Source organism: Heterocephalus glaber, unplaced genomic scaffold (genome assembly GCF_053883595.1).
Source record: "Heterocephalus glaber isolate CG9 unplaced genomic scaffold, H.glaber_assembly_v1.0 deba00001561, whole genome shotgun sequence".
Lineage (NCBI taxonomy): Eukaryota > Metazoa > Chordata > Mammalia > Rodentia > Bathyergidae > Heterocephalus > Heterocephalus glaber.
This window is the reverse complement of record NW_028258349.1, coordinates 12,245,186-12,381,468: the sequence shown is the minus strand read 5'-3', so window position 1 is coordinate 12,381,468 and position 136,283 is coordinate 12,245,186. Positions and strand designations below refer to the sequence as shown.

Below are 136,283 nucleotides of genomic sequence, written 5' to 3'. Positions count from 1 at the left end.
CCCGGTACTTGGTTCTGAGCTGACAGAAGTTGTCTCCAGTACAGAAGAATTTATGTCCCACTTAAGGCAGAAAGATGAAGAGGACAGAAAGTCCCTCTGCATTCTAACCTTCTTCAGCTCAGCAGTCCTCAGTATTTAAGGGAGAAATATTACAGTTTCATTTGAGCCAAATGGGAGCCAGTGAAGCAATCGGAAATGAGTAGTAGCAGGAAGTTGCTGCCACTGCAGGCTGGAGGAACAAAGAGGGGAGGTGGTGTCACCAGGGACCAGAGAGGAAGTCACCTCGTAGAAGCTGGAAACACAAGGGGATTGTCTGGCTGGGAGGCCCAGGAGCTAGGAGGAGGCACAACCGCAGGAGAAGGGCTAAATTACCCCAGCCCCTTGCCCCTGCGCTCTCCTCCTTGCTTCGTTTCCCACTGGCCTAAGACCAGATGAATCCAGATGCGGGGAAGACCAGAAACCAGCTGTGGTGCTGGCAGAGAGGGGAGCTCGAACAGATCTGGGAGTGAATACAGCCCAGAGCAGTGCTCCTGGCTCCTCACCTCACTTGTTCTCCAACACCAGTCCCTATTCTCTGATTTTCATCCTGCATCTGACCTCTTTTGGGTTATGATTGAGTTTGCAGCCCCAGTGTTTTGTTGTCTGTCATAGCAAATTATCCCCAGATGAGGCCGCTTAAAATAACCGTTTTATTTTTCCTCCAATTTTGTGGGTCAGGAGTTCAGGAAGGAACAGCAGGCTGTTCTCGCTTTGGTGTCTTTCTTATGGGTGAAGTCAGATGCTGGCTGAGGCTGTAGTCATTTGAAATCTCAGCTGGGCAGATCTCCAAGGCAGCTCTTTCACACAGCTAGCGCTGTTGCTGGCTGTCAGTTGAGAGCTCAGCTGGGCTGTTGACCAGAGCAATCACACATGGCCACTCCAGCATTGAGATCTTACACGGCAGCCGGCTTCTCCTAGGGTAAATGTCCCTAAAGATCCAGGCAGACACCGTATGACCTTTTCTGACATGGCCTCAGAAGTCACACAGCCTTACTTCTGCTTTTCTCTGTTGCAACAGTCACAAGCTCAGCCAAAAACCTCCACAAATGCCACCTCTCTATGCGAGCAATTGGGAGCCACATCTTGATACAAAAACTATTCGTTGAGATGTTGGAATGAGTCCTTTTCTCTGCTGATTCTAAACATTCCCTTTAGATAACCTTCATTCTTGTGGCTTTGGCAACCATCTGCATGCCTGTATGTCCCAGCCTATACCTTTCTAATGTATAGAATGATTACCAACTAAACATTCCCCATACTCCCAGATGTTGCTTAGATATCTCAAAATCAGAATATTCATACCTGGATTTGGGCCTGAATAATTTTTCTTTTTATGATACAGGGTCTTGCTAGGTATGTACTCACTATGTAGCCCAAACTGGCCTTGAACTTGAGATGATCCTCCTGACTCAGCCTCCAGAGTGCTGGGATTATAAGGCATGTACTACTATGCCTGGCTGGACTTGAGTAATTCTGTTACCCAACTGGTGGCTGGAAATTGCCATTCTCCCAAAACAAAAGCCAGATTTCTTTAAGTGGCACTCAGAGCCTTCATCATTCCTCATTATGTGGACCTTGCTTTGACTCCAGCCTCATCTTTGTGACTTGAACTTTAGTGGCTCAGTAAGACTGAATCTCTAAGTGGTTTCACCCTGATGTATTTTTTCACATGATCTTTCATTTGAATGACCATGTTCCACTCATTTTAAGAACCTAGGTGCTATGATTTGAATATGATTCATTACTTCTAAAATTCATGTTGAAATTTGATTACCATTGGGAGATTGGTTTTAACAGGTGATAGATAAACTGAGTGTGGTGGTGCACACCTATATCCCAGCACAGAGAGGTAGCTGAGGCAGGAGGATCAAAAGTTTGAGCCCAGCCTGGGGAACTTAGTGAGACTCTGTCTCAAAAAAACAAAATTTAAAAAGAACTGGAGATATAGTTCAGTGGTACAGTTCCCCTAGGTTCATTAAGATGGTTAATGCCTTTCTCTGAAATGGCTTAGCTTGATGTTATAAAGTAAGGGTCCCTTGTGTTTTACCTCTTCCACCCATGCCTGTGGTGCCATCTGACTTTTCTGCCATGAGGTGAAGCAGCTGAAGCCCTCATCGGATGGACTTTCCAGCCTCCAGAACCATGAAACAAAATAACTTCTTTCCTTTACAAGTTACTCAGTTTCTAGTATCCTTTTAGAGCAACAGAATACAGAGTGACACCAGGGGTAGGGTTACCACCTCTGTGGAAGCCTTTCTGAGCACTCCCTCTCCCAGATTAGGGGTGGCATTGGCCTCAGGACCCCAGAATATCCTGGGCCCCTAGGCTCACTGCATTTAGAAGACTGTCTCTATGTGGCCTACTGTTGCATTCAGCCTTTGCGAATGAGCAATAATGAGCTAGGCAATGGATTGGGGAAGGTGGTTATTCTGTGGCTCCCAAAGAGTTATGCCTCTCTGTTCCCACTCTTCTATAATCCTCCCTCGCTCTGTCTCTCTGCCTGGGTTATTTGACTTGTTTTAACCAATATACTGTGACAGAGTCACCCTCAGCCAGTTCTGCCCAGAGCCTTTTGCCTGGCAGCTTTGCCTTTGTGCACTCAAGACCCCTGAACTCCCTGTTGAGGAGATCACATGGAAAGGCCTCCTGAAGGGTTCCAGGGAGAGATGGTATGGGAATGCTATGCAGGGAGAACTGAGGAAGCCAGATAAGAGCAGGAGCTCCTAACATCTGACCCCAGTTCCGCAGTTATAGCTCACCCCAGCCATTTAAGGTGCTTGAAATAATGCAGACTTGGAAGTGAAGAAGCCATCTTGGCACTGCTGCAGTCTCAGCCAGTATCATGGGAGCAGGGACAAGTCCCCTCTTCAGCATTCTGTCAAACTCTTGAAACACAGGACAATGAGCAGAAAACAACACAGTTGCTATTTTAAGCCACTGGTATTTGGATATTTTGTTGTGTGGGAATAGTTATCTAAGACAAGGTGAGTGAACAGTTTCCTAGGGGGCCTCACAAAGGAAGGAGAAGGACGCTGTCCTAATATAAATATGCTCATTCCTTACATTAGGCCTGGCATGTTGTATTCATTCACTTATTTGCTCATTCATTTATTTGCTCATTCATTCTTTGACCAGATATTTTTTGAGCCCCTACCTGGTGCCAAGCTCTACATGCTATGAATATACTGGTGACAAAGCCATAGAATCATGGAGCTGAGTGGGGGCATGGCGAGACATAGTCCCAGCTACTTGAGTTGGCGAGGCAGGAAAATTGCCCAGGAGTTTGAAGCCAGCCTGGGTAGCATGGTGAGACCTTGTTAAACAAAAAACAAATAACAGGGCCGAGGATTTAGCTCAGTGGTTCCACTGCCTGCCTCGCAAGCTAAGGACCCGAGTTCAATCCCCAGTACCAAAAAAAAAAGAAGAAGAAGAAGAAGAAAAAAAGGAAAGAAAAGTTAAGCATGGTGGCTTGTGCCTGTAATCCTAGCACTCTGGGAGGCTGAGGCAAGAGGATCACAAATTCAAGCCAGGGATTTAGCTCACTGGCACCACACCTGCCTTGCAAGTGCAAGGTCCTGAGTTCAATTTCCTGTACCCCCCCCCAAAAAAAATTCAAGCCCAACCCGGGCAACTTAGTAGTCACTAAGACCCTGTCTCAAAAAAAATTTTTTTTTTGTACCTGGGATCGAACTCAGGTCCTTGTGCTTGTGCAGCAGGCAGCCAAACCACTGAGCTAAATCCCCGGCCTCCATCTCAACATTTTAAAAAATCAGAAAGATCCTGTGTAAAGGTCCTGTGTTGAATTCCAAGTGCCACCACCACCACACACACACCAAAAAAAAGTCGTGGAGCTCACCTAATTTAATGTGTGGTTTCAGCATGAGAACAATCACCCTGGGAAATACACCAGAACGATTGGCCAAAGACAGAGTAGAGAGAGCAGGAATGTATTATAGAACAGAAGAGTAATGTCACACCAGTTTGATTTATATCTCAGCCATTTGGGGGGAAAATATCAATTTGTAGCTTCATCTTACATGATAAATGAAAATAAACTCCAGATGCAGTACAACAAGCAGCACATCTGTGGAGGGAGCATCCTGGACCCCTGCTGGATCCTCACAGCAGCCCACTGCTTCAGGAAACATCTTGATTTGTACAACTGGAAGGTGAGGGCTGGCTTTGACAAACTGGACAATTTCCCATCTCTGACTGTGGCCAAGATCTTCATTGCTGAGCAAAATAACTCATACCCCAAAGAGAAAGACATTGCCCTTGTAAGGCTACAGCTCCCCCTTACATTCTCAGGCACAGTCAGGCCCGTCTGCCTGCCCTTCTTTGATGAGGAGCTTGCTTCAGCCACCCCACTCTGGGTTGTTGGATGGGGCTTCACAGAGCAGAATGGAGGGTGGCAGCGGTGGGCCCCTGACGTACCACTCTGAGCAGTGGCAGGTGATAGGCATTGTGAGCTGGGGCCACAGCTGTGGGGGCCCAAGTACCCGGGAGTGTACACCAAGGTCACATCCTATCTCAACTGGATCTACAATGTGCGGAAGTCTGAGATGTAACACTGCTGTCTCTCTGCAGTGCTGAGCTGCTTCCCCCTGCACTGCCTACCTGGAGACCACCAAAAATCAGACTCAGAGCAAGAGCCCCCTTGGGCACAGGTGTCTGCCTGCAGTCTCAGGATTGCTTAAATCAGCGAAGGGCCTCCGTTCCTAAAAGAGACCCCACACCTCAGAGGTACTCAGAAAGAAAGAAGTCAGCTGCTTTAGCTCAGCCACCCCCAGGAGTGACACAGTGCACTGAACAGAACCAGCCTGTGGACCAAGCATCAGAAGCATTGCAGAACTGAGAGGGAACCTCTCTCTCTCTCTCTCTCTCTACCGAATGGAAGTGGCTCTTTCATGAGAGCCCAGAGCAATAAGGGGTGAATGGAGGAGGAAAGGGTCTGACCAGCCCTCTCCTCCACCCATCTCCAAGCCCAGTGGAGCAAGGAACCAGTTGTAATGTAAAATGTATTGTCCTACTGTTGACATGACTACTGCTACCTATCACTGTTATTATTAATACTTGTAAGGCTGTTATCATTAAACAGGTAAATGAAATCTTTGGCATAAAAAAAAAATAAATTCCAGATGGACCAGACTAAAATGTGGGAAGAATATTATACAATAGAAGTCCTGAAGATGGAATAAATATTTAAGAACCTCTGGGTATGGAAAGACTTTTTGTACTTGAAAGTGAGAACAGATCACTAAGGAAAAGATTGACGGATTTGACTGTATAAAGAGTTGACTATTCTCTATGGCCATGTATTTACTGTGGCACTGGGGACTGAATCCAGGGCCTTTGAGCCCAGCCTGGGCAATTGAGTGACTTAGTAAGATCTTGTTTCAAAATGAAAGAGAAAGGCTAAGGGTGTAGCTCAGTGTGAAGGCCCTGGGTTCAATCCCTGGTACTGCAAAACAAATAAATCACCAACAACGGATCAAAGCCAAATTTACCTCCAGTAATTTTTGAATAATTTGCTACCTGAAATACTGAGATGCTTCTCTTTGCCTGTTGATCAGCAAAAATGTTTGCTAAGGCCAAGGAGAGCATTCACAGGAATAAGAGACTCTATTTCCTGTGGTTGGGATATAAATGGGAATGACCCTACTGAAAAAGGGTTGGAGAGCCTGTGTCCAAAGCCTGAGAATGTGCAAATCTGTCAATCCACCATTTCTACTTCTAGAAATTTAGTTTCTTAAAGCAATCCAGCAAGTGGGAAAAATATTTCACTATAAGAATTTTCATGATGCCACTTTTGAATAATAACAACAACAAAAAAAGACCAAAACAAATTGGTAATAATCATGCGTCTTACCAGCATTTGACAAAGATCCATGAAATGTTAATTGGTACTTGAAGATAAAAGGGCTCCTTGCTAAATGAAATATGGGGAATGCTGGCTTTAATGAAGTTAGATGAGCTCTGTTGGAGGAATTTTCATTTATGTGCTACAGTCTGCGACAACTGTACAGGAAGGGACCTCCTAGGCATTAATTTCTGAAATTATTTGGACAGGGAGAGTGTATTAGTTAGCTGTTGCTTGCAAATGTGACACCATTCTTCTGCTTTATTCTTTTGCTAAATCAGGCCCTAAGACCTGCTCAGAGTGAGGCAATACATTGCAGTCTTTGATGAGAGTTGCTGGAAGTTAGATAGTGAAGAGGCAAGGAGACAAAGAGGTGTGAAAAATTAGAGCTCTCAGTCTACAGAGTCCTTTCTTCATGGAGTATTAGGTAAATAGCTAGCTGTTGTTCCTCAAAGAACCTCAGTGGCTTAATCTATTTTCCATTCATACCATAAGACTCTGGTCGTCAGAGGCAAACGGAGATCCCAGGTCCTTCCATCTAGCAGCTGTGGTCTCCTTTAGTTCCCTCTGTACTGCCTTCATCCACTCATTCACTGGGGTTGAAGGAACTGAGGGCTCCCACGTGGGAGGTTTGTTACACCTGAAGGGTGGAAGGGTTGCACAACATATCTGCTCACATATCATTGGCTAGAAGACAGTAATGTGGCCACATGGAATTACAAGGGAGAATGGGAAATGTAGTCTGGCTGTGTTGGAAGAAGCAAAAGGAAAGAATTTGGTGAGCTGTTAGTCTCTGCCACACATTTTGGGACATGCTATCTCTGAAAATACAGAAGCTTATGTTGTTGATTTATTTGTTCTCTTGTTTATTGCCTGTCTCCCACCACTAGGGCTCCATGAGAGCAGTTTTGTTCACTGCTGTCATCCATCTCTGGGCCTGGACATAGTAGGCACTCAAAAAATATGTGTTGAATGAATTAATGAATAAAAAATCAGTCACTTCAGAGAATAGACAACTATGACCCCTTCAAGACTGCTATTTCTGGCCAGGTATAGTGGCAGACACCTGTAATCCCAGCACTTGGAATGCTGAGGCAGAAGGATCGCTGTAAGTTTGAGGACAGCCTAGGCTACATAGTGAGTTCAAGGCCAGCCTGAACCACAAAGCCAGTCTCTCTCTCTCTCTCTCTGTCTTTCTCTCTCTCTTTCTCATCTCTCTCTCAAAAAAAGACTGCGATTTCTAAAGAAATTTACAAATAAGAGTTGTTCTTTTGTAATGACCACTGAGCACTGTTAGACAGAACAGTAAAGGACATGAACCCTAAAACAGAACTCAACATAACAGCAGCTTAAACAAAGTAGAGCCTTATTTCTTTCACAAAAATTCACTCTTATCCATGGTTTCACTTTCTACAGTTTCAGTTATCAAAAATATTAAATGGAAAGTCCAGAAATAAACACCTCATAAGTTTTAAGTCACTCTCTGTTTTGAGTAGCAGGATGAAATCCCAGCCTGTTCCATCGAGAATGCAAATTATATTTGTCCAGTGTATCTACACAGTATGAGTTACTTGCCCATTAGGCACTTAGTAGCCATCCCAGTTATCAGACCAACTCTCAATATATTGGAATACTTACATTCAAGTTACCTTTTCTGAGGGAGAAAGATACCTACCAACCAGTACTGGAGATTAAACCCAGGGCCTTCACACTGAGCTACCTCCCTAGGCATTTTGTTTTGTTTTGTTTTGAGACAGGGTCTCACTAAGTCACTAAATTGCCCAGGTTGAGCTCCAACTTGTGATCCTTCTGCTTTGGTGTCCCAGGATACTGGGATGATAAGTATGTGCCACTACTCCCAGCTGAGGCCCCATATTACTTTTATTACAATATATTGTTTAAATTGTTCTATTCTATTATTAGTTTTTGTTAGTCCTTTAGTGCTTAAATTATAAATTAAACTTTACCATAGGTATATATGTATAGGGGTAACAAAGTATATATGGGATTCAGTACTACCCCTGGATTCCAGTGTCTAATGGGAGTGCATCACCCCAAAATAAGAGGAACTATTATAGATCAAACACAAACACTCCAGCCTAGCACGGAGGCTCCCTAGGGTCAGAGATCCAGGCTGTTTCTGCCATGGCCCTGCCATCCCTTGGGGAGTGCCTGGCCTGTGTGGTTCAAAATGGCTCCCTCAGGCCCGTGTTCCAGGCAGTGGGAGGGGGAAAAGAGACAGACTTACTCCACAGCTCTTTCTAAGCACAGCTGAACTGAGAAATAAAATCATATCGGTAATTTATTCTGCCCTAAAGACCAGAAGGGTCATCTCTTTGTTACTTTCCAAGGCAAAGAACTATTCTAACAATGAGGTCAGGTCATAGGCTAGCAGTCTAAGGCAGTATAGCTGTTCATTCCAGGTTAATACAATTTGTCTGAAAAATGAGCAGGATACAAATTTGCCTATGTGGTATGGTTAGAATATATAAAAACAAGCCCAGGGAAAAGATAGGGGAGAAATATAATGAAACATTAGTAGACTCTGCCTCTGCATGATAGACGAATTCTCTCTCCCCTTCCTTCCCCCTTTTCTTCCCTCCCTCTCTCCCTTCCTCTCTTCTTTCCTTCCTTCCTTCCTTCCTTCCTTCCTTCCTTCCTTTCTTTCTTTCTTTCTTTCTTTTCTTTCTTTCTTTCTTTCTTTCTTTCTTTCTTTCTTTCTTTCTTTCTTTCTTTCTTTCTTTCTTTCTTTCTTTCTTTCTTTCGTGGTCCTGCTGATTGAACCCAGGGCCTTTGCACTAAGCTCCATTCTCCAGTCTTTCTGTTTTTATTATTTCTTTTGAGATAAGGTCTTGCTAAGTCACTAAGTTGTCCAGGCTGGGCTTGAACTTTTGATCTTCCTGCCTCAGCCTCCCAGAGTTCTTTCCTTTCTTCTTTCTTCCTATTTTGTAGTTTGCTGCATTTTTCAAAATTTTTAAAATGAGCAAGTACATATCATTTGATCTTTGAAATTTTATTCATCATAGCATACAGAAAAAAAGCAAAAAGTAAGTGCACAAAGCAAGAATCATTGAATAAATATTCAGATACCTACCTCCAGATGAAGAAAGTTCATCAATGTGTTTTTTAAAATTCCTGTTTTGTCCCTTTCTATCCACAAGGTCTGCTCTCCCCTGACAGTAAGTGCCATTTTGGTTCTGATGGAGTCCCTTGTCACTTTCCTTCATAGTTTTGCCTCATTCTGTCAATTACTTAACTAATATAGTCTAATTTACACTTTTTTTTGAGAGAGAGTCTTGCTATGTAGTTCAGGTTGGCCTTGAACTCACTATGTAGCCCAGGCTGGCCTCTAACTTGCAGCAATCCTTCTGCCTCAGCATCCAAAGTGCTGGGGTTTTATGTATGCTAATTTATACTATTTTTATACTTTATGTACTTGTATGTATGGCTTCTTTCTTCTTTCATTCAACATTATCTTCATGAGATAAGTCCATGCAATGCCATTAGATCCAAGATATTTACTCTCATTGTTATACAGTGTTCCATTAGTTGATTATTTGACAAAGTATGTATTCATTCTTCTATGATGATCATTTGAAAAACTTTACAAATAGGGCACTACACAAGCCACCACACCAGTTTCTCTAGGATGCATACATGGGGAGAAGGATGGGGCCCACTGACCTTCTGCCCTGTCCTGTCCTGGAAGGACAGGGCCACACTGGTTTCCAGAGTGTCTTAAACACTTCTGCTCCTTCAGCACCACATGAGATTTTCTATTGTTTCAGGTCTTCACCATGCCCGGTGTGACCAATAATCATGGTTGTCAACCTGATTGGATTAAGAGACACCTAGCAGGTTAGTTCTGGGTGTGTCTGGGAGACTTGATCTTGGGGACTACATCTAGTGTCTCACCCTTTCCTCTCTGGTGCTCGCCTCCTGTGCTCTGCTCCCTAGCCACCATGACATGAGCAGCTTTGCTCCACCCTGCCTTCCACAATGATGTTCTTACCTTGGAAGCCAACTGTGGACCAAATGCTCTGAAACTGTGAGCCAAACAAACCTTTCCTCCTTCAAGTTGTAAGTGTCAGGTATTTTGTCCCAGTAATGGGAAAGCTCACCAATATGAAGATTCTAGAATTTTTGTCATACATGGAGGGTAGCCGGGAAGATGTGAAGTGGTTTTGCATTTCACGTGGAGGCTCAGCAACTTTTCACAACTTTACTGCCATTTGGATTTCTTCTTTCATAAAATGTCTGCTTAAGAGTTTGCTCATTTTTCCTTCATTATTCATTGTTGTTTGTTCTTAAAGAACTCCTTATAAATGCAGGATTCAGATCTTTTTCTATATTATGTTTCACAAACATCTTTTCCTAATGTGTGACCAATACACAAAAGTAGAAAACACAGCTAATCATAGTGGTGCATGCCTGTAATCCCAGCACTTGGAAAGCTGAGGCAGGAGTATCACCAGGAATTCAAGGCCAGCCTGAGCTACATAGTGAGTTCAAGGCCAACTTGGATTAAGTAGTGAGACTTTGTCTCAAAAAAAAAAAACCAAAAAAACCCAAAAACCAGTATAAATGAATTCCCACAGACTTATTACTATCTTCAGTAATTGTCAATTTATGGCTGATCTTATTTCCTCCTTACCTGAACCTACTTCTTCCCTTTCAAATTATTTTAAACAAATTCCAGATGTCTTATTATTTTATTAAAAAATTTTAGTAGGTAGATATCTCTAAGCAATAATGACCTTTTAAGATACAAATCTAAATATATAACCACATCACTCTAAGAAATCTTTGGATGAATGCAAATTCCTAATGTTAATTACTCAAAGGTATCAATCTTCTCTATTATAATTAGTGCTTTTTGGAGTCTAAATTAAGAACTCTTTCCCTACCTTGAGGTTATGAACTTATCTTCCTACATAAACTTTAAGAACTTTTTGTTTTGCTTTTCACATTTAGGACTATAACATACTTAGAGTTGGGTTTTGTTTGGTGTGAGGTAGGGGTCTAAGATATTTTTATCCATTTGGATGGCAAATTCGCTTAGCCTGTTTACTTAAAAGACCATTGTGTCCTCCACTTCTTGGTAGTAAAATCTCTCCTGCAAATCAGGTGGCCACATAGAAGAGTTTACTTCTAGACTCTGCTCTATTCAAGTTCACCTATCACAGGGTTAGTTTCTGGAGCTTGGTAATAGGTCTTGATATCTGATAATGTGAAGCTCCCCACCTTGTTCTCCCTTAAGAATATCTTTGTTATACTTGATTCTTCATCTTTCTGTGTAAAATTTAAGATCCATGTAGAAGCTCCAAAGGGGGGTGGGACTTGTTTTAACATGGATTATAAATGCATTAAGTACATAAGTCAATTCAGGAGGAAACCGACATCTTATCCAACAACATGATATATCATATCACACTATTTTGTTTTTCTAAAGTCTTTTATAAAGTTTCTTTATACTGGCTTTTCATCTAGTTTGTTAGATTTATTACTAGGTACTTAACCATTTGTGATAATATAAATGGTTACTTTTCTATACTTTGGTTTGTGACTGGTGTATAGCAATAAAATTGATTTTTGTATATTGATTTTATCTCCAGAAATCTAGCTAAATTCTGTTATGAATTCTAATAAATTAGTCTTCAGAGTTCTGTAAATTTTTATAATCATATCACCTCTTAATAATAATGTTAATAACTTTTATATTCCTGCTTTACTGCAATATATATATATATATATATATATATATATATATATATATTTTTTGGTACCGGGGATCGAACTCAGGTCCTTGTGCTTGCGCAGCAGGTGGCGAAACCACTGAGCTAAATCCCCAGCCCTTTACTGCAATATTAAGGTCTCCAGGACCAAATGAACAGAAATGGAGATAAACCTAGCATCTTTGTCTCACTCCAAATCTCAGAGGAAAAGCATTTATTTATTGACTGATTTATTGATTTATTTATATTTATGAATGAGTATTAGGGATGGAACCCAGGGTCTTGTCACTGAGCAAAGTTCCTGGTCTTTTATTTATTTTTTATTTTGAGACAGGGTCTTGGTAAAGTTGCCTAGGCAGGAATCACAATCCTCCTGCCTCAGCCTCCCAAGTAGCTGGAATTATAGGTGGATGCCATTGTACCTGGCTTTCACCTAGATTTTTTTTTTTTGGTTGATTTTTAGAGGCATGGTCTTGCTATGTAGTTTAGGCTGGTCTTGAACTCACTATGTAACCCAGGCTGGCCTCGAACTCAGTGTGATCCTCCTACCTCAGCCTCCTGAGTGCTGGGATTATAGTCATGTGCCACCACACCCAGCTTCACTTGGCATTTTTAGTTTTTCTTGGATGGAGTTTGGGGTTTTTTTTTTGGTACTGGGGATTGAACTTGTGTCCTTGTGCTTTCACAGCAGGCAGCGAAATCACTGAGATAAATCCCCGGCCCCGGAGGTTGGTTTTTGATTACTTAGACACCATTACCAGCAGCAGAAGTCCTGTATTCTTTTATTTTATCTCCCACAGAATTGATATCATTTAGTTGTATGTTTTACCCTGTAAAGATTTAATCAAATGAAACAAAAAAAGACGAAGTACTCTGGAAGTTTGAGGCAGGAAGATTATAAGTTCAAGTCCAGCCTGGGAAACTTAGGGAGACCTTGTCTCAAAATAAAAAATAGAAAAAGCCTAAGATGTAGCTCACAATGAAGGCTCTAGGTTCTATCCCCAGTACTAAACATATATATATATTTTTATATTAGAAAATGTGTATATGTGTATATATATATTCTAAATCTTACCATCTAGAGATACCTCTGTTGACATTTTCTTAACTACACTTTCATGTTTTTCTTTGCATAGGTACACAATTTTACATATATAACTTTAAGTAAGTGGCATCCTGTTATAAAATAATGCTATGATGTATTTCACTCACTTTTAACTCTGTTGACTCTTACCCTTGCCTGTCTCCTACTGTGACCCAGGTCACCATATTGCCACTTAGCAAACTGAGATACACCCTTTTATAACTTGCTCCAGTGTCACTCAAATATATATACATATTATAAGACTCTTCCTGGTCATTGTTTGGGATTGTACTATATTCAACCCTCTGCATCTTGCTTTTTTCAGTTAAAAATTCCTTCAAATCAATTTATAGAGTTCTAATTTATCAGTAATGACTCCATTTATGATATGAATGAACCACAATCAACAAAACCAATTAAGTATTACTTAAATTATATTTTAAAAGCCTTCCTTTTACAAATAAATGAAAAACCAGCTGTTGTCTAAACTGGCTACCCACTGCCATTACTGTATCAGAGCCACATTCCAGCTAAGAGGAGGGGCAGAAAGGGGGTGTGCATGTGTTTTGCATTTCATTACACAAAGTAGAAGTTATTCAAATCATTTCCGCCACACTCCACTGACCAGAAGACAGTGATATGGACGCACCTGCTGCAGAGGCTGAGAAACACAGTCTTAGCTATAGGGGACCTCATTCCCAGTTACAAGTTCTGTTTCAAGAGAAGAAAGGAGCTAGGTATGGTGGCACACCTGAAATCCCAGCACTTAGGAGGCTGAGGCAGGAAGATTGCTTTGAGTTCGAAGCCAGCCTGGGCTACATAGTTCAAGGTCAGCCTGGACTACATAGTGAAGATGCTGCCTCCCTTTCCTAAGAGGCTGGGTTGTAGATCAGAGTGTAGGCCCTGGATCCAATTCCCTGTACTGCAGAGAGAGAGAGAGAGAGAGAGAGAGAGAGAGAGAGAGAGAGGGAGAGAGGGAGAGAGAGACAGAGAGACAGAGAGACAGAGAGAGGAGAGGAAAGGGGAGGAGGGGGAGAAAGAGAAGGAGGCAGAGGAGGAGGAGGAAAAACTATTAGTAGACCACTCGCATTCTACCTCACTCACCTAGCAAGCTAGCACTTGCTGGCAACCTCTGACAACCTAGGGTGGGAGATGCCTGGACAGTTGTCAGCATTGATAGGAAACAAAGAGATTTGATACTTGTTTACTCCGTGTGTGTGTATGCATGTTTATAGTTCCCATTTTACTAAAATAGATTTTTATATCCAAGTACAAGTTGACAAATGTATATAACCATACAATCAACCCCACAAAATATATATATGTAGAAAGAAAGAATTCACCAAGCATGGTGGTGCATGCCTGTAATCCCAGGTATTTGGGAGGCTGAGGCAGGAAGATCACAAATTCAAGGTCAGCCTGGGAAACTTAGACATACAAATAGAAAAATATTGATTTTGATGTAATTTAGTATAAGGTCCTGGGTTCAATCCCCAGTACGCCTGTGTAGCATATTTATATCACTCTAAAAATTCCTTCATTTCTCTTTGAAGTTAACTACTTCTTCCACTTCCAGTCCCTGACAACTTCTGATCTGACTTTTGTCTCTATGGTGCCATCAGAATGTCATGTAAATGTAATCACACACTCTATAGCTTTTTGAATCTGGTTTGTAATTAACACACTGCATTTCAGGAACATTTTGAATGTCAATAGTTCATTCTTCTTTTTACTAATATATGTATTGATAGCTCATTCCTGTCCATTGCTGAATAGTATTCCAGTGTGTGGATATACTGGTTAATTCATCCATTCATCCATTGAAGAGCATATGGGTTGTTTCCCAGCTGGGGTAATTACGAATAAAACCACTATTCACATATTGTTCTGGTTTTTGCATGAACTTGAGTTTTCACTTCTCTTGGGTAAATACCTCAGAGAGGGGACTGTTGGATCATACAGTAAGTATATATTTAACTTCACGAGGAACTGTCAGACTATTTTCCCAGGTGTCTAATGCAGAAGTCTTGGCAGCAAGTTCTAGGTAGCATTAGCAGTGGAGCAGTGGCGTTTGTTTGCAGTGGCAGCGGGCAGATTTGTGGAAGATTTGTAGCCCCGGATTGGTGTTTCTGGCCTTCCTAGAGATTTAGCTGTCTCTGATATCCTTGAACACATCCGTTTTCTGTCTCCCTGTGGTTGCTTCTATGCATTCCTATGAGAACCTTGCCTGCTGGGTGGGCGGGGTAGCAGAGCCCCACAGGCCGGGTCAGAGCAGGGGATAAATGCAGGTAGTTCACACTTTCAGACAGGAGCAGCAAGTTCTTTTTTTTTTTTTTTTTTTTTTGGTACAGGGATCCAACTTGGGACCTTGCCCTTGTGAGACAGCAGCACCACCGAGCTAAATCCCCGGCATCAAGTTCTTTGAGAAGAAGGGGAAGATGCACAGATGTTGTGGCATCTGTTGTCCTGGTGACTGACTCAGTGTCCATCCTTCCTTCTGGGATGACACTTCCCTTGTCCTTGTGAGAGTTCTCCTAGAACCACACACAGGAATGAGGATTCAAATGCAAGAGATTTACTTGAGAGGTTCTGGGCCGACCTGTGGGGAACAGGGAAGGCATGCAGGGCAGGGCAGTGAAGGGCGTGTTACTCAGGGCAACTGGAGCTTAATCTCTCTGGGAATTTCTGGGGGCCAGCGTGGACTCTGTCCCTAAGTTGTGCCATGCAAAGGCAAAGGAACTGAGGCCTTCACCAACTCCCAATCAGTTGTGGGCTTCCCTCAGGGCCATTAACCTCCTGTCCTTTCAGCTTGTCCCACTTGTGGGCAGGCAGGATGGGTTCCAGTGTCAGAAAGAGCCCTGGAATGGCGCCTGCCTGTAATCCCAAGCATTCTAGGAGGCTGAGGTAGGAGGATTGTAAATTGGAGCCCAGCTTGGGCAATTCAGCAACATAGTGAGACCCTGTGTCAAAAACATAAAAACATAAAAAAGGGCTGGAGATGTAGGTCAGTGTGGAGGTCCTGGGTTCAATCTCCAGTACTGGATTCAATCCCCAGGGCCAGGATTTTTTTTTTAAATCATGGTGCCAGCAAGATGCCAGAAGCTCTGGTGTGCTCTAAGGAACAGAGAGCTGCTGAATGGAGGAAGAGGAAAGCTGGCCCTGCAGAGGGGGATACAGGGAGAGAGGCCTGGAGGGAGTCCAGAGCTGCTGAAGGTGTCACTTCCTCTGCTATTTTCATGCTGCACCTTCCCTTGGAGCTGTGTTGTAACTGCAAACCTTCACACATCAATCTTTTCTTTAAAAACTTTTTTAAAAAGTTTTGAGCCAGGGCCGTGCTAAATCGCTTAGTCACCCAGGCTGTACTTGGATGTATAATCTTCTTATTTCAGCCTCCCAGAGTGCCGGAATTACAGGCATGTACCTGGCACCTACAGCATTCTTAGCTCAGCTAGCTCAAGCCTCCAAGACATCAGTGCTTTTCCAGTGTCTTTTGATTTGGAACAGAACCCCTCATGTAGTGGTTTAAAACAAAGGTTTTTAATTTCCCATGATTCTGTGGGCTAGCTTGATAGTCCTTCTCTGCATGGTGTTGACTGGGGTCACTCGAGCAGATGCACTTGGTGGGTGTCTGGAATGGTAAAGAGGAGCCAAAGTGATTTCGGTCACCTGTCTAGGGCTTTAGCAGCAGGTATCCTCTGGGGTGCCTGGGTTCTCCTCCATGGGGCCTCTCTCCACCTGGTGTTGGGAGAGACACCACCATGGGGACAAGAAGCAGGTGCACTCTGGGCCCTTAAGTCAGGACCCATGAAAAGCATGCATTCTACCCTACCCCCTCATCCTCCCGAACAATCTCATCAACTCACAACCCAGGTGCACCATTAAAGGCAGGATGCCTTTGCCAGGGTGTCTCCAAAAATAAAGTAGGTGAGAAAATAAAACCTCTATTGGGATCACCACAGAGGGACAGAGAGGACAAACCAACTCCTGGACCCTTAACTTGTTCCTCATTAAAACCATCATTCATATTTTCTTCTGAGACTGTCAAGGACTTACAGCTGCTTTGGTTAAAAAACAATGGGGGATGCCCAGTGGGTAACTAAAGCAGGGCAAAGCTTGGCATCTCGGCCTTCACTTTGTATCTGTCCCCCTTATCACCTTATAACTTTGGGTCGGGTCCCTGCTCAGCTCTGCCTGTTAATTGTTAAAGGAGCGTCTGTCTGCTAATACAAAGTTCACTAGCCCTAAATTTACCTAACCTGTCTCATCCCTCTTCAAGACTGAGGACACCAAGATAAGAGATGTGCAGGGCTTTCCACTGCTGGTGCTCACAAGATCCTGCTCCAAATTCCTGCAATGGTCACCTGGAAGTCCTCAGTCATTGCCCTCAACCTGCAGTCACCTTGGATTCTAGCAGAGCTCTTGCAAAACTGAGACTGGCTCCCTCAAGCGAGCACAATTATCTCAAAGGAACTGGATTGCCCCTGCAGATGAGAAGCCACCTTGCAGAACCAAAACTGTGATAATCATGACCAGACCCTGGCTCCCCATAGAAGCTGGGCTTTGCCTTTGGTAACAGGCCAGCCTGGTTCTTTCTGTCCAGCCTAGCCTACCTTCAGCTCTCCTCCTCAGGCTAGAGTTCCTCCTGCCCCATCTTCTCTCGCTTTCCAATTCAAGTTGTGCCTGTCATATTATACTTAGTGACCTAGTTTTTAGTTTCTATGTGTAGCCAGCTGTGGTGGTGCATTCCTGTAATCCCAGCACTTGGGAGGCTGAGGCAGGAGAATCACAAATTTGAGCCCAGCCTGGGAAACTTAGGGACCTAGCAAAAACTTGTCTCAGAATTTAAACAGGACTGGGCCGGGGATTTAGCTCAGTGGTTCTGGCACCTGCCTTGCAAGTGCAAGGTCCCGAGTTCGATCCCTGGTACCAAAAAAAAAAAAATTTAAAAAAGGACTGGGAAACCAGGCATGGTGGTGCATACCTGTAATCCTAGCACCCAGGAAGCTGAGGCAGGAGGGTCACAGCAAGTTTGAGGCCAGCCTGGGCTACACAGTGAGATTTTGTCTCAACCACCCCACCCCCCAAAAAAGTCCTGGGGAATAACTCTGTATAAAGGCCCTTTGTTCAATACCCAGTACTGGGGCAGTAGGGAAGCAAGTCACAGGCCAGCTCAGATTCTCAAACATGTGCATTTGTATCAGGAGGGAGAAATTTCTTGGTCACTGACATCAGAGACTCTGCCACAGATGGCCTAAAAAAGCTAAAAGTTTCTTTCCTGCTTAACAGTCTAGAGCTGGTGTGACTCCTGCAAGTGAGTGGTCTGTGTCTCCTTCTGCCCTGTTTCTCTTTCCGTCTACGATGTTCCCTGGAGGGCCTGCTCTGTGATCGCCCCTCACGCGTTTGAATCTCAGCAATGGGAGAATGAAAGAAGGGGAGCAGGGCACAGCCTTCCACAACAGGGCACAGCTCTGACCTCCAAAGTGCCCACTTCATTTTCCGCACTGCAGGCAAGCAGAATGAGCCATGTGGCCATCTGAATGCAAATGAAGTTGGGAAATATGGTCCTCAGTCTGGTGCCTTATACCCTGCTGGAAATCCCATGGAAGAGGAGCAAGGGGATATTAGAGGATGCTAGTATTTTATTTTTAACATTTTTATTGAGGTAAAATATACATATCAAGCCAGGTACAGTGGCACATGCCTGTAATCCCAGCACTTGGGAAGGCTGAGACAGGAGGATCATGAGTATGAGCCCAGCCTGGCAGGTTGGCAACTTAGTGAGACCTTGTCTCAAAATGAAAAATCAAAAGGGCTGAGGATGTAGCTTAAGGTTTTTTATTTATTTTTTTTTTCTGGTACTGGGGATCAAACTCAGGTCCTTGCACTTACACAGCAGGCAGCAAAACTACTGAGCTAAATCCCCGTCCCCTGAGGATGTAGCTGAATATGAAAGCCCTGGGTTCAATCCCCAGTATCACCAAAAAAACAGAACCCTGTAACATAAAAATTTCCCTCTTAGCCAGTCAGTGCATAGTTCAGTGTTCAATACACTCATAATGTTCTGCACTCATCACCAACATCCATCCCCAGAGTGCGTCTCATCTTCTAAAACTGAAGCTGTATACCCAATGTTATGGTCTGAATGTGTTCCCCAAAGCTCATGTGTTGGAACTTAATTCCCAATGTTTTTTTTTTTCCAGTACCGGAAATCAAACTCAGAACCTTGTACTTGCCAGGCAAGCGTGGCACCACTGAGCTATAACCCTGGCTTCCATAATCCCTAATGTTATCAGGTAGCCTGCTTCTAACAGTGGCTCGCCAACTAAACGTTACTGGGTTCTGGGTTACTCACTTTTCCCAATTTTAAATCTTCCTGGTGTTAGATTCCAGGTTCTTCTTGTTTCGAACAAAGAACAAAACGACCAAAAAGCAGTGGCCAAGTTTATTTGAGAAGGTAAAAGTGAGGAATGGGGGAGAAACTGGCTCTGCAGAGCAAGCTTAGGCTGAGTAAAGGGAAAAAGAAGGTAAAAGCAAAAATAAAAATGCATGCTGCATCTGGGAAATACAGTATGGGCTATCGAGGAAAGTTACAATAGCAACCTCTTCACGGCATAGGTGTGTCCTTTATATCGTCCAAATCTTGAAGGAACCAGCAAGAACTTCTTTGTATGGATCCTGAGAGGCGTGCTGGGATCCCACATCTCAGGCTGACATCAGATCTAGACTATCCTATTGAGAACTTGCTTGAGTGCTTGAGTGCAGTCCACATACAGGGGTTTGGGAACTGTTCTCCCCATGTGTCTGGGATCTTGTAATTAACAGGTCATGCCTGCTACCCCAGCCAGCTTTGCCTCAGCCTTATCTCCTATCTCGATAATGCAACAGTGTTGAAGGTTGGGAGCCTCAAGAGGTGATCAAGCTAGGCCTGGTGGTGCACACCTGTAATCCCAGCACTCTGGGAGGCTGAGGCAGAGGGATCACAAGTTTGAGCCCAGACTGGGCAATTTAGCAACTTACCAAGACTCTGTCTCAAAAAGTAAAAAGTGAAAAAGGGGAGAGGTGCTGGGGATGTAGCTCAGTGTGAAAGCCCAGGGTTCAATCCCCAGTACCAGGGCACAGGGCGATGGTGATCAGGGCATGCAGGCTCTGTCCTTGTGCATGGATGAACGTGGCTCCCTCAGGACTGGTCCATCACCTTGGGAACCAGTTTGTATAAAAGTAATCTGGAAGGGCCGGGGATTTAGCTCAGGGTTTGGCCGCCTGCTGTGCAAGTGCAAGGACCCAAGTTCAATCCCCAGTACCAAAAAAAAAAAAACCTAAAAGTAATCTGGGGGCCGGGGATTTAGCTCAGTGTTTCTGCTGCCTGCTCCGCAAGCACAAGGACCCATGTTCCATCCCCAGTACCAAAAACAAAACAAAACAAAACAAAAAAACAGTCTGGGCCTCTCCTGCATGCTCTCTTGCTCATGTGCTTTCTTGCCATCTGCCATTTGGCAGTGGACAAGAAACCCATGCTAGAGGTGGGACTCTTTGACCTCATGTTTCCCAGCCTCAGGAATTGTAAGAAACAAATCTCTTTTCTTTACGCATCTTATTTCTTTACACATCTTATCTTCTTCTGTTACAGCAGCACGAAACAGTCTAAGACACCCAGTAAACACCAGTTCCCATTCCACCCTCTACCCTAGCCCTGGCAACCATCATTCTATTGTTGTTTTACATACCGTGGATCAAACCCAGGGCCTTGCTCATGCTGGGCAAGTGCTCTATCACTGAGCTACATCCCCAGCCCCACATCATTCTAGTTTCTGTGTCTGCGAATTTTACTACTTTGAGCACTTCATATACATGGGATCATACAATATTTGGGAGACACTTGCTTTGTTTTTTTTCTCCAGTACTGGCAATCAAACCCAGGGCCTTTGCACTGAGTGACAGCCCAGCCCTTTTGATCTTTTATTTTGAGACAGGGTCTCACTAAGTCATAAATTGCTCAGGTGTGCCTGGAATTTTCAATCCTCCTGCCTCAGCCTCCCAGACTGCAGAGATTACAGTGGACTCTCAAGTTACGACTGCCCTGACATATGAACACCTTGGGTTAATTAGGTTAATAGAAGATTCATCTGCCTCTATTATCCTTAGCATGTACCCAGGTAAACATCCAGATCTCAGCTGTATTGACTTACAACCAACTTGAGTTACAACCCGCCCTCAGAAACCGATCGAGTTTGTAAGTCAAGGGTCCACTCATATAGGCATTTGCCACCAGGCCCAGTTGACACCAACATTTTTAATCTGTCAAGTGCTTAAATTTGTTTGGAACCCTTAAACCTCTTCAGATACAAGAAGCCAGGTTTAATCCAGCCTTTTACCATGGGTAGTCATTTAGTCAATATGCAAAGAATAATGATTGAGCCCCTGTGCTGTGTGTTGGGGATACAACCATGAATGGAACAGAAAGGTCACTGTTCTCCTGGAATTTCCATTCTACTGGAAATGACAGGCAGTAAAAATGAGGAACACACAGATCTGAGAATTTCAGGTATGACAAATACCAGGGAGAAAAGGAAGCTGGTGTGTGTGTCGGCGGGGAGGACTTCAGCAGTGGCATCAGTGGTTTTGCACCTGGAGGGTGCGAAGTTTACAAAGGTGCCAGTTACACTGATGCTCTGGGAAAAGCATCAAGGGCAGGCGAGGCTCAGTCCATTCTCTGCCTCTGTAGCAGAAAACCGCAGACATGGTAATTGGTCAACAACAGGAGTTTATTTGGCTCACAGTTCTGGAGGCCGGGAAGTCTGAATGCACTGTGCCAGCATTTGGCGAGGGCTTTTGTGTTGAGTCACATGAGACAGAAGGGCAGATATCACAGGAGAGATGGGGGAATCAGATGAATTCAGCCTTTTCATTAGAAATTCACTCCCTTCCTAAGATATTAATGCATTCATGAGGTGACCTCACCCCTCTTTGTGCGTGTGTATGTGTTGGGGGGACTGAACCCAAGGCATTTTCACTGAAGTACAGGCCTAGCCCTTTTGACTTTGTATTTTCAGACAGTCTCACTAAGTCACTAAGTTGCCCAGGTTGAGCTCACACGTGTGATCCTCCTGCCTCAGCCTCCCAGAGTGCTGGGATTACAGGCCTGTAATACCACACCCTTCCTCATCCCCCACTAAAGGCCCCACTGCTTCACACTGTTACAATACCAATATGAGTTTTGGAGGAGACATTAAAACCATAGGAGAAAGAGAGCAGCACATGCAAAGGTCCTGAGGCAAGGCTGAGTTTGACTTATTCAATGAACGGCTAGGAGGCCAGTGTCTTCAGTGAGCCAATGAGTAGTGTGAGGGATAGAGAGGTAGATTGGAAGAAGTGAGGGAAGGGTGGGGAAGAGACCTTCCAAACCCTACGCATCTTGATGTAAACATATGCTTGTATTCCTTTTGGTTAAATAACTAGTAGCAGAAGTGCTGGGTTTCTAGGTGGGTAAATGCTTAACTTTATAAGAAACCACCAGACCATCTTCCAAAGTGTTTGTTCTATTTCACATTGCCACCACCAGTGTGTGAGATTTCCAATTGTTCCACATCTCTGCTGACTCTTGATGGGGTCAGTCTTTTTAATTTTAGTCATTCTAGTGGGTGTGCAGTGGTATTTCATTGTGGTTTTCATTTGTATTTCCCTAATGACTAATGATGTCAAACACTTTTCCAGATACTTACTATTGAACATTTGTGTCTTTTGGCCACTTGAAAGATTAAGTTGTCTGAGTTTGTTGTCACTGGAGCCGGAACCCAGGAACTCGTTCACGTGATGAAGTGCTCTACAACTGAGCTGCACTTCAGCCATATTTGTCTGATTTTTCAAAAGCTTCTTCTGGCTGTTGAGGGGAGGGCAAGCTGCAGCTTCCACAGAGGCCAACTGGCCACAGGCAGACAGCCTGGTTTCCGGGACAGTCACCTCTGACCTTCCCCAGCTCCTGGCCTGCTGCCAAGAGAGATTGGGCCACTTTGAAGGTCTTGGGTGAGGCTCTCATCTTCCGGAAGCCTGGACCCATCATGGGCACAGCTCAGTCAGTGGAATCCCTTCCATTTCATCTTTTTTTTTGGAGATGAGGTCTTGCTATGTAGTTCAGGCTGACCAGGAACTCACTGTGTAGCCCAAGCTGGCCTCAAACTTCTGGTGATCCTCCTGCCTCAGCCTCCCTAGTGCTGGGATTACAGGCATGCGCCACCATGCTTGGCTCCATTTCATCTTCCTTTCCCCTACAGGGGGGGACCTTATCTCCTAACCTGGCCCAGAGAGCAGCCCAGCCCTGTGTTCATTGATCTGCATCACCATGGTTATATCCATTGCAGAAACATTGAAATATTTTCTTTTGAGCTGGTAAAGAACCCTACAGCTCATATCCCAAAAATGCCTGCCACCACCCCAGTCCCTTCCCTTGGGAACCCTTGGGCTTCCTACTTGTCAACAACAAAAGGGGGCTTCCAGGTCTCCAACCCAGCCAGATGTTCACATTTGTTCTCATTGAATGGTGCCCTTGGGCCATGGCTGTGTTTTCTGGGGACAGCTCAGGCCTGGTAGGAGTTGGAGGATGGGGTCAAGAGGCTGATGCTGAAGGGCTAAGGGAGGGAGTTTGCTTTGTTTTGTTTGTTGTTTGAGACAGAGTCTTGGTCTGTGGTTCAGGCTGGCCTTGAACTCACTATGTAGCACAGGCTGGCTTCAAATTCACAGTGGTCCTCCTGCCTCACCCTCCAGAGTGCTGGGATTACAGGGCATGCACCACCACACTTGTCTGTTTTGTTTTGTGGTACGAAGCATTGTAGCACTGGGATACATCTCCGGTCCTCTGTATTTTTTAACTTTTATTTTTTGGTTTCTTGAGTCTAGATCTCACTATATAGTGCAGGTGGCCTTGAACTCACTCTGTAGCTCTGGGTGGCCTTAAACTTGAGGTGGCCCTCCTGCCTCAGTCTTCGGAGTGGAGGGATTAAAGGTGCGTGCACTGTGCTGTGGAGGGTTTTTTACCAGGGAGCCCAGAACTCAACACTGGAGATGCTAATACCACTCACAATGATGAGGATGATGATTAACATTTCATGAGCAATACAAGGTGGCAGTCATTATTCTAATTGACCTCAAAGCCCCCACAATAAATTTTACCAGCACAGCAGCCCAGTTTCCTGCTCCCATGTGGGCCACCACCGTCTTTCCCCGCCCACAACCAGACGGAGCCTGTGACCACCCCAGCCAGGTCAGGGCCCTCCTGGGTCTCTGACTGCCCCTCGTTCACTCTGCTCAGGCTGCCTTGAGGGCCCTGCTGTGCCCAGGAGGTCTGAGCCTCCATGTTCTGACCAGGCCCTGCGGGTTGTCCAGAGTGTCAGGGCTGGCCTCCAGACCCCTCCCTTCCCCCACCGGCACCCAGCGTCTAGCCTGTGACCAGCGTCCAGCTTCCGCTTTCTCTTCTGAGCCCAGGCTGGGAGCGCCAGGGTGTGACCTGCGGATGGGGGAGGGGCCTTCCTGCCACTGTCATCCCGCGGCACCCTAAACTCAGGTTCCTCCTTCTTCAACCTCAGCTTGGGCTCCCTTGGGGGGCTAGAAGTCCCTGTCTCTGTCTGGGTGGCCCCCTCATTGCTTGCTCCCAGCCACTTCCTCACTGGGCAGGGTAGCCCAGCTCTGCCCAATGATCATGTTTTCCCCACCTGCCTCACCTCAAGCCCAAGCCTGTCTGGTGTGTGTACCTGTGTCACTAATTCTCACCTTCTTGCTCTGCTTTGCTTCGGTTTCCCCCTTTCCTTCTCTTTTTCTTTCTTTCTTTCTTTCTTTGGGCCCTGTGTTTCCTTTCCACCTTTATCTGCTTTGTGACCTTGGGCATGTATCTTTGCCTCTCTGTGGAACAGGGATAAGAACATTGACTACAGAAGAAGGTGGTGGAGATTAAATGATTTAACATTTGTGACAGAGCGCTGTATATCATTAGTGCCCACACGCTGGTGGCTGCCTTAATATCCTACAAATGCCACAAGGACCTGATTATCAAATAATAATAGTAATTTTAGCTGGTGCTTATAAAAAGCTGACAAGTATCAGGGCCTCTTCTAAGTATGCCAATTCATATAATTCCCACAAGAAACCTGCCAAATACATACTATTTTACTCCCAATCTTTAAAAAAATGTTATTAGTACATAATGATTACATGTGCTGTGGGGAGTGGTACATGTACGTAACGCATCTTAATTCTTTTTTCCATCCCTTTCCCCTCCCCTCCTCCTTCTGTCTATCTCTTGGTCCTTTTCCTTTTTGATCTTTCCTTTTTGGAAGAGCTCTATTTTACAAATGAAGAAACTGAGGCCCAGAGACTGCTAGGAAGAGACAGAGCTGGCTTCAATCATCATCAGCCACCAGCCCTCTTGTTACAATGATGCCTGACCCTTGACTGGGGACGGAGGTTAAGAACTGACACATCCAGCCATCAGGGACAGTGGCCTGGCCCCTAGGCCTGAGTTTCTCTGGTGTTCTGACTGTCTGTCCCTCCTCCTCCCCCACTGTCCCCTCCTCCTCCTGCCACCACCCACCTCAGACTTCCTCTTCACTTGCTTGGACGCCACACCACATCCACTGGCCCCTGGACTGTGGTGTCCAGCAGCGTCACGATATCATGGGGGGCCCGGAACCCTCCTGGCGCCTTCTACTCCTTCCTCTCCTTCTGACTGTGGCTGGTGAGTTGGGGCTTCTGCAGTCACCTCTTGAGTCCCCAGGCTCAGCCAGGGGCAGGGCAGGGAGCAGTGTGAGAAGAGAAACTCCAAGCCAGGGTTGTCGGGAGCAGGTCCCCCCAAACCTGTGAGTATCTCCCTGAGCCAGAGATCCCAAGATTTGGCACCCCGGTAGAAGCAGAAGGAGAGGACAAGCGAGGATGTTGCAACAGGGCAGGCGGGCGTAGAAGCCACATGTCGGACAGCCTTGACACCAGTACGCCAGGTCCTGCCAGATGCTGCTCTGCACCTTTCCAAGCTTTTATCCTACCACAGCTCAGTCATAGCTCCGTGCCTCAGTTTATCTTTTTCCCTCCTCAGGTGTCAGTCCTGTCCAGGCTCAGAGTGGTAAGGCTGGACCCCAAAGTCCCTCTCTCTACCTCCCGCCCTCCCCATCTTGTCCCTTCCCAACCTTTCCAGACTTCTTCCTGCTGACGTCTGCCCCCAGTGCCCAACACACCCCGAACTCCCGACCCCTGTGCTGCATTCGCAGGGTGCAACTGTGCCCCCGTGAGCGCTGGGGTGCTAGCGGGGATTGTACTGGGGGACCTGGTGCTGACCCTGCTCATCGCCCTGGCTGTGTACTCTCTGGGCCGACTGGTCCCTCGGGGGCGAAAGACTGCCCAAAGTAAGTGGGGCTGGCGGAGGACGCTGAGGACTGAACTAGTAGGGGGTGGGGCACCCCCGCCCCAGTCACAGAAGTCCAAGGGGGTGGTGATGGAGGGGCTGGGGATTTAGCTCAGTGGTTCCGCCGCCTGCCTCACCAGTGCAAGGACTGGAGTTCGATGCCCGGTACCAAAAAATAAATAAATCAATGAAACAACAAAATAAAACTGGGGATGGTGGTGCATACCTATAGTCTAAGCATTCTGGCAGGAGTAGGAGACACAAGTTCAAGCTCAGCTGGGACAATTTAGCAACTTAGTGAGACCCTATACTAATATTTTAAAAGACCTGGGAATGTAGCTAAGTGTGAAGGCCTTGGGTTCAATCCCTGGCGCGCGCGCACACACACACACACACACACACACACACACATACACAAAATCCCAATTTGTGGCCCTGACCATCTTTGCACCGTTTCTCCCCACCCCCACCCTAGTGACCAGGAAGCAGCCCATTACTGAGACCGAGTCGCCTTATCAGGTAAGGAAACCGGACTCCTCGCCTCTCCTGCCTATTCTCACCTCTCGCTCCTGCCTACTCTCATCCACAAACACCCTAATACCTCTCTCCCAGCAATTCCCCCAGTCTTGAAGGCAAATGGGGGATCTATCCAAACCCATGTTAGCCCAACCTTATGCTGAGCTTAAAATGTGTAGAGAGGAAATATGACTGACTCTGTCTTTGTAAGATCAAGAAAGGAGCCCAGTATAGCAGCAGAGGCCTATAATTCCAGCACTCTGGGAAGTTGAGGCATGAAGACCTCGTTAGCAGCTTAGCAACTTAGTGAGACTCTGTTTCAAAATAAGGAATACAAAAGGTCTGGGAATGTCACTTAGTGCAAAGGCCCTGAGTTCGATCCCCAGTACTGGATAGATGGCGTGAGGGAGAAAAGAGCAAGACTAGGCCTTTACCAGGCCCCTGAGTTGTTCTGGAAGAAGTCTGGCCCTAGGACAGGCTGATTCCTGGGAGAAGCCCTCAGTAGGGCAGAGGATAGAATTCAGGCTTAGTTTAGCAACTCCAAAGAGAGGAGTCCTAGAATTTGGGGGGATAGTGAATCCTACATCCCTTTGAGAAGCTGACAAAAGCTACAAACTCCTCAGAAAACTACACACTCACACACACAGACACACACACACACACACACTCACGGAGTCCTCTATATAATCAGGGTGATGCAAATGTCTTTGAACCCTTCTTAAAAATCAGGATGTGTGGCCTGGCTCAGGGGTAGAGCGCCTACTTGGCATGAACAATGCCCTGGGTCCCGTCCCTAGCACCACACACACAAATCACGATAGGGACTGACATTGTCCAGCTCTCCCTCTCCATCAAGGCTCCTCCTTGGGGGGGGGTCACAAAATCCTCGGAGACCCTTCCCCAGAGAAATGGGAGCCCCAACTGGGCACTGGTATACAATCATAGATTCTGCCTGAGGCCTGCCCCTTGGGCCCATAGGCCCCCATCCCACCCCTGTTTGTGAACCCTGAGGTCTAATTTACTGTCTGCCACCAGCTTTCCTGATTTCCCTCAATTGTGGATAAAAGTTTCTTTGCAAAGTACAAGACATCTTGAGTTTGGCTTGGTGAGATCCAGAAGACTGAGACGGCATTCTAGTTACTGAGAGCCATGAAACTTTAGGGCAAGGGATTACCCTGATTTATCCAGCCCTCCAGTATTTGTCAAGCACCTTTATGTACCACATGCTGGCCCCATGGCAACAGAGATTACAGCCTAGTTGAGGAGACAGACTTGAAGCAAATTAACAAAAATCATTTTGAGGAAGCCACCATGAAGAAAATAAAGCAGGCTAATATGATAGTGATTGGAGGGGGCAATATAGAGGAGGAAACTGAGAAATGCCCTCTGAGGATGTGATGAGCTGAGACTTGAAGAGGAAGAAGGAGGTTAAAGATCTAAGGAACCCATATTCTAGGGAGGGAATAGCCTGTGCAAAGCCCCTGAGGCTAGAGCATAATGATAAAGCAGAGGGGAAAGAGGAACACAGAATGTACTTGAATAAAATTTAGATCTCTTTCATGGCTCTAAGGTTGAAGAAGGTTTCAGGCCATTGGAAGAAGGTTGGATTTTGTTTTCAGTTTATTTGTTGGGCCCCTTCCACTGATGGTCTCCATCCCTTTAGGAGCTCCAAGGTACAAGGTCAGATATCTACAGTGACCTCAACACACAGCGGCAGCCTTATTACAAATGAGTCCAAATTACACCTCTCATCAACCTGATGCCTGGATCCAGCCATTTCTGATGCCCACGCAGCACATCATTTCTACTCCTACTGGGATAGAGATCCACAGAGTGCCCTCCCTGAGGTACCAGATCTCTCCCCAGTATTGCCCCCAAATAAACAATGGAGCACAAAAGCAAGAAACTGCTCAGTTATGTCTGATCCCTGGGCTGAGGAACTGGGGATACGTGGGGTCCTGAGGGGTCTTTGGTCTAGAAACAGCTGGGGCGGGGAGGGCTTTAAGAACCCTGAGGTTCTTTTGAAGAAGAATAAAACTAGAGAATTTTAATTGCTTTATTTCAAACCAGAAGGGAGGGGTGTGTGTATGCCTGCGCGCCCCCGTGTGTACTTGTGTGTGTCTTTCTATGATGCCACTCAGAGTCCAGAATGAGGTCAGAAGTCAGGGGAAGAAGAAGTCAGGAGTCAGCCCCGACCGGGCATATTGGTGTAGACTCTCATGTCTTCTGGGGGTGGGGGAGAGAAATCATGAAGCCTGACCACCCACCACCCTCCCCACTGCTTCACCTTCCTGGGGACCCCCTGCCTCTGGGGTTTCCTCAGGGGTTCCCCCAGGCACCTCCCCCAGGGTTTCCCCAGCATCTCCTCCAGGGCTTCCCCCGGGACCCCCCTCCACGGGACCCCTTCTCTAGGGACACTACCCTCTCTCCAGGCCCCACCCAGTCTCTGCCGTTACCTGGGGGGGGGGCCTACGGCGAGAGCGGGGGCGGGGGCGGGGGCGGGGACGAGCGCAGGCGAAGAGCAGCGTGATCGATCGCATCTGCAGCCACAAGGCCAGCCAGGAGCGGCAGGGAGAGTGGCCCACATCCGGAGCAGGAACCTTGAGGGTGGGGCCCAGGCAAGAAGATGGCTGAGGGCGCTCTGGGTCCCCAGCTGTGCTTTGGGGCATAGGGAGAAAAGGAAGACCCCTGGGACTGAAGTGGATCCCAGACCCTGGGGTTATGCTTGGGGAATGAAAGGAGACTGACATCCAGAGGGGCTAGGGTGTCTCGGGACTCGTGAGGCTATGCCTTGGGCACATGGGCTACCACCAGAGAGGCACAGTGGTCACTGAGTCCCCAGGGCTTCAGTTTGATAATGACAAGGACAAGGTGGGCCCTGGAGAAAGTTGCAGATCTTCTGGGGGCTCGGATTTGGAGACTGGAGGCCAGGCGGTGGCCTGGGCAGCCACTGGGGGTGTTGGAGGACTCTGAGACCCTCTCCTTTAGAGATGGAAGTGGTACCTGAGTGCCAGAGGGAGGGAGTGATCTCTCACCTGGGGGCGTCTGAGCTGCAACCACTGTGGAAAGAGAAAGTGGATGAGGGGGGAACAGTCCCCCAAACAGGGAAGGGGGTATCTTGAGAAATAAGCTCTGTTCTGGACAGATGAATGAGAAAGGTGGGCCGAAGGGAAAGGGGAGCTGCCAGGGACACAGAGAGGGACAGAAGGTGGGAAGTAGAAGCCAGGTATGGTGGTACACGCCTGTATTCCCAGCATTTTGGGAGGCTGAGGCAGGAGGTTCCAAGTTTGAGCCTAGTCTGGGCAATTTAGTGATTTAATGAGCCTTTCTTTGTCTCAAATAAATAAAATTTTTTAAAGGGCTAGAGATGTAGCTTAGTGCAAAAGCCCTGGGTTTGATCTCCAATACTCCTGCACCCCTCAAAAAAGAAGGAAAGTGGGAAGACAAAGCAGTCACCTAGCATTGACGCGGGGAGTTTAATAATAGGACATGAGGGGAGATTACAGGCTCCAGAATGTCCCACCCACATATTCTCCCTCAAGAGCCCAGGCCCTAAGATCCAATGGATCTCCAGGAAGGGAAGAGACACAGGGAAGAAGGTACCCACAGCACCCATGCCTTCAGACGTCACCCTTCCCACAGGTACTGTGCCTGCCAGCCCCCAGTAACTGCTGGCTTCACCTGGGAGCAGAAGCAGGAGAAGGATTTGGCCCGCAGGGGCCATAGTGGGCTGGTAGCTGAGGGCCCTGGCCAGGACTCTGGTCCAGAGAAGTCCCGAAGAACAGTGGGGGAGCAGAGAGGTGGCAATAGCAGATGACACCCTCCAAGGCCACCTATTTCCTGTGCATGTGTTTGTGTGTGGGGGGTGCCTCTGCAACTGCCTTTGAGGAGTGATAAGGGGAGGTTCAGAGAGCTCCAGAAGCTGCTATGGTTGTCCAGGTGGGAGTGACAGGTGGACAGGGTGTGGGCATAGGAGGATTCTAGAAATAGTTTGGAGGTAGAGCCAAGGACATTTGCTGATGGAGCGGATGTGGGTGTAGGAGAGGGATTCAGTTTGACCTAGGCTTTCAGAGGGAGCAGCTGAAAAGAAGGAGCATGGACTGAGGAGTGGTGCTAGCTGGCGTGAAGGGAAGTGCTGAGGACTGGGCACTCAGAGTTGGAAATGCCTGACACAGCTCCCTGTGGAGTTGCTGAAAGCCCACAGTGCTCAATCTCTCTCAATCAATTTCTCTCTCTCCCTCCCTCTCCCACAACCCCCATACTGGGGATTGAACCCAGGCCTTCACACTGAGCTACATGCCCAGCCCCATCTCTCTCTCTCTCTCTCTCTCTCTCTCTCTCTCTCTCTCTCTCTCTCTCTCTCAAATTGCCTAAACTGGTCTGGAGCTTATGATCCTCTTGCCTCAGCCTTCCAGAGAGCTGAGATTATCCCTCAGCTCTTTTATATGTCTGGTCTGGAGATGGAAATTCAAATATAGATGGTTTAAGGATGGTATTTAAAACCCTGAGACCGGATGACAACACTAAGGAAGTTTGTACAGACAGAGGACACCCCCCACCCCGTTTCCCAAAGTGCACATTCAGAATGGAAGACGAGGAGGAATTGGCCAGAGAAACTGAGGACGAGCATGGAGGGAGAGGGGAGACCCAGGAGAGCAGAGTCTGGAAAGCAGGAGAGAAATTTGGACACGATGGTCAGCGCTGAGATGGTCACGGAGTGGGAACTGAGAGCTGTTTTCGTGGGAATGTCAGCTTGAGGGCTGGGAATTCCTGCTGGCTGGCTTAGTTCACAGGTCTCTATCACAGCAGACAGCAAAGTGCCTGCCCTATGGTAACAACAACTTCATCTTCTTCTTTCTTCTTCCTTCCTCCTTCCTCCTTCCTCCTTCTTTCTCCTTCTCCTTCTTTCTTTATTTAAAATTTTGAGACAGTCTAGCTAAGTCCCTAAGGTGACTGCTGAGTTTGAATCCTCCTGCTTCGGCCTCCCAGAGCACTGACTGAGCTTACAGGCATGTGCCACCACGCATGGCCAGTAACGAATTGTTTTAAACGATGAAGAATACACGAAACCTGACTTCTGAGGTCAGGAGGGGACCCCCGGCTCTCGGATCAGGAGTCCAGACCCCAGGTTTCCTCAGCTACGACCCAACAATAGGGCTCTGCCTGTTCTCAGCCTAGGGTCCGGGAGTCAAAGTGGCGAGAGATTCAGAAGTCCAGAATCCCAGTGTTCCCCTCGTCCTGGAGTCGGGTGCTGTGGGCGGCTCCTTCAGATCAGGCACTGGGACTCCCCAGCTCCCCCTTTGCGGGAGGGGGGCTCGGGAGTCAAACCCTCCAAATCAGCCCCGCCCATTCAGAAACTGAATTTGCTGGAGCGTGACGCGGGGACTCCCAGACCTGTGGGTAGGGGCCCGCCCGGGACTGGGCGGTGCCTGAACCCCAATTTAAAACCTCGTGGGGGACCAGACCCAAAATCGGGGACCCGGCGGCGGCTCCGCGGGGAAACAGTGAGGCTGGCGCAGCGCCGAGGCCGCGGCCCTGCGGGCCCGCAATCCGCGCCACGGAATCCTCGAGGTAATGGATGGGGGGGGGGGGGGGCGGCGCTTAGCTACTTAAGAGAGACAAGCCGGGCACAGGGGCGCGAGCCTGTTAATCCCAGCACTCTGGAGGCTGAGGCAGGAGGATCGAAAATTTGAGCCCAGCCTGGTCAATCTGGCGATTTAGCAAGACTGTCTCAAAACATAAAAGGGCTCGGGAAGTAGCTCAGTGCGAACTACTGGGTTCAGTCCCCAGGACTGAAAATAAGGAGTGACAGGCTGGGGTTGGACTTTTGAGGGGAGCGAGCTGGATCACTGTATTCTGGCCCCCGTGAGTTCGAGTGCCGGTTGTTCTCAGGAGAATCTGGACTCCTGAGTCCCGGGGGCGGCAGGGACGGCGGATCCAGAATCCTGGGTCTGGGGGTGCAAGGACAGGTGGGGGCGGACCCCTGGGTCCAGTGGCAGGAGGAGCGGCACCGAGGCCTGGGGGGGCGTGGTTGTTCAACCTCGGCCGTGGGTCTCATAAGGTAAGGTTGGCGCCTCGCCGCTGGGGTCCACGCTGGCCGCGACCCTGCCCCAGCTCCGGGATTTCCCCCTGCGCCGAGCGTGCAGGCCCCAGGGCTGGGCAGGAATTCCCCGCGCGCGGGGATTCCGCTAGTTCCACGTTCTGCCACGCACCCGCCTCGGGCCGGACACCTGCTGCGCGGCGCGCGCGGAGGGGGAGGGGCGGTGGAAGATTCCCTTGCGTAGCGCCGTGACGTCAGCGCGTCGCGTCCCGCGCTTTCCGAGTCGACCTCTGGGTTTTAACCCGTCCTTCGCCGGAACCCGGGCTGAGACTGCTGAGCGTCGCGGGTCTGGGCTTCCTGGGTCCTAGGAAAGAGGATGTTGGACTCCGGAACCGCTGCGTCTGTGGCGTGCGCTCTGGACTCCTGAGTCTTCGGAGGTTCGGGTGGGTTGTGGGGTCTGGATCTCCAGATCCCTGATGAGTTAGGGGGCTCTGCAATCGTGACCCCTGGGGAGGGGCTCCCGGGAGAGTAGCAAGCTGGTCAGCTTTTAGGGCAGAAAGATATTGGGGACCTGGATGTGCATCTCCGAGGGAGCCGATGTCGGCGCCGCACCCCGACCCAGAGCTCAGGACTGGTTGATCAAGGGGTGGGATTTTTTTTTACGGAAGTGGAGGGGGTTGCTGCCAAGGGGCGATCTCCTCCCCCTTCCTTAGTTTCCGCGACGCGGGTGGAAAGTTGGGTCAGAGAGAAAGTGCGGAGCAAAGGGGAGGAAACAGCGGAGGCGGGCGCCGCACTCAAAATCTGTTGGCTTTGGAGTTCTCAGGCCGCATCAATGTGCCAGTTTTTCCGCGCAGGAGGACGCCTACATCCACCCCTCCACCCCGTGCACTTGGGTGACTTAAGGACCCTGATGACTCTGTGTCCTCCCCCACAGTGAGTCGAAATGAGCGGAGCCACTGCCAAACACAGACCGTGAAGAAGCTCCTGGAAGAACAGAGGCGTCGACAGCAGCAGCCAGACGCCACCGGCGGGGCACCGGTGAGGCCCGGGGATCCCTGTAGTTCGTGCAGGCCATGTGATGTGCGGCAGGAATTTACTGGCTTGCTGGCCCTCAGGGTTGATGAGAGTCGTAGTCCTCATTCTGATACCCTATAGATTGGGACCAGATGCTGCGAATCTGCCAGATCCAGAAATTCACCCATGTTCCTTTTTGCTTCTGTCTCTATAGGGCCAGTTCTCCCCTTCCCCGTCCCAGCCCCTGACCACATCTGTGAATGAGGTGGAGGCTGGTAAGTCTGGAAACTCACCTGCTTCCCTTAGGCTACCAGGCATCCCAAATCCTAGAACTTTGGGAGACCTAAGGGTCAGGCCCCCATTCTTCTGGCACTCAGCAAAAGCTGGAGCCCAGTAATCTGTGCACGTAGTCCTTTAGGAGCCCAGGCCCTTGGTTTCCCAGGAGTCTAGGCTTCTGTTCCCATGGTGTACCAGGATTTTAGGCCCCAGCCCCTTGGTGTCCCTGAAGTCCTAGCTCTCAGGGTCTTGGGAGTCACAGTGCCCTGGCTGTGACTCCCCCACCACTGGTAACCAGGCCTGCCTTGCCCCTCCTCTCACACACAGGCCATACCCACTTCTCAGCACTCCCAGAGACTCTGGGTTCTGGATTTGGCAGCCTGCCCCCCTCCACAGGCTTTCCAGACTGGGACCCCAACACGCACGCTGCCTATACAGATAGCCCTTGCTCTTACCCTGCTTCTGCTGCTGAAGGTTTCCTGTCTCCTGATTTCTACCCACCCTTGGACTCAGGAAGGCTGGGCCCATTTCCCGTGGGGATGAAGGTGAGATATTGAGTAGGGAGAGGATGCTGAAGACCCCTAAAACTTCCCAGTTGCCCTCAGGCAGCATTCTAAAATGCCAGGGGCTAGGGTAAGACCCCATTCCCCAGATGGGTAAAACCAAGGCCCAAAGGTTCAAAGTCGCTTGGTACAGGGGCTGTGTGGTAGAGTAGGAGTTGGGTTCTTGGCTGACTCATTGTCTCTTCTACCTGCACCCTTCAGGATCCCTCGGATACTCGCCTCTATGGAGAACCCTCCCTGCAACAGGCAGGAACCTGGAGAGTTTCTGGGCTCCCTTCAGGACCCCCACAGTTGCTTCCATGTATGGGACCATCCCTGGATACAGCCCGAGCTCACATGCTGGCCATGGGGCCCCAACAGCTGCTGGCCCAGGATGAGGAGGGAGACACGTGAGTGTATGGGAAAGGGGAGGCTCTTTGACCTCCTAGCTCAGCAGGGGCTGTTCTCACTGCTGCCTCCACCTGTCCTCAGGCTCCTCCACCTGTTTGCAGCTCGAGGACTGCGCTGGGCAGCTTATGCTGCAGCTGAGGTTCTCCAGATGTACAGACATCTGGATATTCGTGAACATAAGGGCAAGGTGAGAAATAGAGGCCTGAAGTTCTAGATCCTGGAGAAGAGAGGGCAGTGGGGTTCTGAATTCCTGGATCTGAGGGTGGAAGGGGCTGGGAGCCTGGATTCCATTTTTTCAGAGAGGAGGCTCCTAGGAACCCAGTCTGACTTTTCCTGTGACCTGCAGACCCCTCTCCTGGTGGCTGCTGCCGCCAATCAGCCGCTGATTGTGGAGGATCTGTTGAACCTGGGCGCAGAGCCTAATGCCACTGACCATCAGGGACGTTCTGTCTTGCACGTGGCTGCTACTTATGGGCTCCCAAGTGTCCTTTCGGTATGGCCAGCTGGCAGGAGGGGTGTCTGGGATGGATTGGTTGCTCAGATCCTAGCTTGCAGGCTAGGAGCCCTGGGAGACCTTTTCACATCCCTCTTCTTCCTCTTCCTCTCAGGCTGTGTTTAAATCAGGCGTTCAGGTCAACCTGGAAGCCAGAGACTTTGAAGGTGAGCTGGTGTGGGCAGGGCTGTTTGTGACAGGAGAGGCAGGGCAGAGTGGGTATCCCAGGTGCACATCCCTTACTATTTCCATTCTGCAGGCCTTACCCCCCTCCACACAGCCATCCTGGCCCTCAATGCTGCTATGCATCCACCCACCCTCTGTCCTCGGATGCTGAGTGCCCAAGCCCGAGACAGACTGGCCTGTGTCCAGATGTTGTTGCACATAGGTGCAGATCATACCAGCCAGGTGAGCTGGGGTTGTGAGTGGCTGGCCTGTAGGAGGGTATGTGGGAGAGAGCCATCTGAGTGTCCAGGACACTAACCAAATGCTGACTTTGTCTTTTTCTGGCTATGTGACCCTGAGCACGTTACTTCACTTCTCTAGTTGTCAACTTGCAGTAATATTATTGATCTTAAGTTAAATTTGTCAACCACTTACTATTCAACCAAGTGTATTGGATTTGTTAGATCCTCACAAACACCCTTTGAGGCAGCTACTATTATTATTTTCTCATTTTACTGACAAGGAAATAGGCACAGGTTCTAAGTCAGAAATCTTAGAGTTTGTATATCAGAGAGGGGAGTAGAATCCAGGGAGTCTCACCCTAGAATCCAGGTCCTAATTCTATTATCCTCCTTTCCCGTGACAGTAACTTCTTTACAGGGTGGCTGAGGATTAAATATCACTTAGTTAAAAATACTTTTTTTTAGTTCAAGGATTCTGAACACAAGCCCATCTTGGTGGCACATTTCTATAATCCCACCACTGTGGGAGGCTGAGACAGGTGGATTGCAAGTTTGAGCCCAGCCTGGACAATTTAGCAAGACCCTGTCTCATAATTAAAAATAAGTGCTGAAATATAGCTCAGTGTGAAGACTCCACATTCAATTCCCAGAACTGGGGGGAAAAAAGAATTTTGAATGCAGGTAAAGTATAGAAATGAATTCCGTGTACCCAGAATCAATAACTGGTAGCTCATGGCCAGCCCTGGCCCATCCATCCTCTTTCTTTCCTATGTCATTTATTTTTCTTTTTTGGCGATACTGGGATTGAACCTAGGACCTTGCTGTACCATCCTATGTTATTTTTAAGCAAATCCAAATCCAAGCATATAATTATATTATTATTTCTGTATGTTTTTGTATCTTTTTTTCCTTGGTGCTGGGGATTAAATCCAGAGTACATGTTCTACCACTGAGCTGCTTGTGTCTTTAAAAGAAAATTCCTTTAACCCTCAATACTATTCTTCTACCTTTAAAACATTGGTGATCTCATAATCTCAAATATACTGGCTGTGTTCCAATTTCTTTTTGCCTGTAAAGTGACTCGTTTTTCATTAAAGGTACAAATAAAGTCTACATTTTACAATGATATATCTTTTTTTAACTTAATGGAGTTTTTGGTACTGAGGATTAAACCCAGGACCTTTACGCTGAGCTACATCTCCAGCCCTTTTTTTAGTTTTTTGCGATTGGGGTCTCAGTTACTAAATTGCCCAGGCTGGACTTGAACTTGTGATCTTCCTACCTCAGCCTCCCAGAGTGCTGGGATTACAGAGTGCTGTATGCCACCACACCAGGATTTAAGTTATTTTTAATATAAAGCTTCTTCCATCTATTTTTTTTTTCATAATTTATTTGGTGAGCAAAGTAGGTTGGTTTCCTTGTACAACCCATAAAATTTTTAATACTCATTTTTAAAGAACATACATTTTGCCAGGCATGGTGATACATGGCTGTAATCTCAGTACTCTGGGAGACTGAGGAACAAGGATTGCAAGTTCAAGCCCAGACTGGGAAATTTAGTGAGACTCTGTCTCAAAATTTTAGAAAGGATTGGGGATTCCGTACTTTAGTGTAAAGGTTCTGGGTTCGATTCCTTTACTACAAGGAGGAAAAAAAAAAAAAAAAGAACATAAATTCCTTAAAGGCATGTAGTAAAGTTTTATTTTAGAAACTGTCTTTTATTTTTTCCAAAACATGTCGAGAATGGCTCAGTATTGCAGTGGATATGGCTTAGTGAGTCCACCAGTAAATGCTACCAACGCCTGTCCTTTTGGATAAACTACAGTCTGCATGGGACGGGGTGCATTTTAATGTGTTAAATAGAATGCAGGTGGCCAGGACAAATGCCTCCTTTGAGAGAGTCTTTGAGAGATTCCAAAAAAGAGCCAGTTTCTCAGACATTTGCACAAGAAAATTATCATAGTACGTGTACAGTTCTATGATTTGCATGGTAGGAACTGCTGCCCTTTGAATATGGCACTATTGTGTAGTACACAATATAAGGCACCCTTGGATGGGTCTTGCAGAGGATGGCCAAGGTCTCTAAAGGCGCCTGGGTTCCATAGGAGGGGGTCTGAGTGGAGGATTGGCCTGACCTCTGCCACACCCACACCCACAGGAGATCAAGAGCAACAAGACAGTTCTGCACTTGGCTGTGCAAGCTGCCAACCCTACCCTGGTTCAGTTGCTGCTGGAACTTCCCCGGGGGGACCTGCGGACCTTTGTCAACATGAAGGTAGGGGCCTGGGCTCGGTATGCAGGTTGTGTGAGCTATGGGAGCTAAGGGCAGTGGGATGTTGGGGTCCTGTGGCCATGGGGCATGAAGGGGACAGTGTGTGAAGCATGAAGGGAATTGCATGGGACACAGACACAGCTGTGAAGAATGTGGATGGGAAGGAGACATCTGGGACATGGAGGGGAGTGGGGGATGTGAGTATGGCAGATAGAGTGCATGTGGGGGCCCAGGCAGCTGAGCACAGATCCTCATCAGCCTGCCTTTCACTGTGCCAGGCCCATGGGAACACAGCCCTCCACATGGCAGCGGCCCTCCCCCCTGGACCTCTCCAAGAGTCCATTGTGCGGCACCTGTTGGCAGCCGGGGCAGACCCAACACTTCGCAACCTGGAGAATGAGCAGCCCATCCACCTGCTGCGACCTGGGCCGGGCCCTGAGGGGGTGAGCCTCACTTGAGTGGAGTAGCCTCTGAGCCAGTTCGGGGAGGAGGGAGCTACCTCACCCAACCCTGACGTTAGGGTGACCTCAACCCTTATCCATCCCTGACTTCAGAATGTGACCTCTGACATCGCTGTTTGATCCTTTCCCTCAACGCGGTCTCTCCTGACCTCTACCCCAACCCTGAGTCTTGACCAGAATGTGGCTTCCACCCTCCCCTAGTGGGACCTCCAGACTTCCATCCCTGAGTCTGGACCTCAAATGTGACTTCTGACCCTTGTCTCTACCTTTTCACTCCCTTCAGTGCTAACCCCAAGGTGGGAGCTCCCAGCCAGCAACACCTGTCCTTCTCTTTCCCCAGGTCTGATCCTTAACTGTACCTCGAGACCACTCTCCCCCCATTTCCTTCCACCCACCCACACTTCTCACTCTCCCTTGCTTGTCTCCAGCTCCGGCAGCTGTTGAAGAGGAGCCGTGTGGCACCCCCAGGCTTGTCCTCTTAGGACTCAACTCAGACCTGGACTGATTTTCCAGTCCCCCACCGTCCTGTGGGACAGTCAGCGTATGCTAATGATGCAAACCCATGATACGTATGTGGAACGTCTTGCCATTAGGGTCTTACATTAAAACCCCAAAATGGCTGCTGGGGAGTGCACAATCCCCAATATTTGGGGTGGTGTACTACCCCTCCCCCACCACAAGGAGCCTTCTTGATGATTTCTGTGAAATCGAGGCCCCTTGATTGTTTCTATGAAACACCCAGATCCCTCTAACTGCCACTCTCCAGGATCTTTCAGGGTTCTCTCCCCAGCTCAGCTCCTTGTACCCAGAAATGCAGATGTCATTGCCTTTCCTGGTATTCAGGACATTCCAGTACCTTCCCAGTGGGGCTCCTCAAATGGCCTCCAGCCCTCCTGAGGAGCCACACTGCTTAGATCTGAGCCCCTGGGATGTAGGAAGGACCCTCTGGCACTCATGTGGCCCAGTTCCTACTGTTTTCTGACTCAGAATTCAGTGGAGTCCCTGTCAGAGACCTCCGAAGTCCTAGTGAATCCTTCCCCTAATCTGAGCGTCTCTGAAGCTCCTTATTAAACTCAGTTCAAACTAGAACTGCATTGTCTCATCTCTGGGGGAATGAGGGGTCACATCTGGATGGATGTGCCTGGTGGAGCATGTAGTAGACACTGGTGCCATCCCCTTACCCTGTCTACCCACCCACCTCCTGTGAATTATTCTTCACAGTTCTAGGAGCTGCAAAGCCCAGCATGGAGGTGCCAACAGATCCATGTCCAGTGAGCACATTTCCTGATTTGCACATGGCCATCTTCCTGCTGTGGGCATCCTCAGATCACTCTGCCCTCTGAGAGATGTGGCAAGCTTCAAAAGCCAGGGAGTTTATTGAGGTGGGGCTCAGTGGTAGACTGCTTGCCTAGCATTCAAGGCCCTAGGTTTGACCCCTAGCACTGCAGAAAAAAAAGCCAGAGATCGCATCCCTGCTTTCATTCCAGTGGCCCTCAACCATGACTGACAGGAGATAGGGTGTGAATACTCCGGTCCCTTACCTCCCTGTTGGGCTAGCTCAGAAGTATATGTACTGCTCAGGCTCTCTGAGCCCCCCAGCAGAATGGAGCTCCTGTTCTCTTTAGTGTTCAGGCTTAACACACCTTCTTGGTTATTTTCTTTCTCTTATTTTCATTTTTCTTTTCTTGTACTGGGGATTGAACCCAGGGTTTTCACACTAAGCTACATCCTAGCCATTTGAAAAGTTTTAAATTTTGAGTCCGGACTTGGATCTCATTTAAGTTGTCCAGGCTGGGCTGGAATTTATGCTCCTCCTGCTTCAGCTTCCCAGAGTGCTGGGATTATAGGTGTGTGCATTGTGCTTGGCTGTTCTCCTTTCTCTGTGTTTCTTCCTGCCTCCCCTACCAATGTTTTCAACCCTTCCTAATAAACTTGCCCTCTGGTGCTTGCCTCTGTGTCTGCTTCTGGGGAAACCCACACTAAGAGGACTCCACTCTGCTCCTGCTAGCTTTCCCACCACTGCTCTGGCTTCATCATAGTTGGATTACCCAAAGTGCCACCACCTCAGAAACCCCCTTGACCAAAGCCCACTTGCTCAGAGCCTCTCATGGACAACAAGCCAATTACATATTAGCACAATGCAAGGCAGGTGCCAGTGTCTGCACCCCAACAGTTAAGGTATAAAACAACCACTTCTGCCTTGTGATTCTGTAGACCTGAGCTGGGCTCAGCTGGCAGCACTGCTGTCTTGCTTTGGTTGCTCCTGGCTGTAGTTTGAGGAATCCAAGCCGGCTTCCTTTGAATGTCTGACAGCTCACTGACCTGGCTGATTCTTTCTGGGAATGGACCAAGCATCTTTTTCTGGTCCAGGGGAGTAGGTGTGTCTCTTCACATGGTGGTTAAGGGGTCCCAGAGAGCATTCCAAAAAAACACCCCCACTTGCACTATGCTTGCTGACATCCCATTGACCAAAGTCAGTGTCATGGCCAACCCCAGAATAACAAGAGAGACATCATCCCAGGGCATGAAAGTTGGGAAGCAGACTTATCAGGAGCCACCAGTGTAAAGTGTCCCACATCAGCTGCCCTGGGTCAGCACATATGTGCCCTTTTATGTAGTGAAGGGCAGCTGGCAGGCGAAGAATTCATACGAATGTGCTGTATTTCATTGATTTAAGAAAAACTTAGTTGGAATCAGAATTCATCTTATAGTCAGCTGTGTGACCTAATTTATTTTATTATATTGTATTTATTTTTAGTATTTTGAGGCAGGGTCTTGTTACATAGTTCAGGGTGGCCTTGAACTCCCTATGTAGTCCAGGCTGGCCTTGAACTCACAGTGATCCTCCTGCCTCGGCCTCCTGAGTTCTGGGATTACAGATGTGCATCACCACACCTGATTCAAATTGTGTGACCTAGTTTAATCCCCCCCCCCCTTTTTTGGTGGTACATAAAATAATTCCCCCTTTCCCCTCTTTCTCTTCTCTCTCTCTTTCTCCTCTTCCCTCCCTCCCTCCTCTCTCTTTCTTGTGCTGGAGATTGAACCTATGGCCTTCGGTATGCTTGGTAATTGCTCTACCCCTACCACATCCCAAGCCCAATAATGCTATCTCTTATCATTGATGACATCTGAGATTTTGTTCACATATAAGATGTATGTTCCAGTTTGTGTAGTTATACACTGGAAGTTTGTTCCCTCTCCCAAATCGTGTATTGAAACAATAAGCCCCAGTGGAATATTTAGATATGGGCAATTTGGGAGGTAATTACATCATGAGGATGTAGCCCTGGGATGAGATTAGTGCCTTTATAAGAAGAGATGAGGCCATGCGTAGTGGCTCAAACATGTAATCCCAGCATTTGGGAGGCTGAGGCAGGAGGATTGCTGTGAGTGCAAGGTCAGCTGAACTATATAGTGAGATCTTGTCTCAAAAAACAAAAAAGAGAGAGAGAAAGCTTGCTTTTTCTCTCTGCTCTTTCCATGTAAGGACACAGCAAGAAGATGGCCAGCTGGAAATTGGAAATTGGGAAGAGTTCCCTCATCAGTCATGGGATCTGCTGGTGATCTTGGGCTTCCCAGCCTCTAAGACTGACAAATAAATGTTCATTGTTTAAGCTACACAGTCTACGGGGCCAGGAATTTAGCTCAGTGGTTTGACCACCTGCTACGCAAGCGCAAAGACCTGAGTTCGATCCCTGGTACCAAAAAAAAAAAAAAAAAAGCAACACAGTCTGCAGTGTTCTGTTATAGCAGCCTGATCTAAGACACACACACACACACACACACGACTAATGTGATAGAGTGTCCCTGGAAAACTGCATTTTTGTGTGTGGATGTGGCACTAGGGATTGAACCAAGTGTGCTAGGTAAACACTATCACCAAGCTCCAGCCCAACCCTTTTATATTTTGTTTTGAGACAGGATATTGCTAAGTTGTCCAGGCTGGCATTGAACTTGTGGTCCTCCTGCCTCAGCCTCCTGAGTGGCTTGAATTACAGGTGTGGACTATTGTTCCTGGTAAAAAACTGTATTAAAAGAATTACAATTATTTTCAATTTGAAAGGAAGGACAGCTTAGAAGCACAAGTGCATCAAATGAACAATAGCAAAATATTTTAATAACAGCACTTAAAAATTCACTAAATATTGGCATTGTGTTAAAGAATCACACTGCCCATATTGAGAAAATTGGCCTTCTATTTCCAGTCTCCTTCTTGGAGCTCCTCTCCTATTGTTGGCCTGTTTACCATTCATGGCTGTGAAAACACAAAGGTAGCTTTTTCCCTGCCTTCGGTGTTAGTGATAGATTTCTGTCAGGCTTGTCTGAGTTCACCTGAATGTCTAACCACTAGCAGAATTACCGTGCAGCCCAGTGCAGTGGTTTGTGCCTGTAATCCAGAATTTTGGGAGGCTGAGGAGGAGGATAGAAAGCTCAAGCCAAGCCTGGGTAACATAGCAAGACCCTGCCTCAAAATAAAAAAGGAGCCGAGATGTAGCTCAGTTCAACCTGCAAAACAACAACAAAAAAAGATGCAAACTTTATTCTTCAATAAAGCTGTGACACTGTATCTAACTTACATGATAAAGACATCTCTCTCCTTACACCTACTAGATGTGCATTTAATATACATGGCCTATATTTACATGGAGATATTATGAAGAGTGAATTAGAAATAGGTGCTCCTTCCCCAAGCCATCTGTCAGAAAATGGTGAGACACTGATATTAGAACACAGCATTTTACTGCCATCTGTTGGGAAACTGGTAAAAAGTCAAGTCTACTCGGGCCTATCTCCAACCTGCAGCCTGCTTTTTTTTTTTTTCTGACCAGGTATTGTCTTGGGCCTAATATAAAATACACAGTGTAGTTAATTTACTTCCTTTTAAGTTGTTTTTATTATGACATTTAAAAAATGCAGGCAACCAGAGGTGGTGGTATGTGCCTCAAATCTCAGTAACCTAGGAGGTTCAGGCAGGAAGATTGCAAATTCAATCCCAGCCTGAGCACCATAGTGAGACCCTGTCTCAAAAATTTAAAAAGTCTCAAGAAGGGCTAATGTAACTCAGAAGGCCTTGGGTTCAATCCCCAATACCCAAAAAAGAGGTGGGTTGCAGGTTGTACACACTCTCTGGCGATTGGTAAGTATTGCCTGAAATTTTGAAGTGCATGGTTTGAACACCATATAGGACAGCCTTGAATTATTAGACAGCCAGTTAGCAAAATGGCTGAGTGTGTGCACCAAGCCAGGCTGCCTGGAATGAATTCTTAGCTCCCATCTTTCCTAGATGGTGACTTTAGGTATGTGATATAACGCCTCCACTTCCTAATCTGTAGGTGGGGATAGGTTAGTTCCATTTCCTCGGGGTAGAAGTAATAATGAAGTGCCCCAACCCCTGTAAAGCTCTTGGGGCTGTTCCTGGCCCAGGGTGAGCACCATGTGAATGCATCTATAACGTTTTAAATTTATTTAACCAATGCCTGCTAAGTGCAGGAACACTTAATATTTCCACATAGGCGCCCTTTTAATCCTCATAACAACTGTCTTGGGACAGATACCAACATAGGTAGAGGACCAACTTCAACATGACACCCAATGGGACGGGAGAGGCTATGCGTTCCAGACATCACATATTCCTCGCTGGGACACCTGACTGGAGTTTTCACATCCCAGGGGGACTCCTATTACCTCTTTAAGAAGCAATGAAGACTTTTAGGAATGGGAAGGTTTTTCAAGATTTCCAGCCCCTAGCAGGGCCTGGTGGTGCACGCCTATCACCCCAGCACTCTGAGAGGTTGACGCAGGAGGATAGCCAAGTTTGAGCCCAGCCTTGGTAACTTAGACACTTACTGAGACCCTGTCTCAAAAAAAAAAAAAAAAAATTAAAACTTTTTAAAGCTGGATGGCCAGGCCTGGTGGTGCACGCCTGGAATTCCAGCACTTGGGAGGCTGAGGTAGGAGGATTGCCATGAGTTTGAGTCCTGGCTGGGCTACATAGTGAGTTCAAGGGCAGCCTGAACTACATAGCGAGACTGTCTAAAAAATAAAATGTAAAATAATAATAATAATAATAAAGGCTGGAGAGGTAGCTCGGTGCAAAGGTCCTGTGTTCAATCCCTAGTACGGGGGGGGGACTCCCCAGGGCTCTCAGGTTGGCATGGCTGCTGCGTGTAACTGCGTGTGCAGGTTAAGTAAAAAGCTGGAGAAATTTGCCAAAGCCCAACCTCCTCGGGGTCCGTGCCGGCGACCAGCGGATAGAGGTCTGGAAGTCTCAGACCGTTCAGCACCACGGAAAGAGCCTCGCTAAAGTCTCTGGACCCGCCCCTGCGCGCCAGCCCTTCCCGCAGGCCCAGCTCAGATTTAAAGCGCCCTCGTCCAGTTTACCGACGCGAAGGCAGAGACGAACACCCGCTTCAGCTGTATTTACACACGGAATCTCCCAGAGAGACACAGGATGGCCTGGTGGGGAAGAGGGCTTTATTGGGATGTTAGTGGGAGGGTGAATTTCAGGGAGCAACAGACACTGGGACCAGTGTGGTGATAACCTTAAGGAGCAATAAATTAACTTATAAAATAAGGTGAAGAGGTCCCAAGTGAGGCAGCAGCGGGAAAAACCTGCGGGATTTCTTAGGGATGGAATTTGGAATTGGAAAGGGGACCTTAGAATGAACTTGTCAAGACCTCCTTCCCCTACCCCGGGCTGGGAATTGGGGTTGTGGGGGCACCCGGAAGAAGGGAGGCCTGGGCTCAGGGTCGGCCCTCCAGAAAGCGGTAGGTGGGGTTCTCATAGCCGTGCCGCTGCAGTTCTCGCAGCTGCTGCTCCTCCAGGCTCAGCATGGGGTCCACCTGCAGCGGGGTGGGGGGGGTAGTGGGGCCGGGGCCTCGCTGCTGAGCACAGGGTCGGTCCGTGCCCAGGGAGGCTTGGCACTCTCACCTCCACCACCCCGTGGCTGATAGCCCTCACCTCCACCACCCCGTGGCTGATAGCCCCGTAGGGCTTCTTCCTGCGCAGCAGCAGCATGGCGAGCACAATGAGGGAGGCCCCGCCCGCTCCCATGATCAGCAGGCCCGACACAGCCTCGCGGGACACACCTGTCCCAACAGGGGCCTGCGGAGAAAGGACATGGGGCCCAGGATAACTTTGAGGCTCATCAGGGTCTTTTGCAGCTTTGAGAGCCATAGCCTCGACACTGATCCCCGACATCTCTCTCCCTAGGTACCCCGGGTTACACCTCTTACCAGCTCATCTCTCTGAATCTCCGAGGAGTGGAAAGGAAACCCCCTTGGAACAGATGCATTAACCTGGGGGAACAGGAAGTGTCATGGACCCCACTTCTTCGTTCCCAGGGCCCAAGAGGGCATCCCCTACTCAGATCCATGTCTTCAGGCCCCTCTTCCCTCAGCCCAAGGACTCCAAACCCCAGCACCTCCTCCAATAACTCTAGGAACCCAGGTGCCCGCTGATCTTCCTTTAGGAGCCCAGGTCCAACTCACCTTTAGCTCATACTGCTCCAGGGAGGATGTCTTCTCTTTCCCAAAGGATGCAGCGTCTTGTTCTGTGGACCCTACCCCCCAAGTCCCATCTCATTCTTGAGGGTTCAGAGGGGTGCTGCCCCCACCTGAGGAGGGGGTCAGAAAGGGCACCAGACTCCACCCTATAAGATCTAAATCTGCTTATGTATGGATCCTTGTTCACTTTGGGTTTAGGATTCAGTGGGATTTAGTGGCTGAGCTCTACCTTCCACGACACTCACCTTTTGGAAGGGTCACAGGAGTCTCTGCTGGCAGCCAGAGCGGGCAAGGCAGGTGGAACAGTGAAGAGAGGAGGGCACCATCAAATAAAGAGTGGAGAAACACCCTCCCAGGGACCAAAGGAGGACCAAGGACCCTACAGAGGCCTCCACACATTGAGACATTCCTCCCTGTTCTCTCCCCCTCACTGTGGTGGCTAAGACATCCCCAGACTCTAGGGGATTAGCAATGAGGTTGGAGGCTTGTCCCCAGATTCACTCACCGTCCTTGGAATCTGGAGGCTGCAGCCCACCCTTGTTCTCACTGCTGCCCCCAGGTGCAGGGGCTTCCAATTCATTGGGACCCAGGTGTTCAGAATGGAGGAGTTCTTCTGAGGGGAACATGCAGAGAGGGGGCTGAGGTGGTGAGCAAAGGGATTCCACAAGCCTTACAGGGTTAGTGAAGGGCACCACATAGTGGAGTGCTTGGGAGATCATGCAGACAGCAGAGGCAGCCCTAAGTGTGACCTGACAAAGTGGAGCACTGGGCGGAAGCACTGATGGCTGGAAGATGGAGGCTGAAGTTTTTAGAACCCAGTTTCATTAAATATCAAGAGATTTAGGGTTAGGTGTGGGACATCCTGGAGGAAGTCACAATAGAGCCAGGGGCAGTGCAATGTCCCTCCCATTGAATCTGGTCTCAGTTTGTAACTTGGTCTAACCAATAGAATGTGGGCCCAAGCCTTAAGAAGATCTGGAGGGACTGGAGCTACAACCCAGTGGCAGAGTTTGCTCAGCATGTACAAAGGCCTGGGTTCAATCCCCATCACTGAAAAAAAAAAAAATGATCCGGGAACTTCCACTTTTTTGCTTTTGGGGGCCTGCACCATCATGTAGGAAGCCCCTGCATGGAGAGGCTCCTTGGAGGAGAGAGGCACTGATCCTAGCTGGAGAGAGGGAGAGGCACATTTTCCAGAGTCCCAGTCCCTCAGTGATCCTCTAGTTAAATACAGCTGCTCACTTATTACTGAGAAATTCACCAGGAGAACCATTCAGCTGAATCCAGAACAGACAGCAGAATCATGAGCAAAGAAAAATGTTTTTTTTGAGACAGACTCTCACTATGTAGTTCAGGCTGGACTTGAACTCACTATGTAGCCCAGAGTAACCTCAAACTCATGGCAGTTCTGCCTCAGCCTCCTGTGTACTGGGATTACAGGCATGCGCCACCACACCCAGAAGAAAAATTGTTTTGAGAGTAAAAATATTAAGTTCTGGAGCAGTCTGTTATACAAGAATAGATAACTGAGCTGGACAAGGTACATGCCTGCAATCCTAGCTCTTGGGAGGCTGAAGCAGGAAGATTCTGAGTTTAAGGCCAGTCTGGACTACATAACAAATTTCAGGCTAGCCTGTACCACATAGCAAGACCCTGCCTTAAAAAATAATAACTAGGGCCAGGAATTTAGCTCAGTGGTTCCAGTTCCTGCCTTGCAAGCACAAGTTCCTGAGTTCAATCCCCAGTACCCCCCCCCCCCAAATAATAACTGAAGTGGGGGAGGTTCATGGTTTGAGGGCCTTTAGAGGTCTGGAATGGGGGCCAGGGACAATGGGCACTCACGGATCTGGGGCCGAAGCTCCTGAGCCAGGTGGGGGTTTTGGTCAAGCAGCCCCAGGCTCTGATTCATTCTTTCCTCAATCACCTGAAGGTGGGTCAGCACCTATAGAGAGTAAGTATGAGAGATGGGCTGGGTTCAGTAGCTTACACCTATAATCCGAGCTATTCAGGAGGCAGGAGGACTGCAAGTTTGAGGCCAACCTGGGCAACTTATTGAGAACTTAAGACCCTGTCTGAAAATGAAAACATAAAAAGAAAATGGGCTGGGCTATAACTCAATGGTAAATGCTTGCCCAATAAGTGTGAGCTCCTTGGTCCCAAGGAAAAAGGAGGCATAAGACAGGTAAGTATAGGATACAAGGAATATGGTATAGAAGACTGGAAGTGGGGGTAAGTGGAGTAGGTGTAGAAAGTAGGGTCTGAGGAACAGAAAATGGGGTTTGGGCAGGTTTCAGAGACAGGAAGTAGAATTAGAGAGTCATGGGCTGGGGATGTAGTTCAGCAGTGCAGTGCCTGCCTGGCAAGTGTGAGGCCCTGAGTTCGATTCCTAGTAACAACAACAACAACAACAAAAAGAATTGGAGAGTCATACAGAAATGATAGTGGTTCCAGAACACAGGATTTACAGACAGGAAGAGAATCTCCAAGAAATAGGAATTAGATTCTGAGGACGCAGAGAAGAGGCTTCTGGGAAAACAAATGAGACGAGGGAGGAACGAAGGTCGAGGTACAGGAACAGGGTTTAAGGTACTGAAAGAGGATTCTGGAAAAGGAAGTAGAAATCCAAGGGACAGAAACTAAGAAGAATTCAAGGGAAGAGAAGGGGGTCAATGGCACGGTGTTGGTGAGGAACGGTGGTCCAGGATCAGGAAGTAGGGATCTGAAGGACAGGAAGTGAAGATGAGGGACTGGAAAAGGTCCTCAGGCCCAGGAAGGGGTTTTAGGCATAGGAAAGAGGTCCAAGGGACAGAATGTGAAGAACAAGAGAAGAGTCCAAGGGCCTAGGATCTGGAGGCTAGCAGGGCATCTGGGAGTTAGAGGCATTTAAGGACCTGGAATCGCATCTGCTGGGCCTTCTCAGGATCCACAGCGGCCACGTGTTGGTAGTGTCGCAGCGTGTGCCTTTGCTCCTTCTGCTCCGCCCGCAGGTAGCGCCGCAGGGCCACCAGGACACGCTCTGCCTGTGGGAGGGATAAAGGCTGCCCGGGCCTGTTGTAGCCTTTCTCTGCTTCTGCTCTCTGTCCCCACCACCCTGTACCTGAGGCGGATCCCCCTGCAGTGCCGCCAGGAAGCCTTCCAGGGCAGCCCGGCGCTGGTCATTGATAAGAGCGATGACTCGGGTGGCATGGGTCTCCACCAGGCGCTGTCGCTCACCAGACACCTGCTCCTCCAGGGTCTGCAGAATGGACTGGAAGTGCTGGTGCCAGGGATGGGGAAGTGGGGGTGGCATACAGTCAGGAGAGGTAAAGACAGGTGAATGTGTGGGTCAAAGAAGTCTGGAAAGGCAGGACTACTGGGGCAAGTGGGGTGGGGTTCTGTGGGTCTGGCCTGGACAGAGCCAGCTGGGATGGGACTGGATCATAGGAAACTTCCTAGAAGGGTTGCTACGTGAACAGGTAGTATAGGGTCAGGACTAGGCCTCCTGGGAGCAAACCTGAGGGTATAAATTATCTGACTGGGTGGGAATAACCTGGGAACAGAACTGTCAGTGTTGTCCCTGCAAGTCTTGTAGAGAGAGCAGGACTCCAGACCTGGACAGGGCCAAACTCGAGACAGGCTGCGCCTCAATGAGACCCAAGTTGGGGCGTAGGGGGATGAGGATTGGAATGAGGGCTAACCTTATTTGGGACTGCGTGGAATGGAGCTGCACCAGGTAAGGCTGAAGGAGGTGAGTTCAAAAGTTAGGAGGTAGGGCTTCTCAGGGAGGAACTGAGTAAAAGTAAGACAGAGTGGCAGGACCGGAGTCAGGGTGGGGCCTAACAGGGATGTGACTGCCTCCAAGAGCAGCTGAGAAGAACCCAGCTATAACTTCAGGGTACCAGGCTTGGGAGAGGACTCCAGAGCCAGACCTCAGAAAGAAGTCAAGTTAAGCAGGGCTAAGCCTGGCCAATCTAAGGAGGAGAGCAATGTTAGGTCAACAGTGGCATGGCCAAATGGAGGGGTGGGGCCAGGAAACACCAAGGTAAGTAGGAGGGGGTTGAAGTGGATGGGGTCAGACATGGCCAGAGCCAGGCTGAGACCATCCAGTCCCTTGTCCTACCTCATTCAGGGCCTGTCTGTCAGCTTTAGGCAGGTTCTTGGACTGGTTGTCTGCCATGGCCCATTCACGCATCACCTGGGGGTGGGATGGAGCTTTAGGATCCCAGAATCCACTCTGATATAACTGGTAAGTCTCCCAACCCCTTGTCAAGACTTTGGAGGATCTAGAACCCTTAAGTCCCACTAGCTCTTGCATTCCCAAGAGGAAAGACCCAGGGGGAGTCGAAAGTGGAAGTGTACCGTGGGCCAGAGTTTCCAGGGAATCTGATGGCATCTCATTGGGATTCTAGGTGGCTTAGGGACTTCTGGTCATCTTAGGGGGTGGTGTTAAGGGCTCAGGGTTGAAGGGCTTGAGCATCCCTGAGAGGATGAGTGTCAATGGGTTCCTCAGGAGATTTCTGGCATTTTAGGGATCTGTGTGACAGATATGGTGAGTTCCTGGGGTCCCCAGTATCCACCTCATTAATCTGGCGCATCCTACGCTCCTCCAGGTCCATCTTGGCCCTCAGGAACCCCTCATGTTCACTGATTTCCCCAGGCATGCCGAAGTAAACATCTACACCGTCCGTGGGCCTCGGGGTCGGAGTGACTGCAAGACCATCAGGGACCGGGAGGTCGGCTTGCAGCACACCTCCTGGTCACCTTTCCTACCTGAAGAACTGCATTTCCTAGAGTGCACTGGAGACCATCATGCATCCAGTTTAGCTATCACTGTTGCCTAACATCATGGGAGATGTAATTCTGGACCTGGCCTGTTCCTGGAAAGCTTGTAAATCCATTTCACTATTTCCCAAGCTTTCCTCAAATTACCCTTAGGGCCTACCAAATGGGCCTTCCACTTCCAAGGATCCCTAAACTACCTTGTCCCTTTGCATTCTTCACAAGCTAACCCTTCCACCTCTACTTCTTCCAAAGCTACTCCTATCTCTTCCATTCCCCCTACCTGGGCCTCTCCTCCACAGGTCCCTCCCCAAACAGCAAGGCTCCCCCAAATCACGCTTTCTCCAGTGGTAGAGAGGACTAGACTGCCTTACCTTTGCTGATCACAGCAGAAGTATGGGAGCTTGGGAGTGGGACTCTTTCTTCCTCTTCCTCTTCAGCCTGGGGGGGCTCCACAAAGTAATCATCTACTGGCTGTAGGAAGGATTCCTCCCCTTCCTCATCTTCACCCCCCTCTGCTCTGCCCCCCAGGGGCCAAGACCTTGTGGACGGGTCACTGAAGGAGCAGGAGAAGACCCAGGCAGTAAGGTCCTGAGTGTAAGCCCCCAGGTTTCCATCTTCTGCTCTTGGAGCGTTAGGAGGGCCACTCACCCAACTGCTGTCCCAGATGGGTTGGAGGTCACTGGAGGGGGACAGCATACATATTCCACACCTCGGAACCGATCCTCCCCACAGGGCAAAAGCATGCCTGAGCCATGCAGAATGAGGCCCTGGGAGCTGCAGGCCTGTGGGAAGAGTGGGCCCAGATGCCAGGACTGTGGAGTAGGAGGGTGTAGACTGGAAGCCTGGATGCCTGGGTCTTGGGGGCTGATAAGACTGGGAGCCTGGATTCCTGGTTCTGGAGGAAAGGGTTGGAGGATGGAATTCCCAGATCCCATTGGGAACAGGGGGCTATAACAAGACTCTTAGATTCTGGTGAAGGAGGGTGTTAGGGCCTTGGACTCCTGGGCTCTAGTGGGGCAGGCATACATGGGCCAGGGACCTGACCTCCTGTGCCTCCTGATGCCTCCGAGTTAAACTCTCACACTGGTCCATGCGTTCTTGGTGCAAGAACCTGCAGCCTTCTGGCACCAGTAGGGCTTCGCTCACAAATTCACCAGCTGAGGAATGGGGGACACTAGGATGAGACTCTCCCACAGCCACCAGCTCCACCCTTGTCAGAATCCAGATATCTTATCCTCAGAGGCTTCATGGCTCCACTTTGGACCCAGGCACCCAGCCCCCTAATGAGGGTCAGAGACAGGGCTCAGAAATGTCTCTCAGAGAGTCCCACCTCCCTTCCCCTCTCCCAGCCTGTGACTCACGCAGGCAGCGGAAGGGCACAACCTGGTGGTGGAGGTGGGCACAGCGGCCACTCCGGGCACCCCCACACCAGTGTTCCATGGGGATTGCTGGTGCGGCCTGCTCCACACGTGTAATGTGCAGCTCTGGATACATCTGGGGGCACCAAGGAGGGACAATCAACCCACTGCCCGGCCCCTGCCAGCCATCCCTCTCTCTGGTCATGTCCCTTTTCAAGGCTCTGCTCTCCACCCTTGTATTGGGGATCGAACCCATGGCCTTCACACTGAGATACATGCCCAGCTCTTCTTTTATTTATGTATTTACTTTTTAAATTTTGAGACAGGGTCTTGCTAAGTTGCTAAATTGCCCAGTTTGGCCTCAAACTTGTGATCCTCCTTCCTCAGTCTCCCACAGCGCTGGGTTTGCAGGCATGGACCACTGCACCTGGCTCAAGATGCTAGCATACATAAGGACATCTCCCTAGACCCTGCTTCTCCCTAGAACACATCTGAGATAGCTTCAGTCCCTCGTGCTCGTTGGCCACATCCCTCCTGCTCTCCTTAGATGCCACTTCTTTTCCTGTCCAATTGCTTCATGAAGGTCCCTTCGTCTGTCTGCAAATCAATCTCTGTAAACCCATTTCTCTGGTCACCCCTCCTCCAGAATCAGGTTCTTCTCTCCTTAGATCGTCTCCTCCTCCAAGACTCGTCCCCTTTGGTTTGGCCTCTCTGTAAGTATTCCCTTTTTGTTAGACTCGCCTTCTCACAGCCACGCCTCCTGGCTATCCGCTTGCTCGTTTGACTTCACTGCTTTCCCCCATCTTGCTGTCCTATAGGTCTCTTAATCTTAGCCCCGCCTTCCCACTGGCCACGCCCACCTATGCCCTCATACAGAGCCCACCAGATTTCTAAACCCCGTCTGTTCCCTGGCCATCCTCCTGAGAAGAGATATTTGCGCAGCTCTCCCTTCTTCAGATTTAAATTTCTCAAAACAGGTCCTGTCCTCACCTCTTCACTGGCCACATCCCCTAGCTCCCTTTGCCGCCTTAGATCCCGCATCTCCCGGTACCCTGCCTTTTGAGAGTATAGCTTCTCAGAGGCGGCCTTCCCCATCTGGGACCCGCTCTCCGCTGACCACGCCCCTCCCGTAGTCCCCGCCCACCTGTCTGCAGTACTCCAGCACGCGCTGCGGGTCCCGGAGACAGCGTTGTGAGCGCTGTGGGTCTGGTTCCCAGCGGCCGGTGCGCAGGTCCCGGTGAAGGGTTGGAAGCCCACATAGTCCTGCCACCTGGGCCGACCCTGGAGCCTAGCAGTGGTGCCAGGAAGGGCAGTGAGGGCCCGGGGAACGTTGGCATATGTATTCCCTGGTCCGAGATATTCAGACCCCCAGCTCCGGTCCCCTCCCCCAATCACTCCGCACCGGCCTCTTGGAAACACCATTCCCTGTGAAACAGCTCCGGCAGGGCGGGGGCGACTCTGCTCTCCCGTTGTTATAGCAACCCAGTCCCCCCCCCCCCGTTTCAGCGAGGCTTGTTGCTGAGGAGACAGACTCCGCCCCCGCCCCAGGGCAGTCGCGCTGGAGCCTGAAAGGGTTAAACCTGAATCGTGGGGGTGGAGGCCTGAACCCAGGCATTCTGGCCTCTCCTCCTTCCATACCCAGTTCAGGCTTCCCATTGCGGGGGTGCAAAGACAAGGCCTGGCTTCCCTGCAGGCCTAGACACCAGGTCCTTGAGGACTGGGCAGCTGTATCCCGGTTGGGGGTGGTGGCTGGAGGCCTGGATTCCTGGGTCCTGAGAGGGCCCTTATTTGGGTACAGAGGATGTAAGGGGCCTCTCGGATTCTCAGATCCTAGGACCTTGCTGCTTGGTGGGTCCTATGTTCAGATGGGACGGAGTTGAGGCCTAGTGTAGAGTGAGAGTCTAGAGGGGTAGGTTGGACTCCTGGCACCAGGGTCTGAGGGGGCTAGGATGTCAGATGATGGGGGAGCCGGGACCTGGAATCCTGGGTTCATGAGTACCTAGTGTGGTTAGGGTCGCCTGGAGGCGGGCCACCTGCCTGAAAGGTCTGAGCTTTCTGCCTGGACAGGTCCGCGTTGGGATTCTGCGGCCCGGTCCCGCCCCTTCCCCCATCCCCCAGGACCCGGCCTGGCCTCACCTCGGCCGCGCCGGGGCTCCCACCGGCGAAGCTCCCGATGGCGAATTGCGCGCGCGGCAGCAGCAGCAAGAGTGGCAGCAGCAGCAGTGGCAGCGGCGGCGGGCGCCAGCGGCGGCCCGTACTGCGAGCGGCGGGGCTCGCGGGCCCCATGTCCCGGCCCTGGCGCCCTCAGGTCCCCTGCGCTCCCGCCCGGCCTGGCCCCAGCGGCGGTGTCAGGAGCTCCCAGCGCCGCCGCCTCCTCCTCCCGCCGCCCCCGGGCTGCGCCGGCGCCGCCAGCCCCGCCCCACGCCAGTCCCGCCTTCCTATCCAGGACAATAGCGTGGCAGCTCTGCGCAGAGCCAGTGGCTCTGGAACGCGGGTGGGAGCCTGCGCCAGGGCCCCCGCCCTGAGAGATTCCAGGCGGCCCATCCCATGCCAAGGCCAAGCCTTGAGACTGGGTCTTGGGTTCTGCCTATTTGGATTTTGAGTCTAACCTCTGGACTCCGACCCCACCCTTCTCCCCTTTTAGACTCAGACGCCCACTGTGGGGCTTTGTCCTCCCTGCCGGCATGCCAGCTTCGGAAACCCACTCCCCTCAAAAAAGAAGAAAATCCCTCTTCTGAGATCCCAAGAATACAGGCTCCCAAACTGTCCTCAATCAAGAACACAGCAATTAAGGGCTGGGATTTAGCTCAGTGGTTCTGCTGCCTGCTTTGTAAGCACAAGGTCCCGAGTTCGATCCCCCTCCCAAAAAACCCCCCAAACAAACAGCAATTAAGACCCAGTCCCCTCCTCACTCAAATCCAACAGTTTTAGCCTCAAGGCCAAGGCCTCCACCCTTTCTCCCTCAGGCGGGAAGTTCAGTCTTCTAGCTCTGTTTTCCACTGGTCCCAGGTGTCTGGATCTTTAACTCCTGGGTCAAGGATCCATGAACCAAAGTCCCCAGTCCCTGTCTTTAAGGATGACCAAAGTCAGTTACCCAAATCATTCCTATCAAGGACACAGCACCTCAGAAAAGTTACGACTCACCTCCATCCTCACTTAAGGATCAAGGGGCTTCCATTTTCCTGCCTCTGGTCTGCTTCCCAACTCCCCTTCAGGGCTCACTGCTTTGTCTCCTTAAAACAGAGTGTAGAATTCTATTTTCCCTGGCCAAAGGGGCCAGCTTTGTTCTGTGTGTGCATCTTAGTAGACTTACTTCTATGAGTGTGTCTTGTGGGAACACACCTTCATGGATGTCTATGTTTCATTTGCAACTCTATATGTATATGCTTGTGTAGATGGATATTAAAAGAGCCTACAGTGCTAAACAATTGACAAGGAGCTGAGAGGTGGCCTAGGGTCTTGTCCCTACAATCACTCCATAAGCTAAGGCTACTAGAGGAAGGACTTTGAGACAGAGCCAGGGGACCTCTTCCTTGAAGGAAAGTAATGATGGTAGGAGAAAACCCAAGACATGTTTGCCTCTCTGGCTTTTTAAAATTAAACATAAATATTCTTACCCCTAGTTTCCCTTTAACCTTCACAGTGATAGTTCTCACCCTATCCCCACTCTTTGGGTCCAATTCTTTCTGAGTCTTTAAGGAAGGTAGATGGAATCAAGATGGTGGCCACCTTAGGTTCTCAGAGAGTGACCAGCCATCGTGGCAGCACTTTCATTGGCCAAATGAAGTGTCTCTCAAGGAAACCCAGAACAAGGTGGGACCTGTTACACCTTTCATCTTGATCTGCCTTGTACTACTTTCCTTATCAATGCTGGAGGTCATCTTGAAATACCTTCGCTCAATAGCTAGAAATGACTTCCATCCCCGTCCCTTACTCCTGTCACTCCCTGACCTCATCTCTCTGCAAAGGCCTATCCAGCACCTTAAATATCTTTTACACAGGAGAAGAGTTGGGAATGGAGACCATATCGGTCCTGCTTGAGGCATTCCCTTTGTAGGAGCTGACTATGTATCAATGATCCTAACAATTGTAACACTCTTTCCCTCCCTCATTCAATGTTCAGTTTTGGAGGAATAAGGTTGTCAACTTGTTCTGACACCTCAGAATCCAGAACAGTCCATTATGGCAAGTTGAAGATCCCAGGATTCTTCAATGGCAGTTGTCGTCACACATGAGTCTGGAGTCGCTGGTGGGTGGGTATAGGGAAGGCAGCATAATGGAAGGGGGGAGTTCCAGAGGTCAGATCTGGGGCTCCAAAGGATGTGGGTTTGATGTAGCTGGTGAAAGCTCGAGGATGAGGTGTGGTGAGATAACCTGCCCGGGCTCTATACAGTTTGCAGGGGGGCACCATGTCCAGGTGTGGATTGAAGTCATAGAAAGTAGGGGTCCCTGGAAGTCTAAGGGGAGGTGGGGGTGGCAGGAAGAGGCCTCCTCCAGGAGCTTCACCAAGGCTCAGGCTCACACTGACACCTCGAACCTTGTAGTAACCATTGGTTGGATCCTGAGGGGACAAAAAGGACTTGGTAAGTGACAGTACAGGGAGGTGAAGATAGAGAGACACATTGCGAAACAGCCAGACCTAGAGACAAAAAAACAGAAATGGGAGCAGACAAAGACCCAGAGACAGACAGACACATAGATATTGGAGAGACAAAGTGAGACAGAAAAACAGCCACAAAAGACAAAGGGAAAGAAGGAGATAGGCAGAGATAGAGACAAAAAGAGAGCAAGACAGAGACAGAGGTATATAGGTTTGCTGAGGGGAGGGGATGCAGAAGGAAGGAGAGAGATTCATCTATCTGCCTAACAGCCCCTAGCTTTGATTCCACATCATGCCCTGTGCCACTGCTGGAGATGTTTCACTAGGATGCCCTTGTGGAGACCCCAGGCCAAGAGAAAAATGATCAGATGGAGCCCAGAGGGTTCAGCTCTGTGACTGAGGAATGCACAGCGGTGACTGAGGATGTGACGGGGCAGCTCCCAGCACAGTGGGTCATGCTGTGAGGGAGAAGCCAAGGTCAGAGTGGTTGTGGCTCTGATGGGCAAAACACAGGCAGAATAATGGGGTCCTTATGAGGGAGGCATAGGTTCCTTAGAGCAAGCAAATTCTGGGCTGAGACCAGAAGAATAAAGGAGGGAACTAGATAGATATGAGAAGGGAGGGTTTCAGGCCAAGTGCAGAGGAAAAAGGACTGGAATCAAGGGCTGTATTGAGATGGGACTCCAAAGAGGGAACAGGCCTGGGGAGACAAAGCCAGATGGGACTTCCAGAGGGAGCAGGGCTGTCCAAGGAGATACATTTAGGAGACCTGAAATATGACTGTGATGGAGCCAGATGAGATGGCCCAGGGGGCAGGAGAGGGGCTAGGTCCTACTCCTGGGACAATGTAATGAAAAAGGAGGAGCAGAGAGTTAGAGACACAACGAAGGGACCCTCCCTCCTCAACACTCACTTTGGTCTCCAGAGCCTCTTTCTCATCCAGAACCAGGTCACTGTGGTCACTGGGCACAATGGGACCCTAGGTAGAGAACACCGTGAGAAGGAATTGTCAGATGATCCTCCTGCCCCAGGTTCACACTCTGAGGACCTTCAGCCTGGCACTGGAGGCCAGGTAGGAGGGATCCCTGGGAGCACCTGGGCTGAGGTCTGGACTCAGCAAACAAGAGGGTGGTGGAGACATATTGGGCCTAAGGAATCAGTGGTCGGGGCACATATGGACTTGAGGAATTTTTTTTTTTTTTTGGTACCAGGGATTGAACTCAGGTCCTTGCACTTGTGGTGCAGGTGGTGGAACCACTGAGCTAAATCCCTGGCCTTTGGACTTGGGGAATATTTGAGGGCAATATTTGAGTTTGGGGGTAGAGCTGGACTAGGATATTATTGGATCTGGGGACCCTTGCATCTTACCCGATCCTCGCTGCTTCCTGTTTCCTCTTCCCCAGGGCCCCGTGAACTGGAGCCATCACTGCTTCCTGGGATTCGAACCATGTTCTTTTGCTTGGAGAAAGAGGCTAAGGCCCAGACAGAGGTGGAGGTAAGCAAACAGGCAGGGTCACAGTGTGTGGAGACCAATAGTAGGGAAGAGAGAGGACTGAGCTGATCACTGGGAAAGCTAGGAACCAATAAGAACCCTGGAGTGTGTATGGATGACCTTGAAAAGGCAGAGTTAATACTGAGGAGGGAGCTAGGGCATGAAGGTGAGCCTAGCCCTGTGCAGAGCTAGAGCCTGGACTGGAACTGGTGGCCAGGGCATGTGGGGCTGGAGGGTTGGGGTTTGCGGATAGGGGGCAGAGGCAGGGCTTAGGCACTGACACTTGCCATGGCGCCAGGAGCAGAGAGCCACCCCAGTGATGATCATAAGAAGAGTCGTGACTGCGGCTGCTACTCCAGCCACAATCCGCACAGTGGGAAGTGAGTCTGTAGGGAGCAGAAGGAGAACCCTGAGAAGGCTGAGCCACAACTGGGAAAGAGACTCTAGGCTTGGGTTTGGTAATTCCTGGGCTCAAAAGTTCACCAATGGGGGGATTCCAAAGGTTTTTAGTTCTCTAGTTTGTGGTTTAAGGATGAATGAATTTGGGGTTCCACAAGTGTGAGAATATGGAAGCTTAAACTCCCTGACTTTAGGGAGTCTTAGGACTTGAGGAGTCTTTTATTTTGCAGCTTCCCATATTTATAGGTTGCTTTTCGTGGGGTCCCCAAATGTTAGGGGTCTTTCAGTTTAGGATTCTGTATTTGAGGGAATTTGTTGTTTGGGGAGTTCTCAGGATTCAAGAAACCCATAGTTTTGAGGTCCCCAAGGTTTGGGATCTCTGCATTTGTGGGCCTCACCTAGGGGATCCTTGTACTTGTGGGGTTTGGAATCCCCATGTTTGGGGTCCTGAGGACAGTGTCTCACCTCTACGGCCTAGGTAGACCTGAGTGCCTCCCTCACCCAGCCGGTTCCGGGCACTGCAGTTGAAGCCCCTACTAAAGTCAGACTCCTGAGTCCCCGAAATGTGTAGCACAGAGATCAGGCCCGGACCCTGACCTCCAAGGCCCTCTGGGGCTGCAAAAGTCTCCACCAGGAACCTGCCTCTGGACCCCGCCTCCAGGAAGCCCTCATCCCAAGACCAGACCTAAGGGGAGGAAAGAACAACAAAAAAAGGAAAGCAAGATCACTGAGGAGATGGGAGGGAGGAAGAGCTGACAAGATGCCCAGAAAGTCAGAGGCATTTCAGGGGTCCAGTGGGAGGTCAGAGGTCATGGCTGAGTGGGTCATGGTAGGGGAGACTTTTCCTTACCACTGCTTCTGGGGCAGGGGAGGCAAATACCAGGCACTGGACTCGGGCAGGGCCCCTCAGGAAGGCAGGTGCCGAATGCAGAGCAGTTACTACTGGGGGAGCTGGAATGGAGATCATGAACCACTCAGGAAAGAGCTCTCCCTCCCCAAAGCTGATTCTGAACAAAGCAAGACCTGAGTACTCTGCTAACCCCAAGCTACCAGGCCACAGGCCATGCTTCTCAAAATACTCTGGTCCCCCTCAAGCCTTCAATAGGTCCAGCTCCAATCACTAGACTCTGCCATCTATACTCTCCTTTCAAGGCCAAGCCCACTCCCATTAGACTTCTCTGCCCACTCACTAGCTCCAAATTCTCTCAGTCTCACCGTTCACAGTCAGCCTAGCCTCCGCTGCACCGCCCCCCAGGCCAGAGCGCCCTGGCTCAGCTCTGCACACGTAGTCGCCTGCATCTTCAGGCCCCACCGATGAAAGTCGCAGTGTGGGCCTGGAGCTCAGCACCTGGGACGAGGAAGGGGCATCAGAAGCAGGACTTTACCAGGAGGCCATGTATACCACCAGCTACTGCCACGGTCCCCTGACTTGACTTCACCTGTGTGCCACCAAGGCGGGTCCAGGTTATCCGTGGGAGGGGGTTCCCATGCCAAGCACAGCTGAAGGAGGCATCTTCCCCCATGTCCACTGATGTGGCCTCTGGCTTTGTCTGCAGAATCGGCCCAACTGGAGGAGGTAGAGGAGGGGTCACTTGGCAAGGGTGAAATGAAGCCCCCAACCCAAGGATCAGCCTCTCAGAAAAAACTCAAGGGCCCAAGTATAGGTCCTTAGTCCACAACACTCCTCCCACTAATTGTCCACGCTTATAGGCCCTGGCCCCACCCCTGGCCCACTTCAGACTGAACCTGTACAGCCAAACCCTGCCTACTTTCTTTCTTATTTGTTTGTTTGTTTTGTTTGTACCAGGGATTGAACTCAGGGCTTTCTTGCTGAGCTACATCTCCAGACTTGGGGTTATTTGTTTGTTTGTTGGTTGTTAGTTTTTTGTACCGGGGATAGAACTCAAAACCTTGTGATTGCCAGGCAGGTGCTGTGTCCCTGAGCTGCATTCCTGGCCTATTTTTATTCTATCTATCTATCTATCTATCTATCTATCTATCTATCTATCTATTACAGTCTCACTAAGTTGCTAAATTGTCTAGGCTGGGGTTGAATTTCTGATCCTTCTGCCTCAGCTTCCCAGAATGCTGAAATTACAGCCATGCATCACTACTCCGGGCCCTCTCCTCCACAGCCCGCCCCAGCCACGGCCCACTTTGGCCACACCCATGTCCCCGCCCCTGCTCACACAGCACATCCAGCGCGGTGCTGCGGTTGGCGCTACCCACAGCATTGCTGACCTCGCAGGACACTGGCTCAGTTAGGAATGAGACATCTGCTACAATCTCCAACCTTGGTCCGCGGGCCCCAAGAACCGGGGAGCCCCCCTTTGCCCACCTGCGGAGGTGATGATGCTGTTGATGTCCCAGCCCTCTCTAAACCCGCACTTTCCCGGCTGGAGAGAGGTCTTTGTCCTTACCTGTAGCCAGTGACAGGAGGCTGGGCTGTGGCCTGACACAGGAAAGTCACCTTCTCTCCCTCCTGAACAGTCTGTGGCTCAGCAGACAGAGTCACCACTGGGGGATCTGGCGGGCAGGGGGCGGGGGTGCCGAGGGGGAACTGTTGGCCTACAGGAACCTGGAACACCTCCATCGCAGTCCATTCCCCAGTCCTTCCACCCCAGGAAGCTGCATCTCCAGTCCCTTTCTCCGTTTGAGCCAGGAGTCTGGGCTTCTAGCTCCCAATTCCCCCAGGTGGCCCGTTGTGCCATCTTTTGGTCCTCTCCTGCTCTATGTTCCATAGTCCAGGGCCTGGATTCCTCTTACCTCAAGGGCCCTAGACCCACAGTTCCCTCCTTCCTCAGACCCAGGAGTCCAGGCTCCACCCCCTTTTCCTAAGGCCAGCTGAACTCACACTGTAGGTTCAATGTGATAGCTGTGTCCCTCCCTGTGGGAAGGGCCTGGCTCCGGGCTCTGCAGACCAAAGTGGCTCCATCATCATGGCTGGAAGGGGTCAGGAATAATGTGCTCTCCACTGACCCAGTGGTCCCTTCCTTCAGCAGGATCTGGAGGGTATGAATAATAACAATGACTTCATCTACCCATTAGACATAATAGTGCTAACTATGTGTCAGGCACTCTTCTAGACACTTATAAGTATTATTCTATTTAATCCTATAAGTACTCTATAAAGTACATACTGCTATTGTTCCCATTGTATGGATAAGGAAATGGAGGCACAGAGAGGTTAAATAACATACTGGAGACCAATCAGCTAGCAAGTGGTTGAGACAGAAGTAGTCTGGCACTAAGACCCTCACCCTGAATCACATTTCAAGAGGACCAACCCCTGAACCTCAGCCTCCTTCTCTTTTGGATGAACCAGGGGTCAGCATGGACCCCAGGTTTCACTGGATGGGGAGGGGTTGGCAAAAGGATTTGGACCTGACCTGGTGGAAGGTAGTCCCATCCAGTCGGACCCCATCTCGGAGCCACAGCAGCTCTGGATTAGGGCGGGCATCCCCACGGCTCCGGCAGGTCAGGTTCGAAGGAACTCCAGCAACCAGAGACACAGAGGGTCCACCTAGCACCTGGGGGGGTTCTGGGGGAACTGAAGGGTAGAGATATGGTCAGAATCGGATCCTGGGGCCCCAGATCCTGATCTTCTCAGCTCCAATCCACCACCCCCTGGGCACCCTGAACTGATAGCCCCAGATAATACTGGCTGTCTCCCTGGGCTCCCAAGAGACAGGTGGGCTGAATCCTCACCCAGCACAAGCAATTGGGCTGGTCGAGATCGGAGGCCTGCTTGTGTAGCCTGACATTCATATGATGCCTCATCCTCTAGCTCCACAGGCCTAATGTGGAGGTCATGCTGGCCACTGGCTGCATTCCCAGATATCCAGTACCGGGACCACCCTGGAATCAGGGAAGAGACAGTCACACCATGATTCTGAGTAGCTGGCACCAGGCCTTCACCTAGACATCCCTCACCAGAAAACTGGTGCATACATTCCACAGGAAGACACTGTTTCAAAGTGTGCTCTGAGCTGGGCGTGGTGTCACACACCTATAATATCAGCACTCTGGGAGGCTGAGACAAGAAGATCACAAGTTCAAACCCAGCCTGGGGAGCTTATCAAGACCATGGCTTAAAATTAAAAATTAAAAAAGGCTAGCGATGTTGTTCAGTGCAAAGGCCCTGGGTTCAACCCCCAGTACCAAAGGTTGGGTTGGAGTTGGGGGGTGGGGGAAGTATACCCTGGATCCAGAGAGACTCTAACCCATTCCCAAGGTAGAAACACTACAAACTTGAGGATCATGCGGTTAGAAAGCAAAACAAGAAAATAATTTTGTAAACATGAGGTACTACCTCGAGGTTATGATAGGGAAAGATGAATAAGGGGGCTTATGGGGAACTGGCAATGATCTAGTGTGGCTATCTATAATTATTTGGCAACTTCTCCATTTAGGTTTACTGAACTTTTCTGCATTTATATCCCCAAACAATATGGGTCACCTGCAAAGAAGCAGCTCAAAAATCTCACTCCCAGTTGTTTACTGTAGTCCACTGATTTCCCGAAGTTGAAAATATCACGACAGAAACATCGGATACAGCCCAATTTGAAATACAGCAGCCGCCCCCCTTCCAGTGCCAGCCACTCCCCGAGCAGAGGACAGCCTCACCTGGCAAGTCCCTTTCGCCACCTAGAGCCAGCCCATCCTTGGTCCATTGAACAAGGCCCCTGTAGGCGCCCAGAGCACAGGGCAGCCAGGCTTCCTCCCCCAGCAGCACCACGAGGTCCTCCGGCTGTTTCAGGAAATGGGGCGACAGACCTAGGAGAATGGGGGACAGCAGAGCTCAGCTTTGCATATTCAAAAACTCTCTCATTCAAGGACCCAGGAGTCCAGCCCCCAGAATCAGAAACTCGGAGTGCTCCTGCTTAGACGCAGCAGTCCGAGCCCTGGTAAAGCAGCGGCCCGCAAACCGTGTCCGTCTGCTCCCCCTCCGGTTACCTGCACGCCCCCTGAAGCAGAAAAGGAGGACGAGGAGGGCACCGACCAGCATCCTCATCGTGTGTCCCCCAAGGCCCGCTAGACGTGGGGCCGCGCTGGCTTCCCTCCAACTTCTCGCTGGGCGGCACACCTCTCACCACCCTCTTTGCGCCCCACTCTTCGCGCACAGCGGCTGCGGACCCCAGTCTCTGTTCCGGGTCCCGAAGTAAACTCCTCCAAAGCCTCCGACGCTCTGAAACGCCTGCCGGTTCCGCATCCTCTGTAGCTTCCAGACCCTGAGGGGTGGGTGGTGTGGAGGGAGCTGCTCCCGCTCGCCCCGCCCTCGCCCGCCTCCTGGGAGACCCACCCTCTTCCCATTGAGAAACTCCTGAGGCCGGGACACGGATGAATGGGGCGCGCAGGGCGGGGGCTGCTCAGTGGGCGGGCGCCCCAGCCGGGTTGGGGTCTGGGAGCCGGAACACCTGGATCCAAAGAGGGGGTCCTGCCCCCATTGGACATCTGCGTCCCGTCGTTGTGTGTAGGGGGGAACTAGGGGTGAGGAGGAGGGAGGGGAGAGAGTGGAAGAAAGTTGCTCAGCCCGGGTCCCGGAGGGACCGTACTGAGTGGAAACAGAGCTATAAATGGGAGCCCCTGGAGCCCCGCCAGTTTCCGCGCCCTGGGGAGGCGGGGCTCAGTACTCCCCTGGGCTTGAGGGTCGGGGAGAGGGCACCTGGGTCCCAGAGTCCAGCTGGGGTCCCTGGAAAAGGGGGCTCAGCTCCCCACATTTCAAAATTCCTTCTCAAAATCCCTCTGCTGCCTTGTTATCGTCGCAAACCGTAGCACGTCCTTAGATCTAGGAATCCGGGCCGCCAGCCCCTCCTTTCCCAGGACCCCGAAGTCCCGGCCCAGCCCCTCTTCTCACTGGCTGACTGGGCCCCTCGGCCTTGGTTGCCCGGCAACGGCTGGGAGGCGGGGGTGTCCCGGCTCTAGCAGCCCGGGAGGCTGGGAATTGCGCAGCTTGTGCTGATGGCTCCTTGCAGCCCAGCTGGGGCGTTCCCACGCTGCGCAGCTGGCCAAGCAGGTGGGAGGGACCCTAAGCTTGCAGAAGGGGCTGGGGGTCTGGGACCTTGGGCCTGCCAGTTCTTGGACCTGTAGCAACTGAAAGTCTGCATTCAGGTTCTTAGATGTCCCTGGGGTCCTTCTTACCTAAATGGCAGTGGGTTGGACTTCCAGGGCTGTAAGGGATTGGTGATTCAGCCCTCTGCTGGCTGAGACACTGATGATCTGAACACCTTGAGGCCTGCAGCATGGTGCTGTTAGGCCAGGGTCAGGATATCTGGTCTTAACTCTAAGAGCCAGTGGATTTAACCGCCAGTCTCTCTCCCACCCCCACACAGGCCCAGGAGGATTTGAAAATCAACAGTGAACATCTGTCCTAAGTCCTGTGTATTCCAGGGGAAGGCCAGAGGATTGGAGACCTGAACTCCAGGGTCCTTGGAGAGAAGGGCTGAGGATCTGGACAGCTGGGTCTGAGAGAAGGTCCTGAGGTCCTAATTTTGGGGTCCTGAAATTCTGCTTCTATGTGGTGAATCCAGCGCTTGAATTTTGAAATAGGATGGGCTTGGGTCTAGGACTCCTGTGTCTTGAGGAGGAAGCCAGGTGATGAGGCTGTTTTTCCAGACACCTGCAGTTGCTTCCCCTTTCTGGGTCTCTGGGGCCACAGGCATAAAAAAATGGAGAGCTGAGTCCCAGGAGTATAAAAAGAAGGAAAACAGCCAAGGTGGAGGATAGAAGGTTTGTGCTAATTAAAGGTCCCTACAACTGACAGCTCTACACCCTGGCCCCCAGGGACACCATCTGGTAAGGGTCCCATGACAACCCCCCAGGTCTGTCTCCAGCCTATTTCCCAGGAGGTGTGGGGGGCAGTTGGGAAAGGGACTGTGGAAGGAAAGCAAGAAGTGAATAACGGGGGTGGGGGGGTCGGAGATGAGCATCAAGGGTGGAACTTCTGGGGCTGGGGCCAGATGCTTCATCTTTTTCCTGGAGGAGGACCAGGAAGCGGGGGCGGGGGGGGGGGTGTCTCAGGAAAGGGGAGAAAACAAACAGTTGCAATTCCTGCAGGAGATAAGCAGGCAGAAGGAGCTTACCCCATGTGAGTATGTATGTGCACACCGGGGTGGGAGGCCAGGCCAGGCAGCATATGGTTATAAAATGCAGGGATGTGAGGATCAGGACTCAAAGCTAGAGAAACTAATGAGAAAGAGGCACAGGCAGAGGCTGACAGAGAAATATTTATTGAGCTCCTGGTGTGTGAGAAACAGAATGTGGGGTAGCCAGAGTGATCAAGATGAGAACAGAGACACGTAGAGGCATAGAGACAGTGACATTGCTAAAGATTTAATGGGGGGGGGAGATATCTCAAAGGGATGGAGAAAGATAAATCAAGATGGATAGAGAGACACACAGAGAAGGAAGGAAGAGATAGAGAAGATGGAAATAGGGACAGAAGATGGCCTTTGCCAAAGGACACCCACGCTGGCTGCTGGCAGACTTGAATTCTGTTTTTTATTCCCACCCCCTGAGTGCCTTGCACTCTGCACTCTCATGCTGAAGATGCTCTCACACACACTCACACTCCACATGTATTCCCAGATCACACTGCACTCTCATCCCCCATGCTCACACACTCACAGGTACACTCACACCTGTATGCCATCAGATAGCTTCACCTTCCTCCCACACACTCCCAGGTTCACACACACTCTCACACATTTCTAAGCAAAGATTCCTGATGTTTCTGAGAGGCTGATGGCTACTCAGGGAAGCAAGAGACTTGCCAAGGTCATACATCCAGGCAGGGAAGAGCTGGGCAGCCATCCACCCACACAGCCCAGCTGTCTGCTCTCCATGCTGAACTGTGAGATAGTCCAGGTCTGACCTGCTCTCCCAGGCCCTCAGGGTCAAGGGGCTTGGGGAGGCACCAAAGATATGCCTGGCATGTGCTGACAGGGGATTTCATGCTCTAGCTGGGCTGGGAGGAGCCTGATGGGCAGTGGCTGTAGCTGGAGGCTCAGCAGGAGCCTGGGGGAGCAGCGGTATGGGAGGGAAGCTCAGGCTGGGTCCAAGGAGTGGCTCAGTGCCGCCACTGAACACTTCAGCCTCTTGGCTCTCCTGGGCTAACAGGGCCACTGGACTCTAAGCAGCAAGTGCAGGTTAAGGGGCTGTGAGTGGTTCGAGAAGAGCAAGGACAGGGGTAGAGGAGAAAAGAAAGAGAAAGAGACTGTTGAGAGAGATTGAGAGAAACAGGGAGAAACAGACACACACACATCGGGGTAGGGTGGCAGATTAAAAGAGACTTGTGGAGAGAAAGTATTTAACAGGGAAAGATAGAGAACGAGGCAGAGAAGAACCTAAGACAGAAAGCAGAGGAAGGGTGAAACAGATACAAAGAGACACTCCTGAGGAGAGAGGAAAACAGAGAGAAAAGGAGGGGGGAGGGGAAGAAAGAGAGAGAAGAGGAAGAAGGAGGGGGAGGAAGAAGAGAAAGAAGAAAAGGAGACAGAGACACAGAATGAAGGACCCACAGACAGACAGTGGCAGAAGCAGGTGGCAGATAATGGATGCTGTGACGCCCATGGTCAGAGGCACTGGAACAGCCCTGAGGATCCCCATCAGGGCTTCCCTGCTGTTCATGGGGCTGCTGATCACAGGTGAGCGGAATTCTGGTTCCCAGTGTCTACTGGCTCTGGTTTCCAACATTTTCCCCTAGACAGACCCTCTGTTCCTTCCTCTGGCCCCCTTGTGTCCCCAGGTATGGCCCAGTCGCCAATCTCTGACTCAGTCTCTCGAGGCTTCTGGGCCCTACCTGAAAACCTGACGGCAGTAGAGGGAGCCACGGTGGAGCTGAAGTGTGGCGTCAGTGCACCTGGCAGTGCTGTACAGTGGGCCAAGGATGGCCTGCTGTTAGGCCCCAGCCCAGGGATCCCAGGCTTCCCAAGATACCGCATGGAAGGAGATCCTGCTAGAGGTGAGGGATCAGAGCCTGGGGCCTTGAGCTACCAGCAGAGGCTGTGGTCCTGACCTTGGGCTCCACTCATAGGTGAATTCCACCTGCGCATTGAAACATGTGACCTCAGCGATGACGCAGAGTATGAGTGCCAGGTTGGCCGCTCAGAGACAGGCCCTGAACTCGTGTCTCCCAGAGTGATCCTCTCCATCCTGGGTATGGGTGAGACTCGTGTCTCCCAGGACCCAGGAGTAAGGGCTCAGGGGTACAGGACTCATCTCCTGGGCAAGGAGTCTTGACCCAAATCTTCATGTCCTTCTCAGAGGTGAGGGCTTACTCCAGACCTTTTCTCTCCAGTTCCGCCCAAGGTGCTTCAGCTGACCCCTGAGGCAGGGACCACAGTCACCTGGGTAGCTGGGCAGGAGTATGAGATCAGCTGTGTGTCTGGGGATGCAAAGCCAGCACCTGACATCGCCTTCCTCCAGAGTGAGTGTGCGTGGATTGAAGGGGGCAGTGTGACACCATGGAGTAGGGATGGGGTGTGTTCCTGACCAGTGCCCTCTTGGGGCCCAGAAAATATGTCATCCCTGAGATGGGGACCTAGGGGCAGGCATGGGTGTTGCTGAGGCAGTATGGGACCTGCAGGATGGGAGGGGATTACAGGGGAGGGATCCAGGAGAATGCAGCAATGCTGGTCTGGGGCCCTGGACAAGCTGAAGCTCAGGTGAGATACAGATGGTGATGGCAGTGCAGAAATGAGAAGTGGAGGTGATGGGGGATGCTGAATGCAACCAGGAAGGGAGGAGAAGGGAGAGACACAGGACTCTGCCCTGTGGACTCTGGTATTCAGGGAGTCCTGGATGAGGCAGGGAGGGGACACAGCTGGCACCCCCAGGAGAAAGGGGCATCGTATCCACTCCAAGACTTCCAGGCCATGTTTCCCAGAATCTATCATAGGGGGAACCCAGCACCTCTCCAGCCTTCTTGTTGCCCCAAGGTGGACAAACAGTATCTAGCATCTCTGTCGACGTGAGCGAAGGGTCCCAGGAGAAACTCTTCATCACAGAGGCCACAGCCAGGTGTGCAGGTTGGAGACATCCTCTCTCTTGAGCCTGACCCATGAGAGTCCCATATTTCAGGAATTCAAACATGGAACTAGGGTTGGGATAAGTATTTGGGGCCCACTTCTTTTTTGGGGGGAGACCCAATTCTTCACTTGGACACTCAAAATTTTGTCATGGGAACCCCAGTTCTTGGGTATCAGACACAAAGATTTGGGTCTAGTTCTTACTGTCAAAGCCCTGAATCTCTTCCTTGAAACTCTAGATCTTAGAAGAATCCAGTAGGGAGACAGAGACCAGGCAAGGGGACCGAGGATCCTACCTCTTGACCTTGCCTCCCTAAATTTCAGATGATGACTCTGATTCTAGAACCCCAATTTTTCAACCCAGGGTGACACCTCAGAGCTCGGATAATGGGAAGTTACTAATCTGCGAGGGGTACAGTCCAGCTTTGGTCAGCCCCATCAAGGCCTCAATCACCATGAATGTTTTGTGTAAGTGGACAGCTGAGCTATCATGGACACTGAGGGTGGAAATCAGTATTTGAGGGTCCTGAAGAACCACACGGATTATGGAAAATTCAGACATAGAAAAACTATGGAGTGTCAGACATGGTGGCATACACCTGTAATCTCTGCACTCAGGAGGCTGAGGCAGGAGGATCACCACAAGTTCAAGGCCAGCCTGGGCTACATAGAGAGACCCTGTGTTGAGGCAGACCATAGTGACTAGAAAGAATGGATGGGCTTCCCAGGCCTATTGAGTGATTGCTGCTCCCCAGTTCCCCCAGGACCTCCTGTCATCGAATGGCCAGGCCTAAACGAGGGGCTCGTTAGAGCAGGGCAGAACTTGGAGCTCCCATGCACAGCCCGAGGGGGAAACCCACCAGCCACACTGCAGTGGCTGAAGGTGAGGACAGAGGGAGGGAGGAGTGGTGGTAGGGGGAGGGCAGGGGGCAGGAGCTGGCTCTGAGCTGGTCTAGGCCCGTCCTTGTCTCCAGAATGGCCAACCTGTGCCCATAGCGTGGGGGACAGAGCTCACCCACGCCACGGCCCGAAGTGTACTCACAATGACTGTGCGGCCAGAAGACCATGGAGTTCGAATCAGCTGTGAAGCCTACAACAGTGTATCTGTAGGGACCCAGGAACGAAGTATCACCCTGCAGGTCACCTGTGAGTTCTGATGTCAGCTGCCCATCTGCCAGCTCCCGTCCCAGCAAACCATCTGTTTGTGCCCCCAAATCATGCCTACCTGATGTCAAAGACCTCATCATTTGTTCCCCATCCACTCCCTGTCTGTCTGGGGTAAAATTGAGGACCCCTGCCCAGCCATGTGTCTCTCCTCTGCCCATCTGTCCTGCAGTTCCTCCCAGTGCCGTAACCATCTTGGGATCTGTATCACAGTCTGAGAACAAGAATGTGACTCTCTGCTGCCTCACAAAGTCTAGTCGCCCGAGGGTCCTGTTGCGCTGGTGGCTGGGTGGGCGGCAGCTGCAGCCCACGGAGGAGACAGTCATGGATGTGAGGAGGAGGCCAGGCCCCTAGGTCCAAGGCAGAAGGGGGCGAGGGCATGAAAGCTGGAGCTGGGAAAGGAGGGTCGGGCAGACTGGAGGTCTCAGTCCCTGAGAAGCACAGACGAGAGCCCTGATCTTTGACTCTGGGAGATGAGGAGGTGGAGATGTTTCATGTGTCCCCGCTGGGGTCTAGGGTGGACCCAGGCCTCTGGTAGTATAATGGGGGCACCTCAGTCCCCAAGTCTGAAGCTTGCTCCCTGCTAGGGCCTGCATGGTGGTCACATCTCCATGTCCAATCTAACCTTGCTGGTGCGTCGGGAAGACAATGGCCTGACCCTCACCTGTGAAGCCTTCAGTGAGGCCTTCACCAAGGAGACCTTCAAGAAGTCTCTTACCTTGAATGTGAAATGTGAGCCACCACCCTGTGCCAGGAATGCCACAGGCCCCTGAAATCACCTTCCCTAGGCCCCATCCCAGAGTATTATTCCCACCTCTCCTCCCAGATCCTGCCCAGAAGCTGTGGATTGAGGGACCCCAAGAGGGGCAGCACTTCCGGACTGGGACCCGGGTGAGGCTGGTGTGTTTGGCCATCGGGGGAAATCCAGACCCCTCCCTCACCTGGTACAAGGTTGGTGCCAGGCAAGGGCTGTGGGGTGGGGTGGCCAGGATGTGGGGGAAGGAGAAGGTTCTCTTCTCCTTCAAAATCTTGGGAAGACACAAATTTTTTTAAAAATACTGGAGATTCTCAGTTTTGGATGGGACTGGAAAAGACACAAGTGCCATGAGAATTAAATGAAATCCTAGGACATTTTTAGGAATTCTGGGAACACAATTTCTAGATAAAAGAAGGAATTCTGGGTCAAGGTTGGGAACTATACAGATAAAGCAATTATTTTCTACTTAAATTAAAGGAAATTCAGGGGAAATATCAAGAATTTTAGGGAGAGGTTATAACCTACAGAAAATAGATATTTTGGAGGAAAGACTTGTAATTCCACAAAATATTGAAAATCTATTAATATTAAACCGAATTCTTGAAATTCATTAGAAAGTGAAATTCCCTTAAAATCAAAGAAAATCTAACAGAATTCTGGGGAAATCGTGAGAAGTCAGGGCATTACTGGAAATTCCGGGGTGGGATTATAGGTATGACAATGGAATTACATTTTAATTGGAAAGAATTCTGAGAAAATGCCTATAATTTGGGCAACCCAAAGGATTCTAGTAAAAGATTAGACCAATAAGGAACTATGGGGGAAGGATTCAGAAATCTGTGAAGAGACACTGGAATTAAGGGAATTAATGGAAAGGTCCCTCAAAAATTTCCTTTGGGGAAAGTGGGAATTTTTAAGAACAAGAACAAAGCATAAAATGAAAAAAGAAGAAATTTTGCGCAAGGTTTGGGAATTTCAAGGGAGTTTCCTGGCACACGGTGTTTGGCAAATCGCGCAGTTATAGACTTGGGGGCTAGGGTTAGCGGCAGTCCTGGGGTCACAGGAGGCCCTGGGGAGGAGGGAAAGACTCGGGCTGGGAATGCTCAATTGCAGTCGCACACCTTTACCTGGCGGGGCACCCGTTGATAGGGGTGCCTTCCGACCCCATGGGGGCGTCTCCGAGCTGGGTAGGGAACCGGGGCTTCCCGGTCCCCCAGCTCTGTCCGGTCCTCAGGACTCGCGCACCGTGATGGAGCCGCGGCCGGCCCAGGAGCCACGGCGGGTGCAGCTGGGAAATCTGGAGAAGTCCGGGAGCACCTTCTCCCGCGAGCTGGTGCTGGTCCTAGGCCCTCCGGACAACAAGGCCAAGTTCTCTTGCAAGGCGGGCCAGCTGAGCGCGTCCACGCAGATAGTGGTGCTGTGTGAGGGCCCACACGGGGCGGGGCGGGGCGGGGCCCGGGAGGGGGCGGTGTCTGAGCCAGGCCGGGTGGGGCGGGACCAACAGGGATCCCCAGGCTGGGGGAGGCCTGGGGACTGGACCAGGTCACCTCACTTCTGAGCCGCTTTCCTCCGACCTGCTCTCTAAGTTCCCCCAACCAACTTGACGATCCTGGCCAACGTGTCAGTACTGCGTCCCGGGGACCCCTTAAATTTAACGTGCGTTAGCGTGAGCAGCAACCCCCCTGTCAACTTGTCCTGGGACAAGGAGGGGGAGAGGTGAGTGTGCAAGGCCCCGCCCTTCTCGGGTCTTACCACGCCCACTTGGTCCTGACCACGCCCACCCTTGCCCAACCCAATTCTCTGCCTGGACCACAGGCTGGAAGACATGGCCGCACCGCCTCAGAACGCCCCGTTCAAAGGCTCTCCTGCCTCCAGGAGCGTTTTTCTGCGGGTGTCATCCCGCGATCACGGCCACCGCGTGACCTGCCGAGCCCACAGCGCAGAGCTCCGCGAAACCGTGAGCTCCTTCTACCGCTTCAACGTGCTATGTATGTGCGCCGACCTGAACCCTTTTATCCCTACACACACACACTAAATTACTCGTCTTCCCTTTGACACGTCCTTGACCCCTGTCTTGAATCTTGACACATCCTAACCTTTCTCCTGACCCTGCACGAACACCTATCCTGCCGAACCCCCCTCTTACTTTGCCTTCTGTGATGATCCTGATCCCTATCTTGACCCTTCTCTCCATCCTAAAACCTGACCTTGGCTCCTATCCTTTTTCTAAATTGGATCTTAATTTCCATCCTGCACCTTACTCCTGAGCTCAGCTCAGACATTGTTACCTTGTCCACAACCTTAGTCCTAGTAGTGACCTCTACTTTAGCCCTTGAACTTGTCCCTGACCTCAGCTCTACCCCTGACTCTGCCCTTACCACTATTGACTCCCTGTGGTGGCCCCTCTGAAGACCCCCCGGAGTTCCTGGGGGAGCAAGTGCTGGTGGTGACCGCAGTGGAGCAAGGCGAGGCACTGCTGCCTGTGTCCGTGTCCGCTAACCCCGCGCCTGAGGCGTTCAACTGGACCTTCCGTGGCTATCGCCTCAGCCCAGGTGCAGGCAGTGGGCTTACAGAGGGGTGCAGGTCCCCAGTGGTAGGAGGGCCTGCTAGCCCCTTAACCTGGCCTTCTGCAGCTGGCGGCCCCCGGCATCGCATCCTGTCCAACGGGGCTCTGCAGCTATGGAATGTGACCCGCTCTGACGATGGCCTCTATCAGCTCCACTGCCAGAACGCGGAGGGCACTGCGGAAGCGCTGGTGCGGCTGGATGTGCACTGTGAGCCCCTGCAGAGCTCTAGGAAACTAGGGTCTCTGGGAGTCCCGCCTACCTTGGAAGCCACACCCACCAAGGAAGCTTGCCCACTTGTGGGGTCTCCTCCATATAGAAGCTCTACCCACCCAGGGATAAGCACTAATCCTAAAACCTTCCTACCTTTGGAACCCCCATCCACTAGAAAGACCCAGTGTAGAAACTCTATCCAGAAAGGGGACCCACCTTCAGGAAACCATACCCACTGTGGAAGCTCCATCTTTCCATGATTCCAGCTTGTCCAACAGTTATTACGGAGGCATAGTAGAGGATGGGGACAACCTCACTAACCCTGAGAATCTCTAAGAACTCTCCTCCAAGTACTCCACACAAGGGACAAACTGTGTCGACACTCCTAAGTTTTGGGGTCACCTGTAAGACACCTCTCCTACCTAGAGCCGTCTCCCACCATGGCCTGTCTGGGCCTGAGTGCCTTCCCCAATCCCCTGTTTCCCCACAGATGCTCCCACCATCCGTGCCCTCCAGGACCCTACTGAAGTGGATGTTGGGGGTTCTGTGGACATAGTTTGCACCGCTGATGCCAATCCCATCCTCCCAAACATGTTCAACTGGGAGAGGCTGGTGAGGACCCAGGGTCTGGTGAATGGAGGAGGGGGAAGTGGTGTGGCTTTTTTGAAGGTAAGGTGTTTGGGAGTGGGGGCCACATCTGTGTGACCTTGTGGTGTAAGCCCCAGGAATTAGTGACTCTTTGTTTAATGGCAGATGAATTGATGGATGAATGAATAGTTCGGTGAGTGTGTAGGTGGATGGATAGATGGGTGGATGGACAGATGGGTGGATAGGTAGATGGGTGGATGAAAGAGTGAAGTGAAGGATGAAATGAAAGTGAAAGGATGGGTGGATGATGGGACGAAAGCAGTGAGTGGATAGATAGATCAGATTAGAGGGTAGATGAGTGGGTAGGTACACCATCAGTAGAAACATGTCTGGAAGAATCATGGTTGGATCAAGGGATGGATAGATCTGTGCAGTTAAGGATAAACAGGCAGCTGGATAAAAGGCTGAACAGATGCATGTATTTGTGAATGTGTACATGTATGAGTGAATAGATAGGGTGAATGGGTAGGGAGTTGTAGGAATGGATATATGGGTGCATAGAAACAAGACAAATGATTGAATGAATGAGTGAGTGACGGGTGGAAAGATAAATGGATGAATAGATAGATTTCTCTTAGATAGAGTTTTTTGATGGTGCCTCAGTCATGCTATGGAAACTCTCTACCACTAAGCTGCATACTCAGCCTATAAATGATTCAGTGAATGGGTGGGCTGATGTCTGTGTGGGTGGGCAGGCTGTTCGAGGCATGCATGGTTAGATAAATGGATGGATGAGTGGTTGGCTGATTGGTGGAGGAATGGCTGAATTGAATAAGTGGTTGGATGATTGACGGGAGAAATTTTTACTTTAATAGCTCTTTGGAGGTGATAGTAGCTGGGAGAGTGAGGCTGCAATGGGACATAGTTTGGGGGATGATGGGATCTCAGGCCAGACTAGGGGCCAACTCCCAGTCTTGGGTCTCCAGGGGGAAGATGAGGAAGACAAGAGCCTGGATGACACAGAGACAATGTCAAAGGGGTCCACAGGGCGTCTGAGGATTCACCATGCCAAACTGGCCCAGGCAGGTGCTTACCAGTGCATTGTGGACAATGGCGTGGCACCTCCAGCCCGAGGCCTGGTCCGTCTTGTGGTCAGATGTGAGTAATACCCAAACCCCAGACTTTAGGCCTGCCAGTAACCCACTTCTTTCATGTCTTCCCACATACTTCATGTTGACCACCCCTAGTCTGTCTGTCTTAGTTGCCCCCCAGGTGGAGCATCCCACTCCCCTAACTAAAGTGGCTGCAGCTGGGGACAGCACCAGTTCTGCCACCCTCCACTGCCGTGCTCGGGGTGTCCCCAACATTGTCTTCACTTGGACCAAAAATGGAGTCCCTCTGGACCTCGAAGATCCCAGGTGAGCACAGGCCCAGGCAGGCAGTGTTCCGGCCCAAACTCTGGTTCCCCAGCCCCAATTCCCCTCTGTGAGTGTGCCCCTTCTTTCTAGGTACACTGAGCACACATACCACCAGGGTGGAGTCCATAGCAGTCTCTTGACCATTGCGAATGTGTCTGCAGCCCAGGATTATGCCCTCTTCACATGCACAGCCACCAACCTCCTTGGCTCGGACCACACCAACATTCAGCTCGTCAGCATTAGTATGATGAGTGGGGGCTGGGAGGATACTGGGGGCACCCCATGGATCCACTCCCAAGTCCCTAGTTGGCCCCAACCGCAAAGTGTCCTGACACCTGAGAGATGTTTATGAATGAGGAGGGAGTTTTTGCCTGCCGTGAAAAGATGGGGTAGGGAACTTACTGGTTCAAGTAACTGAAAGGTGAGTTTTGAAGACTTGCTGAATCTAGGGATAATTGTCATCAGGAACTTCTGCATATTTCTTAGGTTGGCTTTATTTTAAGCCTCCTCATAGTGGTCTGTTAGAATTTTTAGAGGAAATAGAATTCTCTCTGTTCCTAACAGGTGTGTGAGAATTCTAGAATTAAATTTCATTGGCTCTATTTGGATTCCAGCTCATCCCTGAACCAAGCATCTGGTCCAGGGGAGGGCAACACTCTGATTGGTCAGGACTGGTCACGTGTTCATCCTACTCGGACTGGGGTTACTTCCATCACAAGCACATGGCCTGAGAATGTGAAAGATGGTTTTCCAAAGGAAATGCAAGGTGTTAATAACTAGAAGAAATGAAGGGAATGGATGTGAGACTGGCATACACACAAAAATCCACTCCAATGAAGTATACATAATGTATAGTCTGTTCTTATTTTTTTCAAATTCACGCATTTGCTAAAATTTTTTTGTAATCTCCAAACCAATACTCATAGGGCTCTTGTGGTCACTCAGACACAAGTACAGAGGGATGAATAGTTTGAATCACCTGATGTGCATGTTCCTAGCTGAGGCTGAACAAGATGTCATTCTGCCTTCTTGTTGCAGGTCTCGTACATTAGACAAATGTCCTTTCTCTGGTTTATTTAGTGCCCCTTTTCACACTTTTATATTTTTTGTTGTTGCTTTTGCTGTGTCCCCAAGCACAAAGCTGAGATGTTATCTAGCATCCTGAGCAAAATAAACTTGTGATGTGCCTTCCAGAAAAAATACGTTACATAAGTCTCATTTGGGCCCAGGTGATAGCGCTATTGGTCATGAGTTCAATGCGAGTGAGCCAACAGTATACATTAAAGAAGATATCTTTAACAGAAACACACATAAAACAAGATCATGTATTGATTGGTTGGTGAAAATGCTGTAGGAGAGAGGTCTGAAAGAACCTAACCCTGCATTTCCCCTAGAAATGACAGTTTGGTATTTGCTAATTTAGCACTCATAGTAATCTTATTGAACATAATGATCATGAATATATAGAATCAACTCAGTTATTTATTTATTCATTGTAATACTGGGTATGAAACCTAGGACCTTTGCCCTGCGCTATATCCCAGCTCTTTTTATTTTTAAATCTGAGACAGTGTCTTACTAATTAGTAAGTTGCCTGGGCTGAATTTGAACTTGTGATCTTCCCGCCTCATCCTCCCAGAGTACTGGAATGATAGGTGTACTCCACCAGACTTGGCTAAAGTCAACAGTATATTTAAAATCACTCCTAGTAAAAGCCTGGATGAAACCTTCTTTTTGTATCCTCTGACTCCTTCTCCCATACTTCTGCCCAAAGGCCGCCCTGACCCACCACTGGGATTGAAGGTTGTGAGCCTGACTCCCCACTCAGTGGGACTAGAGTGGAAGCATGGTTTTGATGGGGGTTTGCCACAGAGGTTCCACATCAGGTGAGTCACTGTCGAGGCAAGTAAGGGGTGGCAGCCTGTGGGGTTGAACTGACTCCTCCCTGACATGCAGGTATGAGGCACTGGAGACTCCTGGGTTTTTCTACGTGGATGTCCTACCACCTCAGGCCACCACCTTCACACTGACCGGGCTGCAGCCTTCCACACGATACAGGGTCTGGCTGCTGGCTAGCAATGCCTTGGGAGACAGTGGATTAGCTGCTGAGGGGACCCAGCTCTCCATCACCACCCCAGGTGGGAAGGGACAGTCCTGGGCAGGTTGGGGAATTCCCCAGAAGACCTATGAGGGGGGTGTAGTGAAGCAGATACTCTTGTGTTTCCCCTTTACAGATGAATCAACTGAAATCCAGAGAAATTAAGTAAATGACCTAGGTTACACAGCTAGGAAGAGGTTGGAGATAAGATTGAAACTCAGGCAGATGAGCTTCAGAGACCAGGTTTTACCCACTAGTCCATCTTGTCTGAATATGATTACTGACCAAAGGAAATTACAAAATAACTTGAATTGGGCCAGGGATGTAGCTCAGCAATGCAGCGCCTGCCTGGCAAGTGAGAGGCCCTGAGTTCAATTCTAGGTACTGAAAAAAAAAAAGAAAAAGAAAAAGGAAAGGAAAATGAGACAAAAATTTTGAATTGAATGAAAATGAAAACAGAAATTTAGAAGGTGCACCTAAAGCAGTGCTTAGAGGGAAATACAAGGCATTGTATTTCCATAAGTATTGACATTAGATTTGGAAAAGGCCTCAACTGGACATTATAAATTTTCATCTTAATCTAGAAAAAGAGGAGCAATTTAAACCCAAAGCAAACAGAAGAAATGAAATGAGGAAGAGCAGACATTAATAGACAAGAAGTCACAGTTAGTGAAAACTGCAAACTGGTTCTTGGAAAAAATCAATAAAATTTATAAAACTGGGGCTGGGGATTTAGCTCAGTGGTTCTGCCTCCTGCCTCGCAAGCACAAGGACCCGAGTTTGATCCCCAGTACCAAACAAAAACAATGAGTAACAAAAATTTATAAAACTGATTAAAACCAAAGAGAGACACAGCTTACCAATATCAGAAATGAAAGAGAAGGCATTAATACTGGCCCTGCAAACATGAAGAGGTTATTCAGGAAACATTATGAATAAAAATTCAGCCAGTCTGATGAAATGGGCAAATTCCTTGAACAGGACTAAAGAGCACATTGTGATTCTGAAGGGCACTGTAGTGGAGCAGTTAATCCCACAGGCCTGTTTCTGAGAAGTCTGGATTCATATCTCTGCCATCCCTCAACACTTTCTAGTTTTGTGGGCTCAGGCAAGTGCCTCAGTTTCTGCAAAGAAGGTATCTGACAGAGCTCTCTGCCCCAGTTTCTGAAAGCAAGGTTCATCTCAGACCATCCTGAGGTTGAAAATGATTTAATATATCTAAAGTGTTCTTAAATGGGGCCAGTACAAGTAAATATGTATTTTTTTTAATGGTACCAGGGATCGAACTCAGGACCTTGCGCTTGTGAGGCAGGTGGGGTGCTACTGAGCTACATCCCCGGCCCTATGGAAATGTTAATTTAAAGAAATGCCCCTTGTTCCCCTTCTATTTCCGTTGCCTGTGAAAGCTCCCTTAAAGCTCCCCCGTTTTTGTCTGGAGGAGCAGCTTAGTGGAGCAGCCTTTTCTGCATGGAAGTAAGGACCCTTTCCTATTCCTACAATCTTCCTTTTTGCTTTTCTTTTTTCCCTTCTCATTCCAGTCTTGCCTTTTAGCACTAGAACATAAAGTACTACATTCACCTCACCTCCCTTGCTCTAAAATTTGTACCTCTGTTAAGGAATCCTAAGAGCCCATCTTTTTTGTTGTTGTTAATGCAACAAATTGATAGTACAAGTTAAAGGACCTTGCACACATCATAAAACACTGAATAATAATTCATCATTATTATTGACCTTTAAATTGCTATTAATAGTATTGCCATTATCATCAGTAATTTCCAGCTATCTTTGAAATATTCCTTTGAAATAAGAAGCCATACAAGCTAGTTCCCATGAGTCTCTAAGCTGAAAAGCTTAATAAGAGGCTAAGAAATACTTAAGGCTTATCTCAGATTCTTAGAATTAATTCACAATCTCTATATCCATTCCCCAGGCCTGGACCAGCCTTCTGGAGAACCTGATGACCAGCTGCCTACAGAGCACCCTGCAGGCAAGTCCTCAGTCCTCTGACTTCCACCCCCTCCCCTGAGAGTGGAACCTTCTGGTCACTTATTCCATCTCCTATTCCTTGTTGGTTGCAGCTACTTAAGACTCATCCCCGTTCCTGCAGACTCTTGCTTCATCCTTAGCTTTTCCTCTTGCCTAGAGTGATACATTCTTTTTCTTCCTGATTTAGTTCAGTTCTAAAACAATTAGCTGAGTTCACACTCTGGGAGGAAGCTGTATCAGTTAGCTTTAGCTGCATAACAAACCACCCCAAATAAAAGTGCTTATAGAAAAGCCATATTACTTCCCATGATTCTTTGGACTCAGCAGAACAGTTCTGGTCTGGGGTGGTTTGAATCATCTCTACAGTCAGCTGGCAGCTGGACTGGGCCGTGTGCCTGATAGTCACCTGGTTTTTAATTGGGACATTGGAGATAAAGGCCATGTGCCTCTCGCTGGTTTGTTCACATGGAAGTGGTCACAGATGTACAAGCACTGCAAGGAAGGACAAGCTTCAGTTTACTAGCAAGCTCCAAGAGTCTACTTCTGTCACATTTATTATTGTCCTGCATGGCTCAGTGAAGTCATTGTGGAAGAGGATGACCCAAGAATGGATACAGGAGGGGAATTGTGAACATTTGGCTCCTTCGGAGTTTGAAAGGAAGGTGACAAGTGACAGAAATTCAGCACTAAATTTGTTGGTACTAAAAAGAATTGCTTGGTTAATGAAATTGAAAATTCCAGGTGTGGCTAGATTTAGGTCCTCAAATTGCTCACCAGCAGTCTGTTTCTCATATCTCTCAGCTTGCCCTTCATCTATGGCAGCTTCTTTCACAGGTTTTTCCTTCAAAAGGGCAAAGAAGGAGCCAGCTATGGTGCCACATGCCTATAATTCTAGCACTCTAGGAGGCTGAGGCAGAAGGATTGCAAGTTTGAGCCCAGCCTGGACAACTTAGCAAGACCCTGTCTCCAAATTTTTAAAAATTTTAAAAGGCTTGGGACATAGCTCAATGTGAAAGACCTGGGTTCAATCCCTAGCACTGCAAGGGGAATGGGGAGAAGTCCTCCTACACTTTCAGCTTTCACTGCATCTCTTAGCATCCTGCAGAAGTATCCTAACTATTGTGGCAAAAAGCCACCTTGGGTCAAAGCCAGTCTCTGAACCAAAAGAAAGGGAGATGGGTGATCTTATCAGCCAGGCTAGGCCATGTGCCCATCAAGGAGTCCTGTGTGGGCCACAGGGACTGGAAAGTGGCTGTTCCCCCAAAGGAAAACAAATGCTATGAGCACAAGAAACAGAATTGGATGCCAAGCAGATGTTTACTTAGGAGGTCTCTGTTCTCAGGGATATGGCAGCCTGATACTCGCTGGGGTGAAAGTTGGTGGAAATAAGTCCCTTGCTATGGAATCTGCAGGGTTACTAGCAGTGGACTTGAGAGGAAAAAACTTTGAGGCCAGATGCTCGATTATTCTAAGGCTCAGAGGTATGAGTTTGTTTCAGTGATGCTGGAAACTGCTGCTGGTTAGTTTGTGTGGGTCAATGATCAGTGGGTAAGGCTGGGGGATATGTATAGCCACTGCTCAGGGGAAGGTAGGAAAGGAGCCACTTCCCTTGGGGCAGCAAAAAAGGGTGAGAAAAGAGACTCCCACTTGTTTATTTTTTTTGCCTTGAAGGAGAGGGTTTGGTTAGTAGGCACAATTTTTCTTTCTTTTCACTACTAGGGATTGAATCCAGTGAGCTACATTGCCAGAACATTTTAAAAATTTTTTAATCTTTTCAGTACTGAGGACTGGACCCAGGGCCTTCACACTAAAGTACATCCCCAACCCTTTTAAAATATTTTATTGAGACAGGATCTCTCTAAGTCACTAAGTTGCCCAGATTGGGCTTGAGTTTTGCTCCTCCTGCCTCAGCCTCCCAAAGTGTTGGGATTACAAGTATGCATTGCCATGCCTGGCTGCCCTTTTTGTTTTTATTTTGAGACAGGGTCTTACTAAATTGTCCAGGCTGGCTTCAAACTTGCAATCCTCCTGCCTCAGCCTCTCAAATAGCTGGGATCACAGGCATGCGCCACTATACCCAGCTAGAGATGGGCTTTCTTAAGAGTCTGCTCCTGCCATAGAGCTCATTGACTGGGGTCACTGAGGGGATCTTCCCTCCAGAACCCCCAGGACTGCCCCTGCTGCCTGTGCTGTTTGCAGTTGGGGGTCTTCTGCTGCTCTCCAATGCCTCATGTGTTGGGGTTTTCCTCTGGTGGCGAAAACTGAGGCATCTTGCTGAGGGTGAGTAAAGACCTCCTTCCTGATGGGATAGAGACCCAGGGTTGATGGAGACCCTTAGGCTACTGCACAGTGAAGGTTTCTCCAGGGCCAGGTGAGCTGGGACAGGGTGGGCTCTGACCCTTTCCCTATTTCTCTCAGGTATCTCAGAGAAGACAGAAGCAGTGTAAGTGGGCATGTTTTCTGTAAACAAGACTCTGAGGGAAGAGGTTGGGGGTGACAGATGGCAGAAAGTCAGTACCCAACTGCCATCTCCATCATGGAAGGTCGGCGGAGGACCAAGTCAGGAATGAATATGAGGAGAGCCAGTGGACTGGGGACCAGGACACTCGAAGTTCCACGGTGAGAGGGGTGGCCTGGACAGCCTCACTGACAGGGAGTGACAGACTCCACCAATAGCTTCAGGTTAACCATTTCCCTTTTTTGGATCTGTGGAGAAGACTTGTTTTTCTGTGTGCATGCACATGTGACAGGTTAGCACAACAGAAATAGAGCCATATTACCACTCCTTGAGGGACTTCAGCCCCCAGCTGCCCCCCACACTGGAGGAAGTGGATTATACCCAAGGTGAGTTGTGAAAAATCAAGACTTCTGCATCCCAAGGTACTCCTGCCATATAGGCTGGGTGCCCTGATTCTCTAACTTCCTACCCCAACTCCAGGCTTCACAGGTTTTGAAGAGGAGGATGTGGCCTTTCCTGAGCACCTGTATGATGAGGTGGAGAGAATGTATGCCCCACCAGGAGCCTGGGGACCCCCTTATGATGAAGTGCACATGGTGAGCAGATTTGTGTCACCACCCTATCTAGGCTGGTGAGCACTATATGCTATGGTATTAGTGTAAGCTAGCTGCTGTGACAAAGAGGCCTGCTTAGTCCAGGGCCTAGAGAGAACAGTCTGTTTCTTTCTTACATAGCTATCAAAGGTGAGCTCTGCTGTACATGGTTATTTGAAACCTAAATTCTTTTCATTGTGTTCCTTTGCCATCTCTTACCACTTCCATTGGCCTGATCTGTGTGAATGGGCAGATTCACTGGAGGTTTCAGCTAGAGGGAAAGGGAAAAAGAGAATGTGGTAGAGGCACAACCCAGCCTTATGGTCCAAGCCCAGAAGATGTACACACTCATCTGTGAAAGCTTAGTCACTTGGCCCCACCTAACTGCAAAGGAGGTTGGGAAATGTAGTCTTAGGTGACAGCTACATGCCTAACTACAATTCTCTTCTTATGGAAGAAAAAAGGGGTGCATTTCCTTGGAGATTTAACCACCTCCACCACACTGGTTAAGCAGCTAGAAAGAAAATATTTTTTTTGTCTACTCAGTTGAAAAGTTAAGAGACAGAATTGTCTTTAGGATCAGCTGAACACAAAATTTCTTCCCTAAAGATTTCCCAGCAAGTCTAGCTTGGTATCCTGTTAGGTTAGAAATCTTCAAAGAAACAGAATACCTCTTTCCCAATAGCTTTAAATGCCCAACACTGACACATTGGTCTAGCTTGGGTCATATAATAATTGTTGAGCCAGTCATCAAAGCAGGGAATAGTAGGTGGATATAGTGGCACACACCTGTAATCTCAGCACTCAAAAGGCTGAGGCAGAAGGATTTCCAGGAGTTTGAAGGCAGCTTGGGCTACATAGCAGGCTTAGAGCCAGCCTGAACTATATAGTGAGAGCCTGTCTCAAGAAATCAAATCAAACCAAACCAAAACAAAAAAGGCAATAGAATATATCAATTGGACTGGCTTGAATCAGAGCCCACTCGTGGGTTCAGGGAATAGCAGCCAGCCTTACTCATTTCACTGAACTGAGAGTTGAAAAAGACAGAGAACTCAGAGGAAGTTCGGATGGTGGCTGGGCACGTGAAAACAGAAACATTAACCACACACCCACCCATTGTCTTACAGTAAGGGAGGTAGAATAGAGCTCCTGATTCTCTATGTGGTCTTGGCTAACGCTTTGGCATCTCTGGACCAAGCAATTCCCTCTGTAACAGCATTCCACCCAGGTACACTGTTCTCAGATCATAGCATCACCCTGCAAAGGAAATAGCATGCGGAAACGCTGTCCATGGTGCTGGACCACATGTGCCCTCAAAAGCACAGATGGAGTCTGCAGACTTTTTTTCTGCAGGGTCAGAGAGTAAATATTTTGGGGTTTGGGACATATGGTCTTCCTCAAAACTACTAAGCTCTGCCACAGTAGGTAAAAGCAATCATAGCTAATACACAAATGATTAAGTGTGGCTATGTTCCAATAAAACTTTATTTTTGGACACTGACATTTGAATTTCATATAATTTTCATATGTCACAAATATTATCCTTCTTTCAATTTTTCTCAACAATTTGTAAATATCAAACCATTCTTAGATCTCAGGAAATTAAAGAAAAATCAGACAGCAGGCCATAGTTGGCTCATTGGCCAATCTGCTCTAGTTTGCTGAGCTAAACAACTATTTTCTCCCAGTTCTAGGACAAAGCAATGTCCCCAGGGAATATCACCCTTTGTGGCCTTTTTCCTCTTCTGTTTTGATGGAGAAACATTTTAGAAATGGATAAGATTAACAGAATCATGACTCAATGGCTCATTTCATGATCTTTTTAAAGTTTTCATATTTGACATTTGAATTATTTTTCTGAGATGAAATCATGGCATATCTTGGATTTGCTTGAAAATAATACAGTTGGTGGAAGTGGAGAATGAGAAGACTGAGATTTAGATAAATAAACAGATGCACCCTTCGATAGCTCAGTTGGTAGAGCGGAGGACTGTAGATAAATAAATAGGAATTAAAGGTCAGTACTGTTGAAGTTAGATGATGAGTACATGGGGATTCATGAGAAAGATTGATTACTACCACTCTCTTCTCTGTGTATGTTGGATATTTCCCATAATTCAAAGCTAAAACATTTTCCTGGCAAGTTGAGCAGGGGAGTGTGTCCTTCAAAGCTGAGGTTATGACCCATAGGGCCTTTCTCTCTGGTTCTAACTCTACTTTTCTTCTGTCAGGGCTCCTATGACCTCCACTGGGCTGAGGACAAGTATGAAGGTCCAGGAAGAATCTATGACCAGGTGGCAGGAGATTCAGGCCCTCTGGAATCAGATTCTCTTCCCTTTGAGCTAAGGGGAGATCTGGTGTGACAGCCTTTTCAGCAGCCCTTTCCTTCACCTGCAGGACATAATACTCTAGGGTCTTTTTCATTCCAGCATGGCTGAGCTTGTTAAGTGAGCTGCATAGGACACAAAGGGACAGATTTTTTCTGGAGAGGCCATGGGGGGAAATGTGTGTAAGTGACAGAAGATGGTTCAAGCTGGTGTCAGAGTATAAGCAAAGTTCTTCCTGGGGTTGGGTTTAGTAACTAAACTTCCCCACAATGACAGGGTGACTTGTAAATGACATCTCAACACAAAAAACTGAGCGAGGTATTGTGCCACATACCTGTAATCCCAACACTCTGGAAGGCTAAGACAGGAAGATAGCAAGTTTGAGCCCAGCCTGGCAACTTAGTAACTTAGAGAGAGGCCCTGTATAAAAAAAGAGGAGGGGTCGTGGGGATTTAGCTCAGTGGTTCTGCTGCCTGCCTCGCAAGTGCAAGGTCCCGAGTTCGATCCCCGGTACCAAAACAAAACAAAACAAAACAAAAAACAGGAGGGGGTTGTAGATGTAGCTCAGTATGAAGGCCCTGAGTTCAGTCCCCAGTACCACAATAAAACAAAAACCAAACTCAGTTCATTTTGAGTTTGATTACATCTGAAATAGCTAATGGTTATGTCCTACCTATTCTTATTTCATTATTTTTTACAGTATCTAAAACATACTATATAAACCCTGACACATGTATCAATATAAATAAACTCTATTGAAAGAAGTAGATGCAAAAAATGCATGCTGTATGATTTCATTTATAGGCAAAACTAATTTATTGTACTCTTGTTACATAAGAGAATGCATTGTTCTCAGGAAGTATGCACTAGTATATATTTAGGGTAAGAGGGTATTGTGGCTTCAGCTTATTTTCAAAGAGTTGAGAAAATGTGTACATTTACACAGGGATAGAAAAGAATAAAGCAAATGCAGTAAAATGTTTACATCTGGGGAATGGGGTGAATATATATTGGAATTCTTTGTATCATTTTTGGAATTGTTCTGTAAGTCTGAAATTATAGCAAAATTAAAATTTAAAAATTATTGTAAAGGTGCATGGCAGTATCATAAAAAGCAAAAAATAAGTTGTGCTGCTGGATCTCAGAAGTTATGCAATTTTACCTGGCATTTTTCATTTTTCAGTGGTTACATCATATTCTGTCTGCATCCCTCAACAGATTTTTTCCATTCTCTCCTTGTGAATTCTTCACTTCCTTCCTTGACCCTAATTATTTCCCATTCAAGGATTGGGTCCCCCAATTCTATAGGACCTCGAAGCCCAGCACCACCAAGTGCCTGTCTCTGAAATATAGGGTCTTTATTCTGAATTTCAGATGGGCTAAATCTGCCTTGTTCCTGTTGCTTAAAAAAAAGAAATTGCAGGGATAAATTGGTGCAACCACCTCAAAACTCCAATTGACATGGTTTTTTAAAGTTAAACATTAATTATTCTGTGGTCCAACAATTCTGATCTTACACTTATGTCTAAAAGAAACTTTTTTATATGTCCACAGAAGCTCCATGTACAACAGCAAAAAGCTTGAAGCAACCTAAATGCTCATTAGTGGGAAAGTGGATATATATGTAGTGTGATAGTCACATCATGGCATCATGAAATATTATACAGCAATCAAAATTAATTAACCAAATGAATCTTAGCAACATGCTATTGAGAAAATAAGTCCCCTGAAGTTACATACAACATAATCTCTTACAAAGTTAAAAAAAAAACCTTTAAATTGCTGCAAGTTCAAGGCCAGCCTGGGCTACATAGTGAGTTCAAGGCCAGCCTGAATTATATAGTGAGACCTTGTCTCAAAATAAAAAAACAACCTCTTAAAAAGTCTTAATAATATACCCAAAGGAAAGCAAGTCAAAAATGAGCACATGATTGAAGATGATATTTACCTCTAGAAGGCATGTTGACAGGGAGGGTGATATGGTCAGATGTAGATTATTGTCAGCTTTTGTTTTGTGTGATAGTTTTGCAGGTATTTATTATCAAAACCCCAAAAAAGTTAGAGGATTCATATTTCTGATTTTAAATCTTCTTGATTTTCAAATCTACAGTAATCAAAACAGTATGGTGCGGGTATAAGGGCAGTCATATAAAGCAGTAGAATAGAACAGAGTCCAAGAATAAGCCCTTCCCTATAGGGTCAACTTCTTTTAACAAAGGACCCAAGACCATTCCATGGGAAAAGGATAGCTTTTTAACAAATGGTGCTGAGAAAAACAGATAGCCATATGTAGAAGAATGTATTTAGACTTTTACCTTATACAGTGGTACTTTGGTTCACAAATTTAATTCCTTCCATGATTCTGGTTGCAGAGAGTGACCTGAAGTACCACTGTACCATATACTAAAATTAACTCAAAACAAGACAAAGATCTAAATGAAAGAGCTAAAACCATAAGATTTTTAGAAGAAAACCCAAGGCCAAACCCTATAACAATGGGATTTGGCAGTAGTTCCTTGGATATGACCCCAATGGCACAGGTAATAAAAGAAAAAAATAGAAAGATTGGCAATCATAAAGTTTTCAGGTTAATGCATGCCTGTGGTCTTAGCTACTCAGAGGGCTGCAGCAGGAGGATCACTTGAGCCCAAGGGTTTGAGGCCAGCCTGAGCAATATAGTGAGACTATCTAAAAAGAAAAGAAAAGAAAATTTAAAACTTTTGTAATACAAATAGCATGTGAGAAAATATTTTCAAATCATATAGCTAATAAGTGACTAATATCTACAACATGTAGAAAACTCCTAAAACTCAACAGTAAAAAATAAACTGAGTGCTGGGACTGGCTCACCTTCTCTGTCCTAGGAGCTTGTGATGGCGGCGGGGGAGCTTCCTTCCAGGAGCTTGGGATGCTGGTGAGGGAGCTTCCTTCTGGGTGCTGGGACCGGCTCACCTTCTCTGCCCTAGGAGCTTGGGATGGTGGCCGGGGAGCTTCTGGGTGCTGGGACTGGCTCACCTTCTCTGCCCTAGGAGCTTGGGATCAATTTCTCTCTTTTTAATGTTAGCTGAAGGACCCTAGTTAGCAAAACAGACTCCATATTGCTGTTGGACGACCCACCTGCCTGCCCTTTAGATGAACTTAGAAGGAGGAAGCTTAGAAACCTCCTCCCCTTAGAAAGTCTCTTAGAAACAAGAATTAATCAACTATTGTTTTACAAATGTTCTAACGGCAGGATGTTCCACTTCTGTACCTTTTGCTTGCTTTTCTAGTTCTATCCCATGGCGGGGGGAGGGGGGGGGCTAGAAACTTTTGGCCTCAAAGGTGTATAAAACATGTTTGTCTCCCCCCAAGTCAGAGCTCGAGTCTGATCCTCGGCTCGGGTCCCGGCCAGTAATAAACTCCTGTGTGGATTTTAAAAATAAAAAATAAAAAATAAACTGATTTGGTAGTGAGCAAAGGATTTGAATAAACATTTCTCCAAAAATACATAAATGGCCAAAAAAGGTGATCACTAATTGTTAGAGAATGAAAATCAAAACCACAATGAGATACCACTTCACAAGCATTAGAATGACTATTTTTTAAAAGCAGAAACCAGGAAATAACAATTACTAGCAAGGAGGTGGAGTAAATGGGAACTTCATGCACTGTTGAAGGGAACGTAAAACGGTTTAGCTTCTGTGGAAAATAGTCTGGCAGTTTCTCAAAAGATTAAATATAGAATTATCATTTGATCCACCAACAATCCCACTTCTGAGTTTAGATCCAAAAGAATTGAAAGCAGGATTTCAAAGAGATATTTTCATATCCATGTTCAAAGCGGCATTACTCACAATAGCTAAAATATGGAGGAAACCTAAGTGTCCATCAATGGATGAATGGATAAGCAAAATGTAGCATATAATAGTGTAATCTTATTCAGCCTTAAAGAGGAAGGAAATTCTGTCACATGGTACAGCACAAATGCACCTTAAGGACATTACACTAAATGAAGTAAGCCAGTCACAACAAGACAAGTACTGTGTGTTCCACTTATGTGAGATACTTGGTAGTCAAAATCATTGTGACATATGGTACATTGGTGGTTGTCAGGGGCTGGGTGAAGAAAGCAATGAGTTATTGTTTCATGGATATAAAGTCATAGTTTTGCAAAGTGTAGTGGTTAAACTTAATTGTGTCAACTTGATTGGCTAGGGAGCTGTCCAGGGGATTGGTGGGTATGTCTGAGTGGGTCATGGAGGATTGACCTCGGGGTCTATATCTAGCCTCTTGTTCCTTCCTCTCTGGCCTTGTTCCTCTGCTCTGCCTCCCAGCCACCAGGAACTAAGTGGCTTTTTCCACTATGCCCATCTGCAATTATGTTCCTGCCTTAGACCCAGCTAATTATGAACTGAATCCCACAAAACCATGAGCCCAATTAGACCTCTTCTTTTCAAACTGTGGGTGTTAAGTATTGTGTCTCATCGACAAGAAAGCTGACTAATACACAAGGTGAAAAATTTTCTGGAAATGGAAATGGAAATGGTGGTGATAATTACATGATAATATGAATGTACTAACTCTTCATTTAACAATGATTGTAGCCAGGTGTGGTGGTGCATGTCTGTAATTCCAGCACTAGGGAGGTTGAACTAGGAGGATTGCTGCAAGTTCAAGACCAGTATGGGCTACATAATGAGTTCAAGACCAGCCTAAACTACATGGCAAGACCTTGTCTCAAAAAAAAAAAAGATTAATATGATAAATTTTATGTATATTTTACCACTATAAAAAAACTGAAAAAAACTCCTACTAACTAAACACTGTTTATCCATTCTGTATTCCTGAGGGATCAGAAGGAAAAAGAAAAGGAAAACAAAGCTCAGGCACAACTACATGCTATGCAAGTGTAAACTGACAAGCATCTTGCAAAATAGTTTTGCAGAGGGCTGGGGATTTAGCTCAGTGGTTTTGCTGCCTGCTGCTCAAGCACAAGGACCCGAGTTTGATCCCTGGTACCCCCCCCCCCCAAAAAAACCCAGTTTGGCAGTATCTACTAAATTAGAACACAGTGATACCCTATAATCCAATAGTCATATACCCAATAGAGATGCTTATATATGTGAACAAAAATACATGAGCTAGAAAGTTTATTCGTGCCAGAAACAGGAAACCACCAAAGTGTTTATGAAGGAATAGCTAAATTAATTGTATAGTCACCCAATGGATACTATGTGGCAGTGGGGATGAATTACTGACATACAGAAAAACAGGGAGGACCTCACAAGCATGACAGTAAGTAGAAGAAATCGAACCCAAAGGAGAACATGCTGTATGATTTCATCAGCTCAAAATTAAAACAGACTAATATATGATGCCGGAAGTCAAGAGTGGAAAAAAAAAAAGAAGTCAAGAGTGGTTATCTTTGGGGAACAGAGGGACAATGATTGGAGCTTTGGAGAGAGCTCCTGGGAGCTGATAATGCTTATTGAGCAGCAGATAATTACGTGGGTATGGTCACTTTCGGAAAATGTATCATGCTGAACTCTTGTGATATGGGCACGTTTCTTTATCATAGTTAAGTAAAATTTTACATTATGTTTCACAGGCAGCATTGTGCTTGGGACTGTGACATTCTCATTTGGTGGACCCCCCCCATCGTCATTTATATCATAGTTTGATTTCAAGAAATGCCAATACATTTAAAGCCATGCCAAAAATAATTGTGTGTGTATATATATTATATTAACAATAAGATTAATAACTGTACTAATTTTTTAACTCACATGAATGCCTGTAAGGACGTTTTCAAGTTGATCAGATGCAGACACAGTCCCCAAGTTTTCTGGCCCCTGACTTCTAAAAGTCTGTGGTGCCCTCTCAGGCACTCAGCAACCACAAAAGTTTGTGCAAGTTTCCGAAACTCCCATCAGGGGGCGATACCACCCCGTTTAAGAGTCTGCCGGTGAAGAATGAGACAGTGAATCAGCATGTGTGTACAGGGTTCTGGAGATCAGCAGAGAGATCTGTGCTGGTGAATAAAACTGGTCAGGGATGTGTCATGTGCATGTGAATGGTCACTGAACCCCGATATTAAAGGAAAAGTCGCTGTGCGGGCGTCGACGCAGAGAGGACTCCAGGAGCACAGCGCGGGGAGGCATTTTGCTAAAATTGCTGGCGAATAAAGGTCAAGACAGGAAGTGGCAGGAATTGAAAGAGATTGGTGAGATGAATCGGATAAATCAAGAAAGTCATCTAAGAGGGTTTGTATTTTATCAGATGATAGGAAGCCATTTGCAACCGCAGTATAATAACGTTTGTGAGCTGTTTCCACAGGCCAGGTCGTATTCTAAATTCTTGATATGTGTTATTTCCTGGAACCATCAAAATCACCCGAGTCCAGCTGTGTTTGTCATTCAGTGTCCTTTCCCTCTTTTGAAGGCCACGATGAGGTCTTGCCTTGCTAAGCAGCAGAGACTAGTCCCTCCTCGAAAGTAGGGTTTGTGCCTCCGATGCTCATGCGCTACTGGAGCAAGGGTTCATTGGATCCTGTCTCATTCTTCACCCGCAGGGTGCAGGCGTAAGGGTCGTCACGTGACCCGTCAGAACCAATAAGAGGAGGATTCTGACTCCTCCCACACAGGAGTCTGCCTCAGTGATACTGTTAAAACCCCTACCCGGGGCTAGGGATTTAGCTCAGTGGTTCTGCCGCCTGCCTTGCAAGCTCAAGGCCCCGAGTTCGATCCCCTGTAGCAAAAAACAAAAAAACAAAAACAAAAAAACCCCCCAAAACAAAACAAAACAAAAAAACAACCCTACCCAATCAGATGTGGTGGTGCATGCCTATAATCCCCACACTCTGGGAGGCCGAGGCAGAAGGGTCACAAGTTTGAGCCTAGTCTGGGTAACTTAGCAAGACCTTGTGCCAAAAAAGAGAAGGGCTGTGGGTGTAGCTCAGTACGAAGGCCCTGGGTTCAATCCTCAGGACCACCCCCCTCCCAAAAAAACCCCTTTCCCTCTTGCCACAAAATGAGTGTTCACTCCAGAACAACCATCTGGGCACTTTTCCAAGAACCTTCCATGAGTACCACTGAGCAGTCCATCGTGTTCTTCCTCAGGCATAGCAGATTACCCACCCAGTCTTCCTGCCTCACGCACTCTGATTTTCAACTTCACTCTCTCCCAAGCCTAGTGTTGTGGTTTCAGTTGGTCAGAAGAACACGTCTGCCCTATTTATTTCTATGTCCTTGCCTTCAATGAGTCTGAGATCTCCACACGGGACATCCACCCTCTCCACCAAGTAGGATTTGTGGAGCATCCAGTCCATGCTATCTATCCTCTGGAGGATTCACAGATAAATAATAGGTCTCATTGTCTTCAGTGTTCTGCAATTTCAGTAGGATGTGTGTCGGTATGGATTTCTTTTGATGTAGTGAGTTTAGGATAGGCTTGTTTCTTGAACTATAGATTCATATTTCTCATTAGTTCTGGAAAATTATCAGTCACATTTCCTCAAAGATTGTCTCTTCTCCATTCTCTCTCCTTTCCACTTTAGAGAATTTTATTAGATAGATCTGAGGGAAGTACTGGTGATTGAATCCAAGGCCTTCACACCAAGCTACAATCCCCAGCCCTTTTCTATTTTTTATTTTTAGACAGAATCTCACTAAGTAGCTAAATTGCCCAGGCTGGGCTCAAACTTGCAATCTTCCTGCATCATCCTCCCAGAGTGCTGGGATTACAAGCCTGTGCCTAGATGATGTATTTTAACCTCTGTTTCATATATATATGTCTTTGTCACTCTGTGCTACGTAATTTTTTTTCCGGTACTAGGGATGGAACTCAGGATCTTGCACTTGCCAAGCAGGCGGGGTGCTACTGAGCTAAATCCCCGACCCTCTGTGCTACATAATTTGAAGAATGGAGTTCTGATGTGAGTTCTAGTTCTCTTGTTCTCTCTTCAACTATGTCTAATCTACTGAGCTTTTATTTTCATTTTGGGATTTACATTTGTTGTGTTTTTCATCTCTAGACGTTTCATCTATCATTTTATGTTTTCAGGTCACATTTTCACTCCTGATATTGTCTTGTTGCTTGCTTATATTTGTGATTGCATATTGTATTTGTTTAAACATTTCCAAGTGAATAGTCTGATTTAAACAGTTCCATTATCTAAAGTTTTGCAGGTCTGAATCTTTTGTTTGTGGCTGAAGCACACTATATTTCCCAAAGATGGCCACAAGATTTGCTCATTTTTTTTTTTTTTTAGACAGGGTCTCAAGTGTAGCCCTGATTGGCCTTGAATTTGCTACATAGTATAGGCTGGCCTTGAACTTTGGGTGATTCCCCTGCCTTGCCAGTGCTGGGATGACAGATGTGAGCCACCACAGGTCAAGATTTGCTTTTTCTACAGTGTGACTTGAGAGTGTCTCTTCAGAGATAGGATCTATGTTCCCTCCCTTTGAATTTGGCAGGTTTATGACAATGGTGAAAGTGACACTGTGGGACTACCAAGGTGAGGTCATAAAAGGCAAAGCAACTTCTTCCTTATTGCCTGGATGTTCCTGCTAAGAGCTCTTTTACCATGGTGGAAAGAGGCTTAAGCATGCTACAGAAATGAACTGAGGCTCCCAGCCCTAACTGAGCACTGGGACAACAGCCACTCCCAAGTTGTCAGACCTTCCCCTGTTCATACCACATGGAGCACAAACAAGTTCTTGGTGAGCACTGCCCAAATGGCCATTCTGTGAACAACAACAACAGCAGCAGCAACAAAATGATTACTGTTGTTAAGCCACCGAGTTCTGGGGTGGTTTCTATTGCGGGAATTGCTTCTGCTGGCTTTCGCTCATGGTGGCTGACTGTCTTGTGCATTTGATGATTTTTGAGTATGAGCTTATTGCTTGTTCCTGGTCAGTGGAAGTCCTGCAAATTTAAGTCAAAGAAGCCTTCCTGCAGAGAGCATTTGCTTCCGGTTCTGGTGGTAACTATGGGGTACCACCAATCCGGGGCTATCTCAGACCCTCCCAGGCTCTTGGCCTGATTTAGAAGTACCACATCTGAATCCCTTACCTCCTGAATAGCCCAGGAGTTAGCATCTCAGTAGCAGTGCTATTAGCAGCCACTCTTGGGGCAACACTGTTCCCTGCTCTGTCCCTTGTTGACTCGTGAGGTTTTTTTTTTGTTTGTTTGTTTTGTTTTTGTACCAGGGATCAAAGTCAGGAACTTGCAGTTTCGAGGCAGGCACAGTGCCACTGAGTTAAATCCCTGGCCTAACTCATGAGTTTTTGATGGGGTCATTCTTGTAGTCTCTGCTGCCTTTTGTGAGATCAGCTACGACTGAAGAAATCACTGTACTTGTATTGATACAAGAAAGAATCTCCAAATCTCTTGTCCAGCAAATGCTAAAGATACCTATTAAATCATTTCATTTATTCAACAAGAATTAAATCAGCTGGGCATGGTGGTGCAAACCTGTAATCCCAGTGCTTGGGAGGCTGAGGCAGGAGACTTGCCCTGAGTTCAAGGCCAACCTGGGGTACATAGCAAGTTCAAGGCCAGCCTGAACTACAGTACATAGCCATACTACCCTGAACCCACCCGATCTTATCTGAAGTACAGTACATAGCAAGACCCTGCTTCAAAAAAAAGGCAATAAAAAGTTAAGTCTTGTGCTAGCCAGGCATGGTGGTGCATGTCTGCAATCCCATCCCTCTGAGAGGCTGAGGCAGGAAGATTGCAAGTTTGAGCTCAGCTTTAGCAATGTAGCCACTTAACAAGATATTATCTTAAGAACTGAAAATTAAAAGGGCTGGAAGTGTAGCTTAGTATGAAGGCCCTGGGTTCAAGTTCCACTGCTGGGGAAAAAAATAAAGTCCTGTGCTAAATAGTGGGACTAAATTAATGACAAAAATTAATATGACCCTCATGAGGCCCACACTCTAGTGAGGGAGAAGAGATTGAGTGGTTACTGAAAGATAATGAATTGACAAGAGCTACAAAGGTGGTATAAGAGTGTGCATTGGTCAAACTGGCCCTCATCTGGGAGGGGCTGATCAGGGTAGGTCTCTCTGGAGGTCTTAAATCCTGAGACCTGAAGACAGATGGGGTTAACTAGGCAAATAAGGAGGGGGAGAGTTTGAGGGAATAGCAGTGCAAGATCCTAAAGCAGGTGGCTTGGCTTGCAGAAGGGATAGTGGGGAGTAAAGACAGACATAGAATTCGAGTTTGAGAAGCACAGAAGGCAATTTGTGCCCCCCATCCCCCATGCCTGGGTGAGCACTTGAATTGCCTGTGACTAACTAATCACTGGGGGGAGCCAAACATCAGGAGTTTCAAAGCCCAAGTGTTGAAAATAATACAAATGTCTTTGAACAGATGAACGAATAAACAAACAGATCTACAACCATCAGACAAGGGAGACAAAAGGAGGGAACTATTGATACATGCAACAAATTAGATGCATCTCAGACATCATATGGAGTGGAAGAAGCCAGCTTCCAAGGCCACATGCAGTATGATTCCACGTATTTGACATTCTCAGTGGGAAAAAATCAGTGGTTTTAGGGGTTAAGGGAGGGATGAGTGTGATTATAAAAGGTGTTTCTTGGTCTGATGGAACTGTTTTTATTCTGATTGAAATGAGAGATTTAGCAAATCTATACCCATGTTAAAATTCACAGAAATGTACACCAAAGGAAAAAGGCTATTTTTACTACATGATCATTTGAAAAAATAAAATAACAAGACAGAGCTCAAGCGATCACTCCCCAAGTGAGCTTGTGGTGCAGTCAAGGGAAGACACGATGCCAAGCCTTGCAGAGCATTTGAAGGAATTTTTGTCTTCAAACAGTGGGGAGTAGGGAGGGGGTTCCCCTGAGATGGGTGCTCTGCTAGCCTAGTCAAGCACTGAGGCTTAGACAGGAAGTGGGGCATTGTTGGTCTGAAGGTGTCAAAGGGCTGGGACATCACTCTTTGTTTCTTTCATTCACTCAACAAGTAATTATTCAGGACCTACTATGTCCTGCCTGTATCTGGGGACTGTAGCTTTTAGGAATAAATCTAAGCAATAACACTAGAAAAGCAGAATTTAGAGATTACAAGGAGAAATCTGGGGGAGGCCAGAAGTGGGTGTTTCTGATCCCCTTACTTGGCCAGAATCTCTGTGCTTGATTCCCTAGAACCTGGAATTCTCATGAGAATGATTTTGGGATTAGGGTGAAGGAACAGTGCCCCTCAAATGCTGTACTGGACAAACATCTCCATGCCTATCACCTTTGGATCTTGGAGTTTCCATGAAGAATGTAAGTGATTTGTAAGGGCCCATTCACATGGCCTCCTGCTTATCCCTGGCTCAACCTCCTACTTGACCATCCTGGCTCTGCCTCAATTTTCTCCCTAGACTGTCAGTCTCAGTCTCCCTCTCCGATCTACTCTATACTTAGTAGCCACAGGGATCTTTCTAAAGCCTAAATCTGAGACTCTCTGCCTAGAATCCTCCATGGCTCCCTAGTGTCCTCAAGGTAAAATCAACACTTCATAATGAGTATTTAATGTCCCTCAGAAAACCCTGAAGGTCTGTTTTGCTTCTGTCTTCTTTCTGTATCTCCCAAAGTTCCCCAAGCCCACAATGGTGACTCTGTGAGGACTTTGACCCTAGCCCCTCCTCTTCTGCTGGAGTTGGTCTCATCAGAGCTGTCCAGGATCCTGGAAAGCCCAATAACATGGTGGCTTAGGAGACCAGGCCTGGGAATTCTGAAGGTGACCCAGAGGATACCAGTGCAGATTGACCAAACAAATTATAGCTCTAGACCAACAGTTTGGTTGACGGGCATTACAGAGGATAAAGCAGCACATTGCATAACATCACAAGGACACAATCAGGCAAATTTGGGACATTCTTCATGGCAGGGACCTGGGGAAGGGATGGTGGATAAAAATGATTAAGATGCAATTTGTATATGTACCAGTTCCTGAAGATGAATTATTATGTATCACAAACATATACTAATAAAAATAGCTTAAAAAGCAAACATAATTTTTAAGCAGTGACAAAGTTTGAGAAAGTAAAAGTGCAAACATAACTTCTAAATAAGTCAGGAGGATTTTTAAAAAAAAGATTAAAGAAATATAACAACCAAATGCAAAACAAGAATCTGAATTGACTCTGATTTTTAAAACCCAGCTATTTGAGCTGTGGGTGGAGCTCAGTGGTACAGTGTGTGCTTAGCATGTGTGAGGCCCTCGGGCTCCATCCCCAGTGTGTGCACACACACCAAAGCAACTTCAGAGAAAAGTAAGGAAATTTGAACATGGGTAAGGTAATAAGGTACTAAGGAATTATTAATATTGTCTTGGTGTTGTAGGCATGAAGAAGAATGTTCTCACTTTTTTGTTTGTTTGTTTTGTTTTTGAGATGAGGTCTTGTTGTGTTGTCCAAGCTGACCTCGTGATCCTCCTGCTTCAGCCTCTGGACTCCACTGGGAGAGGACTACTAGAAGTTTGCTCTGGCGTCTCCTGAACCCTCGCCTCCTCTTCCTTTGCTAGTTTGAATCTGTATCCTTCACTGTAATAAACCATGATCATGAATATGCCTGCTTTTTGAGTTCTTTGAATCCATCTAGCAAATTATTGAACCTAAGGTGGTCTTGGGGCTGGATCTCCAAGCACAGGGGTGATGGATGACACATCAGGGAAACAGGCCTCAGTGAGATTGTATGTATACAATACTGTACGACCACAGCCAGTACTTACTGTGCACTTGTATACCAGGGTGTGTGTGTTCATTAACTGGAGTCCAATAACATCAGGAGACTGATATTATGATAAATAAAGTTCTTACTTTTATTATGAAACACACTGAATATTCAGAAATGTACAAAACGAAGATTATGGCTTTTAAAAATACTTATAATGACTGGGGATTTACCTCAGTGGCATGGCGCCTGCCTCACAAGCTCAAGGTCCTGAGTTTGATCCACGGTACTAATAAAAAAATACTTACAATGGGGTTGGGGATGTAACTCAGTGGTGGAGCACTTACTTGCCTAGCCTGTGTGAAGCCCTGTGTATGATCCTCAACACAAACAAAACAAAAGTTTGTTAAAATGAAAAAAACCACACCCAAGCCCCTAAAACAAACTGATAATGTGCATAACTGTGAATCATCATTCATGTTGAGGAAATAGAACAAAAAATTTTTAAAAGAAAACAGAATATAGAAGCCCTCATATGCCTCTCACCTGTTATACAATTCTGCAGCAGTAATCATTTCCTTGTTTCCCTTCTTTTAGTTTGTGTCTTCAAACTTTATTATACTCTTATTTTCCCTGTTTTCATATTCATTGATTGGAAACAGTGTAGCCTGCTTGGCATCTGGGTTCTCTTACTCAATACTGTGCCTATAAGATTTGGCCAGGCTGGGTATTTAGCTCAGTGGTGCTGCACCTGCCTCACAAGCGCAAGGTCCTGAGTTCAATCCCTGGTACTGATTTGGCCATGTGATTGTATCAGTAGTCCATTCTTTGTTATTACTGTATAATATTCCATTGTATAAATAAACCAAAATGTATCTATCCATTCTCTTTTGATGGGAATTTGGGTGGTTGCCATTTAGAACTATTATGAAGATTCTTTATATTTTTCCTGATGCCCAAGTTCAAGTTCTCTAGGATATATACATAGCGTAAAACAGCTGGGTTATAGGTTATGTGTATTTTTAAAATTATTTGATAACACTGCCCTGTTTTTCATTGAGATACGATGCAATTACAACAAGACAGGTCAAGTTGCTCACCCAAGACTGCAAAGCCAAGCTGCCTTGATTCCAGAGTTCCTTGCTCCCCAGTCCATGCACTCACTTAGCAGCACATTGGTAGCCACAGTAAGTGTGCACTTCATGCTGAAGGTTGTTGGGGGCTGCTTCTGGGGGTTGCCTTTCCTGTTACCATTACTCTGAACTCTGTCCCCATTGTTAATGATTAACGGCCCCCCAAGGCGTCTGTGATCCTAAAGATTTGTCCAGTTAATCAGTTACTGCCCCCTGGCTGGGAAAGGGGCACTTGGTCTATCTGGAGCTCCAAAGCCCCTTCCCCTGGAAGGCTGGCAGCAGCAGGCAGCTCATGATGCTCCTGCGAACCTGCCGAGCACTCTGTTCCCGAGCTGGGCCCCCCTCAGGAGACTGGCAGCCCCTGCACTTTGATGGATCTGCCTTCCACCTCAAGAGTACAGCAGAACTGGCACGAGCTTTGTTGGTGCTACGGCTCTGTGCCTGGCCCCCTCTGGTCACTCATGGGCTGGCGGTGAGCAGTGCCCCTTACGACTGCCCTGGTGGCTGCCCAGGCCTGGCACTGAGTCCTTGCTCCCTGTCACCCAGCTCCAGGCCTGGTCTCAGCGACTCTTGGGCTCTCGGCTCTCTGGGGCCATCCTCCGAGCATCTATGTATGGGCAGTTTGTGGCCGGGGAAACCACAGAGGAGGTGAGGACCTGTGTCCAGCAGCTCCAAGGCCTCGGCCTGCGACCCCTGGTGGCAGTGCCTATTGAAGAAGAGCCTGACTCAACCCCCAAGACTGGGTGAGTAGCGACCTGGGACCGGAGAAGTTGGGAGGATGGCAGGAAGGGGCTTCCTGGGCCTGGGCTCTGATCCCTGCGGGCTGGCAGAGAGTCCTGGTATGAGGACAACCTCAGCGCTATGATGCGGTGTGTGGACCTGTCACGAAGCCTTGTGGAGACCTCTGGAACAGCTGGGAACAGCCTCATGCAGCTGAGGGTGACAGCGCTGGCCAGCACACGACTCTGTGTAAGGGACAGGCAAGGCTGGGGGCCTGGGGATGTAGCTGCCCATCAGATTCCCCTCACCACCTCACCTACCACCCCATTTCAGAAAGAGCTGACCTCATGGACCAGAAGGTCAGGGTCCTCTTCAGAGCTGAGTCCTGAGAGGCTGGCGGAAGCCATGGACTCTGGACAGGTAAGAACCTCAGGGGAATAGAGTCCTCGGGCCTGGACGTGGCATGTTTAAATACAGTCACAAGCTGCTTGAGGAAGTTGCAGTCAATGACAGACCATATATTCGGTGGAGGCCCCGTAAGATTATATAACAGCTGAAAGATTCCTATCACATAGTGACGTTGGAGCTGTGGTGAAGTTGTAGCGTAATGTGTTACTTGTGTGCTAGTGATGTGTGTGAACAAACCCACTGTGCTGCCAGTCATATAAAAGTATACATGCAATTATGAACAGTGCATAACTGATAGTGATGACAAATGACTGCTACGGCCCCAACTCCAGGAGGTAGATATGGATCATCTTCAATTCACAGGGGAGGAAACTAAGACCCAGAGAAGCTATATGACTTGTTCAAGGTCACACAGTAAGTGCCTGAGCCAGGATTCAAACCCAGCCTGGTCTCCTAGCCACTGTATTACACCTTAGTAAATAGTATCTATCAGATCTAGGAGGCTGAGGCAGGAAGATTATAAGTTCCAGCCCCACCTAGGCAACTTAGCAACTGAGTAAGACCCTCTCACAAAATTTAAAAAGGGAATATTTTTAAAGGGCTAAAGATGTAAGTCAGTAAAAAGGCCCTGGGTTCAAACTCCAGGACCACACACACACACACACACCTATATGATATTGTTATTTTTTCCCCAATTTCTAACAATCTCTGAACTTTCTCCCTGTCCCGGTGGTGGGGAGATTTACACCCAGAAAGGGCCCAGCAGTCCTGAACCTCTCTTGCCTCTCCTGCTACCCCTCAGAGCCTCCAGGTCTCCTTCCTCAACGCTGAGCAGAACTGGCACCTCCAGGCCTCCCTGAGCCGCTTGCACCGGGTGGCACAGGTAACATCTCTGCCTCAGTCTGGCTCCTGCCTGCCCTGGCTGCCCTGGGTCCTGACACCGACTCTCGCCCTCAGCACGCCCAGGCCCGGCATGTGCGGCTCCTGGTGGACGCAGAGTACACCTTCATCAACCCCGCGCTCTCTCTGCTGGTGGCTGCCCTGGCTGTGCGCTGGAACAGCCCGAGGGAAGGCGGGCCCTGGGTGTGGAACACTTACCAGGCTTATCTGCAGGTGGGTGGGGTCTCTAGAGGATGCAGCGGGCATCTGGCCTCTGCCCATCCAAACCACTTTGCCCCTGCAGGACACGCATGAGCGGTTGACCCGAGATGCTGAGGATGCACACAGAGCGGGTCTGACCTTCGGGGTGAAGTTGGTACGAGGTGCATATCTGGAGAAGGAGAGAATGGTGGCTCGGCTCCAAGGGACAAAGGATCCCACTCAGCCTGACTATGAGGCCACCAGTCGGAGGTAGGAGAAGCCTCAGGAGGTTGGCCTCGGAAGAAATAATAATGCCATACAACCTCTCCTTAGAGCTCGCTGCCCAATGAGGCTCTGTGCTGAGCATTCCGGGTGCATCCACACTTCACTCCCTCTCCCAGGTCCCCCCTCAAAAAACCCAGCTTCCTCTTGGACCCCCACCCCCCTTTGTGCCAATCCCTCACTCCATGTGCCTCTGTGTGCCAGTTCATGTAGCAGTTCCCCATTTTCGGACATCTGGGTTGTTGCTGATCGTGCTCTGTAGAACATGCTGCAGGGGTGAGCCTTGGGTAAATGTTATCTTGTGCATGCGATGTGACCCTTTCCCGTGACGCTGCCAATGTGTCAAAAACTTTATATGCAGCATCATCTCACTCTGTCCTCACAGTAGTGCTGTCAGTTAGATTCACTGGGTTACCAAAGACAACAGTTGCTCAAAGGCGAATGTCCCTTGGAGCTGTTACATGTGGCCCCAGAAACCCCACTCTTGGGAACATCTCATCTTTCCAAGGACAGGAGTCCTGAGCTGACTGTGGCATCTCTCCTCAGTTACAGCCGCTGTCTGGAGCTGATGCTGAACCATGTGAACCACCGTGGCTCCATGTACCATCTCATGGTGGCTTCCCACAATGAGGAATCTGTTCACCAGGCAACCAAGCGGTATGAGGTGGGGCCTAGGATCTGGGCACCCACAAGAAGGCCCTTCCCCTCTCCTCCTTTGCTCACTTGGCAGGGACAGGCAGAGGGTGATGAATATGGGACAAGAAGAGATCCAGTAAGGTATTTGGGGAGGATATTGAAAATATTTTACCCCTGCTATGCCTGTAGGCCTTGTAGGCCCCAGCTGGACAAGGTATGGAGACAGGGAATGGGGAACTCTGAGGGTCCAAGAATTGGCCAGAACTCAGGGTCTTCAGGGAAACTCAAGAGTGCTTGTTTACTACTGTTTTAGTTACTTTTTCCCATTGTTGCAACAAAATAATCGACACCCAAAGTTAAAGGAGGAAAGGTTTATTTTGGCTCATAGTTTATAGAGGTTTCAGTTCATAATTTGCTGGCTCCAAGGCAGGGTGGCATGACAGAGGGGCACTGTGGAAGAGAAACAGTTCATGGCAGGCAGTAGGCAGCCAACTAGCAAGCAAAGAGACCAGGGGCAACAAGTGACAAGGGAGGACCCTCTTTCTGTCCCTTGTATCTTATCCAGGCTACCCACCTCTAGGGTGGGTAGCACTCACACCCTTAATCCTAGCATTGCATCGTGAATCAATCACATCCTTGATCCTAGCATCACACACTTTGAATCCAGCCACCTCTGCAAAGCCCCACCTATGACTTCGTGAGGCTTTGGGGGGACCTCTAGACACAAACCATAACATCACTGAGTTTGAAATGACAGTCATCTTTCATTATCCTGGAGAACTGGCTCCAGAATACTCCCTGCACCCACGGAGATCAAAATCTACAGATAGCAAAATCCTCAGATGCACAAATCCCTCATATAAAATAGCATATAACATTTGCATATAACCTACACACATCCTCCCATATGTTTTAAATCATCTAAAAATTACTTATATTATCTAACACAATGTAAGAGGTAAATAAATAGTTGTTATACTGTATTGTTTAGGGAATAATGATAAAAAAAAGAATGTACAGAGCCGGGGATTTAGCTCAGTGGTTCCACCACCTGGCTTGAAAGCACAAGGTCCCAAGTTCAATCCCCTGTAACAAAAAAATAAAAACATGTACATGTTTAGTACAGACATAATTTTGTTCAAGTATTTTTGATCTGTGATTAGTTGAATCTGCGCATTTGGGAGCCCTGGATATGGAGGGCCAACTGCGTGTCAATATTTGAATTACTGCGATGGCCATACAGGTGTGTGATGGCTGACTTGCTGCTCTAGATCGAGCCACTGTCTGGACTGAAAATGTGCCATTTTCCGTAGCATGTGGGAGCTGGGCATTCCTCTGGATGGGCCTGTCTGTTTTGGACAACTTCTGGGGATGTGTGACCATGTCTCCCTGGCACTGGGTATGTGAATGGTGCATTGTACTCATCCCCAACTTCCAACCCTCACCCCAGCCCTCATTCCCTCCCAACCAGAGGCCCTCTGTTATTCTCAACCAATGCCTGGCCAGGTTCCTATCCTCCAGCATTTTCCTAATCTGTGTTAGCCCTAGATCTGTGGCTCTTGCAGGGCATCGCTGTGTCTGCTGTCTGTTGTTTTTGCTGGTTCTTGATCATGGTGTTGTGTTTCCTGTGTGCTTTGTGATCCTGACTGTGCTGTCCTCCAGAGCCTGAGACAATAAGGTTTATGTTTCTTCCTTCCTGCCAGGTGTTAAGGGCTACAAATCAACTTTACCCTAAATTCATAGCTGGCAATATCCCAGTGATGCAAATTTGGGCTGCAACCCACGGCTATGACCCCTCACAGATGGATTTTTATGTTTTCTTCCCTGCTCTGCATGACTATATTTTGTTTTTGATACAGGATCTTGGTAAATCACTAAGTTGCCCAGGCTGGATTCAAACATGCCATCTTGCCTGCCTCAGCCTCCCCTCACTTACTCTTAATTCTTGGATTAGTAAGTTCTTTGCTGTCTTAGCAGCATTTTAATAACCTTAAAAAGATTTCTTACTAGATGTAAGGCACATGTTTGTAATCTCTGCACTCTGGGAGGCTGAAGCAGGAGGATCACAGGTTCCAGCTCAGCCTGGGGAACTTAGTGACTTAGTGAGACTCTGACTCAAAGTAAAAAACAAAACAAAGCCCTGGGTTCAACCTACAGTACTGCAAAAAAAATTTTTTAAATATACATTTCTTTTAAATGTTTCTTCCTGGATTTTTCCTTTTTTTTCAATGCAAAATTTTGTCCAACTCATCTTGGAAATCTCTGCTGCAGGCTGGCTTGAGGGTGCCTCTCCCTAAGCCTGACAACATTCTCCTCCCCAGGGCAAGCTGGCTATGCAGTGTACAAGTCCATCCCCTATGGCTCCCTGGAGGAGGTGATCCCCTACCTGATCCGGAGGGCGCAGGAGAACCGAAGCGTGCTGCAGGGTGCCCGCAGGGAACAGTCTCTGCTCAGCCAAGAACTGCAGCGGAGGCTGCTGGGGCAAAGCCCAAGGGCCCCCTATTAGCACTCCCAGGGTCATATGGTCAATAAAGTTACTGCCTGGCCTGCTCTTTTGAACCGAAGCTGCTTCCTGGGGGAAGGACTCATATTGACCTCATCCAGCCTGAGTCGGGGGTTCTGTGGCTCAGGCGAGCTCTTTAGATGGCCATGGCACACAGCAAGGCCATAGCTGGAGGACTAATGAAGCCTCTCCTGGACTCCGAGTCAGCTCATCCTGGGATGCTCCTGGTCCATGACTGACGCAGGGACTTTCTTCATCTCAGTGGTTCCCCAAAAGAAGAGCACAGGTGAACAGCAAGACACCGAGACACTGGAGACAAAAGGCTGGTCCGAGGCCACAGGCCCAGGGAGAGACAGAGGAAAGGGGCAAACCCTTTCTCAGTTACTGGGCATCCAACAAGGCCCTTTCTGGGCTAGGTTCTGGGCTGAATAAGGCTGGGGACACAACAGTGACAAAGACACCCTCAGCTCTACTCCATAGTTTCCACAGTCCAGGCGTTAGGCAGTGACAGCCCAGAGTGGCCAGGGCTATGATGGGGAACTCAAGGGCTACAGAAGGCCAGAAGTTGTACCTGACCCACCCTGGGGTGATAAGAGAGTATCCTCAAGAATTCATAAGAAAAATCATGAAGATTGAGAGGAACATTCCAAGGCAAGGGCATGTGCAAAAACAGAGAGGTGCGACCCAGACTGGAGAGTGAGGAGACAGGGATGGAGGGATGTGCAGGGTCAGAGGATGCAGTCTCATATGCCAGACAGCAGAGTGGGGGTTGTGTCCCAAGGCTGCGAGGGAGTCAGGAGGGTTTCAGGCAGGGAAAGAAAAGGGTCAAGGAGATCCCTATGGCTGTCATGTGGAGGATGGACTGGAGAGTGGAGACAAGCTGGGAGCCCAGGCTGGGACAAGGCAGGGAGACTGGAGGGCAGGGAGCGCCGAGAGCATGGGCCATGGGACTGATGGGTTCTATGGGAAAGATATGGCCAGCACAAGGTTCAGGGTTCTGGCTTGCAAAGAGGGTCTGCGGGGTCAAGTCTATGAAGGAGACTGGGGAGAAGAGTTTGAGGGAGATTCTGAGGCCATTGTGGGAACTGGTGGGTGTGACAGACCCAGGGGGCATCCGGGGGGGTTGTCCTGTGGGGTTCTTAAGTAAGGGGCTCAGGGGAGAGGCAGGGACAGAGACAAAAACCAGTCTATGGGAGTGAGTGAGGAGCATGAGAAGAGAGGCAAGAATGCTGCCCAGGGGTCAGAAAGAGCCCACTGCCTCCCCAAACGTTCTGGGGTTCAGGCAACAAGGGGGGAACGTCCAGAACACAGCTGAAAGCTCTGGCACAGACATCCCTGTTTCTTCTTGGGGTCATCCCAGGGACCTAAGCACCTCTCTTAAGAAAGGGAAGTTACTGCGCAAAACCAGAGGCCGCTGATGCGCATGAGCCTAGGACTCCAGTTCAGACAACCATTGGTGCATCAGGGTCACGTGGTAGTGCCCTAGTAGCCACTATCCTGCCCAAAGGTAGGTACAAAGCCACTTGTCGGGGCGGGGTGGGGGGGGTCCAGGCCTAAAGCTTTTTAGAGCTTTTGGGGTCCTCAGCTCTTCACCAGATCCCCTCCTCCAGTCCAAGTCTTCGCCCTCAGGCCCGCCCCGCTCTCCCCGTCTGAAGTCCGGAAGCCCACTCCCCTACCTAACTCCACCACCTCCTCCCATTCTAGGGATTGAACCCAGGGCCTTCGCACTAAGCTACATCCCTGCCCTTTTTATTTGTTTGTTTGTTTTGAGACAACCTCAGTATGTCGCTAAATTGTGCAGGCTGGGCTCTCACTTGCCATCCTCCTGTCTCAGCCTCCCAAACCCCCACTCTTTAGAGAAGTTTTCCCCAACCCATAGACCCCTCCCTTCCTTAGTCTCTTCCTCAGCCTGTGGAGTTCACCCCACATAGGGACCCTGCCCTCACTCTCTGCCCACAGACCCCACTCTAGGGAACCCTCTCACACCCCGCAGACCGAGCACCTCAGGTCAGTAGGCCCCGCTTCTGCAGCCCGTAACTTCCAGCTCCTCCCAAGCCTTCAGGCTCCCTCCCTGTCCTTGAAGCTCCTTTACTACCAGAGCTCGCCTTTCCCCCACCCCTAAGACCTTTCTCCCTGTCTCACTTTCCTTAGATCGCCTTCAACTCTCAGACTCCATTAGAGCCCAGATCTTCTGGTATGGAGCCCCACCCCTGGCCATCCCTTTCTCATGCAGACACCTTCCCCCCATCAGACACCCCTGAATCCCTTTCTGCCCTAGCCAGCCTGCCCACTCCAGCCAGGTCTGTCTTTATTGCTCCAGAAGCCCTGGCTTTTGTCTCCTCTTGCTCTCATGAGACCCCCTAGCTGACCTCCACCCAGGAGCTGAGCCTGAAGATGCCCTCCCTGCCCTCTGGCCTCCCTGTGGAGCTGGGCTCTGTCCAGGATCTAGATGCCCAATTGAGCTGTCTGCATCGCTTGGCTGTGGCCCAGGGCCCAAGCTGGAGCCTGGTCAGGCTCCTGCGGAGAGGTGAGGGGTTGGCTGTTGGGGCACTTGTGGCGGCAGTATGGAGGTTGCAGCTTCAGATAGCTGGTCCACAGTTACGTACTCAGGACCCACTGTGTGCCAGGCTCTGTAGTCCAAGATGGGGATTTAAGGATGACTGTGACCTCTGGAACATTAGAAATAAAATTTGTTTGGGGAGTGGGATAAGGGATGGGGATAAGACACGCCAGACAGGATGGCTTTTCAGATGGAGCAATAGTGAAGTCCCACTGTGTAAGAGCCAGTCACGCAAAAAGCTAGGAACAAGGGCCCAGGGATTTAGCTCAGTGGTTCCGCTGCCTGTCTCACTAGTGGAAGGTCCCGAGTTTGATCTCCAGTACCCAAAAAAAAAAAAAAAAGCTAGGGAAGAGATTCTTGGAAGCTGGAATGGCCTGTGAAATGGCCTGAGGTCAAAATGAACTGAGTGGGCTAGGGATTTAGCTCAGTGGTGCTGAGCCTGCCTCGAAAGCGCAAGGTCCTGAGTTAGATCCCTGGTACCGCAAAATGAACTGGGCATGTGTGTGAGTAGTGCAGAACTCAGGGAGAGGACTGAGCCCAAAGAAACAGCTGGTTCTGACAGTAAAGGTCTGCAGATGGTATGTGAATTTTTTCAGATTTTGTTCTGTGATGGGAAGACATTGGCATTGCAAAGCAGAAATTAATCCCATAATGAACATTGACAGTTTCCAATTTCATTGGTAAATTGGTTGTGTGTTTAGCCACTTTCTGAACTCAATTAATAGTTGTGGATTCTTTCAGTTTTTTAATTTTTTAATCTGAAGATAGTGAAGGTTTGGTCTTAAGTCCTAAATATTTAAACTCTAATTTCTTTTTCTTGTCTTAAACTATTAGCCAGAACTCCCATACCATGTTGGTGGTGAATGTCTTTTTCCTTGTTCTTGATATTTAAAAGATGCCTGAGTATTTTTGTATTAAGTATTATGTGTGCTACTGGTCTCTGGTTTGTAATTTTTATAAAATAAAGACGTTTCCATCGGAGTTGTCTACATTTTTTTCCTTCCTAACTATAAATAAGTATTAAATTTTGCTGAGTGTAGTGGCACACACCTGTATTCCCACCACTCAGGAGGCTAAGGCAGGAGGATGGCCGCAAGTTCGAGGCCAGCCTGGGGTATAAAATGAGCTCAAGGTCAGCCTGAACTACATATCAAGACCTTGTCTCAAAAAAAAACCCAAAACAAGGGCTGGGGATTTAGCTCAGTGGCACCGAGCCTGCCCTGCAAGTACAAGGTCCTGAGTTCAATCCCCAGTACTGCAAAATAAATAAATAAATAAAAATAAATTTTATCATTTTCTTTTTCTGTATCTGCTGAGTTAAAGATGATTTTTTTCTCTCTTTCATAAATACATTTTATTACACTGATAGATTTTCTGTTCTGCTGGGATTAGAGGCATGTGCCACCATGCCTGACTAGATTTTCTTGTATTGGTCATCATTGCTTTCTGGGGATAAGTATATATAACTTTATTTAGGCTTTTTGTATATATTGTCATGAATGGAGTATTTTCTGCTTTTGGAAACTCTCGTCTGGTTTTGAAATGAAGGTCATACTGTCCTCATAAAATGAGCCTTACTCTCTTTTTTCTATCTTTCTTGGTTTGGAACAATTTTTATAAGATTATCTCATCCTGAAATGATTTGTATTTTATTTTATTTATTTATTTATTTATTTTTTGGTACCGGGGATCGAACTTGGGTCCTTGCACTTGCGCAGCAGGCAGCGAAACCACTGAACTAAATACCCGGAAATGACTTGTATTTTAAGGAGATGCATTTGTAGTGCATGATGAGCATGGGAAACCAGTTAGGATGCCCTGGTGCGATACTGAGTAAAATGTGACAGTGAATGTGGTATTCAGATTCTGGTAGGTCCACATTTGGATGGATTCTGTGGCAGTGACTAAGCTGGTTTGGACCAAATGCATGATTCCTAGCCATGTCTGCCAAAAACACAGGAGTGCAAGGACAAGGACATAGTGCATTTGCCCTTCCTGGGGCAGGGCCTGGAGGAAGAGGAACTGGGGAAGGATGAGGACAGAGATACAGAGTTTGGGGCAGAGGATGAGTGGCTGGGGCAGGGGTTCTGATCCAGATGATGTGGGGAGGGGATCGGCACAGATTTGGAGGTGCAGTGCAGAGGAGATTGCTGTGGTTTAGTCCTGAAATGTGGTGTCCAAAATAAATGAGAGATTTCCTGATGAAATCCAGAGTTTGGTTTTCTTGAAGATTTGGAAGCTAGTCACTTGGGACCTATATGTACCACATGCAGTTAAAGTTGGGTGGAGTCTACTGTTACAGTGCACAAGGCTCCCTGAAGTCCTCTTCCTCCTGGCCTGGGTGCCTTTGTGTGATTTTGACACCTCTGGAAAGAGGTTGGATATTTGCATGGCAGGCAGATGTCACTCCTTGTTCTGACTTTGTAGACTTAATGGTGATTTCTGGAGCACCGTGTTGAAGTAGATGCGGAAGCAGTGTCCTCCCTCAGCAGCTGGAGGGTGAGGGTTCCATGACACAGAGATAGAACCTGGAGTCAGCTGTCACTTAGTCATAGAGGGACAGTGGAGGCTGGGAATTGGTAAGAATATTTGCCAAGTGGCCCCCAGGACTTCTGCTGCCGAAGTTTGGGGTAGGGACAGTCCTAATCCTTGCTACCCCTCAGTTGTCCAGATCAATGGCGAGAACTCTGCTAGGCAGACGGGGCTTTTCCTCTCAGCTCTGCTAGGCCACAGCTGTGACGTGCGGCTCTTGCTAGCCTCTGGTGCCAACCCCAGCCAGTGAGTGGACAGGCCATGATGCCATATACTCCCAGGGCCCTGAGCCTGAGACCTGGTTTCTTCCCCAGAGGCCTCTTTCCCTCATAACTCTTTCAGTTACTGTGACCCCCTTTGCCCTCTAAGCCCCTCTTATCCCCCAGGGACTTCTCATTCTCCTGGTGCTTCCCATGCTCATGGTGATCCTCTTGTTCCCACAAAGGCCCCATAAGCCCTCATATGACCCCTCTACCGGCCCACTTCCCATGTTCCCTTGCCAACTCCTCTCCTAACCCATTCTCACCCTTCTTGTCTGCTCTAGCCACTGCCTTGATGGTAGCACACCAGTGCATGCCCGAGCCTTCTCAGGCCGCAGCCAGGTCATGCTGCAGCTGCTGCAGGCAGGGGGTGACGTGCGTCTGCATGACCAGCAGGGTCACACACCACGAGACTGGGCTGAGCAGGGTGGTGCCAGGCAGAGCTGGGAGGTGAGCAATGGCCTGGGTGCAGGTGGGGGCATCAGGGCAGCACCTGCACCCGGCCTCACTCACATGCCCTTGTCCAGGTTGTGGAGCTGTTGCAGCTGTGTCGCACCCACATGTCAGCACTATTGCATGGTGCGCAGTTAGCACCCATTGTAGCCCTGGGCTCATTGTACGTCAGCTCTGGGCACGGCCTGTGTGGCTCCTTGTCCTCACTGATGCAGACAGAAAGGTAATGGTCCACACCCCAGGGCCTGCCCATCCACCACACCCAGGTACTCCAAATTTTCCCTCAGCCCACCTTTTACCAGGACACTGAGGCCAAAGCAGATTGGGAGATCTCCCCAAACCCCAGCCTTGGGGTTCGGCCAGGTAAGTGGGAAAGGTTGGGAGAACAGGGACTAACCTTATATTCTTCCTGCCTCATGGTCCTGTTCCCCATCCGCAGCTGAGCAGTTTACCGCCACTGGGGCTGGTAACAGGAATACCCATGGTGGACCTCAAGGAGCTGCTGCCAGCCCAGGGCGAGCCTGACCACACCTATGAGAGAAGGTCCCATACCCTCATGGCCAAGTGAGAGCCCCTTTTCCATGCCCTTGCAGACTCCCCTCTCGCTCCCCCTCCCAGGGAACTCTCATTTTGTATCTCAGACCTGCCCTCTCTGCTGCTCCCCATTCTCCAACCTCCTGTGGAGGAGCAACCCTGTGACCATGTGGCAGCTGAAGGCCCCTGGGTCCTGTCCTGACGTGCTATTGGCTGCCCTTCAGCACTGCAGGTACTCTGCCTCAGCCCCCCTGTCCAGCCTGCTCCCCTACACTAGTCTCAGCCTGCTCTCTGCACTCAAACAGTTCATAAACAGAAGACCTGGAAGTGTGGCAATTGCCATGGTGACAGAAGCTTCACCTCTGTACCAGCACCTAGCATGAAGCCTCCAGCTGGAGCCCCTTTCCCACTGGAAAGTGGATACACTCTTCTCTGTGCTGTGTCCTGTAGGCCCCAGACAGGAGATAGAGGTGGGAGGGGTGTCACAGACAGGGTATGGGCTAGATGCTAGCTCTGCCGCTGCTGGGCTTTGTGACCAGGGTCTCAGTTTTTCCTCTGGCTGGTACAGATTGTCTGCTCCTGGCACATGGTGTGGTCTGTGTCCAAGAACAGCTCCTGTGAGGCCAGGCGTGGTGGTGTAGACCTGTAATCCCAGCACTCGGGAGGGTGAGGCAGGAGGATCGCTGTGAGTTTGAGGCCAGCCAGGGCTCCATTGTGAGTTCGAGGCCAGCCTCAACTACATAGTGAGACCCTATCTCAAAAAACCAAAACCAAAACAAACAAACAAGAACAGCTCCCAACCTATGCAGATCAGGGCCTGCCTGTGAGTAGCAGCTCTTCTCCCTCCAGCACCCTGCATCACCCCAACCTGCTGCTGCTGCTGATGGCACTGAGCCCTTTAGCGGACCTGGCAGGGCTATGTCTCCTCTTTGAGCCTGTGTGGCTGGGCTCCCTGCATGTGGTGCTGCACCCACCAAAATGGAAGGAGAAGGGGACTGGAACAGTGCCAGGCCTGCTGCCTGGCCATGTGGTGCTCCAGGTGCTGGAGGCCCTCCTGTTCCTGCAGGCCCACTGGCGGGCCCACAGAAGCCTCAGCTCCCATGCTGTCCATCTGGTTTGGCCTGGCCTGGCTAAGGTTGGCAACCTACAGCATGGACGCCCACGAACCAATCTTGCCTGAGGCCCAGGTGAGTGGTTGTCCTATATTTCTGTCCCATGTCCCTTCAAGCAACCACCAGCTCACCAAATTCCTTGGGCTCCACAGGCTGCAGCAGGGCTACCCCTGGGGAGGCCCAGGTATAGGGCTGCCCCTACCTCCTGAACTGCACCCATGGCTGCCTCTTGAGCTAATCCACGGTGACACGCCTGCCACTACCTCAGACCTCTACAGCTTTTGTGTCCTGGCTCAAGAGGTCTTCACTGGTCAGTGAGTGATGCTATAGCCTACCTGCTGAGACAGCCCACTGGTTGGGATCTTCTGATGGTGCTTCCTCACAGGAGAGCTATCCTGGGCTGGGAGAGAGGGGCTCGAGGTGAAGGCCAAGCTGGAGGCAGGTGAGACCCCAGCCCTGGATCCCTTGGTGCTGACCCTCTACCAGGCCCTGGTTCAGGCTGGGCTCGGTCTAGGGCCTACCGACTGCTGGGGCAGCTTGCAGAGTACTCGATACCTGCTGCGGGAGGCCGTGGCCCAGGTACAGGCTCAGCAGGGGTGGGGGTTAGCCATGAAGCCCCAGGCAGGGCCTGTGTCCCTACACCCAGCCTCCTTTCCATAGGACTCAGATCCTGAGGTCAGTTCCCCACTGAAGTGGACTATACTGGCCCCTGCACCCCAGGGGTCCCTACCAGGTTAGAGGGCAAGAAGGGGTGATGGGTGGGTGCTGGGCTCAGCTGAGCTGTGCCTCCCCATTCCAACTAGGTCTGGATCTATCTCTCAGAGCAAATGTACTATGAAGTAGCTCACAGAGCCAAGACCATACCCAGACCTGTACACCCAGGCCCCATCCCATCCCAGGTAGGAGCTGGGGGAGGATGTGGGGGACCAAGTGAGATATAAGGCACTGAGAAACCCATACAAGCTCTCTGACATTGTTCTCTGCAGGCCCTGGAGACTCCTGAAGTCACAGGCCACAATAGGGTTCAGAGGGGTACAGCCCAGGACTCGAGCAGCAGCTTGACTCTAGGCAGCAGCTGTGGTCCCAGCCCTGGCTCTAGCCACAGCCCCACCACCAGGTTCAACCTGTTCTGCTGCCTGGAGCCCACATCAGCAGTATGAACACCCCTAGAGCCCATTGCTAACCTGTGACCCTGCCATCCCTGCCCTCCAGTAGACCCTGGGCTCCCTCTCCTCTGACCAGTGATATCAGGACTCAGTCACTGCTCCCTCACTGACCTGTGACTCCTGACCAACTCTGCTTCCCCCAGAGCCCCACTGTGTACTTCAGCCTTCAGGACTCAGCTTCATAGACCCAGTCTGTGGAGCAGTTTAAGAGAAAGTTCTCAGTCAAGATTCCAGCCCTGCAGGGGCTGTTGCAACCCCCACACAGGGCTGTACCACTAGACCCCCAACCTGGTGAGCCCATCCTGCTTCCCATACCCTGCCACAAGGGCAGGCAAAGCCATGGACCCCAAAGCTATCCCATGCCCCATCCTGCCCTCCCAGACCCTCGAGCTTCATGGCCACCTAGTGGCAGCTCCAGCTTTTTTGTCCTGCAGGCACCCAGCACTGAGCCAGTGTGGGGAGATGTGTCCTCCAGCCTGCAGAAGTGAGATTTAGGGCCCAGGTGGGGGGACCCAGGGCCTCTCTTCCATCCATGAGGTAACCCTATGTCTACCCTTGCCCTGTTCCCCAGAATGGATCTGCTGGAAGAGATCATGCCAGAGCTGCAGAGTGGATGTCAACTTGGAGACAAGCCCAGCCTAGGCCCTACTACTGGCACAGATTCCTAGGGTGCCCTTCCCCCTCCCTGCAGATAATGCCCCCTGGAGCCTTCCAGGAGGGACTGACTCCTCACTCAGTGCCTGCCCCAAGGAAAGAAAATGACAAAGCAACCCATCTATCTCTTTGTTCAGAGTCTGGCCCCAGCATGACACCAGCAACCACATTTTCACCATTTTTATTCATTAACTTTGTCAGATGGTTTAGTGGGATGCATGGGGAGAGATGAGTAGGAGCTGTACCCCCCACCCGCTGTGCACAGGTCAGGACAGGCTGGGGACCCCTAGAGGGAGAGGGAGGACAGGGTATCAGTCTAGTTCTCCCTTAGATTTGTGCAAGGGTCCCCAGGAAGGAGGACAGTGGGGGGATGGGCATGCCCTTTAGCCCAGGGTTGGGAGATTATGACTTTAGATTAGGAACCCACATCAGAAGCAAGTTACAAAGTTAGAAACCTGGAGTAGGGGTTGGGAGCTCAAGAAAATACAAAACCAGAAATAAGAGATGGGGTCAGGCCAAGATCCAGTGAGGACAAAAGGAAGAACGCCCTTCTCAGCTCCAGCTCAACAGTAGCTTCGGGTCTGGCCCTCAGAGTGGAGGGACCAACTGGGAGTGGGATAAGGGGGTGGGGGACCAGCCCCCTCTCCCCTCTGACCCCCATTTCTGTACAAAGACCCTCGGTAATGCTCTCCCCCCCTCCCATAGGCTGGTGGGGATCCCCTGTAGAGCAGCAGAGGCTCAGGACCACCCCAGGGTCCTGGTACCCTGTGAGGGGTATGGGAGCCCCAGGGTGCCCGCTGCTTCTGGGGGAGGCGGGGGGCTGGGGGACCAGGATCTGAACGACTTCTGGGGTGGGCAGGAGGGGAAGAGGAGCAAGAAGAGGCAGGTGAGGGACCCTTGGGCCCTAGGGCGAGGTTGACATAGAGGGGCTCAGGCCGTGTGGGGCGCCGGGCCGGGTGCTGGGGGGCCGAATAGCCAAGGTGGTCAGGGGGAAAACAGGAGGGGGGCGGTGGGTAGCTGAGCAGGAAGTCAGGCGACCTGGGAAGTGGTGGTGACTGGCCAAGCATGCCATATGAGGCATTGAGCCTATCAGGGGGCCTGGAGCGAAAGGGACTCCAGGACCGAGTTGGGCCAGAGTAGGGGGACCCCTCACTTGCCCCGATCTCATAGTACAGGTTCTCTCCCCTGTCAAGAGGTATAGGGGGGCCCAGGGAATTCCTCCAGACTTGGGCTGGGGAGCTGGGCTGAAAGGATGGGTGGCCAAGAGGATACAAGCCTGGTTTGGGGACCCCAAGGAAGGGTGGCAGGCACTCCCGCGGGGCTGGGGAGAAGATGCCAGGGGCAGGAACTTGTGAGGGGACAGAACACGGAGACTGGGCTGCCATTTCTGGGGCATCCCTGAAACCCTCTCCAGCCCTGAGCTGGGCACCAACCTGGGCAGGGCCTCTGAGTCCCCTCCTTGAGGTCCCCACAGGCCGCTGGCTCCTCACCAGGCTCCCATCACTTTGTTGCCTTGGTAGGTAGGCTGGGGGTCCTGGGGCCCAGGCACTAGGGTGGGCTAGGGAGTGAGGGGGTGGGCCACTCCCTGAAGTCACCACGGGTTCCCCACCCACCTCCAGGGACAGTGAGCGGCAGAAAGGAGAGTGGGGAGTAGTTGGGGTGCTTGCATGCTCCTGCTGGCTCTGTCGCTCTGCCACCTGCTGAGCCCGCTCAGCCAGGGCCAGGGCCATGAGGCGTGCTGGGTTTTTGGGGGGTGGGGGTGGGGCCCTGCCAGGGCGTAGGAGGGACAGGGGTGGGGGCAGCAATGGTGAATCCACACTAGGACCTACACAGAAAGGAATGGGAATGGGATCAGCTGGGTCCTGGGGCAGCTTCAGGGTCTGTGAGAGTGTGGGGTGGGCTGAGCAGGACTCAACATGCTGAGCTTGGGTTCCCCGGGGACCAGGCAGTGCCAGCTTGCTGCTGATCTCTTGATGGCAGGTGTCACTCAGCTGGGCCTCAGATCCATGCAGCAGCAGGGGGATGAGATGGGGACGCAGGCCTGGGCCAGGGCTGAGAGCTGGTGTTGGGGTGACAGAGGCAGGAGTTCCTCCAGCCCCCAGCAGTTCTAGGACAGCAGGTGGCACAGACACAGCCAGGGGCTCTGAGATGTCTAGGGCAGTAGACGAAGCAGGGCTGGTGGGTCCACGGGGTGAGGGAGCCTTGGGGGTTGCCCTGGGTGGGAAGGCAGAGGCAGGGGCTGGGGGTGCTGGGCTGGCAGGAGGTGCGGGGTCTCCTGGGGTGGGACTGCTGCAGCGAAAGGTAAGGGGATCAAAGTCAAGGCCCCGGAGTCCTTCCAGGCAGCGGGGTGGGCTGAAATCCAGTTCATCACCATCATCCAGCCAGGCTGAAGTGCGGTGTGAGGGGGACCCAGAGAGTGGCCCCAAGCCAGCTGCTGAGGACTCAGACGATGAAGATGAAGAGGAGGAGGAGGAGGAAGAGGAGGAAGAAGAGGAAGACAGACTCTCACAGGAGCCAGCAGGTGCTGGGCCCACGGGGAAAGCATCGCTGCTCGAGTGGGGTCGCCGTAGCCTGTGTAGCCTCTGAAGGCCTGGAAGAAGGGTAGGGGGCATTTAGGGATCAGGGGTCCGAACTCTGCATACTCATACTTTAGTGAGAACAGGGCACAGCTCAGTCAGCAGACAGGGAGAGAACATAAAGGGGCACTTCCCTAGAGAAGGCCACAGAGGCTGTGGGAAGAGCTGTTCAGGTTTGCAGCTGATAAGGCAAGACCATGAAGAAAACCCTTCCAGACCCAAGGCAGGAATGAGTCTGGCAAACCCCCAGGCTGTGAGCACAGTGCCAACGTGATCTCACACCTGGCTACTGGGCGTCCAGTTACAACCCCTCATGGAAAGCAATTGATCCTTGTCCTGTAAGTTGCACATCTGCAGACCCTACAGGACAGCACCTCTGCTCCTGGCTATATGGCAGCACAGTCTGCCAAGAGGGTGGGTTTGGCAGGGAGGCCCCAAATCCATTCGGAGTGGGATGAGATATCCACACAGTTGGAAAGCAATGGAATGAGGTTGAGCTACACTCAGCAACGTGTGGTAATTTGTAACGGAGTGATAAGTGAGAGTCAGGTCCACATACAGTATGATAACTCCTTTTTTATGATGATCTGTAAATATGTTATTTACACATATACCTGTATGTGATAAAACCTTCCAAGCAAGGGAATGATGAGCATCAAATTTAGAGGATGCCTCTGGGGGAGGGGGAGCTCCCAGGTGAGGTAATGGGGCTCTTCTAGTGTGTCTAGGGGATTATTTAATTTTTTCTTCCAAATAAATGAATATAGAATTTTTCTTCCAAAGAAATCAATATAGAAAAGACTTAAAATTTTGAAGGGTGCTGCATGGACCAATGAGTACACTGTGTAATGGACCAAAGGTGATACTTTAACTCATTGTAAAAATTCAAATTAAAACATTTTAAATCCCCAAGATGTCCCAAGTCTGAAATGCAATGTCTGGAGGTAAAACCAGGGCCCCAATTCCTCCCACCTCCACTCGGACACAGGTAGGGCCCACGCTGTACTCACCAGCCCCACTGGCCTGTGATGACAGAGACTCTTCGCTCTTGGCAGATCTCAGTGTGACTGTGTCAGGTCGGCTGCCTGCAAGGAGAGTAAGGACAGAATAGGAGGGCATGCCACAGGACACCACCCCTCTCCAGGCTGACTGCATGGCCTCTGACCTGAAGGCTGTGGTGGGGCACGGGAGCCTCCCAGCCAGGGTAGAGGCTTCTTTCGGGGAATGCTGGGGCCCCGGCCCAGAGCAAAGAATGTCTTCCAGCTGCTTCCCCCTGGCTTCCGCTGTTTCTCCCCTCTCTCCCTTTTCCTCCTGCAGTTTGGATGAGAAACAGGAAGCAGGCTAAGGAACTAGGGCCTCCTTGTGCCCACACCTCCAGCATCCCACTTACCTTTCCACAGGTGAGGCTGCAGCCTTGCGAGTTGTGGGCTCAGTGGGTGTCCCCAGCCGGCCCTGGGTTCGAGCCTGGGCTTCTTCCAGAGTCAGCAGGCGAGTAGAGGGGCCACTGCTCGCAAGAGACTTGGGCCTGGGGAGGAGGCAGCGGCCTGGGGAGGTCAAAAGTAGGGCAGCTGTCAGCTCTGGGGGCCACTGAAGGCCACAGGCAAAGCCAAGCGCCACAGCCCAAGCCCCGGCCCCGTAGCATGCCCACCCGGGCTGGCAAGGCAGGGGGCCAGGGTAGATCAGGCGGGAATGGGGGGGAGCAGGCAGGTGAGGGATGAGGCAGAATGAGCTGATGAGGAGGCAGCTCCCAGCAGCCAGCAAGGGCAGTGGCTCTGGTCAGTTACCTCGGGCCAGAGGACCCTCCGACGAGCTGAATCCTGACTGGGCTGGGGTCCGGGGCAGGGCAGGGAGTCTGGGCAGGGCCAGGATGGGGTCAAGTCTGGGGACCTCCCACCTCCTCCCAGGTGGACCCATGGCCCCAAGTGCCCCCAGGAGCTATAAGGGGTGAAGGAAGAACGGCGTCCTGGCCAAGAAGTGGGGATCCTGAGCGTAGGAGCTGAAATGAGAAGGAGTGGGGGCGCGGGGAGGGATGGGCCGGGGCAGGGATCTTAAGGGGTCAGCAGGTCCAGCTTCACTGGGGTAGGGATAGGGCTGGGGGCCCACCTGCCCTCCCACTGCAACCCTGACACTGAGGGGCCAGTAGCCAGGATGTCAGGGTGGGATGGGCATACCTGCAGGGTCAAGACCAGCAGAGGTGAAGGTGTCACTGAACAGGACCTCCACATGGGTGAGCAGGAATTCCACCACCACTGACTGCACACGAACTTCTCGGAAGGCTGCCGCCCCACCCAGCCCCACTGATTCCAGCTCCATGGACCTGAAAGGGAGGAGGAGAAGGAGGCCAGGAGCCTTGATCTCGGGCTGGCAATTTCTGGGTGGGCAACGTAGGGTGACAATGGAATCAATGACTATTCAATACCTCTAACCTTCTAGAATTGATCACATCTGGAAATCACATCTGTTTGCCAACCTTACCCCAAACCTGCTCCCCCTTCCTCATCTCAGTCAGTGTATTTCTTCTGTGACTCAGGAAGAACACCAGGGTTGCCCTTGACCCCTCTTTCCTTCACATCCACATTCAATTGTCAGCAAACCTTGTCAGTTCCACCTACAAAATCAATCCAGAATCTAATTCTTCATCCCTTCAACTGCCTTAGTTGTGGCTGCTACAGTTTGGCTCTTGAATGTCCTCAAAAGGCTCATGTGTTAGAGGCCTGGCCCCAGGGTGGTGCTATTGGGAGGTGGTGGAACCTTTAAGAGGTGGGCCTAGTGGGAGGTCTTTAGGTCATTAGAGGCATGCCCTCAAAGGGAACTGTGGGACTCGAGCCCTTTGTTCTTTGTCCCCTTAGCCAGGAGGCAAGTGTTTTCTGCCTTGCTATATGCTCTTGCCATGATGTGCTGCCTCAGCACAGGTCTAAAGTGACAGTCAATTGATTATGGACTGAAACTCCCAAAAATATGAACCAAAATAAACTTTTTCTCAGCCAGGCATGGTGGTGCAGACCTGTAATCCCAGCTACTCAGGATTCTGAGGCAGGAGGATTCCAAGGTGGGCAACTTAGTAAGATCCTGTCTCAAAAATTAAAAATAAGCCAGGTATGGTGGCACATGCCTGTAATCTAGCACTAGGGAGGCTGAGGTAGGAGGATCGGTGCAAGTTCAAGGCCAACCTGGGCAACACAGTTCAAGGTCAGCCTGAACTGCATAGCAACACTCTGTCTCAGAAAACCAAAAATATAAAAAATAAAAAAACAAAGAGGGCTGGAAATGTAGCTCAGTAGTAGAGCACCCTTGGATTTGATCCCCAGTACCACAATAAATAAACAAGTCTTTACTCTCTGTAAGATAATTATCTCAGTTATAGTGACAGAAAGCTAACATACTGGTTCAGTCTCCATTCTCTTCTGCATGGATATCACAGTAGCCTCTTCCCCGTTCCTGCTCCTGTCCCTGCCTCCACTCTGTTTATGCCTGCAGCTAGAGGGAACTTCTGAGGCAGACAGGGGCCTGTCAACTCAGTCCTGCCCTGGCTGTACTTCACTCTCGTTAAAAGGAAAGTCCTCACTATGACCATAAGCCCACCTCTGTCTGGTCCCCTATCACTCTCTGACTGCCTCATCTCCTCCCTTAACTCCCCACTCACTGGCTCATTCAGCTCGAGGCACACTGGCCTCCCCATGTAGCTCCAACAAAGCAGCCTCCTGTTTGAACTCACTGCTTCCACTGCTTGGTGTGCTCCTCCCCAGATGTCCACAGTTGCAGACTTCCTCCCCTGCACCACTGTTCTTTTTTTTTTTTTTTACTATTTATTTCCTTCCATACTTATGCCTACCGTCTACCTTACCACTTATTCATATGTTCCCCCAGAGGAATACAAATCCTTTCACAACAGAGATCTTGCCTGTGTTAGTCAGTATCAAATCTGGCAGGGCTTACCCTGCTGCTGGCCACAGAAAGATTTCCTGAAGCCTTCCTTGGCACTTCTATCTAAAAACTTCATACTGCCACAACTTGGTACACCTCCCTTCCCTGCTTTGTATCTTCCTTCTTGCCATCAGACATTATTCTGTGCATCTTAGTGATGGTTCACTGTCCATTTTCTTCATGAGAATGTGAGCTCCTGGAGGACAGGGCCTTGCTCACTACTGTTTCTCCAGTGCTGAAATTAAGGCCTGGTACACGGAAGGTACTTGATGAATATGTATTAAATGAATGAACAAGAGAACAAAAGTTGAGCCAGTTCACAGGGTGGCTGTGGGTTACTTGAAGCCTACACCACTGAAGGGAGCTGAGAGGGGCAGGCTGGAGAGTTGCTAACTTACCGTAACAGGTTTGGTGCCCAGACGATGGCCAGGTTGCGGGCATGCATGCTGGTGTTGGCACTGTGTCTTGCCATGCGGGCCAAGTGCCTCAGCAGGTACTCCAGAGTTCTGAAGTCGGGAGAAGAGAGAGACAAGCTGAGGCTCCATTCCTTTGGTACCCCACCCCAGCCTTTCCCTGACTCTCACAGTTTACCTATAGTGTGGTGGGGGCAGCTGCTGGATGACATCGTGGACTCGAACCAGGCGTTCTTCCTCCCCTGGGACTGACATGGCCTCCTGAGATTGTGGACAGGCATGATAGGGCTGGGCCAGATGCACCCCATACCCTCCAACCTTGTCAGCACCTTTACTCACACTGAACTTCCCATAGAGCTGATAGGTGAGCAAGGGGTTTGGCAGCTCTCGGAAGTAGAGCTTGCAAAGGGAGGACACACTATGGATGTCCTGCAGGAAGGCAGGGCCAGACAGTTCAGGAATCCTCTCGCTGTCAAATTCATGCCTGAGACCACCAGGTCCGGAGGAAGAAAGTTCAGGTCAGATGGAACCATCTGCCCATGTTCCACTACCCCTACCCCAACTCCCAAATACCCCCAGATGGATATAACCCTCTTCCCCAGGCCATGGGCTGGGCTATCCAAAGGGAGAACTTTAATGAACCAACCAACAGCCTGCATGTCAAAGACAAGAGTGTTTCATTCCAAAAGAGGAAATTGAGGCTCTGGTGGGAGATGCCTCTGCCTGTAGTACACAAGGCTGTCTTGACTATGGAGTGTAACTACATTCCCAGAAACCCCCTGTGGTTTCCCCTCACTTGGAGTAAAGACCCCAATCCTAACAGTCATCAAAAAGGCCCTTTTGGGCCGGGGATTTAGCTCAGTGGTTTCGCCGCCTGCTGCGCAAGCGCAAGTTCGATCCCCAGTACCCAAAAAAAAGGCCCTTTACCCTGCCCCAAGAACTCTCAACGCCATCTCTTTCTGTTTCCCTTTGGGCCAGCTACTCCTTCCACTGTGACTGTGTGTCCCAGCACATCCACAGGACTTGCTCCCTACCTCCTCCAGGGCTCTTCCCCATGAGGCCTCTCTGTCCCTGCTACTTAAAACTGTAATCCTACAGCTGGGCCTGGTGGCACACTCCTGTAATCCCAGCACTTGGGAGACTAAGGCAGGAGGATCGCTGCAAGCTCAAGACCAGCCTGGGCTACATAGTAAGTTCAGGACCAGCTTGAACTACATAGTGAGACCCTGTCTCAAAGGAAGATTGCTGTGAGTTCAAGGCCAGCCTGGGCCACATAGTGAGTTCAAGTTCAGTCTGAACTACATAGTGAGACCCTATCTAAAAACAACAATAACAATAACAACAAAACCACACACACAGACACACAGACACACAGACACACACACACACACCCGTATAGTCCTCCTTCCTGGTTGATTATCTTGATTCTGCTTATCCCCGTCTGCTTTTCTCCATAACACTTGTCACTTTCTAGTAAACTATCATTGTCTTGTTTGTCTCTCCTTCTAGCATGTGAGCCCAAGGAGGGCAGGAGTTTCCAGTTACCTCGTTCACCACTGTGTCTCCAGTTCCTAAAATAGTGCTTGGTATATAACAGGTGCTCAGTGAAGGTCCATTCCACTGCTTAGTACGCTAACTATACTCCCACCTTCCAGGCCTTAGGTGTCACGTCAAGGAAGCTTTCCCTTGGGACAAGCCTGTAATCCCAGCACTCAGGAGATTAAAACAGGAGGATTGCCATGAGTTCAAGGCCAGCCTGGACTACACAGCAAGACCTCATCTCAAAAAACTTAAAAAAGGCCAGGGATTTAGCTCAGTGGTTCTGCCGCCTGCCTCAAAAGTGCAAGGTCCCTAGTTTGATCCCTGGTACCAAAAAAAAAAACTTAAAAAAAAAAAGGAAGCTCTCCCTGACCTCAACCTTTGTCCAATCCTGCTCAATGCTCTCCTAACTCCTGATAACTACGAACCCAGCACACAGCATGGGCTGGAATGGAGAGGTGGTCAGCAAACTCTTGTGGGAGGAAAGCATTCGTAGAGGACCTCACCGAAGCCTCTGGATGTTGGAGGACACGCCTGAGAGCCGGTAGATTCCATCCACCACCCCATGGGCTTCAATAAACTCAGAGCAGCAGCGCAGCACCTGGGGCACTGAGAGAAAGCAGCAGAGTCAGGGCTGAGCAGATCATATCCTAGATAGGAGGGGTGTGGTGGGGTGGGCGGGTGGGCTGTGGCCCCACCATCTTGGCCTGAGTTGCTGAGATGCTCTCCAAGGTCACAGCCAAACACCCTCTGCCGCAGGATTCCTCGCTGCCGAAGCCGCTGCCGAGAAGGGCGGGAGCGCATGAAGGTTCGGAGGAGACCAGCCAGCTTCCCACGTGGCCGGGGCACAGCTGTGGGGGCAAAAGCAAGCCACCTAGGGTCAGTATAGCCATAAGCCTGTTGGGGCAGGAGACAGAGACCTGATCCCTTGTTTCCATTACCTGAGGTCAGAGAAGAGTTACCCTGGGGAGCTGGGATGCCACACAAGGGACCATCTCCATCTGTGGGGTGGAAAACAGGTAGAAAGGATAGGTGGTAGGCAGAGGATGCAGGAGGCCTCCCACTCTGTCCATGGCACTTACCTGCCTTTAGGCCAGAACCTGGTCTTTCTGTGAAGAGTTCTACACACTCACTGGGGAAGAAACCAACCTGAGGAAGGGTCAAGGTCAATGTCTGGGCCACCCTAGTCGGCATAATGCCCTATCCCCACATGTCTACCCCAAGCCAGGCTCACCTGGAAGCCCCGCTTCCCCCGCCACCAGCTTCGATCCTCTGTGGGTGGCATGTCGATCACTGAGACAATGTCTCCCACCTAGGAATGGGAGGGGGTCTCAGAAGGTACAGAACAAGTGGGGAGCCCAGCTGTAGTCTGTTCCCCTACATCCTCACCTCAAAGGAGAGCTCATCTGGCGCCTGGGCTGTGTACCGTTTGACCACGTGAGCAGCAGCCACTGCAGGGATATTGAGCGAGGCCTCCTCACTGAGGAGCAGTCTACGGCCATGATTGTCCAGCTGAGAGGGAGATAAGACATAGCAAGGAGAGGTCAAAAGAAGGTGTTTGATAAAAGCAAACAAGGTTCCTCCATGCCCAGGGAGGCCAAGGCTTATTCCCCACCTAAGAGTTTCAGTCACTCAAAGCTATTGGTCAAATACTTGAACTCCTCTGGTAAAACAAACCCCCTACATCTGCCAACCAGCACTCCCCTGCCCTCAAGATCTCACCATATATGCAGGCACCTTCATCCTCCATAGCAGACACTGCACACTGATGATCTAAAATTCCTCTGGTTTAAGCCACTCTTAGCCAGGTGCTCTGTGAGTTATGCCCAATCTATTTCTAGCTGGTATACCTTTAAATTCTCACAGCCCAACACTTGCTAAAATACACACACACACACACACACACACACACACACACGCATGCGCGCACACTTTCTTTCACAGGCATGCACCCACACAGACACTAAAATACCAATGCCTCCCCCACTCCTGCTCCTTTCTTTTCTGTGCCCACACACTCTCCCAGGCTGGTTTTTGTGCCTCAGACATGCCTGCCTGCTCCCAACTCTAAGCCCCCCTGCCCAGGCCCACCTCCATCCAGGTGAGCACAGGCCCACAGTTGAGGTTACTGTCCACTAGTCCAGACAGGGTCTCCAGGTACTGCAGCAGCAGTGGTACCAGCATCTAGGGGCAGGTTGTTACAGTGGGCTCCTGTGAGTAGATGCTGAAAGGGCAGGGCCCATTCCCCTCCCACACTGTCCAAGCTCATATCTGGGCTGGCCTGAAATTTTTTTTTTTTTTTTGTACCGGGGATTGAACTCGGGTCCTTGAACTTGCAAGGCAGGTGGCAGAACCACTGAGCTAAATCCCCAGCCCCTGAAATTTAATCTGGATGTATGTGTACTGCTCAGCTTTTAAATGCTAAAATATATATCAATATGTGCAATTGATATGGCTTTGCTGAGGCTCCCGACTGGGCTTTCCCGCATGATCCAAATATTAAAGGGAGCCTCCAGGACCCTGGTATATTTTTAAGGCTTCTCCATTCTGTTTTTTTTTGGGGGGGGGGTACTGGGGATCAAACTGGGGACCTTGTGCTTGTGAGGCAGGTGGTGGCACCACTGAGCTAAATCCCTGGCCCTTCTCCATTCTGAATGGTTGGAACTTGACCAGTCTTTAAATATTTATCTCCCTTTCCTTGATGGTTTCACACCTGGCTGATGAGGACACACTGACAGCTGAGGAGAGGCTGAGACAAGTAAGCTACCTGGGCAGCCCTGGCACCCTCTGGGGGTGGAGGGAGCTCTGGAAGACAGGAAAACCTCCGGTCAAATATGCACCGGTGCAGGTGGGCATCCAGAGAACGGAAGTCATCATAACTACGGAGAACTGGCCAAGAACGGCCCTGTGGGAGCAGATGGACAGAAGGGAATAGTGGTCTTACTACATTGTGCTGAGGAATATGGCAGCCAGTCCCTCAGGCCAGATGAGAGGCAGGGTAGTCTCACCTGACAGGTCACCTGTACCCCAAATACCAGCTCATTCTCTCCAGAGAGGCTGGGGCCTTCACGCTCTGGAGACAGCAGGAGCTGCAAAGGAAACAAAGGCCCAAGTGAGGGCCTGGATTTTCTACCAGTCTTGACCTCTGTAGGCTGGCACTATCTAGAGATGAATCTGTGTCCTGCTCCTGAACTTCTGCAAGGACAGGGCTTGGTGATATCTTAGAGTATAGAGCCCTGGCACAGAGCAGACACCTAAGAAAAATTGCTGTTGAATAAATAAATCAAAAAACAAATGGATGAATGAGTTCTCCCCATCTGTCTCAGCCCCTGCAACTCCTGGTACTGACTGCTCAGATCAGTGAAGCAAACGATCACAGGGGCAGGTTTCAAGTGAAAAGCAGCTGACATTGGTTCAGGGTTGGGTAGAATCTCACCTTCCTACCTGGGTGCAAAGCTCCCATACCTGAATGTGGCCAAAGTCAACGTTCTCATAGTGGAAATGGGCACAGTCAGCCAGCCGGGGGAAGGGACCTCGAGGAGCCGAGAGCCTGGGAGACAGGCAACACATCACCAGCAGCTCTTTCCTCTAGCCTCCCTCTCTCCTACCACAGGTCTTTCCTTCCCTCACCCCTCACCTCTTCCCAGGCTTCCCCTTCACACTGGGCCCCCCAGTAGGGGGAACAGGCTGCACTGAGCCCTCTCCTGGGCCATCCAGGCTGTCAGTGCTGCGGGCCTGTAGAGGAGAGAGAAGAATCAGAGGCCCCCAGAGATGGGAGCAAAGAGACAACGGGAGCATTGTTATCTGCAAGCCTGGCCCTAGAGGCTGGGTTGCTCCACACACTGTCCTGAGGATGGGGTAAGAGGGGAAGTCAGTGGGAGGTGAGGGCTGGACTGAGGACAGCCCTGCTTCTTTGTGTGTGGTCTGGGGTGGAGGAATGAGAGCAGGGACCAAGGGCAAGGGAGGCAACAGGAGAGAGAGGATGCTGGTTTCATCCCTTGCTGTATAAGACCCTCAGTAGCCCCTGCAGGGTACAGTCACATCCTGCCATTGTCTGGACATTCCTGGTTCACATCTTGCCAGTCTTCTGTTTCTGACCTCTTCCCTTCCACCAGCATCTTCACAAGTTCCAAGATCATTGGACAAAACACAAATCTGGTCCCTCTCTCAACAGATTCTGGCCCTTCAATGGCTTTCTGTTGTACTCAAAATGAAGTTGGGATTTTCTGGTCTGATATTCATTTCCCTGTGCTGGTTTCTGTTTACCTCTCCAGTCCTGCTCCCGCACTGCTCTCACTATCAGAGCTCTTGAACTTCAGAGAGTCCAGCATAAGTGCCATCTTTTTCATCCCCTCAACCTGGAAACCTTGTCCCCACCCTATCACTAGTCTCTCCTCTTCTTCCCTCAGGTCACAACTCACACGTGTGCTTCATCAGGGAGCCCTGCTTGACCCTTTAGGCTGTCCCTGACATCTCTTCAGCCCAGCCTTGAGCACTCTGAGACGCCACTGTCTGGTGACAAGCCCATCTCTTCCACTGGATTTTCACTTCCCCAGAAGCAGGGCCCCAGGCCAAGACCCCAGCACAGAGCTGGGCACAGAGTTGGTGCTCTTCAATGGGAGGAATGTACCAGGTTCCTCTCTGGGTCCCCAACACCCAGTGTCAGCCCAGTCACACAGCAGGAGCTGGGTAAAATCTGATGAATAAATTAACCAGCTGCCAGATGGGTATTCAATGATTCACCAGACTGGGCTCTAGCTTCTCCCTCCTCCATGTCCCTGCAACCCCAAGTTCATCCCTGGGTCTCACCCTCAGGGTCTGTCCCCTGCCAGCCCATGAAGCTCCCCAAGGCAGGATGGGATCTGACTCTCTCTGTGCCTGGAGCATGAGGCCTGCACAGAGGAGGTCTCAGTGAATGTCTGCTGAGTGAGGGAATGAATGGATGAATGAGCTGGAGCAGCATGGTGGGAGAGGGAGATGGTGGAGGAGGGGAGATGAGGACAGGAAGATGGAGCAGCCCCAAGGATGAAAAGGAGGGAGAGGGCTGGTTTGTTGAGCGAAGTAAGGAGAGGATGGCTGGAGAGGTGAGGTAAAAGGTTCAGATGGATGGGAGAGGGACTGAGGTAGGTGGAAATGAGGGAGATGGAGAAGAAAAGGGTCAGGCTGAGGATGGAGTGGGGTGGGGGTGGGGCTCAAACATGAGAAAGGGGCTGTTGGGAAGAGGGGGGCTGCACCCGGGTGGCCGAGGAGGATGCTAAGGAAGGCTTGGGGATGGAAGCTGGTTTCCAAGGATCCTCGGCAAGCCCTGCGGGGGCCACTCGGGTGGCGGGAGTCCTTCGCTGGACCAGCCCCTCCTCTCAAGCCGGGGTCTTCGGCCACTGTCACCCCATTCAGGGCGTGGAGGGGATGCGCTGAGGGGGCGGGGTTGAAGCCAGCGCTCCGACCCGGGACCAGGCCAGGGAGGACAGGGACCGCTACGAAGGGTGAGGGGAGGCGCGGGCCGCGGGGCCGGGCGGGGCCTGGGGCGGGGCGCGCAGGGCGGGGCCGCGCGCGGACAGACTGACACGCGGACGGACAGACTGACGGCCACCTGGGCCCCTCACCACCATGGTTGCGTAGCCTCCTCAGGCCCCTGCCGCGTTCGACCCTTCGTTCGGAGTCCTCGGCGCCTTCGCCACCACCGCTGCCGCCGCCGCCGCCGCCGCCGCCATGGCGACACAAAGGGGAGGGCGCGAGCCGCGCGCGGGCGGCTGTAGGCCCCGCCCCTAACGGCTGCCCGTGGCTCCAGCGCGCGCCCCACGGGGGCGGGGGAGAACCGGGACGCGGCGCCGCTTCTCATTGGCTCTATCCTTGGCCTTAGGGTAATTCCACGCCCACCTGGAGGTTTTTCCTTGGGTTTGCCTTGGGCTCCACCCCTGGCTGTCTCTTCAGTCCCGCCCTCCGAAGTTTGACAGCGCCACGCCTATGACTGCTTTTCATTGGCTGTCATCTCCCTTCTAGACACACCCCCAAGTTCTTTATGCTTTGCATAGACTCTTCTAACACTAAGTAATGGTTCGTTCTCCTTAGCTCACTCTCAGTACACTCTTCCGACAATTTTAACTGGAGTCTCCTACGGCCGCAGGGCTTTGCTTCATTCCTCAAGCAGCTTCTCAAATCCTGGGTTTTCCAGTCCTACCCTGTCAGTCCCGACCCTGACCCCGCCTACAGAATCAGGAGGGCGCCCCGCCCAAGTTCGTTTTTCTTTGCTTCGCACCCTGCCTGGGACACAATCCTAGATTTTAGGCGACGTAGGCTCGCCCTAACCACTGGACATTTTCCTTGTCCCCTCTTCTGCTGTCTACTGGCCTCGTCTTCTTTTTCCTGGGAAAAGGTTTAGCCTGCAATACCGGATCAGAGTCTCGTCTTTCATAAAGCCAATCCCCATCGTTCCTACGACTGACTGAGATGTGCCCAGACGTGACAATCCATAACAACTCCCTTTCGAACAGGACGCTGCCACTGGTCATGCTCTCAGGAGAGTCCTCTCACCTCAGAGAATGTGTCGTTGGTCCGTTCATTCACGCAAAGACCAACCAGTTTTTATTTTTATTTTTCTAAGTGCTGGGGACTGAACCCAGGACCTCGCTCGTGCTAGGCAAGCGGTATACCACTGAAGTACAGCCTCAGCCCCAACTCTCATCACTATCCATGGATATATCTATAATTGAAACAGGGAAGCCAGATGTGGTGGTGTGCGCCTGTAATCCCAGCGCTCTGGGAGACTGAGGCAAGGAAGATCTCCCTTGTCCTGGCCCTGGAGAACTTAGCGATTTTGTGAAACTCTATCACAAAATAAAAAATGAAAAGAGCCGGGGATTTAGCTCAGTGGTTCTGCCGCCTGCCTCGCAAGCGCAAGGTCCCAAGTTCGATCTCCGGTACCAAAAAGAAAAGAAAAGAAAAGAAAAGAGGCAAACATTTACCAAGAGTATGTAAAAGTGCAAATTTCCAATGATGAATATCATTACATTGTATACCTAAAATGTACCAATAAAAGGATATACAGTTAAAAAAAATGAAAAGAGCCAGGGATGTAGCTTAATACAAAGGTCTTGGGTTCAATTCCCAAACAAACAGGGAAAAATACACCCCACCCACATCAAAACTCAAAAGCGAGTGGGAGCTGAGCATGTGGCACACGATTGTAATTCCCAGGACTTGGGAAACTGAGGCAGAAAGATCCTGAGTTCAAGCCCAGTCTGGGCTACATAGAGAATTCAAGTTCAGCCTGGACTACATAGCATGACCCTGTCTCAAAAGTCGGGCATGATGGCACACACTTATAATCCCAGCACTTGAGAGGCTGAGGCAGGAGGATCTCACTGAGAGTTTGAGGCCAACCTGGGCTATATAGTGAGTTCGAGGCCAGCCTGGACTACATGGTGAGACTCTGTTTCAAGAAACCAAATACACATCACTTTTGGGGGGGGGGGTACTGGGGATCAAACTCAGGACCTTGTGCTTGTGATGCAGGCAGGGTGCCGCTGAGCTAAATCCCCAGCCCTGTATTTGGTTTCTTCTTTTCTTTTTCTTTTATATGAGAAGTGTGACTATGTTGAGGTGGCCGTGCTTTGAGGAAACCCAACTGATGGACAGAGGTTGTGTAGGCATTACAGTTGACAGTCCCTGCGGAGCTCATCCTTTGAGTTTTCTCAGCCCTGATGCCAGATTGTAAGTGAAGAAGTTCTAAAGGATTCTATCTCACAACTTTCAAGTCAAGTCACCTTTTTAGGCTTTCCAAATCCTATAGAGAAGAGACCAACTCTCCCCAGCTGTGTCCTGTCCAAATTTCTGACTCAAGATCCATGAGCATAATAAAGTGATTGTTTATGCCACTAAGTTTGGGATGGTTTGTTACCCAGTAATACTAATTAGTATGGCCCCTTCTATTTCATTTAAGTGTATGATTTGTTCAAAAAGGTTAAAAACAAACATTTACCATGTCTCTGATGTATAGAAACTGTCCAGGCTATCCTTGGACTTGTGATGCACCTGCTTCCTACTCCTGAGTACCAGGATTACAAGCTTTCTATCCCCTTGTTTATCAATACAGATATCAAGACAATCCTGATCATATATTATCCATCATTTTATTATGAAAAGTTTTTAACATATAGTAAGTTGAAAAATTTTACAGCGTACATCCATATGTCCATAGTTAGATCCTATTATAAACATTTTACTATATTTGCCTTATCTCACATCTATCTGCTTACAAAGATTGTCCAACTAGTCTTTGTATTTCAGTCCAAATTGCAGAGTGGTACACTATTCCCTAAATATTTTAGCATAGATACCTTTAGCTATAGCTCAAATATATTTTTCTTCTGAGGTTAGTTGTATATACAATGAAATTCACAAATTTCAGTGAGATTAGTAAGTGCATACACTTGTGTAATCCATCCTTAGCATGGCAAGTTTTAAAAACCAGTCTCTAAAGCAAGTGTCAAAGAGTAAGAGAATGAGGAAGAAAAAGTAAACTAGGTAGTCAGTATCATCTTTTAAAATTGAACTTTGGAAGTTAAGCTGCATCCTTTCCTCTGTATTCTATTTGTTGAGGGGGCACAGTTTCAAAGGGACATGACATTGACTCTACTTGGAAAAAAATATTTCATTGGGGAAAACAATTTATTCAGTTCAAAGTCATCTGGCCTCAAAAGACGTTCCTTCTCTCCACAGCCACCTCCTTGGAGACCTGGGAGGTGACTTGGATGGAGGGGACCAAGATCTCAGGTCTTCAGTGTGGCCCATCAGGAGAGATAATCTCGAATCCACTTTCCTGGGGAAAAGCCAGGGGACAGAGGTTGGGGTACGTGCTCAGGACTAGGGTCTGAGACTATGGATTGGGAAAGGAGCTTAGGAGGGGTAGGCACCAATGGGCATCTCAGAGGCTCACCTCTTCTGCAGTCGCAGCTCTGCCCTCTGGGCTCTAAGCACCTGCAGTACAGGGTCATCCTGAAACTCGCTGCCGTCAGAGTCTGGGAGGAAAAGTCAACTCCAGGGGGCTGGATTCTTAGGGGGCTGGACCTTCACTAAGGTCCCAAAGGGCACAAGCAACGCACTCACCTTCCGCAGCCTCCAGAAGTCGGGCGGCTTGGGAGAACAGGTCCTCAGAGGGGTCATGGTGAATCGCGGACAAGGGCGGGGCAGCAGCCACAAGAGATCCAGACTCCAGCAGAGGCGATGGGGCCTCAGGGAGTGTGGACACCCTCTCAGCTGGAGAGGGTAGGACCTTAGGCTTTGGGGACCCGGCTTTGGCTGAGGGAGTGACTTTGCCTTGCCGAAGCACGGATTCGTCTGGCGAGGGCATGGTCTTGACCTTAGACGGACAACTGGATTCGGACCGAGGGGGCGTGGCCCTAGCCCTGGAGGGCGTGGCCTTGACTTCCAGGGGAGGGGCCTCACGGCCAGGGGGCGTGTCCTCCAGGCTATCCGAGAACAGCCGCGCGGTCACCACCTGGCCCAGGGCGCCCCTAAGCTGCGCGCCTGGCCCCTCGAAGGCCGCTGTGACTTGCCCGGCTGCCTCCCAGCCCGAAGCTCTGGCCTTCCGAGGCTTGGGGCCTACGTTCTCCGGCTGACTAGAGCTGCTTGGCTCGGGGGTAGGCGGGCTCTGGAGCGTGGTAGAGGATGTGGGAGCGGTGGTGGGGGGAGTCGAGTTGGAGGAGGCCAGGGGAGCTGGGATGGAGGCCAGGGAAGTCTGGCTGGAGACCGGGGGAGCTGAGGTGGAGGCTGGGGGTCCCGGGGGAGCCAGGGGAACTGGGGTGGAGGCCAGTGGGGGGGGAGGAGCGGTCCCGAGAGATACCCAGGGACTAGACTGTGGGGTCCAAAAGAACCCATGGGTGTTGGGGGCCCAAAAGATGTGAGGAGAGGACTCTAGGGGAACAGGAGGCCTCTCCACATAGAAGGCCTCGGGAGGACTTGGCTGGGCCACACTGCCCCACAGTGGAACCCAGGTAGGCTGGGTCGCCAGGGAACCAAGGGTCACCGCAGGGGCAGAAGGCTGTGGATATAAAGAAGGATCTGAGAGGGGGACGAAAGGAGTGGAGGTCCCTCAGGTCCTTCACTGACCCACTTGGTCCAGCTCCCCTCAGGATCCCCCCTCTCTCAACTTACCTGAGTGGCAAGGGCAGGAGTCTGGGGCAGCACCCAGGTTCCGTGACCCTTGACCCCTTGAGCCTGTTCGAGCTTCCGCCGCTGCCGCCACTGGTACAAAATGTCATCCTCTGGCCGAAGGGGTGCCTGGGAGGAGGCTGGGGCTGGAGCAGGAATGGGGGCCTGGGCTGGCGCTGGGGCTGCTGTGGGGAAAGTAGAGGGGAGAGGGTGAGGCAGGAGCCAAGGCGCTGAGCAACCCAAGAACAGCCAGCACTCATACTCTTCAGGCCTTTCAATAATGCCCAATTCCTCTCTGGTGCCGGAAGTGGGGACAGTTCAGTCAGAAGAGAGCAAGCTTGGAGTTCTCTACCTGCGATCTTCCAGTTCTTCATTCATCCAACAAATATTTATTGAGCTCTTACTATCTACCAGACCTATCTGTTCTGGGCATTGAAGGTACAATGTCCCTACGGGGCAGACTCTGGAATGTCCCCACTGTCCCTACCCTGCCACTGCCCCTCACCCTGGTCCAGCCTTACCCCACCTAGATTATCACAGCAGCCTCTTCCCTGGACTCCAGACTCTCCTGTCCACCCAACCTGTTCCCCACTCACAGCCACAAGAAGGCTGTGAATCCTGGAGTATTCAGGGCCCTCCTCATTATGAGTCTTTCCACCTGTACCTCCCTCCTGGTAAAAGGCAGAGGCCTTTGAGCTGGTGGTTCCTCCTGTCTAGATTGTTCTTTCCTCATCTTTTTCTCCCCTTCCCCCACCTTTTGGTACTGGGAATTGAGCCTAGGGCCTTCACGATGAGCTACCTCCTCAGGCATTTTTCTTTATTTTTGAGACAGGATCTCACTAAGTTGACAGCTCAGGTTGGACTCGAACTTGTGATCCTCCTGCCTCAGCCTCCCAGACTGCTGGGATTACAGGCCTGTGCCACCATGCTCAGCTTGATTCTAGTTTTAAATCTGTCCTCTTCCCTCCACTCTGCTCTTCAGACTGTGCCCCAGACCAAAACAGCAGCATCTCTCACAGGGGAATCTGTTAACATCCAAGAAATATAGAGTTCCTTCCATACTCAGAAGTCCCTTGAGGTTTGAAGTATTAATTAACCTGATAATCAAATGCCTCACCATGCCTCCATGGCCCAACATAACTGGACCCCTGCCAGCCTCTTGCACCTTGTGCCATCTTATACTCATCCCTGGCTCTTGCCTCTTCTGGTCCATTGTACTGTGCTCCCTCACAATTTAGATCCAATGTACATGCTGGAAGGTTCTTGTCCATCCCTATCTTCCTCGTAGAGGTTTCCACTTAGCTGACACCTCCTCCAGGAAGCCCTCCCTGACTTCCCAGTTCCACAATGTTCTCCCACAAATCCTTCATTTCTATGTATGTATCACAGTTGTTTGTAGGATTATGTGGCAGCACTCTGCCCTATTCCCACCGTACTGAGACCTTGAAGGTGGGACCATGTGTGGCTTGCTGTGGAATCCCCAATCCTGTTCACAGGGTCTCACACAAGGTAGGAATCAATGTTAAATGAATCAATGAATATATTTAACTAAAAAACAACCTATGGAGTAAGTACTAGTTTTATTCTCATTTTACAAATGAGAAACCTGAGGGTCAGAGGGAGAGATGAATAAAACGTAAAGCTTGGAAAGTGTGAAGAATCAGAGAGGTGAATCTTTGGGCAGGATTGTATAACATATTGAACACCTCCTGCTAAGTCGTGCTTGCCTGTCCCCACTCAGGAAGCCCCATGAGACCTGGATAGCAGCCGTCTTGTGCACCACAGCAGCCCAAGTCCTGGATACAGAGTAACAGTAACAACCACAACAACATAATAGTAATCCGGGTCCTTCATCCTATCTCTGAAATGTTGAGAGGTCAACAGTTTGCACTTGTGTTTGTTTTCTTTTTTTTTAAAGTGGGACTGAGAGTTGAACCTAGAGCCTTAGCACTGAGTTACATTCCTAGCTCTTACATCTTTTATTTTGAGACAGGGTTGCACTAAGTTACCCAGGCTGGACTCTTTTTAACTTGAGATTCTCCTGCCTCAGTGTCCCAGAGTTCTGAGATTATAGGCATGTGCCACCATGCCCAGCAGTTTGCACTTTTTTAGCTAAGTTGTATAATATATAAACCTTAGACATGACTCTGGGGTAGTACCCCAGATTCAACCACATTGAAATTTAGCTGAACTATATGAAACTGCTAATATTCAACTATTTTGACTTTTGTTGTTGTTGTTGTTGTTGTTGTTGTTTTGGGGGGGTACTGGGGATCGAGCTCGGGAACTTGCATTTCCAAGGCAGGTGGCAGAACCACTGAGCTAAATCTCCGGCCCTATTTTGACTTATAAAAACAAAACTTCATGCTGGGCATGGTGGAACATGCCTGTAATCCCAGCACTCTGAGAGGCTGAGCAGGAGGACCACAGATTTGAGCCCAGCCTGGGCAATTTACCAACTTAGTGAGACTCTGTCTCAAAAAATGAAAAAGAGCTGGGTGTAGTTCAGTGTGAAGGCTCTAGGTTCAACCCCCAGTACCACCACCACCAAAAGAAAAGCCATATGGTTCAATGTACTATGGACATAGCAAAGAGTATGAATATTCACCCTAAATGAGATCAATATAGATTGTAAATAGCCTTATAGGTCAGACTTTGGTGTCAAAGCAACATGGTGCCAAGTTTGTAAAAGCCTTTGGAGTCTGGAGCTGTTGTTCAGAATTACAGAGAGAATGGCAGGCCTGCTATGTTCATGATATCTGCAGACAGAGCCATGCTAAGTGTTTCTTCTTTATTCATGAACTCATTTCATCCTCACAATGCCTGTAGGAGAGGAATCCAATTACTATTTCTGTTTCACAATTCGGAAAACAAGGCCCAGAGAGGTACAAAATCACACAGTAAGTGGCAGAGATGGGATCTGAACCAGGTTACCTCCAATCTTTGCCTCCCAGCACTTACCAGCTGTTCTGAGGCCAGAGTCCTTGATGGATTCAGGAGCGAAGGTTATGGAGAAGGGAGAGAGGCCACTGGAGCTGACAGGAAAGGAGGAGTAGCTGGCATCGCTGGGGCTGAGGGATGAGGAGGAGATGGAGGCCTTGCTGCAGGGAAAGGCAGAAGTGAGGCAATGGAGGTCTTAGAGGCAGTGTGCTGGGCCACAACTGTAGGAGTGGGAGGGATGATGGGGTGGGACAGGCACCTGCGTTTGAGCAGCCTGGAAGCTCTGCTTTGTAGGCTCAGTGTCTCCAGGTCCAGCAGGGATGAGTTCCATGTGTTGAGGCTCTGTGGGGGTAAAAGAGGTCAGAGGTCAGCCTTCACCTCAAAGGCTGCTGAGAAAGGAGCTCTGGACAGAGGACCTGGAGTGCAGGTCTGTAGTACCTGTTACTCTCACAATCTGTTTCTCCTCAAGGAAGAGAGGCCTAGTGGTCCTCTTTGGATCCACACCCTTCGTATACAAGTCACTACTGTTGAAGGACTGACCTCACCTTCCTGACCAGACCTGACTAATCAAAACATTCTATCTTCTGGTTCACGGTAACTGGACCAAGGATGAACAAATAAGAGTGAACCCCAGGAAGCTATTGCAAAAGCTCCCACTTTCCACTAGAGAAGCTAAGTTAGTACCATGGAAGCCTCTAGCCACTAGGTACCATCCTGGCTACTGTGAGCGGAAAACCTCCCTGAGGTTGAGCCCAACAAAGAAGAACACAGAACCAAGAGAGTTAGGTTGCTCCCAACACTGCCCAAACACTTGGATCTGGCCATGCCTGAAAGCATCTACTTTTAGAGTTCCTAATTATATTTAACACATCCTCTTTTCTTGTTTCAACTTCCTAGAGGTGGGGACTGGCCCTAATTCTATCCCAGGGCTGGTGCTGGCAGTTCAGGCACACAGTGGAGGGAGTGGATGAGGGTGTCACCTGCTTTATTATTTTTTTTTAATTTGAAGTTAGACGGGTTTATTAGAAACAAGGAGAAAAAGAATAGCTCCTAGATTTCCAGGAGGGGTCGAGTGGGCAGCCCACCTGCTTTATTTTCTGAAGGGGAGCCACAGCCTGGGATGTGCTGGCAACCTTGGGTGGAGCTGGGACTGCTGGACTGCGCCTTCCTTCTGGTTTACTGGGTCCTGCTCAG

The 136,283-nt window shown here is 49.5% G+C and overlaps 9 protein-coding genes, 1 long non-coding RNA gene and 1 pseudogene across 41 annotated transcripts in view; 7 read left to right on the top strand and 4 right to left on the bottom strand.

Moving 5' to 3' along the window:
• The first annotated feature begins 4,100 nt into the window (after positions 1-4,100).
• Positions 4,101-4,964, top strand: LOC101721301 (transmembrane protease serine 4 pseudogene; annotated as a pseudogene).
• A 20,303-nt stretch (positions 4,965-25,267) lies between these two features.
• On the top strand, positions 25,268-28,521 carry Tyrobp (transmembrane immune signaling adaptor TYROBP). Its single transcript, XM_004858953.4, has 5 exons — positions 25,268-25,439; positions 25,794-25,820; positions 25,966-26,100; positions 26,575-26,618; positions 28,279-28,521. The coding sequence occupies exons 1-5, from the start codon at positions 25,379-25,381 to the stop codon at positions 28,345-28,347; spliced, it is 336 nt and encodes a 111-aa protein (XP_004859010.1). The 5' UTR covers positions 25,268-25,378; the 3' UTR covers positions 28,348-28,521.
• A 3,301-nt stretch (positions 28,522-31,822) lies between these two features.
• Nfkbid (NFKB inhibitor delta) lies at positions 31,823-39,620 on the top strand. Of its 7 annotated transcripts, none has more exons than XM_021239508.2 (12): positions 31,823-32,186; positions 33,590-33,693; positions 33,884-33,944; positions 34,342-34,490; positions 34,710-34,897; positions 34,980-35,085; positions 35,245-35,391; positions 35,507-35,558; positions 35,651-35,799; positions 37,957-38,073; positions 38,349-38,513; positions 38,960-39,620. In XM_021239508.2, the coding sequence occupies exons 4-12, from the start codon at positions 34,485-34,487 to the stop codon at positions 39,011-39,013; spliced, it is 984 nt and encodes a 327-aa protein (XP_021095167.1). In that variant the 5' UTR covers positions 31,823-32,186; positions 33,590-33,693; positions 33,884-33,944; positions 34,342-34,484; the 3' UTR covers positions 39,014-39,620. The 7 variants fall into 7 exon arrangements, with proteins under 7 accessions (XP_021095167.1, XP_021095168.1, XP_087047440.1 ...); XM_087191316.1 differs by lacking the exon at positions 31,823-32,186 and adding an exon at positions 32,204-33,098 and having other exon boundaries at positions 34,273-34,490; XM_021239509.2 differs by lacking the exons at positions 31,823-32,186; positions 34,342-34,490 and adding an exon at positions 32,202-33,098.
• Positions 39,621-44,985: 5,365 nt separating this feature from the next.
• Positions 44,986-54,552, bottom strand: Aplp1 (amyloid beta precursor like protein 1). Of its 9 annotated transcripts, none has more exons than XM_004858949.4 (17): positions 54,293-54,552; positions 53,301-53,444; positions 52,160-52,292; positions 51,843-51,955; positions 51,447-51,580; positions 51,170-51,351; positions 50,594-50,724; positions 50,137-50,211; positions 49,135-49,293; positions 48,929-49,057; positions 47,880-47,979; positions 46,543-46,650; positions 46,283-46,309; positions 46,023-46,093; positions 45,768-45,830; positions 45,493-45,636; positions 44,986-45,374 (listed from the first exon to the last, which is right to left on the bottom strand). In XM_004858949.4, exons 1-17 carry the CDS (start codon positions 54,440-54,442, stop codon positions 45,276-45,278), a joined length of 1,962 nt encoding a protein of 653 aa, XP_004859006.1. In that variant the 5' UTR covers positions 54,443-54,552; the 3' UTR covers positions 44,986-45,275. The 9 variants fall into 9 exon arrangements, with proteins under 9 accessions (XP_004859006.1, XP_012932868.1, XP_012932869.1 ...); XM_013077414.3 differs by having other exon boundaries at positions 45,463-45,636; positions 54,293-54,549; XM_013077415.3 differs by having other exon boundaries at positions 45,463-45,636; positions 46,283-46,306; positions 54,293-54,549.
• Positions 54,553-54,603: 51 nt separating this feature from the next.
• On the bottom strand, positions 54,604-64,581 carry Kirrel2 (kirre like nephrin family adhesion molecule 2). 5 transcript variants are annotated; one of them, XM_004858947.4, is made up of 15 exons: positions 63,604-64,581; positions 63,274-63,423; positions 62,356-62,505; positions 62,037-62,197; positions 61,502-61,652; positions 61,068-61,173; positions 60,837-60,985; positions 60,087-60,214; positions 59,863-59,995; positions 59,498-59,598; positions 59,113-59,332; positions 58,530-58,634; positions 58,125-58,228; positions 57,670-57,735; positions 54,604-56,717 (listed from the first exon to the last, which is right to left on the bottom strand). In XM_004858947.4, the coding sequence occupies exons 1-15, from the start codon at positions 63,659-63,661 to the stop codon at positions 56,382-56,384; spliced, it is 2,118 nt and encodes a 705-aa protein (XP_004859004.1). In that variant the 5' UTR covers positions 63,662-64,581; the 3' UTR covers positions 54,604-56,381. The 5 variants fall into 5 exon arrangements, with proteins under 5 accessions (XP_004859004.1, XP_021095102.1, XP_021095101.1 ...); XM_021239443.2 differs by having other exon boundaries at positions 54,605-56,717; positions 59,245-59,332; XM_021239441.2 differs by having other exon boundaries at positions 54,606-56,717; positions 58,536-58,634.
• Nphs1 (NPHS1 adhesion molecule, nephrin) lies at positions 64,577-85,619 on the top strand. 9 transcript variants are annotated; one of them, XM_013077387.3, is made up of 32 exons: positions 64,577-64,663; positions 64,980-65,121; positions 65,306-65,442; positions 65,704-67,292; positions 67,394-67,609; positions 67,682-67,804; positions 67,946-68,074; positions 68,586-68,667; positions 69,040-69,143; positions 69,431-69,558; positions 69,632-69,821; positions 70,012-70,169; positions 70,427-70,571; positions 70,666-70,790; positions 71,831-72,017; positions 72,183-72,312; positions 72,412-72,584; positions 73,008-73,148; positions 73,230-73,370; positions 73,864-73,985; positions 74,948-75,119; positions 75,223-75,379; positions 75,470-75,621; positions 77,154-77,265; positions 77,336-77,517; positions 79,408-79,464; positions 81,624-81,743; positions 81,882-81,906; positions 82,007-82,082; positions 82,214-82,307; positions 82,402-82,517; positions 84,746-85,619. In XM_013077387.3, exons 4-32 carry the CDS (start codon positions 67,154-67,156, stop codon positions 84,875-84,877), a joined length of 3,828 nt encoding a protein of 1,275 aa, XP_012932841.2. In that variant the 5' UTR covers positions 64,577-64,663; positions 64,980-65,121; positions 65,306-65,442; positions 65,704-67,153; the 3' UTR covers positions 84,878-85,619. The 9 variants fall into 9 exon arrangements, with proteins under 9 accessions (XP_012932841.2, XP_087047329.1, XP_087047330.1 ...); XM_087191203.1 differs by having other exon boundaries at positions 64,980-65,442; positions 69,650-69,821; XM_087191201.1 differs by lacking the exon at positions 64,577-64,663 and adding an exon at positions 64,709-64,758 and having other exon boundaries at positions 64,980-65,442.
• A 7,737-nt stretch (positions 85,620-93,356) lies between these two features.
• Positions 93,357-97,410, top strand: LOC101704858 (uncharacterized). 2 transcript variants are annotated; one of them, XR_001184352.3, is made up of 4 exons: positions 93,357-93,540; positions 95,198-95,334; positions 96,001-96,123; positions 97,186-97,410. It is a non-coding gene; the product is annotated as an uncharacterized LOC101704858 (long non-coding RNA). The 2 variants fall into 2 exon arrangements; XR_205839.3 differs by having other exon boundaries at positions 93,358-93,540; positions 97,236-97,410.
• Positions 97,411-98,851: 1,441 nt separating this feature from the next.
• Prodh2 (proline dehydrogenase 2) lies at positions 98,852-104,333 on the top strand. Its single transcript, XM_004858944.4, has 10 exons — positions 98,852-99,120; positions 99,195-99,391; positions 99,479-99,617; positions 99,702-99,788; positions 100,579-100,659; positions 100,734-100,889; positions 100,960-101,126; positions 101,685-101,795; positions 103,088-103,173; positions 104,096-104,333. The coding sequence occupies exons 1-10, from the start codon at positions 98,941-98,943 to the stop codon at positions 104,278-104,280; spliced, it is 1,389 nt and encodes a 462-aa protein (XP_004859001.2). The 5' UTR covers positions 98,852-98,940; the 3' UTR covers positions 104,281-104,333.
• Positions 104,334-105,894: 1,561 nt separating this feature from the next.
• LOC147824006 (inactive serine/threonine-protein kinase TEX14-like) lies at positions 105,895-113,562 on the top strand. The gene is given in 16 exon segments (XM_087190848.1): positions 105,895-106,804; positions 109,501-109,615; positions 109,914-110,148; positions 110,151-110,305; positions 110,385-110,445; positions 110,522-110,641; positions 110,751-110,848; positions 111,466-111,776; positions 111,779-111,803; positions 111,881-112,038; positions 112,114-112,307; positions 112,389-112,461; positions 112,551-112,627; positions 112,715-112,882; positions 113,329-113,378; positions 113,466-113,562. Coding segments are annotated over 16 exon segments (2,070 nt in total). The 5' UTR covers positions 105,895-106,671.
• Positions 113,563-113,713: 151 nt separating this feature from the next.
• Arhgap33 (Rho GTPase activating protein 33) lies at positions 113,714-127,761 on the bottom strand. Of its 3 annotated transcripts, none has more exons than XM_004858938.4 (20): positions 127,604-127,761; positions 125,638-125,735; positions 125,466-125,550; positions 125,009-125,089; positions 124,768-124,905; positions 124,092-124,184; positions 123,390-123,512; positions 123,235-123,312; positions 123,083-123,149; positions 122,942-123,001; positions 122,699-122,851; positions 122,507-122,609; positions 120,801-120,945; positions 120,640-120,722; positions 120,447-120,554; positions 118,296-118,441; positions 117,515-117,668; positions 117,290-117,435; positions 117,135-117,209; positions 113,714-116,138 (listed from the first exon to the last, which is right to left on the bottom strand). In XM_004858938.4, exons 1-20 carry the CDS (start codon positions 127,607-127,609, stop codon positions 114,112-114,114), a joined length of 3,969 nt encoding a protein of 1,322 aa, XP_004858995.1. In that variant the 5' UTR covers positions 127,610-127,761; the 3' UTR covers positions 113,714-114,111. The 3 variants fall into 3 exon arrangements, with proteins under 3 accessions (XP_004858995.1, XP_012932840.1, XP_021095085.1); XM_013077386.3 differs by lacking the exon at positions 127,604-127,761 and adding an exon at positions 126,810-127,457; XM_021239426.2 differs by lacking the exons at positions 124,092-124,184; positions 124,768-124,905; positions 125,009-125,089; ... (1 more) ...; positions 125,638-125,735; positions 127,604-127,761 and adding an exon at positions 123,723-124,063.
• A 2,349-nt stretch (positions 127,762-130,110) lies between these two features.
• Proser3 (proline and serine rich 3) overlaps positions 130,111-136,283 on the bottom strand; it is an 8,946-nt gene continuing 2,773 nt past the window's right edge. For 2 of the 3 annotated variants that reach the window (XM_004858937.4, XM_013077394.3), the window contains 7 exons: positions 136,175-136,275; positions 135,349-135,431; positions 135,111-135,250; positions 132,153-132,334; positions 131,106-132,039; positions 130,936-131,017; positions 130,111-130,818 (listed from right to left, as the gene is read on the bottom strand). In XM_004858937.4, the coding sequence (XP_004858994.2) occupies positions 130,683-130,818; positions 130,936-131,017; positions 131,106-132,039; positions 132,153-132,334; positions 135,111-135,250; positions 135,349-135,431; positions 136,175-136,275 (1,658 nt within the window). In that variant the 3' untranslated portion in view covers positions 130,111-130,682. The remainder of the gene's footprint in view (positions 130,819-130,935; positions 131,018-131,105; positions 132,040-132,152; positions 132,335-135,110; positions 135,251-135,348; positions 135,432-136,174; positions 136,276-136,283) is intronic. The other variant, XM_087191226.1, reaches the window with a different exon arrangement.

Excerpts from the sequence above, each read along its gene's own strand:
- Aplp1 (XM_013077414.3), bottom strand. The coding sequence starts at position 54,442 with ATGGGGCCCGCGAGCCCCGCCGCTCGCAGTACGGGCCGCCGCTGGCGC. Across the intron at positions 51,956-52,159 it reads TGTGCCCTTCCGCTGCCTGC|CTGGTGAATTTGTGAGCGAA; the intron begins GTGAGTCACAGG and ends CCCATTCCTCAG. Across the intron at positions 50,725-51,169 it reads TTCTGCTGTGATCAGCAAAG|TCACTCCGACCCCGAGGCCC; the intron begins GTAAGGCAGTCT and ends ATGGTCTTGCAG.
- Prodh2 (XM_004858944.4), top strand. The coding sequence starts at position 98,941 with ATGATGCTCCTGCGAACCTGCCGAGCACTCTGTTCCCGAGCTGGGCCC. Across the intron at positions 99,618-99,701 it reads TGGCCAGCACACGACTCTGT|AAAGAGCTGACCTCATGGAC; the intron begins GTAAGGGACAGG and ends ACCCCATTTCAG. Across the intron at positions 100,890-100,959 it reads CTTACCAGGCTTATCTGCAG|GACACGCATGAGCGGTTGAC; the intron begins GTGGGTGGGGTC and ends TTGCCCCTGCAG.
- Tyrobp (XM_004858953.4), top strand. The coding sequence starts at position 25,379 with ATGGGGGGCCCGGAACCCTCCTGGCGCCTTCTACTCCTTCCTCTCCTT. Across the intron at positions 25,440-25,793 it reads TCTCCTTCTGACTGTGGCTG|GTGTCAGTCCTGTCCAGGCT; the intron begins GTGAGTTGGGGC and ends TTCCCTCCTCAG. Across the intron at positions 26,619-28,278 it reads AGACCGAGTCGCCTTATCAG|GAGCTCCAAGGTACAAGGTC; the intron begins GTAAGGAAACCG and ends CCATCCCTTTAG.
- Arhgap33 (XM_013077386.3), bottom strand. The coding sequence starts at position 126,887 with ATGCTCCAGGCACAGAGAGAGTCAGATCCCATCCTGCCTTGGGGAGCT. Across the intron at positions 122,852-122,941 it reads TAACTCTTCTCTGACCTCAG|CTGTGCCCCGGCCACGTGGG; the intron begins GTAATGGAAACA and ends TTGCCCCCACAG. Across the intron at positions 117,436-117,514 it reads GCAGCCTCACCTGTGGAAAG|GAGGAAAAGGGAGAGAGGGG; the intron begins GTAAGTGGGATG and ends TCCAAACTGCAG.
- Nfkbid (XM_087191314.1), top strand. The coding sequence starts at position 34,732 with ATGGAGAACCCTCCCTGCAACAGGCAGGAACCTGGAGAGTTTCTGGGC. Across the intron at positions 35,392-35,506 it reads GGCTCCCAAGTGTCCTTTCG|GCTGTGTTTAAATCAGGCGT; the intron begins GTATGGCCAGCT and ends TCTTCCTCTCAG. Across the intron at positions 35,559-35,650 it reads GGAAGCCAGAGACTTTGAAG|GCCTTACCCCCCTCCACACA; the intron begins GTGAGCTGGTGT and ends TCCATTCTGCAG.
- Nphs1 (XM_013077387.3), top strand. The coding sequence starts at position 67,154 with ATGAAGGACCCACAGACAGACAGTGGCAGAAGCAGGTGGCAGATAATG. Across the intron at positions 68,075-68,585 it reads TGACATCGCCTTCCTCCAGA|GTGGACAAACAGTATCTAGC; the intron begins GTGAGTGTGCGT and ends TGTTGCCCCAAG. Across the intron at positions 75,380-75,469 it reads CTGGACCTCGAAGATCCCAG|GTACACTGAGCACACATACC; the intron begins GTGAGCACAGGC and ends CCTTCTTTCTAG.
- Kirrel2 (XM_004858947.4), bottom strand. The coding sequence starts at position 63,661 with ATGAGGATGCTGGTCGGTGCCCTCCTCGTCCTCCTTTTCTGCTTCAGG. Across the intron at positions 62,198-62,355 it reads AGCCCAATTGCTTGTGCTGG|TTCCCCCAGAACCCCCCCAG; the intron begins GTGAGGATTCAG and ends TCTACCCTTCAG. Across the intron at positions 59,599-59,862 it reads GGCTAGGCTGACTGTGAACG|CTCCCCCAGTAGTAACTGCT; the intron begins GTGAGACTGAGA and ends TCTCCATTCCAG.